This window comes from Rana temporaria, chromosome 9 (genome assembly GCF_905171775.1).
Source record: "Rana temporaria chromosome 9, aRanTem1.1, whole genome shotgun sequence".
NCBI lineage: Eukaryota > Metazoa > Chordata > Amphibia > Anura > Ranidae > Rana > Rana temporaria.
The window spans coordinates 85,577,804-85,715,366 of record NC_053497.1 but is presented as its reverse complement, the minus strand read 5'-3'; the positions used below and the strand labels follow the sequence as shown (position 1 = coordinate 85,715,366).

The 137,563-nt window shown below is 42.2% G+C and overlaps 2 protein-coding genes across 2 annotated transcripts; one reads left to right on the top strand and one right to left on the bottom strand.

Annotated features, from left to right (window-relative positions):
- Window positions 1-25,892: 25,892 nt before the first annotated feature.
- On the top strand, window positions 25,893-91,703 carry KIAA1210 (KIAA1210 ortholog). Its single transcript, XM_040323830.1, has 13 exons — window positions 25,893-25,937; window positions 26,799-26,875; window positions 42,364-42,532; window positions 45,767-45,890; window positions 51,294-51,452; window positions 53,250-53,315; window positions 71,105-71,302; window positions 74,600-74,659; window positions 76,026-76,116; window positions 78,328-79,719; window positions 83,539-83,639; window positions 85,015-85,102; window positions 89,610-91,703. The coding sequence occupies exons 2-13, from the start codon at window positions 26,809-26,811 to the stop codon at window positions 89,744-89,746; spliced, it is 2,652 nt and encodes an 883-aa protein (XP_040179764.1). The 5' UTR covers window positions 25,893-25,937; window positions 26,799-26,808; the 3' UTR covers window positions 89,747-91,703.
- Window positions 91,704-99,716: 8,013 nt separating this feature from the next.
- On the bottom strand, window positions 99,717-115,612 carry LOC120913686 (DNA damage-regulated autophagy modulator protein 1-like). Its single transcript, XM_040323829.1, has 8 exons — window positions 115,447-115,612; window positions 111,219-111,381; window positions 109,812-109,879; window positions 107,487-107,629; window positions 103,273-103,444; window positions 101,581-101,636; window positions 100,260-100,346; window positions 99,717-100,139 (listed from the first exon to the last, which is right to left on the bottom strand). The coding sequence occupies exons 2-8, from the start codon at window positions 111,341-111,343 to the stop codon at window positions 99,921-99,923; spliced, it is 870 nt and encodes a 289-aa protein (XP_040179763.1). The 5' UTR covers window positions 111,344-111,381; window positions 115,447-115,612; the 3' UTR covers window positions 99,717-99,920.
- Window positions 115,613-137,563: the final 21,951 nt, after the last annotated feature.

The window sequence follows — 137,563 nt, the reverse complement described above, 5'->3', positions numbered from 1 at the left end:
AGTACAACTAAAGGCTCCTGTATAAAGTATGGGGGCCACTGCTTCTATGCCCTGAATTGGATGACCCACATGGAAGATCTGCTACTGAATGCCAGCAGGGGTTTGTCCTTCACTCAGCAGACTGCACACGTCTAAATCCAACTTTATTCATCCTGGAAAACCTTGCCTGGGGCATTGAGTTTGAAGTCCAGTGCATTCCATAGCATAGTTTTGCAATACCAGCCTAATAATGAGGATTAAGGCTTGCCTAAAAGGTGACCCAAAGCAAAGTAGTAGAAATGTTCTCTGCATCAGTAAAAAACTGCACATAGTGCACACAAATGGTTTGCATGGAAGAACCAACTTTCGTGAAGCATTCATGGCAGCACACTGGGTTGTGACTCTGCCCCCATAACCTGACAGGATTTGTTAGCTATAAATTTGAAGGGGAGATGCCATGCACCATTCTTCTTCTTCTTTTTTTTTTTTTTTTTTTTTTTATCGTTATAAATTCTCTTGATTATCCCACACGGGAGCAGACGAGGTCAGGCAGCTACCTCCCGTGCCATCACCTCTTGGTTAGTTAAAGCTATCAAAGAGGCCTATTCCATTCAACAACTTACGGCTCCTGAAGGGGAAAAGGGCTCACTCGACAACGGCAGTGGCCACTTCATGGGCAGCATATTGTGGGATTTCACCGGAAACCATATGCAGAGCAGCAACTTGGTCTTCCCGGCACACCTTCATTTCTCACTACAGAGTGGATTCTGCTCACTTGGCTACTGCCGACTTTGGCAGATCTTTTGTTGGCGCCAATTGCTCAGCGCTATAAAGAATACATATTACTGTTTTCTTGCACCCTCCCGACTGGCGAGTTATTTCCCAGTGTGTGCTGCCATGAATGCGCCAGGAAAACGGAAAATTGTATACTCACCTTTCCGTAATTTTCCTTTCCTGACGCATCTTCATGGCAGCACACAGATGCCCACCCTACTGTTTAATGATATACATACAGAGAATGGTGCGGGGCGTCTCCCCTTCAAATTTATATCTAACCAATCCTGTCAGGTTGTGGGGGCGGAGTCGCAACCCAGTGTGTGTGCTGCCATGAAGATGCGTCAGGAAAGTTACGGAAAGGTGAGTATACAATTTTCCGTTTTCTTGGTCATAAAATCTACTATAACTAAAGTAATGAAAAATGTGTCTGCAATTACACTTCATTTCCATTTTTCTTTTTTCTTTATTTTTTGGATCATCATAGTTCATTTACCCTCTCTACGAGCAAAAAGTCATCTGTTCTGTGGAAGCTTGGAAGGACAGTCTCTTGTGTGTACACAATGAGTTCAGTCCTAGGTCATTAACCATATGGATTATTTCATCCTAAAGACCTGGCATTTGGAACTTGTTTTGATTAAAACGAAGAGGAGTAATTTTCCAGTAAACTGTGTAGATTGAATATTCAAACTCCTTTTTATTCTAACTATCTAATTATTGTACATCGTAGACATCATTTTAAAAAAAAAAAATTTAAATGATTTTGTAGCCTGATTTTTCTGTTCGGCTCCTGTCATTAGCCTGTCCCTTCCATTTTTAGTTTTCCTTGCTGATTTGAAGTGTGCTATCACTCCTTCTAATATGCCAGTGTCCATTAACGCATAGACCAACATACAGTTGTGCCCATAAGTTTACATACCCTGGCAGAATTTGATTTCTTGCCCTTTTTTCAGAGAATATGAATGATAAAACATTTTTCTTTCACTCATGGTTTACGCCTTTTTTTTTTAATCGTGATGGCAACAGAAACTACCCAATTGACCCTGATTAAAAGGTTACATATCACAGATCTTAATATCTTAATGTATTGCCCTTTTAGGCTTCATTTCCATGGACGTTTTTACAGCCACTTTTTTTTTTTTTAGCCTTTTTTACAACTTAAAAACGCCTGTCCATTTTTTTTTTTTTTTTTTTTTTTTTTAAACTGGAGCTCAAAAATGCGCGGTAGCGTTTTTGCACGTTTTTCGATCGTTTTTTAATGTCTGGCGTTTTTACAGCTCTAAGGCTGGAGCTTCAGAATGCACTGGTCCTGTTTTTTTTTTTTTTTTTTTTTTTGCAGCTTAAAAACGGCTCAGCCATCTACAGCTCAAAAACGTCATAGTGGGCATGAGGCCATAGACTAATGTGGAGAGCCGTTTTTAAGCTGCAAAAAAAGCTCAGAAAAGTGGCTGTAAAAACGTCCATGGAAATGAAGCCTTAACATCAATGGCGGCTTGAAGCCTTTTGTGGATGAGGCTCTTTATCTTGGATGGTAAAGCTGCCCATTCCTCTTGGCAAAAAGCCCCCAGTTTCTGTAAATTCTTGGGCTGTCTTGTATGATCTGCATGTTTTGAGATCTCCCTGGAGTGGCTCAATGATATTGAGGTCAGGAGAATGAGATGGCCACTCCAGAACCTTCACTTTATTCTGCTGTAGCCAATGACAGGTCGACTTTACCTTGTGTTTTGGATCATTGTCATGTTGGAATGTCCAAGTACGTCCCATGCGCAGCTTCCTGGCTGATGAATGCAAATATTCCTCCAGTATTTTTTTAACATACTGCATTCATCTTGCCAACAATTTTGATCAAATTTCCTGTGCCTTTTGTAGCTCGCACATCCCCAAAACCTCAGCAATCCACCTCCTGTACTTCCTTTTTTTTTTTCCCATCATGGGCCTTGTTGACTCCAGTGATAGGAGTGACTTTTGGTTGGGGGTTTGTGGAACTCTGCTTACCCTGGAGTCTCCTTGTCCAGCTTCCACAATGCCTCTTATGTGTAAATCACCCTGTGTCTCTAATAGGGGCACAGGGTGAATGAGAACCCCACTATGATCTGTGCTAGTCAGACTCTTTACAGCCACACTGGAACCTTATAAAAATGTATATATTGTTTGTCTCGTGCTGTTGGACTATTTGCTGCAATGGTTTGGGGTGTGACTGTATTCTATTGTCTATTGTGGCTGTCTACCTCCAACTATTATGGGATGTGTAAGTGTCTTGCTGTGAGGAAAGAGGGAGGGGGATTCCTCCAGCAGCCCCCTGCATATAAGACTGTTTACCGATAAGAAGGGGAAGTGTTTTGAAGTGAGATCTGTTGTGTTCATGTGTGAAAATAAAGCAGTTTTTTTGCCACTCAACACTGAGGTGTTGTCTGGTGACTGGTGGGGGCTGGAGAGTCTTGGGTGGTGCTGGTTCTAGACGGGAAGCATTTACGGCAGATTTAGTTCTGTTTGAGGACAAATGTAGTGTTTATGGTTGTGGCGAAAAAACGAAATTTTGGTCTCGTCGCGCCAAATGACTTTGTGCCAGAAGGTTTGAGGCTTGTCTCTGTGCTGTTTGGCGTATTGTAAGCGGGATACTTTGTGGCATTTGCATAGTAATGGCTTTCTTCTGGCGACTTGACCATGCAGCCCATCTTTCAAGTGCCCCCTCTAAGTGCATTTTGAAACAGCCAAACCACAGGTTTTCAGAGTCCTGTATTTCACCTGAAGTTATTTGTGGGTTTTCTTTGCATCCTGAACAATTTTACTTGCACTTGTGACTGAAATTTTAGTTTAATCTACCGGACTGTGGTTTGGTTTCAACAGAACCCCTCATTTTCCCCTTCTTGATTTAGAGTTTGAACACTGCTGATTGGCATCCTCAATTCCTTGGATATCTTGTATCCCTTTCCTGTTTTTATACAGTTGAACTACCTTTTCCCGCAGATCCTTGGACAATTCGTTTGCTTCCCCCCCCCCCCCCCTAGAAACTCAGAATCCAGAAACATTGGTGCAGCACTGGATGAAAGTAGCAAGGGTCTGTCAGGAGTCTAGTAACACATTGAACACACACACACACACACACACACACACACACTACAAGCAAATGGATCACAGGTGAGGATGGTTACCTTTTTTTTAATAGCCATTTAAGCCCTTAGTCAACTTGTGTGCATGTTATCAGGCCAAACTCGCCAGGGTATGTAAACTTTTTTTTTTTTTTTTGATCAGGGTCATTTGGGTAGTTTTCTGTTGCCATGATTTAAAAGAGTAAACACAGTTGATTTGATAATAAATGGCTTCAGCCAAATGCTAACCATAAGTGAAAAAAGTTTGTGTTATTCATATTCTCTGAAAAATGGGCAAGAAACCATAAATTCTTCCAGGGTATGTAAATTTATGAGCACAACTGACTTGTGCTGCACCAATACCACAATACCACAAAAAAAGCCCAGTGAGGTGTGTCAAGGTGTTGTCGGGCACATTGTAACCAGGCTTTTTTTGTGGCATTGGCACAGTAATGGCTTTTTTCTTGCAACTTGACCATGCAGATAATTTTTGTTCAATATCGTTGTATTGTGCTTAACCACTTAAAGCGGGTCTCCCATGCAAATACGTTTTTTTCTTTTCTTTTTTTTCTTGTGGGTAGTTAAATAGTTAATTGTAAGGCTTAAATAAACTCACGTATCTCGTCTCCAACGTCCGCTCCTCTTTCTGCCTGCAATATACAGTTATATTCCTTTCTGTCCGCCATTGCCTTTTTAACTGTGGGCATTAGAATGGGAGCAGGGACTTCCTGGTTGCGGTGATGCTCATCCACCGCTCGATCGGGCACTCGCAGCGGCGTCAGTATCTTTGTTGCAATAACAATGGCAGGCGTCGTAATTAAAAGTTACCGCCCCTGATGTAAACCCAGGCTCACAGCTGCGCAGTGAACACAGGGAGCTATGAGAGAATCTCCCAGAGCACACTGCATCGAACGGGAAGTGACGCAATGCCCGAGAAATGCCCACGATCATGCAGACCGGAAGGCTCACTAATATACAGGTACTGTACATATTTTGAAAACCAAACATCCGTTTTTAGCATTTTTGATAGCGGCAGTACAATTAAGCTACTCTTGGAATTGGGGTGGAGCTCCGCTTTAAGGACCGAGCCTGTTTTTCAGACTCTGTGTTTACAAACTACAAGTTTTTTTTTTTTTTTTCCTAGAAAATTACTTGGAACCCCAAACATTATACATTTTTTATTTATTTTTTTATTTTTTCTAACACCATAGAGAATACAAAACACTTTATTTTTTTTATTTTTTTTTTATTAAAATAAGACAACCGTAAAGTTAGCCCAATTATTTTTTTTTTTTTAATTGTGAAAGATAATGTTGCGCCAAGTAAATTGATACCCAACATGTTGCGGCGCTTTAAAATCGCGCCCGCTCGTGGAGTGGCATTATACTTTTGATGAACTTTAATGGCATCCCAGTCTTTGTCCGTAGGAATTTTAATATTGAGTTGGCCCACTCTTTTGAAGCTATAATCGCTTCAACTCTTCTGGGAAGGCTGTCCACAAGGTTTAGGAGTGTGTCTATGGGAATGTTTAACCATTCTTCTAGAATTCTTCTAGCGCATTTTGTGAGGTCAGGCACTGATGTTGGACGAGAAGGCCTGGCTTGTAGTCTCTGCTTTTATTTCATCCCAAAGGTGTTCTATTGTGTTGAGGTCAGGACTCTGTGCAGACCAGGCAAGTCCGTCACCCCCCCCCCCCCCCAAACTCCCTCATCCATCCTCTATGGACCTTGCTTTGTGCACAAAGTTGGGAGCATAAAATTGTCAAAAATTTCTTGGTATGCTGACACCCCTTTAAGTTCTCTTCACTGTAACTATGGGGGACAAGCACAACCCCTGCAAAACAAACCCACACCATAATCCCCCCCGCCCCCCCTTCCACCAAATGATTTGTACTAGTATAGGGTACTATAGCACACTCAAGCCTGCCACTTTTGCCATAAGTGTGTGTGTGTGTGTGTGTGTGTGTGTGTGTGTGTGTGTACCATTTTCTTGTACTCTATTTGTAGGTTTCCATGTTCTAGGTGTCTTGTCGACTTTCTCAGACATGCAGAGTGAGGGAAGTGATACAAGAGCTGTTGCGACTTGAACAGAGTTGCATTTTGCTAAGCAGCATGCGTAGTTTATGAAGATCTTGGTTTGCCTTGAGTTGCCATTTTTAAGATCCTAAAACCAGAGCAAAGGAAATGGAAGGCATAGCCTGCAGTAAATATATTAACCCCACACATAACTTGTTTAGCGCAGTTTGTAAATTTTTAAATACATTTTATTTTTAATTCTACAGACAAAATCAGATTAAACAGGAACTGCTGTCTGCTCGCATAATTTGTAATAAAAACATCTTTGCCATTCTGAAGCTTCCCTCAAACCACTTTGCATAGAAGGGCAGAAGGTTAAGTAGATGGAATGTTGGGAGGGGGAACGAACGACTGAAGGACTACTTAAGGACCCAGGAAACTCGGCCCAAAATGGTACTTTTTATAAAAGGCAAATGGGTAGATTCAGAAAGAGTTAGTCCGGCTTATCTACAGATAAGCCGCCCTATGTTTCAGTGTATTCTCTAACAGAGATACACTTAAACATATCTAAGATAGGACGGCTTGCGCCGTCCTATCTTAGATTGCAATGTTTTGGCTGACCGCTAGGTGGCGCTTCCATTGCGGCCGGCGTAGATTATGTAAATGAGCTTGTACGCCAATTCCCGAACGTACGCGAGCCCGCCGCAGTCGATTAACGTCGTTCCCGTAAGGCCTTAGGCGGCCTAAAGTTAGAGCTATGCTCTAGTGGCCTAGCCAATGTTAAGTATGGCCGCCGTTCCCGCCGCGAGGTTCGAATTTTTTACGTAGTTTGCGCAAGTCGTCCGCGAATCGGGAGTTACGTTGTTTACGTACACGTTGAAATCAATAGGCCCGCACGGCGTCCTTAGCCGCAATGCGCACTGGGAAATGTAGGCGCCCGGCGCATGTGCAGTAGCGAAAAACGTCAAACGTGAGGTCAAGCCTCATTTCCATACAACACGCCCCCCTCCAAGCAATTTGAATTAGGCACCCTTACGCCTGCCGTGTTTACACTACGCCGCCCTAAGTAAGGAGGTAAGTGCTTTCTGAATCATGTACTTTCCTCTCTTACTTAAGGCGGCGTAGTGTTAACACGCTAGGCTACGCCGACCTTAAGTATAGGCGCCCCTACCTGAATCTACCTAAACTGTAACATAAGTGTAAGCTTGAGAAAAGTAGCAGCCTAGATCTGAAATTGCATGTGGTGTTGCAAATGCAGTAAAATCTCTTTTTTTAAAAGCACTGGAGCAGAAGTGCATTTCTCTCTTTACCTTCAAGGTACTTGCCCCAGGGCAGTGCTGTCAAGCTGTTTATAATACTATGTACTTGGGATGCTGCTTTTGATAAGGAAAAGGCGAGTGAGCGAAAATGAGAATGGAAAAGGGGAGGGCACTGAGACTCCTCATTTATGGAAGAGGCACAACCTTCCTTACTCCCAGCAAGGATCTGTCTGTATCGCAGCCACTGCTGTGTCTCGGCATAGTAGGTGTTGTATGTGTGGTGGGCATTTATGGCATTGGATCGTGAGTACTGTACCATCCCAACCCAAGACAGCACAGGGAAGGCAATGCAATAAGTGCAAGCCCAGCCAGACAATGTCTGCATTGTATAGTTGTCTGAAAGGTAAAAAGTAAGTCAAGCTTTCATTCTTTGTTCTTTTGTTGCTTCTGCCTTGGATGAAGTCTACAGGAAGAAAAGCTGGCATTCCTTCCTCCACTACTATTGTGACCGTAGGTTTAAGTGGTCTGTATTTGTATGTACTTACAGAATTATTGTGGATTTTACAAAGCTTTTTTTTTTATTATTATTCTTAGTCAAGTGCTGTGATTGTTTGAGATCTGGTGTATTGCTAGTAATAGGAACTCATTCCTAGCCTTAAAAAAAATAAAAATAGGATTAGCAAATTGTAATTTCTGTTGGGAAAGGGTTAACTGTTCTAAGTGACTTCAATCCTGTGACCAGATGATGTGGGAATGCCATAATTAAGACCAGGTACAGCAAAGTGACTGCTTTGTGTGCTGTAAATTACAGGTATGCCACTTATTAAGGCTTTTGTGCAGTGACTTGTACTGTTTATAGAACCAAAATGGTTTTGTGTATGGTAGGTGGTAATCAGTTGTAACTTGAAGGGCAAGTTAGGGGCAGATGGAATTTTCAGTGTGTAGGCGAGGAGTGTGCTGGGTTGTGTTTTTTTTTTTATAGAAAAGCTATATATTTGTTCTGACTGTAATGGCTTTCCAGGTTCTTGGTCCGTCCTAATCCCCTGCCCCCCCCCCCCCTTTAATAATAAAAAAAAACAAAAACTTTTTTTGTTATCCCAATCGCTTCAGGATTAATGGAAATGTAAACAGTACAGAAAACTTGTGCTGATGTTAAAGTCAACATGTGTAATGTTTTGTAGAAGTGTATATTCAAGATTATAGATCTAGGTGGACCATAGTTGATCAGAAGCTGCTAGGATCATAACACCATCTACAATCCATTTTTTCTTTGTGTGTGTTTAATACTGCATATACTTTGAGAAAGTAGCATAGATTGATACCGTGAGAAACCGACCGATATGCATACGACTAGATTTACATGGACACATTGGCCTTAATTTGATTTTCAAAAAGCGTGTTCCTTCATGTCTTTACTTTTATATTGTTGTCATTTTCACAAAGGAGATAAAGTTTGGGGGGGGGGGGGGGGTCGAACCAAAGTAAAATTGGTCTGTGTGGTTTTTTTTTTGTTTTGTTTTCTATGTGCATAACTTTGGATTCAGTAACCTTTGTGGTATAACCTAAGGCAGTATATTGTTTGCGCAGTGTGTAGGCATGTTTTTATATAATGTTGGGCATAGGCAAGTGCCAGGAGTGAGGAAGACTCCTAGCTTATGTTCTAAAAGTCTTTCTTTTCTTTTTTTTTTTTTATTTCCTTTCCAAGGGCCCATCTTAAGCCTTCCTAAAAGGTTTACATTTTGAGACCGAGATAGGTGTGTAGGCAGGTTGACTACATTATGTTAGTAGGGTAGGGGTTACTGTTCTGTACCTCCTGTTCCTGTTTTTTTTTTTTTTTTTGGACTCTGCCTATCTGCCCTGTGATATAAATATTGGGGGAAGGCCGGGTTCTTAGATGTCGGCCCGCTCAATAAGATGCCATGATTACAATGGAACTTGAAGGGGGCTGCTGCACCCAGCACTCCGTCAAAAGGCATCAGGTAGTCTGGAGAACTGCCAAGCCTTGGAAATACCAGCTATGGACTACCACCTTACTAAGGTATGCCTGGGCAGCCTAGTTCAGTTAGAGAGGGACATGTGCCACTAGAAAGGCACGAATTGTACTTGTTGGACTTTCCCACAATGGCCAAGTTTAAGTTGCATAAAAGTGGAGCACCACCCAAAAGGGGAAGCTCAGCTGCCACATTTTGCACCTTTCGGGGGGAGAAGATACCTGTCAAAACCAGGTACCCACTTCCGGGTATGATCGTCACGCGATCTCAAATTTCCGACAGCACATCACTTCCTGTTTCCCTTTAGGATGCCAGCGTCTGCACCTTCCAATGGAAGGTTTGGTTGGGGTGCTGACATCACAGGATACCTGGACAGGTATCCTTATATTAAAAGTCAGCAGCTACAGTACCTCCTAGGGCACGTCAGTTCCCAGGAGGCTGCAGTTCCATTTACATGGAGCCAGCTGTGAAGCCACAGAGTCGCAGCCTGCTTCCCACATGCAAGATGGTGGTGCCAGGGACCTGAAGAACAGGCCTGGGTGAGGACAGACCCGGATCCCTGGACTGGTAAGTTGATTAGCAGTCAGCAGTTAATTTTATTTATTTTTTCCCAGACCAAGGGTTCTCTTTAAAGTGGTTCTGAAGTCAAGGTGTGTGAACACCCCACTATCAGTTTCCTCAATGACCCTCCTCATGATCCAGCACTGTCCCCGCCGACAGCCCCACTTTCCTGGACTTGGGAATACACTGAAATCCAGTGATAAGTGAGCAGGGGGCATGGCCGAGCTGTGCTGTTTGTGTCTAAAGACACACAGAGCCCAGCTCTGGAGCATGCCCGCACAAGTGCCTCCAAAGCACAAGGCTTGCTGTAGGGCTACCCGGAGGTGTGAAGAGCGCTGGCGGGGGACCACCAAAGATGTGGTAAGGGACCACTCTGTGCAATTTCTGTTCACAGACCAGGTAAGTATATCAAGTGTGTGTGCATGGACCTAATTCAGTTTGTTTTTGTTTACCAACAGCACTGAAGTACTTTTTTCATAATGAGTTAAATATGCAGTTTGATTTATATGAACCTTTTTTTAGAATGTAAGCTTCACGAGCAAGGCCCTCCTGTGCCTTCTGTATTGTATTGTACTTGTGCTGTCCCCCTTCTACATTGTAAAGTGCTGCGCAGACTGTTGGCGCTATATAAATCATGTGTGTGTAATAATTAAAGGTTCATTCACACCTACGCATTCTGTTGGGGTGTTTTAATACATGTTGTGTTCAGAATGGATGGACAAATATGCATGACACTTTTTTGGCAGTGTGGCACATACTGTGCAATACACCATAAATGGCATCACACTGCACAGAGCAGGTACATTACTAGGCATTGCAGAAGCAGTATAGATTGTGTCCTAATGCATGTTCAGGGTGGTAGGCGCACATGGAGTTTTGATCTTTTAATGGTCCCAATTTCATACCAGATATGATTTGTAATAATTTCAGGCTATGCTCTACTTGGAAGTCCTTTCCTTTTACAGCATTGAATGCCATAGCCTCCCTTTCCTGGTGACTGTGCTACCTTTCCTGAAAATGCTGTCAGAAACCTGGGTATTCCATGTCTGCTGCAAACAAGATATTTTGCAAGCTTGCAGACCTGTACTGTACAAGCACTCTTCTGTCCTACGCTGTTGTAATTGTTGGCACTGATGTTGAGCTGATGATTAAAAATAGATAAAGATGGAGCATTTAAAAAAAAAAAAAAAAGGAAAAGGTGAAAATTCTACCCGTATAGACTGAATATTATTAACCAAAAGAATGTTGGCAGGAAACATCTGCAGCCTGATAATTTGGAACAGATCCACTTGTGGTCTTTTGGGATTGGCTAGAGAGATTCATTTCTGCCCAAGTGAAAGTATGTAAACTTTCCTTCATGAAAGGAAGACTCCTGTAGGTGGCTTATAAAATCTGCCAAAAATGTAGGAGGGTGGCGCTTCAGGTGAAATATCTTCTGAAGCAATTAATGTGTCTAGTGCAGCAGAGTGTGGAAGTGGAGTTTTAAAGGAGAACATCAGTTGTGCTTAAAGCGGTAGTAAAGTTCATAGGAAAAAATGTGATGCATCACTGCCACGCATACGCACGGGAGTCACCATTGTGGCACATTTATCTCTAAGGACAGTATACTCATGTCCTGTTCATTCAGAGCACAGTGCATATGTGCCAGTGATGTCACCGGACACTACGAATGTGAATATCGCCTAAACAGGGCATGTTTTTAAGATATTCACTGTACCTACAGGTAAGCCTATTTATAGGCTTACCCGTAGGTACAACTCGTAAAACCCGAGTTTACTACCACCCTAAAGTGTATAAAAATCCTAACCATTAACTTCTTAGTTTCTCTTAAATATACCATTTAAATGTGTTTTGTTTATCTGTTCCAGAAGTACAAAAAAATACCTGTTGATGTCAGAAATTCAAAGCTGTCCTGTGTCTTGTGCATATCTCCTGTGTTATCTCAAGGAGTCTAATTAGCCCTTCCAGTTCTTATCTGGAAAGTACAGAATAATTGGCCATTATACTTTGGAGATGGGAGAGCGGGAAGGTCTTAAAGGGTCACTAAAGGAAAAAAAATGTAAGCTAAATAGCTTCCTTTACCTTACTGCAGTCCTGGTTTCATGTCCTCATTGTTCGTTTTTGCTTTGATGTTGCTGTAATTCCTCTCTGTTATGGACACTTCCTGGTTGTCTGTTTCCTGATCACCACAGTACTGGGAGATTTCTGTGGTGACTAATCAAGGAGGTGTGTCTAAAACCCCTCAGCACCAATCCAGTTTCGTTTTGCAAAACCTTCACTGCCATCTATTGGCTCTCTGGCTCTGTACATCAGAGAACCAGGAAACAGCAAAAATGAAACTAAACTGTAGGTACATTATATGATTGTTTTTTATCTATTTTTAATCATTTTTAAAAGGCTCGGTTAACTATTATGTCTCTATACCATGTAAACAGTCATTTTAGCAAAACATTTTTTTCCTTTAGTGACCCTTTAAGTCAGGGGTCCTCAAACTTTTTAAACAGGGGGCCAGTTCACTGTCCCTCAGACCGTTAGAGGGCCGGACTATAGTTAAAAAAAAAAAAAATATGAACAAACTCCCCTCACCATCATTGCAAGCCCCCCTCACCATCATTGCAAGCCCCCCTTACAGCCTTACTGTGCCAAACAATGTCTCACCAGTCAATGTGTGTGCACATCAGGCATCTCCTGCTGTGTCATGGCTCACTGTGAAAAGTTCAGGCACGCTGTGACAAAAGTCCTGCCCTCCTCCTAGACCAGCTTGTGTGATAGACAGAACACTGCCTCTATCACACGAGCTGGTCTAGGAGGAGGGCGGGACTTTTATCACAGCGTGGCCGAACTTTTAACAGTGAGCTCCGTGACACAGCAATCTCCCACTGTGTTACAACCATCCCGCCCCGGGGCCTGGCCTGTTGGGAATCCGGCCCTGGGTGGGGTGGGCCAGATAAATGTCCTCGGCAGGCCGCATGTGGCCCGCGGGCCGTAGTTTGAGGACCCCTGCTTTAAGTCGTTTAGAAAGACAACTGGACATTCAGCACCCTGATTGGCCTCTAGTGCTGATCCTCCCTCTCCCAGATTTCAAAGGTTCAAGGAAATATAAGAAACTACCACCAAGGTAAATTCAGGCACCTGCACTATATACATTTCAAACTGTAATGGAACTATAGTGTTGCGTGTGTTGTGTTGTGTGTTTTTATTTTTTATTTTTTTTTCCTTTATTTTTTTTTTTTCCTTTTTTATATATTTGCCTGCAGTTAATATTTAACATATAGCTACAGAAATATGTATGGATATATACAGTGTTTCGTTTATTTTTTTTGCAAGGTATTGTGTAGTATTGGTAAGATAATACATTTTAGTTTAGTTTAGTTTAGCAGCCAGTCTTTTTTTTTTTTTTTTTTTTTTAATTCTTCTAAACCTTCTACAACAAAAACAGCAGTTTGGTTGTTTTTTAGAGCCCTTTTCTCTTCTTTTTTTTTTTTCTTTTGATATTCTTTACAAACCTACTTTATTAAATTAACAATTGTTTAAAAAAAAAAATCGGAGTCATTTTGAATTGTTTGCTGTATAAATGTTCTATATTTTATGCTTTCCTTTGCAATCTCCTACCTATAGTTTACACACAGGATCCCTCTGTACCTTTTTGGAAACGGTCATACTAAGCAGAATGCATTGGACCATGAATGTACAGCTTTTTTTTTTTTCCTCTGCAAATAGTTGAACTTGGTAATGCTACTCTTTATATGGTGGTATGTTTTATTCCAGAAAATGGAGCTTGATCCAGGAAGTTTCACTTGTCCTGGAAGTGACTGCTTGTTTATGAAGCTACCAGGGGGCACATTTAACACTGGCAGCAGGTCTGGCTGGCTTCACAAACACTGCTGGGTTTGTAACTTGCATTGTTTTTCGACAAGAAGTTGCTGCCTCTAACCATGCTATTCAACACATAAAGTGGACGTTTTTATATAAAGGAAGTATGCTTGTTGACAAAACAAAAAAACAAAAATGTAAAATGTTGTTGATGCTTTCTCTTCAAAGGGGTTATGGCATGCTGCAAACAATTTTAACTGTTTTGCTTGGCAGTAAGTTTGGAGTAATGCTTGGGGGTAAAGGAGGAATATAAAAATGCTGGCAGTAACAGAGCACTGCGCCTAGTTTCGTTTGGCTGCCATGTACAGAACTTTAGTTTTCTGAAAGTTTACACCAAGAAACTCAGAAAGAACAGGCTGTATGTTAAGTAAAGTGGTAATGCACCATACATTTAAATTGTATTATATTGCAGCTTGGCAATTCTTGCATTTTGTGGCTGTATGTTTGCTTTGATTACTTCTTGCAATTCTCTTGATGAGCTTTAAGAGGTAGTCACCTGGTGCAGCACCCCATCACTCTCCTTCTTGGTCAAATAGCCCTTACACAGCCTGGAGGTGTGTTTGGGGTCATTGTCCTGTTGAAAAATAAATGATGGTCCAACTAAACGCAAACCGGATGGAATAGCATGCCGCTGCAAGATGCTGTGGTAGCCATGCTGGTTCAGTATGCCTTCAATTTTGAATAAATCCCCAACAGTGTCACCAGCAAAGCACCCCCACACCATCACACCTCCTCCATGCTTCACGGTGGGAACCAGGCATGTAGAGTCCATCCGTTCACCTTTTCTGCGTCGCACAAAGACACGGGGGTTGGAACCAAAGATCTCAAGTTTGGACTCATCAGACCAAAGCACAGATTTCCACTGGTCTAATGTCCATTCCTTGTGTTCTTTAGCCCAAACAAGTCTCTTCTGCTTGTTGCCTTTCTTTAGCAGTGGTTTCCTAGCAGATATTCTACCATGAAGGCCTGATTCACACAGTCTCCTCTTAACAGTTCTAGAGATGCGTCTGCTGCAAAAGGTGGCAACTTTGAAGAACCTAGAATATGAAATATATTTTCAGTTGTTTCACACTTTTTTTGGTTATGTATAATTCCACATGTGTTAATTCATAGTTTTGATGCCTTCAGTGTGAATCTACAATTTTCGCAGTCATGAAAATAAAGAATTCTCTTTGAATGAGAAGGTGTGTCCAAACTTTTGGCGTGTGTGTGTGTGTGTATATATATATATATAATTATAGCGCTCACCCCAGAAGGAGCCGCTGATTAGTTTGGGATCAGCTTACTGAGTTACCTTCTTGACTTGGTCAAGGGGTGATTTCTGTGAGTGTGAATAAAGACATCGATTCAGTTTTTCAATGCTTTATTCCAAGGGCCAACATCAACATGGCACACGACAGAGAAAGGTTGATGAGCGTAGAGAAAACTTTAGTTTCAGGCAGTGGCGGAATTTTCAGGGTCGCAACAGTCGCAGTTGCGACTGGGCCCTGTAATTCTGCCAAGTCCGGGGGGCCCCCGCCACCCGTCCATGAGAGGTGCCCGACCGCCACCTGTGTGAATGGCCCACATGTCATGACTGTCACTGGTGCGGCGCTGTGTGGAGTTTGGCCCCGGAGGTGAGGAATGCAGAGCAGGCTGAGCTGAGGCACACAGAGGCAAGGCAACACCAGTTTCACCAAATGAGAGAAGGGGGAGGAGCGTCTACCCAGGCATGAGGCAAGGCATCCTGGCGGGAGAAGGACTGGCTGCTGGCACGCAAAGTGAGGGTGACTCAGTCAGACTCTGACCTGACCGAAGGTGACGGAACAGATCGGTATTCCCGGGCCCCGGAATCGATTGATTGACAGTAAGTCAATCAAGAAGTGACAGAGCTCAGCCTCAGCTCAGCAATCGATGCCAACCGCCACCTGTGTGCCTCTCACTCATCCTGTCCCCCCCACGGCCCCACCACTGATCTTCTCTTCTCATCTCATCATCCCTATCCCCCTCATTACTTCTACAACAGTACTTGAGAGGCGTGTCTCTTACTGATCCCATCCCCCCCCCACCACTGATCTCATCCCTATGCCCCCATTACTTCTACAACAGAGAGGATGGCACCAATACTACCACCACAGCCACCCCCTCAAGTACCACCACTACCACCCCCCCTCAAGTACCACCACTTGTACTTGAAGGCGGGGTGGCTGTAGTGGTACTTGAAGGGGGGGTGGCTGTAGTGGTACTTGAAGGGGGGGTGGCTGTGGTGGTACTTGGGGGGATGGCTGTGGTGGTACTTGGGGGATGGCTGTGGTGGTACTTGGGGGATGGCTGTGGTGGTACTTGGGGGATGGCTGTGGTGGTACTTGGGGGATGGCTGTGGTGGTACTTGGGGGGTGGCTGTGGTGGTACTTGAGGGAAGGCAGCAGTGGTGGTACTTGAGGGGTGTTGCTGTGGTGGTACTTGAGGTGGGGTGGCAGCGGTAGTACTTGAGGGGTGTGGCTGTGGTGGTACTTGAGGGGGGTGGCAGTGGTGGTACTTGAGGGAGGTGGCAGTGGTGATAACATACCCTTGGAGCGCAGACTGACCTACAGGAGGGATTCTGAAGTAGGCAGCAGCCTGAGTTTCCATAAATCACGAATGGGAGTAAACTAACCCTTCCATTCCCCACTAACTTTAGTGTAGCGCCCGCACTGAAAGTAAGGGGGCGATTATTTATTTATATATATATATATATATATATATATATATATATATATATATATATATATATATATATATATATATATATATATATATATATATATATATATATATATATATATATATATATAATATATATATTTCAACTGTATCTCTACACTCTGCCAGTTTTGCTGGACAGCTTGGTCTGTTAAACAATTTCACACCGACAGGGACGCTTACAATGGTCAGTTTTTTTTTTTTCTGTCCAAAGGTGTCTCCATTGTTCCTCCATCCAGAGTGTAAACACCTGAGGACAAAGTGGGTTGCTGGCAGGATCAACAGGTGAAAGTAAGCAGGGGGGGGAAAAGAATGTGTGTCTAGCAAGTGTGTGCTGATTTTTACTCACTTGCTGGCTGGCTTGTTATCTGATTTGAAGGGTAAGAGCCGGGTTAACACGGGGGTGACTCGGCCGCCTGACAAGTTGCGCTCTGTTCAATAGAACCGTTCTAATAGGAGCGACTCAAGTCGCTCCGACTTATAAAAAGGTTCTTGCACGACTTTGGGGGCGACTTGCATTGACTTTAATACAAAAGTCATTTTACAAGTCGCCTCTAAAATCGTCTTGAGATCGCCTTGCCGAGTCGCCCTAAAAGTCGTGCCGCCCCTGTGTGAACCGGCTCTTGGTGAAATCGGGGCATAAAAACAAGCAATCTGTGCTGTGCTTTGCCACAGCAGTCAGCACGTTCACAGCCAAAATAATTGGCTGCAAGCCTGCTGACAAACTCGTACAAATTTTTGCTGATATACACAGCGTGAGAGGCAGGGGGTGCACGAACCCCCATAAACCAGGAAGTTCAGCGCAAAGTACTTGTATGTCACTGTGCCTAGGGAAGCCGCTGGCCAGCAGTAAATTTACTACTGGCCTTTTCTGCAAGTGGTTAAATGGAAATGTGACAAAAGAGCATGGGAAATCGTAGAGGAGAATGAAAGGGGGATCCAAAAGGTTTGTCTGCATCTGTGCTCTAAAATCATCTTCTCCTATAGGAAAAGATCATAGAATTTTCTGGCATGCTGTGCTAATCAAATATCCACTAGCATGTGGGAGCATATACACTGCAGTATTTGCTGTTCTACTTGAGGTTACTCTGAGTTCCAGCAGAAATTCTCAGGAGCTTTTTATGGACATGGGCTGGTGGCAGGGAGGGAAGTGATAAATGTCTGCATTGCTCTCTCTGTCTTTTGATGTTACATCCACAAGGATGGAGGTTGCCTGCTGTGTCGGGAACTTCCTCAATGTTTCCTGTAGTTAGAAGCTAGTCTTCTGAACATCAAGCTGGTGTTTTTATCTTTGTAACACAGTTAACAAGTTTACTACAGAGAACCTTCTTTTTTTTTTTTTTTATCCTTCAAAAGCACTAAGTTTCAAAATCATCTGTTTTGTCCCCCTTTGAGTCCCCCTTTTGAAGCCACACCTGAACACTTTAGTAGTCTGGGGTACCTTTTGGGTGCCCAAGGAGAGTAGTAATGCGGTGCATCTAGCGTGCTGCAGTGAACAGTGGGTGCAGTTAAATTGCTCTCGCTGACATCGTCACCCCTGTCCCCCAGTGATGCCGAACCTGCCCCCAACAGCGGCCTGCAGGTCCCGGACAGCAACAGATTTGTGTGTGACGATCTTGGTTACCGTATTTATCGCGGTATAACGCGCTCCCGCGTATACCGCGCACCCCTAAAGTGACCCCCAATCCTGTGGAAAAAAAGTTATTTTTGTACTTAGTTTTGGTGTCTTGCGTGGCGGCCTCGTCGGGTCCGGCGTCCTTCGGCGGCTTCGGGTGTCCTCTTCGGCGGGTCGGGCGTCCTTCTGCGGCGGGTCCGGCGTCCTCTTCGGCGGGTCCGGCGTCCTCTTCGGCGGGTCCTCCCCGCTCGTTTCCCGCACCGAGTTTTGAATACTGCGCCAGCATATACCGAGCGCAGTACACTCGGGCAGGCTCGGCAACTGTCGCGCTCACGTCCTGTATGTCCAGGATGTGACCGCGGAAGAAGCCGAGACTGGCCAACTATACCCGAGTGTACTGCGCTCGGTATATGTCGGCGCAGTATTCAAAACTCGGCGCGGGTATCGGCGTATATCGCGCACCCACGATTTTGCCCTGATTTTCAGGGCAAAAAAGTGCGCGATATACGCCGATTAAATACGGTACTTGGGGAGCCACAGCCTGGTCTGAATAATGTGTCCGCCAACCTGCGATTCAAAACAATGACTGTCCTGGTGAATCCCGGACAGGGGGCAACCCAAGGCTGGCCATAGATGGTTTAAATCTTGGCCAGTTCAGCAGGATGTTTTGGGTTTTCCTTGACTGGGTTTAACAGATGGTCTTTTGGATAATAAATGGCTGACAAGGAAGGTGTCTACTGTCTACTCTATAATACCAAAGGATAAAGATCTTTATTTTGTGACAGGATGTTGGTCATGTGTAGATTGGTACTTTTTACAATGCCCTTGTGTTTTTAATTTAAAAAGAACCCCACTAGGGTTTTCGAGGCGTAGTCATTAAAAGATATGTAAAAGTTGGTAGACTTGTGACCACAACAGACGGGCTATCGGACAGGCCTACCACATATGAAAAAATGTGCCTAGCTCTGGGCATCCATGGAAGAAGTTTAGGGATCACCCGGGAACCATGTGAGTTAGGTTCCATATAGCACCAAAGGAGTACTTTTACAATTTATTACACAGATGTGTAGCGAGAGCACGACTTGGCTATATTCCAAATTTGGGCCCATCCAAGGTGCTCTAATTCTGTTCCTGGGTCCTTTTCCAGTTTTCCCAACGGAACAATGACCATTAAATAAGATCTTCACTGCAACTGAGCACCAAAAACACTATATAAATTCATTTTTAATATTCAAAGCAAACTCTCCCACCCATCCATGTCTCTATGGCTTTTACACAGTTTTTTACACATACACAGTTAGACAGTTGAATTCGGCTTGCTGTTTGGGTGGTAAGTGTGAGCCTGATTAAAAACGTCTACAACTTTATTTATACTTGCTGTTTGCTTAAAAACGCATCTCATCTAAAGTCCCAAAATCTCCCCTCTTGTTTTTGTATCCAACAGGGATGGAGGTGTACGTTTTTCATATGCCTCATTTGAAGTCCCAATGCTAGTTTTCTCTAAACATTTTTTATGACAATAACTTGCATATTAACCTTTTTAAAATTAGCATTTGATTTTTCATGTTCATGTCCCATAGACTTTAACAGTGTTCGTGTTCTAACACATTTTTGGCCTGTTCACATTTTCTGCTGCGAACAAAACCGGGGGGTGTTTGGCTCATCCTTACTTGACAATCTAATGAGAAGGTTAACTTAATCATGTGTTTTCAGCTGTGTAAGAGCAAAAAAGCCATGCAAAACACAGGCATACATGCATGCATACATCATGTTGGAACTGAACCAGGTTCCCAGTGTGACAAGGGGACACAACTAAGCCACCATGCCTTCCCAAGTGTAGTTTCACACGCTACGCCACTGTCACTGGCCACCCCAAGCAGAGAGAATAGTTGGGAAAATCGATTTTAGGAGACTGCTCAGCTTTACAAATGTTTTAAGAGAAAAAGCCCTTCTGGAATGTGACGAATAACAAAATGTTTCCCCTTGGTGCTTTTATAAAACAATGGTCTTCTTTGTCAAGGTGCAGTTCATCTGTAAGGTCTTTGCGTGTCTTTTTTTAAATTGGTTCCCCTTTTGCATTTCCATTGTTTTTCTGGTATAATTTGTTCTAAAACTGTAGAGAACGTGCAATGTAGCGGAGTCAATAATGTTACAAGACCACCTTTTGACTGGTATGTAAACTAGCTGCTGGTCATAATGTTGTTCTTTCTTTTCCTTTCTTTTTTTTTTTCCCCCTCTATGTAATTACTCGCTGAATGTGACCCCATGCACCAAAGGCATTTCCTCCTGTTACATTTTTAAAAAGCCATTGACTCCAGCCAGATGGTCTGCATTACTACGAGCGTACACAGAGGTGGCTGAGAAACATTGTTTAAAACACTGCAAGCCTTTGCTATAAAATGAGAAACATATATTACTTTATAAACAAGTGTGTGTGTGTGCGCGCGTATATATATATATATATATATATATATATGGCGGGGTAGTACTATAGTTACAGATGGATTTTATTTTTACATTAGCTGATACTTTGGTGTTCATGTTTGAGCAAGGGATGCTCTGGATGACGAAGTATACACACTTTGGGAAATGCTAAGTTCTAGTTTACATTAGCATTACCCTTCTGAAGTGATCAATGGTGGATCACCCTTCAGAAGGCACTCAACAAGCGGACCAGAAGCGTTATGCAGCCTTTTTTTAACCCCTAAAAATCCATGCCATGGATGCAGCAAGACCCAATTTAAATGAATTTGTTGGGTTTGGTGGGAAATTCTGCCTTTAGCGTAACGGGAGGGATATCTCTATGACCGCACATGACAAAGGGAAAATAACTGACATGGGCCCTAACCATTTTCTGCTCTTTCAACCCGTTTGGTTAGTGTTTTGGCTTTACATAAGTTTTAAATACTTTTTTTATCGTACATCACGGGACACAGAGCACCATAGTCATAACAATGTGGGTTATACGCCACCTATAGGTGAATGGACACTAGTACACTAAAGACAGGATGTTCCCCCTCCCATCCAGGAAGTACTTCAATTTTTTTGCCGGTGTCTAAGGTGTTGGTCACTGTTAATGAAGTGGTAAGAAGAGCTCCGCTAAGAAATGGGGGCTATGCAGGGGACTATGCAATCAAATCCATCTAAAGTGCCTGAACGAGCCAAATGGATGGTACCCGAGCCTCGTGGAAGAAGAGCAAGGTTTCTGCCTGTAATGCTTCTCTTTTGAGAGCTGGACCCTGAGTCTGCACATTGATCATGTGTAAACTATACCAAAGAGTTGCTCTGGCAGGTGTGCTATACAGGTCCAGGGGCGTGGACTCCATATATAAGGAGGACCTGGTCCCTAAAGGTCTGTCATGACAGACTTGCATCTCCAATATAGTGCATATGTGCTTGGTATCCTACATGTCTAAAGTATAGGACCAACTGCTGTTAAGCAGGTGCTTTCTTACAAACTTGCTAAAATGCACAGTTGCTAAGACTCACAGATGCTAAAATGCACAGTTGCTAAGACTCACAGATGCTAAAATGCACAGTTGCTAAGACTCACAGATGCTAAAATGCACAGTTGCTAAGACTCACAGATGCTAAATCGCACAGTTGCTAAAATGCACAGATATTGCTAAAACGCACAGATGCTGAAAGATAACTGTTTTTACCAGTTCACATGTTTGCATAAAGATACATGATCGTGGGTGTACAAAATGCATGTTTGGACATGTTTGTGTAAAAACAACCCTGTTAATCGCATAAAAAATGCATGATCGCATAAGGTGACAGGATCGCTTAAGGATACATGGTCACATAAGGATGCATGTTTGTATAGATATGCATGGTTTCTTCACAGTCGCATAAAGCTGCTGGATCGCATAAGATGTTTGATCGCTCAAGGGTGCTTGATCGCATAAGGATGCTTGTTCGCACAGGGATGCTTGATTGCGCAGAAAGGCTTGATCACATAAGGATGCATGATCTCCAAAAAATGCATGGTTGCATAATGAACCACTTCCGCCCAAGGAAGTCATATGATGTTTCAGTGGGGATATCTAAATGATGCCTGCAGCTACAGGCATCATTCAGATATCACCATTTTCAGCCGGCAATTCAGTGCACCGGAACGATCATATCGGCAGTTCCACCGCTTGATCGTTCTTATAGGTGATGGAAGAGGAAACCCCCCACCACCATCCGGTGCTTTTCTGGGCTCTCCCTTGCCATCGGGGACCCGGAGAAAAGATTTGCCGGAAGCATAGCGATGACTGAGATGGTAATCTCTGTGACCGTCGGACGCCCAGGCGCGACGTTATGACGTTACGTCCGGGTACCCGGAAGTAAACAAAGCCGCATTCGCAGCTGTCGGCATGAGATCGGTGAACTTTTTTTTTTTTTAACAATCTCATGCTTTTCAGCCTGGAGGAGAGATGTGGGGTCTTATTGACCCTGCATCTCTTCATAAAGAGGACCTGTCACAATATATTCCTTTTACAAGGGATGTTTACATTCCTTGTAATAGGAATAAAAGTGAGTAAAAAAATTGCTTGGGCAAAGGAACATGTTCCTTGTCTATCCGCAGTCCTTATCCCAGGAGTGGAGAATTGGCAGGTGGATTTCTTGAGCCGCCAACAGTTGTTCCTGGGAGACTGGTCGCTACATCCCGATGTCTTTCTGGCCATATGCCAAAGATGGGGTACCCCGAATATGGATCTGTTGGCATCCAGATTCAACAAGACGTTGGACAAACTTTGTGTCAAGAACAAGGGATCCACTCGCACTCGGAACAGATGCGTTGGTGATCCCATGGGATCAGTTCTCGCTGGTTTCTGCATTCCCTCAGTTCAGCTGCTACCGCGGCTTTTTCGCAGGTTCAAGGAAGAATTGAAGTCGGTAATCCTAGTAGCTCCGGCGTGGCCCAGGAGATCCTGGAATGCAGAGACGAGGATGGCAGTAGGGGATTTGTGGACTCTTCCATCTTGTCCAGACCTGCTGTCGCAAGGGCCAGTATTCCATCCTACCTTACAAATGCTAAAGCCCTGCTCCCATGTCACTGGATTTGATTGACAGCAGTGGGAGCCAATGGCTCCTGCTGCTTTCAATATGTCAATGAGGAGCTGCTGGGCTTGTGCAGATCACTGGATCAGATGGGCTCGGGTAAGAAAAAGGGGGGCAGCTGCAACAAAGGGATTTTTCACCCTAATGCATTAGGGTGAAAAATCTTGAGGCTTTACAACCCCTTTTTTTTATTTGGTGTTCTCCTGACTTTACGAAGTGTTGTTGGCCCTAGAACTACGAAGGTACCATTTAATGGGGGGTCAATTGGCCAGTTTCAGGAACCCCTAGCAACCTCTTGAACCCTAGAGTTCCACAAAATCCTGGTTAAGAATAGCTGGTATAGTTTCCAAAATGATACCAAATATTGCACTTGTACACATGAATCCTTCCCCTAGCCACCTTCAGTTGAGCTTCTTCAACCTATTTGTACAGCCTGATTTTACTTTATAGGTTCACTGGTGAATTGTTTACACTGAAGGAGTTTTTACATTCTGTAGAGTTTGGCAAAGCATAAAAAAAAGTTCTGCTATCACAATACGTCTGTGACCCAAAAATAGAAGGTACTTTTTTCAATTCTATGTTCCTTGTCTTTAACAAAGAACTTCTTCTTATTTCTTATGATTTTTAAGGTGGAAATTTGGAAGGGAGATTTCCAAGAGTTGTGAAAAACTGACCCTGACCCGACATTAACTGGGATTTTGTGTGCGGATTATTTGTGGTGGTTTCTTTTATGTAACTCTAAAATGTCGCTTGTCAAAACAAACACGTGACAGGTTTTCCTTGTTTTGACTCTTAATTTCACAAGTGATGCGTATTGTCTCACGCAGATATAAATAAAAGGATCACCAGCACTGCCAGCTCAAGTGTCAGTCTGCTAAATCTATTTCTTGATATTTGCTCATCCATAGTTTAAAGCTGGCCAAACTAGCCTGAGCGTGTTTCTTGGCGTGACTACTCACAGGGTCATTTTCCAAAAATAGTGCCTAGCTCCGACTAGCAAACATATTGTTATAATACTTCACACATTTTTGCAGCCAGTTGCAGTAGTCCCCTGAGAAGGCTAAGGATGTGTGTTACTTATTGGTGGTCATTTGGTGTTGTGTACTACTCTCCTCTCTGTGGTTTTGCATCCAGTACTATTTAGGTCTATAGAGAGAAGTCACACAGACCTGGGCAAGGAACTGATTACATACATCTTGTTCACTTTTCTTTTTTTCTTTTAGTGCATTAACTTTAAATATTAATATAACTGGATTTAGAGCATGCCTTCACTGATATGCTTCACCTGCAGTACCGTATACTTGTGGTTTTTATGTGCATTAGCTACACTTTTTTCTATAGACATCCAAAAGTCCTGCCTGCAGAACCATAACCACAGGACACAATAGAATTCTATGGCAAAGTGAAGCTAACTTCAATTAAAATCTGCACTGTGCCTAGTAAAAGTAGAGAACTAGAGGAATAGTTTACCGAAGCCTGATATTGCACCCGACAGTGCTTGACAGGCTCCTGTATAATGGTGAGCCTAACCTTCAAGTTCAGCCATGTTTATTTACAATTTACATTCTTGCTGTAGCCATCCTCCTGGCGCTCTGAAACGAGAAATGTGCTCCACTAGACGGCATCTGCACTCTATTCCCCCTTCCCTCCACTGTCCAATCGCAGAATACTCAAATTTACACACAATCTGATTTTCCATCGGAAAAAACTTGGATGGTTTTTCAGACGGAATTCCGCTCAAGCTTGTCTTGCATACACACGGTCCCACAAGTTCTCGGAACGTTCGACTGTCAAGAACGCAGTGACGTAAATTACAACGACAAGCCGAGACAATGAAGTTCAATGCTTCAGAGCATGTGTCAAATTGTTTCCAAGCATGCGTCAGAATTTTGTGCGTTGGAATTGCTACAGACGATCGGATTTTCCAATAGGAATTTTTTCCGTCGGAAAATTGAGAACCAGCTCTCAATCTTTTGGACAGCAAAAGTCCAAAGGAGCATACGCACGGTCTGAATTTCCGTTCAAAAGCTCACATCGAACTTTTGCTGTTGGAATTTCCAATCGTGTGTACGGGGCATTAGAGGATTTTACTAAAACTGGCGCTGACCGTTTCTGGAGCAGCTGTTCATAGCGACAAATTGCATCTAGGTTTCATTTCAAAATGTAACAAGCTATGACTAGATGCTGATTGGTTACTATGCACTGCTTCTGTCTGCTCCAGTTTCAGTTATTTCTCCCCTTTGATTTTTTTTAGTGAATAGGTTCACATAATATGAAGCGATGTGTGATTGGGCAAAAGGAGATAAAGGGCGGGCAGAGTAGTGGCAAACTTTCTTTGCAGCTGCAGAATTGCAGATTCTAAGTTTCAGCATTGGAGCACTGGAGGTACAGTGGATATATAATGTTCCGCGGTATATCTAATGCCTTGGAATTTCTTTTGTACTCTTCTCCTGACTGATACCTTTTAACAATGAGATCTCTCTGCGGACCATGGCTTTTGCTGTAGGATGCAACAAAGAAAATGGCAGGAGAGGCCTACTGGAACAGCTTGACTCTATTTGGGGGTTAATCAGAGGCACTTTAATTGATGGCAGGTGTGTACTCACTCCTATTTAACATGAGTTTGAATGTGATTGCTTAAATCTGAACATGGCTACATCCCCAGTTATAGGAGGGTGTGCACACTTGTGCAACCATATTAATAATAATGTAACTATATATATATATAATATAATCACAGAAACCTGCCATTTTAATAGGGGTGTGTAGACTTTTTATATCCATTGTATAGCAATAGATGTACTCTAAAAAAAAAAAAGTCCATAAGGTGGCATACACCTTGTTGGGATGTAACCCCTTATAAAAGTGCTGCATTTCCTGAAGGTCAGGCTATAGGCATTCAGTCCTTACTGACCTCTATATCTGTAGGCACTGTGAGATCGACCATCTTCCAATTCACAGTACCAGACTTGGGTTTCCCACGCTCTTGAAAGGCTGCCGAGACACAGGTGAGAGCAGAGCGAGCTTGGCTGCCTGTGAGAATAACTTAAATTACTCCAATGCTTCTCTTGTGAACATGAGGATAAAATGCTTCTCAGTGCTTGCAACTAAAGAGGTCAGTGAGTTCTTGCTTTTTAAAGCTCTTTTACTGCTTGTTAACAGTATGTTAATACTTGCATATCCATTGTCTGACCACAGATGCACTTTAAAGAGCCTGAGCAGTTGTTGCATAAATGCAATATGGAATGCCCTCAAAACGCCTAAATACATTTTTATATATTCAAGTTTTTAGCCGGTAATTGAATGTATAGTGTTTTTGGATAAACTATATTTCTTCTTCTTCTTATTATTATTATTATTATTATTATTATTATTATTATATGATTTTTTTATTTTTTTATTCAAGCATTGTTCCTGTTTTTTTGTTTAAATGTAAATTCAGATGTTGTCAATTTACCCATATTGTAGCTCAGGCATTGAGGTCTGGAACACAATCTTGCATGACATATGGCTTGAATGGGCAGTGTGCTGTTAATCGGATATCACCTAGTGCAGTGGGCATCAACCCTGCCCTACAGGGCCCACTAACAGGCCAGGTTTTATGTATTACCATGGGGAGATGCAGTCTAGAATACTGCAATCACTGAACAGCAAATGATATCACCTGTGATGTATTTCAGTTATCTTGCAAACCTGGCCTGTTAGTGGGCCCTGTAGGGCAGGGTTGATGACCACTGAATTCAAATGAGGTGTGTGCACAGTTTCAAGGAGAGAATTCTCACTAATTATAAGCCTTATATTATAGAATATTGCTGCACAAAAATCTGGCCTGTTAAGAAAAAGACTAACATGATGATTTCTTACTTTAGTGACACAATTATGGCTGCAAAATCAGCAGAGGGAACACAGACCATTGAGAATGAAGAGACCCCTGGAGACTGCTCAGGTAAATGTACATTTTGGTTTTTAGTCTATAGACTGTCCTAGACCTTCCACAGCTGAAGCGATTCAACGTTATGACTAGGCCATTTTTTGCGATACAATACTGCGTTACTTTAGCTGACAATTGCGTGCTCGTGCAAAGCTGTACACAAAATTAAAGCCCCCCCCCTTTTTTTTTTTTTTTTTTTTTTTTACACAAATAGCTTTTGGTGGTATTTGATTCTCCACACTTTTTTTTATTTATTTTCAAAATTTTGCGCTGTAAACAAAAGCCAACAATTTTTGAAGAAACATTATTTTTTTTTTTTTTTTTTTTTTTACTTTCTGCTATATAACATATGCAAAAAAATAGAAAAAAATCTAATGTCTTCATATCAATTTAGGCCAGTGATTCTCAACTGTGCTGCGTTAGAGTTGCAGGTGTGCCGTGGGCGTTTTGGATTTTTTTTAAAGCGTTTTGAAACCTTGAACGTATTGAAAAATTAAATGGTAAATTAATGTTGCTAAAATTTTAAGTAACATTTACAGTATATTAAAACGCAATCTGTTAGTCTGTCGTTCATTGATTCCTTCCATACGGCAAGACTTGTGCGAGATCTCTGAAGAACTTGAACGCTCTAACTATATTATAATAGAGACCGTTCCATTTGTTGGCTCCGTTTGTCGACTTTGGAGGAAAGAACCATAGTGCAATTCACTAATAAGTATTTTTTTTTTTTTTCCATATAAAAAGCATTTCACAATACAATCTTTGCATACACAGCTCCACCTAGTCCCAGCACACCACAGAATAGCCCAAGGTTTTCCTCAGATTTAAAGATGAATGCTGTTCACCTAATACCCTGTTGCATTGCGATGTGCTTGATTGGAAAACTGAAGAGGAACTGTTTGTAGGTCAACTGAATTCGGTGAACAAAGTTGCTGGTTAAGTAAACTGTCTGGTCTGATATACCGAGTAAGAGTGTAATCCTACAGTGTATGAGAACAGGGAATAAAGTATAAACCTTCATGTTAACCTTTTGGGTGACCAGGAATTGCAAAAAAAAGAGGAGCAGCCAGTTCAGTAGAGGCGACAGTGGTGGCCGGTTAAGGAGGTTCTGTTTGGAGGGGTGGATTGGTGGCTGTATGGCCTACCCTTCCAAGCAGCAGGGACTCTAAATTAGGGGATATTGCGTAGCAGAACCTACCTATGAACTGGGCCTGGACCACACGTGTGCTAGGTTTTGCAAAGTCTCTATAGCAGCTTCTTTCCATTCCTTTTGGGCTGAAGAGTAAAGTATAGCATGTGTAAAGAGCTGGTGGGGGCAAATCTGTGTTCAATGCCATTTCCAAAGACATGCTGGTAGGTTAATTGGCTTCTGACTAAATTGGCCCTAGTATATGAATGTGAGTTAGGGACCTTAGATTGTAAGCTCCTTGAGGGTAGGGACTGATGTGAATGTACAATGTATATGTAAAAGCGCTGCGTAAATTGACAGCGCTATATAAGTACCATAATAATAATAATAATAATAATATTTATTATTATTATTATTATTATTATTAATTTCCCTCAAAATGACTTTGTAGTCAGTGCCTGGACAGGTGCTACTGGCAGGTGAAAAGACTTTCTCTCTTTAATGTGTGGGGTCTGGTGTAGTGCTTTGGCCTCCATTCACAAGGGGTGCTAACTCTCACGTTAAAGTAGTGCCATCATGCTAACACGTATGAAATAATTTAAATTGACAGCATACGGCTCCCCTGTCGCATGTCCGATGGGCTTTTTCTTTTTGATCCAACTTTGCTTACTTTCTATAGTATATGTGGAAAATGGTTGTATTTTCACAGTAGAAGCACTGACGTTTTTGAGCAATCTTGGCTTCCCCCTCCCTGCAGTGACTTGGCAGCTTCCTATCCTATGTATTTCACAGCAAGATCAGAGCAGTGGCTCTGGAAGAGGGTACCCGAGTGAGTACAGCTGCAGTGTATATTGACTTCTGCTAGAAACATTGTGAATAAATCACTTTATAGTGCATGCAGTGTCAGTGTGGACTTGTTTTATACTTTTATTTAGTGAGAAGTGTTCTTTGTGCTGATGGCTGCCGTCTTAGTTGAAATCTGAAGTCTTTGGACCACTCTCCCTATAATACATACAGACACTGGACCTGTCATGGGCACTACCCCAAATTGCTGACTATACCAATCCTATATACCCCCCCCCCCCCCTAGCTATTTGTAGAAGCTGTATTCTAGCTTTCGTCAATGAAATCACTCCATGAATTGAGGAGGCAGACCATTCATTCTTTCACCTGTCCTCCATGCATTAAGTGCTTTTCATTGCTGGAAGCTATAGTACACCTTCCATAATGTAGGAGGGGGGCAGAAAGGCTGAGTCTGAACTCTTGACAAGTGCCTATGACAGGCCCAGCAGCTGTATTGACCTGTTGCAGCGTCAGAAGATTACCACTGCAGGGGTAGGGGGGAAATCGTGACTTTCCTAGGGTGACGAGAATTGCTCAATTCAGTCAAAGAATTCTTACCTTTAAAACTTCGAAAGGAAGTGTCTGTGGATACACCCCACTGGTAGGATTACCAGGAAAATTATTTATTTAAAATACGGCTTAATTCACAAAGCTAACGCACCAAGATCAGTATCCTCCTTCTCCTTCTTTTTTTTTTTTTTTTACATTTGGAACTCCGGGTTTAAGGAAGGTTTTAAAGCTTTGAGACTTGAGCATATTTCTTGAACATATATTTGGTGTAAGTCTTTAGGTTTAGATTGGTACTCTTACAGATATTTTAAGATGTGCTCTGATGGATATGTAGCACTACCCCCGGAGGAGCTGCTGGTTTGTTTTGGGTGGCACATTTTACCTCATGGCTCTCCGATTTCCTAGGGTTATATGATGCATATAGCAGTAGTAAAGGAATGTCCGCAACAGGTGTCTTTTTGCTGTGCTCTTTATTACCCAGCCGGGTAAAAACAATAAACTGGTGATGAAAGGATAGAGTTGAAGGAAGAACAGCAGATTCAGGTGTAGTATTTGGGAACAGTCCTGCTCCCACATGTAACACTTTACGGACCACTCCTGCCTGAGTGGGTATAGCGTACCCAGACAGGCCTCTCACCGACCTGGCAGCCGGAGTATCACTCGAACCTTGAGGAAACGTCTCTGCCACAGACCCTCCTGGAATGAACTCGGGGAGAAACCTTTGCCACAGGCCCTCAGTGCTTACAATTGCGGAGACAACCCTCCTTAAGGAATTGCGCCTGGATCTCCTTCTAGTCGCTCAGGTACCGACTGACAGGTGATCAATTCTTCAGTGTCCGGCTACCTTGATCCCTGGTGGTTTGTCGTAATCCTTTTGGATAGCCAGCCTCTCATTGGCTCTCCGCAGATGGACTCCCCATTGTACAGCTATACCGCTTGGGATCTTCAAAAATGGGAACCCAGATTATCACTGGGTCCCCGTCACTGCTCAAATGTTCTGGACCAACATGGTCCCGGAACCAGGAACACCACGTGGTAACGCACACGCCAGCCAGGTAGGCCATAACGCCGGGGCGCAGTGATGTGGCCACCCTAAAGGTGGGTGCCACACTGGAAGAAGAACCCAGACCAATGGCGTCTGCCCCATAAACACCCTCCCCCAGCATGTACAGCGAGGCTCAAACCTCCTGATTGGCTGCTGAGGAAAAGCACCCAAACCTTGACTTCACTGCTATCATCTACTGCATTGGGGTGGAGAGAACACCCCAGTACAACAGAATGAGCCCACAGCACAGCCAAGCTGAGACAGAGACCTTGTTTTAAACATAACAATTTGGATCAGAGTCTACTAATACTCTGATCACCCTCTAAATTTCAATAGCACTGGTACTTGGAAGTAAGAAGGCGCTACAGATACATAAGAGTAATAGAAGAGCTGACATTCAAATTGTTTCAAAGATGAAATTATTTACAGGATATGCCATCTAGGGACTGCTTGACTGATTGTATAAACTAATTATACATGCAGTGACAATTTATAGACACAGACCTTTTTAATAAGCAGTTGCTTTTAAGAAAAGAAGTGGGTTTAAAAAAAGACAAGGCCACAGTTGTTATATGACGAGTATTTTCAGGCACCACTAGGCCTTCCCCGTGAGAAAGATTATTCTACTGTGTAATTGTAAAGGGACTTCTTATTTTCAAGACCGATGTGTCATTAAAGGTGTACAGTACATGTTTGTTCAATAAAACAATGCAAAACCAAGGTGTAGTAATCATTGGGAGCTATTACATTTTCAAAACCCAGATAAGAAAGGATGAAGTATGACTCTTTGCTTTGGGTTCTTGGAATTTTTTTTGTATGTTTTATCCTTGGCCTTATTTGTCTACAAGCGTATTTTTATTCAGAATTCTACTAATCATGGAAATAAATTCTCCAACAGCAGACCATTCTTTGGCCTGTGCAGCTTTCAAGTTATCAGTGCTGCCTGTCTGTTTGCCATCCCTTTCTATATCCTGGGAGGCTGCAGGAGCAGAGGCTCTCACAGGGGGTGATGGGCAGGCCTGGTGAATGTCATTGGGGGTAGACTGGACTGTAGCAGTAGGTTAGCACATTGCAGCAGGACAGACTTTCAATAAAACGACATATTTACCTGTGTTCTACTTCTAATTGGCTACCGGGCACTCCTTTTACCTACCTTCACAAGTACACGCGGGAACAACCTTGAGGTCGTACCCAGAGGTAGCAGCCCAAGCCATTTAAAAGGACTCCCCACCAACTGTCTGCCAAGGTGTGCCAGATTCACCAGGAGCAAACTTCTCCAACACGCTCCCACCATCACTCATTCACAGACCCTCAATCGAGTCGGTCAGTCTAGCACATTCTCCTACCTGTAAGAGCCATCTGTTCTATGCAATGGAATTCCTCATTCTCGGGTCCTCCTGCTGGTGCTTCTCGCTTCCTATTGTGGCATACCTGCAGGCTTGATCCTGAGCCGTGCTGCCTGTGCTCTTAGGCTCACCCCTACTCCATCATCAATGCAGCAGGAGCCATTGGCTTCCCATTCCCTTAGCACAGCCAGTGAGATGGGGAAGTGAGAAGAGAGCCACTGCAGATGTGCACAGCGCTGGATCAAGTGAGGGGGTGTGGGGGTGATTACTATTGCCTAAACATTTTTATCCTTCATGCAAACAATGCATGTGGTTATTGACATGCAATCACGTAGATGAGCAAGAGGTAAGCAGAGTCTAGAGGCAAGCTAAGGTCTGGGCAGGTAGAGTTCAAGTGTGGTCAGGGTATGCCGGGTCAATCACCGGAACAAGAACAGGAACACTGGTAACTGCTGCAGATCAGAAAGCAACCTACACGTGCAGCTGCTGCACTTATATAGGCCATTTGGCGCCTTGTTACTTAAAAAGTACCGGTGCTAGTTAAAGGAGTTGTAAAGTAAAAAAATGTTTTCACCTTAATGCAATCTGTGCATTAAGGTGAAAAAACATCTGATGCTGCCGAGCCCCCCTTTATACTTACCTGACCCCTCGAAAGTCCCGCGCTCGGCCCGAGATCCTCTTCGCCGCTCAGCCTGGCCGCTGATTGGCTAGAGCGGATGGATTGAGAGCAGCGCAGCCGTTGGCTGGCGCTGCTGTCAATCACATCCAGTGACGCGGCGCGCCGAGGGGCGGGGCCGAGGGGCGGGCCACTCGTTGTATCATGGGAGCGCGCTCCCAATTTCTCACCACCATGCAAGCTCTCTTGCATGACTGTGTCAGTACTTGCGGGGAGGACCAGAGACAGCGGCCGAGGGACCCCAGAAAAACGAACTGCACAGTGGAGGTAAGTATAACATGTTTGTTATTTTAAAGGAAATATTTTTTTTTTTCCTTTTTACTAACCCTTTAAATTTAGAGAGGGATCAGAGTGTTAACTGACTCTGATCCAATTATTATGTTCAAAACTGGTCTCTGTCTCAGCTTGGCTGTGCTGTGGGCTGTCTGTTACTGGGGTGTAGTTCCTACCCCAGGACAGTAGGTGGCAGCAGTGGAGTCAAGGCTTGGGTGCTCTTCCCTAGCAGCTCCTTGTATTAGTTGATGATCTTCTCAGCTCTCTCGTAAACACTTACTAAATCTGCTACCTTTTTTGGTGCTTTTAAACCGCTGCCAGGCCTTGGTTTCTTGGCCACACATAAGCACACACACAAATGAACATACTTTTAGAAGAAGCTCCAACAGAACCGGTGTAGACAGCCTGTGTCATCTCTGAACTATACAGATTTTTTTTGTTTATACCAAGCCCTGTACTTGGAAGCAGGCCGTTTACAAGCTTGCCTCAAAGACCACATCTGGCTTTTAAATTACTGTGTGTTTTTCCCAAACAAAGTGCTATATTTCATTTTCTTATGTATTGTTGCCAAATGAAACTGACAAAAACAAAAAGAACAGGGACTGGTCTGCCAAACAGATTGCAGTAGATCAAGTAAAGGGGGGGTCAAGATGACTTTTCCTCACCTGTAAATAATGAATTGGGGATTCTCTTTAAAGCCAATTGTAGTTGGGTGAACTTCGGAAACTGGTTATGTTAACGTACATGGAAACCCTAACGGACTTCTAGTTTTCCTAAAGCTCATGGGGGGGATTCAATTGGAGCAGACAGAATCTGGAGCAGCTGTGTATAGTAACCAACTTGGCTCCAAGGTTTCTTGGTCGAGACCCATTCACGCATGCTATCCGATCAGATACGGCTTTTTTTTTTAGGCAGACTCGTTCGGCCGCTCAATTCATCTTTATGGAGCAACAGATGTCGGCTGTGACCTGTCCGCTGATATCCGCCGCTATCCGATCCGGTCCTCCAAATTCAGACTGATGGAGACCCTATTTTCCATCTGTCGATCAGATGAAAATGGACAGGCGGATCCGTTTTTCATCCAGTCTCCCATAGAGAACAGCGGGGATCTGCCAGGTCCATTTTGGCACAGTGAGCAGAGATGGACCTGTCATCCGCCTGCTTAGCGACAATCAACGGATCGATTCCCCCACTAAGCAAGCCTCAAGATTAGAAAATGAACACCATTGGTTCATTGGCACTAATTGGCACATTGGTTGCCAACAGCTGCTACAGGTTCTGGCTGCCCCAGTCCCCATACCTCCCCCTGTATATGTATCGTAAACAACTGACCTTTTCCGAAATAGAAAAGTGGTGTGTGTGTGTGTGTGTGTGTGTGTGTGTGTGTGTGTGTGTGTGTGTGTTTTTTTTTTTTTTTTTTTAATGCACACAAGTAACTTTTCATGTGCACACTCCCAATGGTGTCTGAATTGCATGTCCCAGTGCAGATTTCCTGATGGTGGTGATGGTGGACAATGCCTGTGTAATGTGAGTTGAAATGGCCAAAGACCCATGTGACAATATACAGAGAATTTTAGGGAAACCCGAACAAAGAAGGTTTTAGATGTATCATGTTACAGCATCTAATCCCAAAACCAAAAATAGAATGTATTGCAGCTTACAATAACTTGGATGTGGTGGCTGCATTAATTTTCTTTGAGTTTTTTTGTTTTGTTTTTTCCTTATTTTTTAGCTGGTGTTCTAGCCAGTGAGTCTGCCATGTCTTAACTTCCTTTAACCACTTCCACACCAAAAGGTTTTACCCCCTTCCTGGCCAGGCTATTTTTTTGCGATACTGCACTGCATTGCTTTAACTGACGATTGTGCGGTCGTGTGATACTGACAATTATATTGTCCCCACAAATCCTACCTTTCTTTTGGTAGTTTTTTAAATATTTTTACTTTCTGCTACAAAACCTATCCAATTTTTTTTTTTTAGAAAACGCATTTCTTCCTCAATTTGGGCCAAAATTTACTTTTTTTTTTTCAACTAGTAATGGCGGCGATCAAAGAGTTAAATTTTCTCCCTGGGTGTGCTTTATAACTGTGTGGGGGATGGTTTAACTGTAGGAAGACCGAGATCCGTGTTCCTGCTAAGCAGAACTCCTCTTCCTCTTTTTCCGCATATCACCGTGGTGATCTATGCCAGGAAGTGGGAGCAAATACCTGTATTGCACAGGTATCTGCTCCCTTCTCCCCCCTGAAAGGTGCCAAATGTGACAGGGTGGGGGGGGGGGAAGAATTCCAAAAAGTGGAAGTTCCATTTTTGGGTGGAACTCCACTTTAACGAACAAATTACTGAAGTTTGAAGTTATAACTTCCAACCAGTAATTCCACAGTAAATAGATATTTATTATGTTATATGATTTAGCTTGATTATAACCATACCCTTTTGTTTTGTTTTTTGTTTTTTAAACCACAGCAGATTCTCATTCTCCCTCTTAACTGTGAGAAAAAACATGGGATTGTGGGAAAATCTAATGCCGCGTACACACGACCGTTTTTCATGACGTGAAAAATGCTATTTTTTTTAAATGGTCATTTAAAAACGATCGTGTGTAGGCTCCAGAGAATTTTTCTCGACATGAAAAATGGCCATTAAAAATTTAGAACATGCTCTAAATTTTTGTGTCGTTTTTCACGTTGTGAAAAAACGGTCGTGTGTAGGCTTTAACGATGTGAAAAAAAAACGTGCATACTCATAAGCAAGTTATGAGACGGGAGCGCTCGTTCTGGTAAAACTAGCATTTGTAATGGAGATGGCACATTCGTCACGCTGTAACAGACTGAAAAGCATGAAGATTGAAAAGCGCGAATCGTCTCTCATCAAACTTTTACTAACACGAAATCTGTAAAAGCAGCCCAAAGGGTGGTGCCATGTAAATTGAACTAGCTATGAAGAAGCACTAAGGCATAGTGCGAACGTCAGCTTTTCTTCTGTTGTGCTGTTTTTTGCTGTGGCATGTATTTTGTGATTTTTAATTAAAGGAGGAGTTTTTTTGGAGTGCGGCTGTCCCAGCTTTTTTCCTTCATCCTAACCTAAATTGAACTTCCACTTTTTATAGGGGCGTTGTACGTCAACACGCTTTGCTCGAGCATTTTTTTTTTTCACAAGCTTGTGTATGCAAGGCAGGCTTGACCAGAATCACGTCGAAATTTTTTTTTTCTTTTTCTAGGACAGGCTTTATACTCAAAAATCCTTGTTTTTATATATATTCCATGTCTGAATATTTGTAATACTTTTTTGGTATGTAACCTTTACGAGAATATTTGGAAAAATAAAACCATTTTAAGTGCAGCAACCCTTGAACTTTTCGTGTGTGTGTGTGTGTGTGTGTGTGTGTGTATTAATATGTACTTATGTGCTCATGGCAGGTGAGGCCCTGACTGCACGTCCCTGCAAGACATGGAAATATATTCCTTCTGTCTGACCACAAGGCACAGCACACCATGGGGGTCCATGCTCACTGGGCCTAAAAAAAAAAGCGACTGCTAGATTAGTTTTTTTTTTTTTTTTCCTGCCGGTAGAAGCAGCTTAATGTTATCTTATGTGTCCATGCACATAAGAATTTTTAGAGGCAGGGAAAAAACCCCATCACAAGTGTGTTTTTATGGAGTATCCTGGCAGAACGCTAAGGCTGCATTCACACCTTGGCGTACCTAATCGCTGCGATTTGTCCCACGAATTGTGGCGACAAATTGCAGCGTTTTGTACCGCAATTTGTGGCGACAAAACGCCGCGATTGTGAATGCAGCTTACCCCCAGGTCCACATCTCCTATGTCGAACGCCGCCTGAAAAAAAGGTCCGGGACTTGTTTTCAGGCGGCAGGCGTTCGGCGTGGAGATGTGAACCATCTCCATAGAGGGCAATGTAAAATCATCCCTCCAGCGTGTAAGGGGCTGCTGCGGCGTCGCGCTTCAGGCGTTTATACGCCTAGGTGTGAACAGAGCCTAAATGCAGCATTTAGGAGCGTTCTGCGTTTTCAAGTGTCCATTGATTATAATGAAAAATAAGCAGAGGATTGTTTTGGGGGGGGGGGGCACTTCTAAAAGTAAATGCCCAAAAACTCTCCTAAACCTTTGCAATACATGCTACCATGAGCATTTGTTATACTGCCTTTTTCTGCCAGAGGTGCTGACTTTTTTTTTGCTCCTAGTATGCATGGACCTTACTGTGCACCAGGCACTGCACTCAGCATTGGGGGAACTAAGCAATAAACTGCTCGCGCACACAAGTGAATTGCAACAAAAGCGTGACACTCAAGTAGCTCATAAGTGTTCCTATTATGTAGCAGTATTTTTACAGGACATCTGAGACTAGCGTAAGGGTTTGTATATACAGTATGGCCAGTCAGGAGAAAAGCAAGAAGATGCTGAACATGTTACACCCCAAGTATGAATGCGACACGTAACCTGTTCAGAAAGCTGAACTTCTCCAAATTATTGCTTTTCTGTGCCCGCATGGATTTGCACTTTCATAAGTTCCTCCCTTTTCTGCAATTTTTTTAATTGTTTTTGTCTATACGAATAATTTATTCTCTCTACTGGGAATGCTGAAATCGAAGCATTATTATAGGGTTCCGTTTTTATATTTTAACCCAGATATGTCATATAGGGTTCAGTTTTATTTGTATCCAGATGTGTCCTAAACGTAATGGCTTTTACCTTTAGCGTAGAAGAAAGTAATCTGGAACTACTGGCTAAGGCAATCTATTAATGTTAGGTCCTTAATTTCTCTATAGTGGATTTAGAAATGTGAGAAATGGTCTGAATAGTTTCCCTAAACTAAACATTATTGTAGAATCCTGTTGATGGCAAACATCTGTCTCTCACGGAGGGGTCTCCAATCTTTTCCGTATTAGGGCCACATTGTATATTTTTCAAATACTCGCGTGCCTTGAAAAAAATCTTCATACCCCTTTTGAAATTTTCCACATTTTTGTCATGTTACAACCAAAATGGTAAATGTATTTTATGTGATAGACCAACACAAAGTGGCAAGTAATTGTGAAGTGGAAGGAAAATTGTATAAATTGTTTTCAAAATGTTTTACAAATATCTGAAAATAAAATACTTTTACGTCTTTGGTTTTAACATGACAAAATTTGGAAAATTTCAAGAGGTGTGAATACTTTTTCAAGACACTGTGTAGATAAATGTTTTCAAATTTTTAAATGAGTAAAATAACTTTGCATCATAACCCCCCCCCCCCCTCCTCCTTTCATACCAGAGGCCCCTCATTACATCAAAGTTCACTGTTCACATCAGAAGGCCCCCATAACAGTCATCCTTTCACATAAGCATTCCCCTTTTACCTCAGTAGCTTCCCTTTTTACCTCAGTAGCTAACCTTTTTACCTCAGTAGCTCCCCTTTTTACCTCAGTAGCTCCTCGTCACATCAGAGTTGTGTGCAGAGTAAATTCATGTAGTGGGCTGTGGGACCCGCAGGTCACACTTTGGAGACCCTGATCTATCTAATAGTATAAATATGCATTTATAATAATGGGGTATGTAACCACTAAATTCCTACTTTATATTTTGCTTAAAGAATCCAATGTGGCTAGAATATCCAACCATTTTAGTGAGCATTAGGGATCTGTAGAAGGCAGCTGTGTTTTGTTAACCTTAAGGGATCTGTTAGTTGTGTGTTTCTGACATCCTCCAGATTTTAATCTCTTATTGTACGTTTTGCTCACTTTATTAGTTTTTGGACATGTTTACAAATGGTTACAGCCATTCTGTTTGCCTCAAAATGGAAGGATTGATTGCACAACTACTTTTTACTAAAACAGAAAAAAAAATCCTGTGAAGGGATTTGTGTATTTTCTTTCATTGTTCCAGTTCCAGATTTTTGGGAAGGAAACATTCCAGTGCAGCAAGCTATGCTTTTTTTTTTTCCCTCACATTCTGTTTAGTGTCTTACAAATATTTCTGTTCCTGTTAGAGCCAGACAATTGTTATACTGTTACTGTGGTCCACATCTATTCCTTGTAAGCTCTTTCACCTATTAATCACACGTGTCTGGGCCTCCAGCAGTCTGTGCATTATTGTACATTAAAATGTAATGCCTAAACCTATTAATGCAAGCATTGTAATGCATCTTTTTGTATTAAACTCTAAACAAAAATGTTTAATAAATTGCAGATTACCAATCCTTAGATGTGGTGACTAGATTTTTTATTTGTTTTCCTTTGTTTTCACCTGGTGATCTGGCCAGTAGTATACCTCATGTATCGAAGTGCCCCCACTCTGGATGAAGGAGCACAGGGGCACATTTTGGACAGCAGCATTGTCAGTCTGGGGAGTGTTCTGCCCCATACACACGATCGGATTTCTCGTCGGAATAAACTCCTCCGGGTTTTTCCGATAGAGTTCCGCTCAAGCTGTCTTGCATACACACGGACACCCCAAATTCCAACAGTCAAAAACACGGTGATGTACAACGCTACGAGCCTAGAATAATGAAGTTCAATGCTTCCAAGCATGCATCAAATTGTTTCCAAGCATGCATGGTTTTTCCTCCGTCGGAATTAAATACAGACGAATTGAATTTCCGATTAGAAACATGTTCTCTTTACAAGTCCGTCTGGAATTTCTGGCGGAAAAAGTACAATGGTGCATTCACACGGTCGGAATATCCGATGAAAAAATTCCGTTGGACTTTTTCAATTGGAAATTCCGACCGTGTGTACATGGCATTAGATCATTAGATTTTACTAGCAGATTTGGATACAATAATAAACTGAAGCCAAACTCCGGCTCACACTGTAGTTGTATCTTCGCTTTTTTTATTTTATTTTTATTTGGGGATAAAAGTTTTACATGAATAAATACCGTATTTATCGCGGTATTGTGCGCTCCGGCGTATAGCGCGCACCCCTAATTTTGACCTCCTTTTTCCTGTAAAAAAGTTATTACATTTAAATACTTAGTTTTGGTGTCTTGCCCGGCGTCCGTCTGCGGCCTCGGCGGTGTCCTCCTGGCTTCTCCCGCGCTGTTTTAATGGCGAATCCCTGCTTCCCGCGCTCAGTTTGAAGCCTCCGCCAACGTATACCGAGCGTACTGCGCTCGGTATATTGCGGGTATCGGTGTATATCGCGCACCTACGATTTTGCCCTGATTTTCAGGGCAAAAAAGTGCACGATATACGCCGATAAATACAGTAACAGCTGATCATTGTAAGCACCCAAGTCAGCGGTAAATGGTTTCTCTCACTCTAAACTAATCCATTAGCAGGAGAGCTTATTCTGTTGAAAAACAGACTTGCTAGCCAGATTACCAGGTGAAAATAAAGGAAAGAACACCTAAACCTAATGCAGCCATCACATCTAAAAATTGGTAAGCTGTAACATAATGTTTGTGGTTTACTACCACTTTAATGTTGTGGCAATATAGAACCCCACAAACGACTATCCCAATCCCATCCACACAGTAACCATATGATCGATCATGATCTAAACAGCCAGAAGCGAAGTATGGGGAATTATGGCTATGGACCCTTTTTTATTTGGTTTTAAAACATATGCTAACCTTCTTTATTATGCTAGACCGTTAGCATTAAACACGCAGGCCAATATTGCCATCAACCAAAATTTAACCAAACCAACCGTCATTTTTTTTTTAGGACTGTATCAATCACCAGGTACCTCCATAAACGCTGTCCTCCCACAAATGTGGGTGACAATACCCTAATAAATTTAGAGCCTCTACAAAGGTAGGGAGGGAAGATGACTGCTTAGAAGAGCAAGATTGACAGCTGTTGGAGCCTACAAAGGAAACCACTTGAATCCCATTGGTTGCTTGGCTGACATTCAAATTTAAGCTTCTAATCTTTTTAAAAATCTGAACTGCTGGTATCCAGAAATCATGTCAATGTTCCCCTTCACTTATCGTAAGAAGACTGGAAGAATGGAGTTTGCCATTGTGTGTGTGTGTGTGTGTGTGTGTGTGTGTGTGTGTGTGTTTTTAATGCTATTTACCTGGGTGTAGCTAGCATTTTTGATGCTTACCCACTGGCTTCAGAACTTTTTGGATCACAAAATATAGGTGGGTTTGTTTTCTGAAAGTTGTGTTACTTCTCCACTTCTGTTTTTGATGTAATTCTTAGTAATTCAAACTTTGAAAGCTGGTTTGAATCTCCTTGGTGACGGTGGAAAAGTTTGTATGTTGCTGTCATTTACATGTAGAGGAAGGTGTGGGGGTGCTTGGGAATACCTTTTTTTGCAAAGAAAATGGGAAACGGTGTTCCCATGTTAACATATTGGTGACAATAGGGTTTAGGGTGAATTAATGCAGTATAACTTTACCTGGATGAGAAGCTGAAGCCTTGAGTCCTGTTTTTCAGGCTGTCTTCCTTGGTTGCAATTTAAGGTTTTGACTGCCATGTACATTTTGAAATGGAGCACTGACTTGGGCCCCGTTAACCCTTAAGTGTATCAGAATCATGGCAAAATGTGCAACACATTTGCAGTGTCATTATTTCTTAATGGCACCCAAAACACGGTGGGCTTTTGCCACAATTGTAGCGGGACAAAACTGGTTGCCATACGGACCTGACTCCATGCCAAAACTCGGTACGTGCGCTTCTGTGGTGCAACAAATACACATAGGATGGGCTGCCCTATGTAAGACATGTGGAGAACAAAATCGTGCGCAGGAACGTGTGTTCCTGCTGCGCGAAGTGTGAATGCAGTGTAATTGTGTGGTTATGAGATTAACCTATTTTGAGTAATGTGTATGTATTTCAAATTCCTCATCTTTTGAAGAGCCTGTTCTTTAACTGATCTTTTGCCGGTGCACAGACTGTGTTGAAAGGATCCTTCACTCACTGATCGATCTAGAGCAGGGGTCTCCAAGCTTTTCAAACAAAGGGCCAATTTATTGTCTTTCAGACTTTGAGGGCCGGATTGTGGCCAGCAGGGGCAATAGATGTCAATGGCCCAGCATCAGTGAAAATAAATATGGCCCCAGGGCTGGTGGTCAATAGGAAGTGGAGTAGTATCCCATCATTGGTATCGGTGGAAGATCTAGTGCCCCATTGTTGGTGTCAGTTGGAGAAATATTGCCTCATATCAGTGGGAGGAATAGTGCCCCAAGGGCCGGATAAAGGCTAGCAAAGGGCCACATATGGCCCTCGGGCCACAGTTTGGAGACCCCTGATCTAGAGCAAGGGTGGACAACTCCAGCAAGTCCCATCATGCCTCTGGAGGCAACTGTCAGTCTTCCCATCGTGACTTTGGGAGTTATGGTTGTAACCGTCAGTCTTGCAATGCCTCATGGGTTATGTAGCTCCACATGGCTGGGGGGCTGCAGTCACCCACCCCTGATATAGAGCAATGCGTTGGACACAAGCTAAGCAAAACCTAGTTCCAGCCATATAAAGATGAGCTGAGCCAATCTATATCTCTTGTGTAGCATGCCGTATCTTGAACCGTATTCAGAGATTAGTATAATAAGAGAAGGTTGTGCAAAATTCAATAAGCAAAGGTATGCATTGTTCTCCATGCAATATACAGAAAAAAATAGGACAAGTGTCTGAATTGTCATGGTTCAGATACTTGTCATGCTCCTTTTTTTTATTTTTTTATTTTTTTTGTAAGGTACATCGAACACTGAATTGATGTACTTCTTTTCTTGTACAGGAAAAAAGAAATCGAAATTCCAGGCATTCAAAAAATTATTTGTCAAAAAGAAGAGGAAAGAATCTCCAGCACCAAGCAGAGAAAGCAACCTAAAACCCAGCCAGTCCAGCAGTGATGTCAGTGTGTCTGGAGCCAATGAGTCTGCTTTTCAACCAGCTCATGAATCTGTGTAAGTAAAGACTTGCTTAGTTCCACAAAAATATTCCTTTTTATTTTAGACGTCTGTTTAGCCGAAACAAAAAAAAAATCGTTTGATCTGACTTTTGCAGTACAGTGCAAGTATAAGCACTGTATATTCAGCTGATCTATGCAGTAATGACTCTGATCGATTTGAAAAATCTAGTCTCGGGCAAATAAGGGGCAGCAAATAATGCACCATAATAAAAACACTGCACGTGTAATGCATTTGTGAATTGAGCTGCTGGGTTTATTGAAGCAGGAAATGCAAAAAGCAATTTAATGGGCGAAGCGCAGCAACACAAACTCAATTACTGGAGTCAGATTAGAACGGAGTTGAACAGGATCATAGCATTATTTATTTTCTATACCCTAAATCCCTGGTGCCCACCCTGTGTCTCTTTGGCACTTTTTGTGCAGCTCTCCAGGCCCCTGACAGGAGTAGCCCGCATTTTTACATAACGTTTTTTTCCTGTAATCTTTTATAATGGATCTTGCTGAGTGAAACATGTGGTACAAATCGCACGTCTCTGGTCTAGGAGTGTCTCCTGAAGAATACCCACAGTCTCCAGAAACTCTTCTATCATTTTTGATGAAGTTCTCCTGTAAGATTTCCACAATCTGACTGTCTCCTGTAAGGCCCTGTACACACGTCCGAGGAACTCGACGGGCAAAACACATTGCTTTGCTCGTCGAGTTCCTTGTGAAGCCGCCGAGGATCTCGGCGAGCCAAGTTTCCCCATTGACTAACGAGGAAATAGAGAACATGTTCTCTATTTGGCTCGACGAGTTCCTCGTTGGCTTCCTCGGCCAAAAGTGTACACACAACCGGGTTTCTCGGCAGAATACGGCTCCGATCGAGTTTCTGGCTGAATTCTGCCGAGAAACTCGGTCGTGTGTACGGGGCCTAACATGCTCAGTCCCCAACGACTTCTATTGTATTTTCATTCTCTGATTTCTTAGAGCATATCTGCAATTTCTGACCGACTATTTCTTGCAACATGTCTGTATTCTTTGCCTTTATCGTTGCTTGTCTGCAATCTTTTGACAGCTTTCTTTAGCATTACTCATTGAATATTATTTGCAGTCCTTTGGTGATGTCAAGGGCTGTATTTGAGGCTCCCTATCTCAAGAAAGTTGGTCACCAGTGCTCTTAATTCAGACTACAGTGACGCAACAATTCTCCTAAAAAATGTAACCATTTTGGATGCACAACTACTTCTTCCAATGTGCATTAAACACTCAGCCAAGGATAATTGTAATCCAATAAACCAGAGTTACTCGTATGCCGCATACAGACGATCGGACACTCCGACAACAGAACCGTGGATTTTTTTCCGACTTTTCAGTCCGTGACAAATGTGCCATCTCCATTACGAATGCTAGTTTTAGCAGACTGAGAGCGTCCGTCTCGTACTTGATTCAGAGCATTGCGTGGGAATGGTGTACACACGATCGGAATTTACGAGAACGGATTTTATTGTCGGAAAATTTGAGAACCAGCTCTCAAATTTTTGTTGTCGGAAATTCTGACAGAAAATGTCTGATGGGGCCTACACACGGTTGGAATTTCCGACCAAAAGCTCCTCTCGAACATTTGTTTTCGGAAATTCTGAGCGTGTGTACGCGGCATTAGTAGACACAGGTAGCAATGTGTTGGTAGAGTTTGGTGTTTGCACTGATCAGTCTGACTTTATCACCACCCACCTAATATTTTAGTAGGTCCTTTGGGTGGAAAACTGCCCTTTTTTGCCACCAAAGCAGCCTGACCCATTGAGGCGTGGATGCCACTTAAGGTATGCTGTGGTATCTGTAGCAGATCATTGCGTTGGCCACAAACTTCAATTTTGAAGCACTTGATCCACTTTATAAATGTCAGTGTTTCCAACTTTCTTTTAATAAATTGTATGTTTATATGGATTCGCACTATGTGGAGTATTTCTATTTTGGTCATGCTATTTTGAACACTTGAGAGGATTCGGTCTGACAAGTTGGCTGCTTCTGAAGACCGTTTCTTGGTGACTTCTCTTGTTGGATTGCCTTACAACTTGATTTGGAAGTTGTAAGGCAACTTGACCCAGATATGGAGTCCCATATTGGTGGTTGCATCTTGTTGACTCACTGAGCATATGCCCATTTGAGTCCTCTCACTCCGGTAAGCCTCCTCACTAACCTGTGGTGGTTCTATTGTCTGTGTCCTCCCCTCAAAATTGATGTCACGTGGAACCCCACTTCTAGTCCTATTTGCTTTCACCGTTTATTTAAAGACTGCTATGTTTTAAAACAACTTTTGTATGATGGCACATGGACTTTAGTTCGGGTGTGAATTTCACCTCTTTTTTTCATTATTCTTAGTTTTTGTGGTCATTACACAGTATACATTAGTTTGTATACATATGTATTTCCATGTTTTGGGGGCTGCACATAATTTCACTTTTTACTTGGATCTCGGAGTGAGTCCTTCATGTATCAGACTTGTTTTTCCAGCACATACCACAGACTCTCTCAATTGGATTGAGATCTGGAGAATTTGGAGGCCAAGTCAACACCATAAATTTGTTGTATTCCTCCAGCTATTCTTGAACCATTTTTGCAGTGTGGCAGGGCACATTATCCTGCTGAAAGAGCTCAAGAAATACCATTTCCTGGAAGGGGAGATTTTGGTAGGAAACAGTATTTAGACAGGTGTTGCCTGTCAAGGTAACATCTACATGAATGTCAGGACCAGGTTTTCCCAGTAGAACATTGCCCAAAGCATCACACTGCCTCCACCAGCTTGCCCTTCTCCCATAACGCATCCTTGTGCCATCTCATTCCCAAGCACCTGGCCATCCAAATGATTTAAAAGAAATCATGATTCTTTGACCAGGCCACCTTCTTTCATTGCTTTGCAGTGCAGTTCTGGTGCTTGCATGCCCATTTTTAGGCGTTTTGGGCTGTGGACACGGGTCAGCATGGGCAGCTTGACCAGTCTTTGGCTACGAAGCCACATACACAACAAACTGCGATGCCCCTTTTTTTTCTGCTTTCAACACATCAACTTTAGGAATGACATGTTTACTTGATGTATCCCACCGACTCAGATGTCACTATAACAAAATTAAATCAATGTTATTTAGTTAGCCTGCTAATGGTCATAAAGTTGCGGCTGATCAGTGTATATTGTGTATCTTTTTAACATATTGTAGAAAAATGTTCAATCTTTTCACTTGTTCACTTTTCAAAGGGCCAAAAGCAATATGGGAAGTAAAGCGGTTTCCCATGACAGTATATTCATTTCTGAGGTGGAGAACTCTACAAAAGAGGATACATCACAGGAAAACACCCCTAGCAAAGTAAAAGCTTTACAGGTATGAATACTAAAAAAATTAATGGCAATAAATGTTAGACCTGTGAAATACCGAAAAATCATCTGTTTTTAGTTTAGTTTTTCGTTTCATTTTTCGTTATGATCGGCATTTGTTACTTCAGATTATTCGTAATTTTGGATGCATTTGTATCCGTTACAGTCACTAAGGCCGAGTACTCACGGCAGGACATGTCCGATGAAAACGGTCTGCAGACCGTTTCCATCGGACATGTCTGGCCGGGGACTGCCCGGGGACTTCTGTTCGATGGCTATACACACCATCGAACAGAAGCCCGCGCGTAAACATTACGCGGGGCGTGTCCGCGGTGTCGCCGCGTCGATGACGCGGTGTCGCCGCGACAATGACGCGGCGACGTGGGCGGGCCGCCTTAAAAATGCTTCCACGCATGCGTCGAAGTCATTCGACGCATGCGAGGGATGCGGGCGGCAGGACATGTACGGTAGGTCTGTACAGACGACCGTACATGTCCGGGCGGACAGGTTTCCAGCGGACTGTTTTAAAACAAGTCCGGGAAACAGTTGTCCGCTGGAAACCTGTCTGATCCGTCCCAAAATGGTCCGCTCGGGCCAACACACGGCCAAACATGTCTGCTGAAACTGGTCTGCGGACCAGTTTCAGCAGACATGTTTGGTCGTGAGTACGGGGCCTCACAGTTACTTTGGGAAAGGAAATTCCAATAAAAAAAATGTAAATCGAATCCAGCCCAAATTAGCTGCTATGGTGTAGAGACTTGAATAGAAGAATTGCTAACTTCAGCTATTTTGCCTATAATTTAATAGTTTATATTAATTAACTATAATGGTTAATAATTTAATTTTAATAGAAAACACAAAAATGATCCGAAATGTAACCGATTCGTTGAACTCGTAGGTTGAATTGTTTTTTGTTCTTTTGGATTTTTTTTTGTGTTTTTTTGTTCTTTCTGACAATTAGTTTTCATATGCATTCACCAAGAGTCTTTCGTTCATTCGGATGCTTCCGGATGGACAAATATGCCGAATTCCGTCCAAAACGAATTGCACATGTCCTAATAATTGTTAACTTTCAAACCGAAACGCTAAAATAAATTTATATTTTTATATATATATATATATATATATATATATATATATATACACTCTGTGTGTAATATATATTTTGTGTAAAATGAAGGAAAGTTTAGGTGTTGTGTAGGGAGCCAATTTTAATTTTTTTTCTGGTGTAGATTAGTATAATTCCCTCAATTTTTACATGAGTCCTACATCGATCCAGCACTGTGTACGTCTTTGTCCCCTGTTCTCTCTCCCCGCTCTCACAAGCTTGGCTGAGAGCAGTGGGAGCCATTTGCTCCTGCCACTGTCAGTAAAATTCACACTGTTTGTGTCTATGGAGGCACACAGACCGGCTTGGGGAGCACTCTTGCATGCCCCCTCCCTTCCTAGGAAGCAGCTTCCTATGGTGACAAACGGGAAAGAGATTGAGCAAACGGTGCCAGTGGGAGACACCAGAAGAGGGGGTTCAGGGCCACTCTCTGCAATACCCTTACACAGGGCAGACAAGTGTTTTTTTTTTTTTTTTTTTAGTTAGGAAAAAATGTTGACCGTCAACCTTTAACCTTTTTTAAGGGCAAGACTTTAGAACCTCAAAAGTAGCCATACCATTTTATGTGAATTAAAACCTATATAAAGGGAAATGAACTCGGAGATTCTGAGGCGATTCGGTTCGCAATTGTCAGCGCTATACAAGTTACTCACTCATTTACAGTATGTTCAGTATATTTTTGTTAATTATGCCCTATGTGACTGTTAATTATGCCCTGTGACTGTTTGTTAATTATGCCCCTTTTTTTGTCTGATCTTTTGAAAAAAATAAAAGTTTATGTACATAACTTGATTTCTTTCCTGTTATACCACACTGTTATGGGGATGTACCCATATGAAATGTTTTAGCTTTTTTTATTAGCTTTTTTTTTTTTTTTTTTACACAAGTAGAGATTTCTTTTGGTGGTAATTTGTCACCGCTGTTTATTTTTTCCAACACAAATAAAAAAAATGAGAAATTTGCAAAAAAAAAATACATTTTCTTTTGTTTCTGTTATAAAACTTTTCAAATCCTTCATAAATTTAGCCCAAAATGTATACTGCTACATTTCTTTAGTGAAAATACCATAATCTGCGTATATTATTTAGTCTGTAGGAAAGTTGTAGAGTCCACAAACTATGGTGTGGATAGATAGAATAAAAAAAAACTGCAAGACAAAGGCATAATGAGCTAGTATGCATAGCATGCTAGCTCATTATGAATTACCTTGGATCGAAGCCTCCGCAGCCATCCTTGTCTCCCCCTCTAGCCGCCGACATCTCTCCCAGGGGTTACTTCTGGGTATCGCGGCTCCGGAGCTGTGATTGGCCAGAGCCGCTATGAAGTCACTCCCACGCATGCGTGTGGGAGCCGCCAGCAACGGCACATGGACATACGTGCCATTGCTTCAGTTTGCCCTAGAACGCATGTGCCGATGATATCGGCACATACAGGGGATATCTCCTAAGCCATGCAGGTTTAGGAGAAATCGTGGGTAGCTACAGGTAAGCCTATATTAAGTGGTTGTAAAGGATTTACCACCACTTTAAGCATACATCACAGGATCAGTCTTGTGGCTCATACGCACAATCTGAAAATCGGACGAAAAGTACAGCTTTCTAATCGATTTGTACGATAATCGGATCCTTTTAATACAAAGCTTTCGAGAGCCCATTAGGACAGTTCAACCAATATGATCCAATGAAAAACATGAACATTTTTCTCGTATGATACCAGATTGTACAATTTTTTCATTTAATCAGTACCGTTGTCATCCAAAATCACAATCGAAATACACCTATAGAAATATATATTCTGCGGTGTTTAGGTGGTTCAACACAAAGGTGTATGAGAGCCCTACGCCCCTTAAATGATGGACATAATTTTTCTATCCTTGGAGAAATGAACTTTCCTTTTTCTTTGTCAGCTTTCATGAATACTTTAGTGACATTTCAATCACAGCCAGCAGCGAGGGACCGTGACCTAGCAGATTTGGTCATCTTTACCCTCTTGAGAGCTAGCTAGTTAACGCCTCAAAAAAAAAATCTTCCATTACACTGTGTAGACCTAGTTTCCAAAGTGCATGGCTATGTTCTATCTCAGGAAGTACTCAATGGGACAAATCCCATCTTTTCTCCAATCAGGTGTGCATCAGCATTTTGGCCTTTGGCACATCAAGGTTCAGTTTTTGGTTATCTGTATCTCTTTCCAAAGACCACTTGCCTCTCACTACTTGATAAAAGGCTTTATGCAGGCTGTTGATTACTTTGTCCCCATGTATGCTCCCTAGTGATTTCTTGTGATCTCCACCTGTTTCTGTCGACCCTTCAGAAGTTGCCGTTTGAGCCCATCCAGGATATTTTCCGACTACTTTACTCACAAGGTTGCCTTCCTTGTTGCGATCACTTCTGTGTGGTGAGTCTGAGTTGGTGACCCTAACCCACAAGAATGCCTTCCTAATGTTCTACAGGGATAATATTCTTTTGAGGTCTAAGGCCTCCTTTCTTCCCAAGGTGGTCTTTCCTTTCCACCCGAAGCAAACCCATTTTTTCTTCCCTTCTATCCTAGGAAATTTCTTTCCACTGTGAGTGTGGTACACACTGTTAGTCTACCTCTTGGCTACAGCATCTTTAAGACTACCAGTTTCTGTTTGACCTTCCCAAAGGTCCCTGTAAGACAACCAGCCTATCATTCATTACCATGTATGTAAAAAAAATAATCGTCTGAGCGGTTTAAAGATTTTGGTTCCACCATCCCCTGCAAAAGGCGCACACAACCAGATCCGATAGTGCCTTGTGGGATTTTCAGCATCAGGCAACGGTTTCCCTATTTTTTTTGCCGCTATGCGAACGTCAGATAGTTTGTTTTTGAGCTGTCAGCTTTTTTTTTTCAGCCCTGCTGGGTTGAGTGAATTAAATTTACTAGCGTGTACTAGGTTTAAGGCTGGGTACGCATGGGCCGAAGATTGGCTGGTTCAACAGGAACTGGCTGACATTCGATCAATGTGTACAGTTCAACGACCAGCTTTTGTTGAAGAGACCTGCTGGAAAACCAGCATCCGATTAGCGTTTGCAGCCATTGCTATTTTTTCTTTTTAAATCTCTTGTTTGGTGGGACAGAACCCAATGGAGACTTCTTAGTATTTAACTAGTGGCATAATCTCCTCCTGTTTTTACATCTTGTCCTTGTAACATAATCCAGAGTTTGTTGCAAGTCACTTTATGGATTGTAGTCTGGCACTTCTTAAACTAGATGTTTTATTTAATTTATACAAACGATTCAGGAAAAACAAAATTGAACATCTAAGGTAAATTAATTATTTTGTTCTCGGAAACTGATACCCAGTATTTCAATTTAATTTCAGTCGAATGGGGTCAGTTCCCCAGGGGAAATGAAAACTTTTTTTTTTTTTTTTTTTTTATTGTAAATTGCACACCCCATTGAGTGGCCTTCTAGTCTCTGTGCTAGCACTAACAAGTTGAGACTGCATACCTTTCTAGTCAACAAAAGAAAATTCCATTACCTGGAGTTTTCTGATGTTTGAGTTGACAAAGATACAGGAGCCATGACTAAGCACTAACGTAGTGCGAAACATGTCGGCTGTCCCTTTCTGTGGCTGTGTCTTGCTGTGTATGCTCACTTTTACCGAATAAAGACAACTTTCCGAAGTTCTTCTGGAGTGCGGCTGTCCATTTTCTCCCAAAATTTTCTTCATACAGGAGTCTTATATTGGCTGAAATAATTTCAAGTCTCCTTAAGCGAACAATAAAGTGTGCTGACTTATATTTGTTCATCTTCATGGAGATTTGGTTATAAAAAAAATCGCCCAGCTTCTAGTGGCACAAAAGCCTGTCTCCCGATCTGATTCTCTGCTTACTATACATATGAAGCTAAAATATGCCATTGTGTCTTTTGTGGGGCATTTGACCTGTTAATATCTAGACCTCTGGGCTTCGATGTCTGCGTAGTAATATATTTTTGCCAAAATACTTAATAATCTCCTAGTTTTATCAAAATGTTGTACATGAATGTTATTCAAAGCTCTTTCATATAAACCAATTTGTAATTTACTGTTCCTTTAACCTTTAATGATTTATGGAACTTCCAAAGTATAATAGTGTCTGTTGCTCCTATTGAGTAATAATGGCCATTGCTAAATAAGTAATTACTACTTTCATCAAGAGCACAAGTCAGTTGTATACAAAATATCTGGTCTTTTGTGTGGCTGCCACTAAGGTGAAAGACATATATGCAGTAGATAAGCTCAGCTTGGCATTCTGTGTGCTGCAGATGGACTAAATTGTGCCCTGTACTGTTTGGCAGCTGCAACTTCAGCAAAACCTCCGTATAGGCTCTCCACCGCAGGGTATCCTTCACAAGAAACTTGAGGATTCTGGAGCACTTTCAGAGGATGACGGGTTACCAAGGAGTCCTCCAGAGATAACTTCCTTGCATGAGATTCTGGCACTGTCATCCGGCAAAGTAAGTTGTTTTGTTTGTTTTTTTTTTGTCAATATCGCACACGTTTTTGTGTTCTGTGGAGTGTAATACTGTAGGGTTCTGACCCAAACAATAGAAACTTTTAAACTGGGTTTACTGCATTTGTGATATGTTGGTGTTGTGTTTATTTTTTTGAATTTGGAACAAGTGATTAAATCTGGTGATGTAACCCTTTGATAAATGCAGTATGTAGAGGTCCAGTTATGTGAATTTTTTTTTCTTTAGTTTGGAAAAAGTGGCGAGGGTTAAACCCCCTGTAATGTTTCTCTTTTTCGATGCCAAAACAAGAGATGATGGTAAATGGTCCAATGGGGGCACCTGTTCCCTAGCTCTTCCCTATGCTATCTAAAACTAAAACAAAAATATTTTTTTAGCTATAGTTACACTTTAACAGAAAATCAAAACCATGTCATTAAAATGGGTAGTTTTCTCATCCGGACCAACGCAGTCACACCATTAAGGAACCAGTTCTTTCCTCCAGCTTCTGTCATTGTCACAACAGAGCAGAGAGCGAGAGGCAGGACAGCTCTAGACAGAGCAGGAGGCACAGCAGCACTGGATGAAGAGAGGAAGCAAAAGCTGCTTGAGTTAACTGGTCAGTGATTGGTTGCTAAGACGCAGGGCTGTTCTAGGAACCGATTGCCAGCTTGTTAAAGGATAAGTTCAATTTTTAGAAAAAATAAATAAATGCACATTGTTTGCAGGCAACATTTTTTTTTATTCTTTTTGAGCCCCTAAAGCATTGCACCTGTGATCAGCAGATTGCTGGTGCCATGCAGGTCCCCTTCTGATCTGTCAGAGTATACGTCTGCCCGTACATCCCATGAAGGCAAACCGATCTCACCGGAAGAATCGATGATCTATCATGGCGCTCCACAGCACTGTGGGTAGTTCTTGTGTGGTAGGCTTGTAGTTCATTCACACACACAGAGCTCTATGAATGAATGATGTGGCTGTGGGGGATCGGGAGCATCTGCAGCATTGGGAACATGTTACACCCCAAAATTTAGTGTCTAGATCTGTCCTGCCTCTGGCTCTCTGCTCTGTGGCCCTGTGTAAGGTAGGAGAGTTACTGGGGCAGAATACCTGGTCCAAGGATGGGGAGAAGGGGGATGTGGGTGATGTGAAGTGAGCAGAGAGCAATACTGTGTGGGGGGGGGGGGGTGAAGGTAGCAGAGCACTACTGGGAGGGGGGGTGATGTTAAGAAGGGCAGAAGGCACTGCTCTGGGAGAGGGGTAACGTGAAAGGAGTTGTAAAGGCAAAAGGTTTTTATACTAATGCATTAAAAAAAAGCCTGTGTGTAGCAGCCTCTCCAACACCCCCTAACTACTTGCCTGAGCCCCATCTCTCTCCACCGATGTCCACGAGTGTCTTGGCCATCCCAGGATTTTATTCATCCTGATTGGCTGAGACACAGCAGTGGCGCCATTGGCTCCAGCGGCTGACAGTCAGCTAGCCAATCAGAAGAAGGGGTGGCTTGATGGGGGGGGGGGTGCTGAGGACACTACTGGGCAGGGGGTTGAGGACCGGGGGAAAGTGATGTGGAGTGGGGGATTGTCATATGCAGGGGGGACTGAGGATACTAATGTAAGAATGGGTTTATGCTATAAGAGGAGAAGGGCTGTGATGTGAAGGAGTAATTGCGCAAGCACGCGATTCAGACAATTTTACGGATTGGACCTCCATGAATTTTAACTCCATACCCCTTGTCGATTGTATCTGTGGTGTGCTGCTTTATTTTTTGTACTCTACTTATTAATGTTCATTTTTTCCCTCAGACTCTTGGCATTGCACAGAGACGCAGCTCTTTAAGTTTAGGAGGCACAGACAGTGAAGACGAACCGGTAATTCAATTTATGTTCAATCCAGTAATTTTACTTTTTATGTATTTTTAAATGTACAATAAGGCTATTGCATATTGGCTTTTAACTCCATGCCATAATTCCTTGGTTTCAGAACCCAATGCCAAGTATCCTAGTCGCTAGTACAATGTGTGTTGATTTGTGTCATAAGATTTCTTTGTTGTCTCAATCTATTCCTAGATGAGACATTTGTAATGAATTTGAAAGGGCTGGGGGAAGATTTTGATGTACATGGCGTACAGCAGACCAAGACTACTGGAGAGAAGTTTGCAAATGGATTGTCAATTTTAGATTATTACATACATCCTTGTTGCAAGCTCTGTGCTTTCTAGATGTAAATAATTTCTTATTAGTCTGTATATGTAGCCACCTAGACTATGGGCACCTAAGGTCCTAGGTACTATGAACAGGCCTCTGAAACTGACAGATCATAAAAAAGTTTACCAATATGTTCTAGTCCCTTTCAGCCTAAATATTTCTCTAAAATTCTTAAGATAATGCTGTGAACCTGTTTCCTGTTGGGAGTGTTTTAGACAGATATCCTGATAGTTCTCTTAACTTTATTCCAGTTTGTCTAAATGCAGGCTTATATAAAAGACGCCCATTTAAATATTGTGCATCTCTTTCTTCTGTGTCTATGCTTGTTTTAAAGGATAATATTGCATAAAGCTTCACATTCTCTGGACCTTTCTTTCTACAATAGAAATATAGATGTACCTTGGATAGACAGTAAGGCCTGGTTCACACTGGTGCGACATGAAAGCTGTGCAACTGTCAATCTGACTTTGCCCTGCAATTTTGGTTAGACATCGATCTTCCATGTGACTTTTTTATGTACAGGATTAGACTTTGAAAAAAAAATAAAAAAAAAATGGCGTGGGCTCCCCCAATCCATACCAGTCCCTTCAGGCTCCCAGATTCTGATAAGCCCCCTGCCCACAGACCCCCACAACCACAGCCCAGCATTGTGGGGAAGAAACCCTTGTCCCCATCAACATGCGGACATGGTGCCTTGGGGCTGCCCTGAAGCACCCCCCATGTTGCATGCATGTGGTATGGTTCGGAAGGGGCGCTCGCTTGTCCCCCCTTTCCTGACCTGCTAGGCTGCGTCCTCGCATAAGGGTCCGGATTTGGGGGGGGGGGGCACGCATTTTTTATTTCAATTTTTTTTATTTTTTTTTTGCATGGGGTTCCCCTCAATAGGTACGAGATCCGAGGGCCTGGTTTTGCGAGGACTCCGTGTCATTTTATTTAATTTTTTTTTTCAATTATTTATTTATTTTGTAGTGCACATGTCACAAGTCGGATCAGTTAAGATGCTGATCTGACTTGGATGCATCTTCCATTAAATTCAATGGGCTGAATTTGGACCCAAGTCTGACCAAAGTAGTGCAGGAACCTTTTCAAAAGTTGGACCAATGCAAGTCAGACCCGTTAAGACTGCTCTCATAGGTAAACATGTAAAACAATAAATAAAATAAACATGCCATGTGACTCAAAATCTCAAAGTTGGAGCGATTGTCGCCCCAGTGTGAATGTAATGTTTTACATCCTCACCAGAAACCAACATCTTTAATACTGTGTGACCAGGAGCCACTGCTCATGCAGTGATACAGGCCTGTTGATTCCAGGAATTAATAAATTCTGCAGCTCAGATATATTTGATTTAAAAAAAGTATATGTAGAGGTAAACATTTTATTTGCGTTTTTCTAATGCAATCTTTTTATTTATTTTTTCAAACATCAACAGTCCTCCGGCCTAGGTCGGGGGGTCGACACAAGGTAACTGAGCATTATTGCTCAGAAGGTAAGGCGTGGAGTAATCCACCAATATGTGGAAGGTAAAACTAAAATCGGGGTCATACAGGCAAAACTAGAAAAACAGAAATGAAAACATATGGGAAATGGGAGAAGAAAGCGTGAAAGAGCGAGAGAGGGAAAAAGGAGGAAAGAGAAAAAAGAAGGGGGGAGAGAAGGGGGCCAGATGGCGAAAAAGGAACACGCAAAATGAGAAGGGAAAGACTGAGGAGAAGAAGAAAAGCAGAACAGGGAAAGTGAGTAGAAAATGGGTACCCCTAGGTCGAGGGTGGAAGAGGTCAATTGGCGAGGCCTAGACTGGTCGGAGTGGAAAGGACGTAGGACCACCACAGGCCCCAAACCGTAGGGAACTTGGCGTTGGAGTTATGGAGAATACTGGACATCTTCTCATTAATCATGAGAGTCTTTATTTGAGTTTTCAATATGTTTTTATTGCGGTCTATGTCCCCACTGGGCAGCTTTACCCCTCCGCTTGTCCAATTTGAATCATTGTCGCCAAGACAGAAAACGAGGAGAAATTCTAAAATTTGACCATGTCTTTTGACAACGCTCTAAGATGAAGTTTTCAGTGCAACCCCCAACCCACCCAGCACTGCAAGGTTTAAATACTCATTTTATCCTAGGGGTGTATTACCAGCATTATATGTTCTCTCTGTGGGCAGCCTTTCTGCAACATCTTATTTATGTATATGCATATTATGCGAGGAGGGGAATTTGTGACTAAAGTGCCTTAGAGAGGACACTTCATTGGACCAGTTGCATGAATTGGGGCAGCACAGTGGTGCAGTGAGTAGCACTTTCGCCTAGCAGCAAAAGGTTCGCTGGTTCGAATCCCAACCACGACACCATCTGCCTGGAGTTTGCATGTTCTCCCTGTGTCTGCGTGGGTTTCCTCCGGGTACTCCGGTTTCCTCCCACACTCCAAAGACATGCTGGTAGGTAAATTGGATCTCGTCCAAAATTGGCCCAGTATATATGTATATATATGTGTGTATGACTGTGTGTCCCTAGCGTGTCATGATCCTACGGGGTAAAAATTACCGCACCAGCCAAGTAGATACTGGCTGGAAAAAGCGCCCAGAGGCGATTCAGTTCGCATGCGTTGCGCTATACAAGTCATTCATTCATTCATTCATTCATTCATGAATGGAGGGAGTCTTCAGAAGCCAGGAATAATGTATTGCACTTTTATCCCTGCACCACTGAAATTGAGCATTGAATCCTTGTAGTGCAGGGTGCCTCACTGCAAGGGTAGATATTGTTTAATTTAGTGTCAGCTTTATAACTTTTAAAAATGAAGTACATTGTTCTTTTATGCTTTTAAAGAAAAGTCCAGCCAGCTCACCTGAACATATGCATGTTTCAGGCCCTCCATCCTAGTGCCTGAACAACTAGAAGCCAAAATAATCAGAATTGCTTTTATGGAGTCAGATTTATTGATTCCAGGTAAAATGCAATTTTTACAATTGATACAAAGCTGTGCAAGTTTTGACAAAACGTATTGGCATATAGCATGCTTTGTTGCTTTGATTCTAATGTTTTAACAACATTCAGTAAAGTTGTGATTTTACTTCATGGAAGCATTGTCAGTTGTTTTGGTTTCTCTTTGTGTTTAAATTAGACACCCTCAATTTGACACAGCCCAATTCAATCATGAGTTCTCATTTTAAGCCCAGGTTCACACTGAGCTGCGGGAATGAAGCCGTGCAAGTTCAGCTAAACTTGCACGATTTCACTCCTGCTTGTCAGTCCCGATTTTGGCCGCGATTAGAGGCATCTATGCAGTTTCTGCATAGATGTCAATGTAAATCACGAGCCGAAATCGCAAGAAGTAGTACAGAAACTACTTTTTTAAATCATGCAGCGCCGCACCAATTAGGACGGTGCAAATGCCGCCAATTTGACATGTCAAAATGCACCAGTGTGAACCAGGGCTAAGGGCTGAATCAGAAGTGCAGTAATCAATAGCAACTAACCAGAATTCACTCTGCTAAAGCTATACTAGTACAAAATGGATTCTAAAGGTTTACTGTGGGTAACTGTACTTTTACACATGGTACTAAAGGCGCAGAACTTTTCTCTTTTGAATGGGTGGGTGAGGAAAGTGGAAAATAGCACAAAACCTGTAAGGTTATCTTATTGGTAGTTTATCGTAAATTATTGATGCTGATGTAAGTAACCTGGTTCCTGGACAGGCAGTGTCCACACCCCAGAAGACCAAAAATTTAAATGGAGGCACTGCACCACTGCTAAACGGTCTAGGTAGATAGATAGATAGATGGATGGATGGATGGATGGATGGATATATTCCAAAGAGTATTCACATTTCAGGGTCAAAAAACAAGCAGTTCTTGTCAGCAGGTGGTTTGGCATCTGGAAGAACTATCACTAAAGGTCCAGTTGACTTCTTTAGTCCATCCATATTGTTTTTCAATCTCAAGCTTTGATGAAGGGGGCATTTTGGACCCCCAAAACGCGTTGGATTTTTGTTAATTACCCTTTTGAATAGGGGCAACTGTCACAGTCCAGCACACAGAATAAAAGTGCTAGACAGCGCTCTTTTCTTGACTAGCTCTTTACCAGGGTTGTGGAACATTTAGTCAGGATTTCAAGTGAACCCTACAGTCAGTTATTGGGTCCCCAAAACGTTTAACCACTTCAGCCCTGAGCCTGTTTTTTAGACTCTATGTGTTTACAAGTTAAGAACAAGTGTTTTTTTTTGTTAGAAAACTACTTGGAACCCCCAAACATTATTATTATTATTTATTATTATTAATAAATGTATATACACTGTTCAGAAAAACCTTTGAATCCGAGCTCCTGGGATATTGATCTGGTCAGTTAAGTAGCAGCGGGGGAGGGGTGTATACAGAGGGGGTTGTTTCAGCTGCTTTGCTGTTGAAATTAACAAGTGCACTAGATGGGCAACAATGAGACAACCTCCAAAACGAGAATGGTTTTTCAGGTGGAGGTGTCTGACATTTTTTTTCCTACTCTTTTCTGACTAGTTTTGCATTTGGCTAGGGTCAGTGTCACTACTGACAAGGCGATAGTTTGACCCTATAAAGGTTGCACAGGCAGTCCAACTCCTCCAGGATGGCACATCAATACATGTCATTGCCAGGTTTGCTCTCAAGAGCATGGAGGAGATTCCAGGAGACAGGCAGTTACTCTAGCAGAGCTGGACAGAGCCGTAAAAAGGTCCTTAACCCATCAGCAGGACCGGTATCTGCTCCTTTGTGCAAGGGGGAACAGAATGAGCACTGCCAGAGCCCTACAAAATGACCTCCAGCAGGCCACTGGTGTGAATGTCTCTGACCAAACAATCAGAAACAGACTTCATGGGGGTGGCCTGAGGGCCCGACGTCCTCTAGTGTACTCTGTGCTCACTTCCGGACACTGTGGATCTCGATTGGCATTTTTCATTGAACACCAGAATTGGCAGGTCTGCCACTGGTTGGTGCCCCTTGTTTTTCACAGATGAGAGCAGGTTCACCCTGAGCATATGTGACAGACGTAAAAAGGGTCTGGAGAAGCCGCTAAGAACTTTATGCTGCCTGTAACATCGTTCAGCATGACTGGTTTGGTGGTTGGCCAGTGATGGTCTGGGGAGGCTTATCCATGAAGGAACGCACAGACCTCTACAGGCTACACAATGGCACCCTGACTGCCATTAGGTATTGGGATGAAATCCTTGGACCCATTGTCTGACCCTATGCTAGTGCAGTGGGTCCTGGGTTCCTCCTGGTGCACGACAATGCCCGGCCTCATGTGGCGAGAGCATGCAGCCAGTTCCTAGAGGATGAAGAAATTGATACCATTGAATGGCCCCCACGCTCACCTGGCCTGAATCCAAAAGAACATCTCTGGGACATTCTGTTTCGGTCCATCTGGTGCTGCCAGGTTGCACCTCAGTTTGTTGAGGAGCTCAGTGATGCTATGGTCCAGATCTGGGAGGATATACCCCAGGACACCATCCGTTGTCTCATTAGGAGCATGCCCTGGTGTTAGGCATGCATACAAGCCCTTGGGGCCCATACAAACTACTGAGGACCATTTTGAGTTGTTGCAATGAAATTTCAGCAAAATGGACTAGCTTGCTCCATAATTTTTTCACTTTGATTTTCGGGGCATCTTTGAATTCAGCCCTCTGTAGGTGGATAATTTTCACTACCTTTAAATGATGTGCCATCGTTTCATTCCTAACACATTACCCAGTCCATATCAGTATAGATATCCAGCATGAGATTTTTGCCCGTTGAGATCTGATATGTTTTCAAAGTGTTCCTTTGGATTTTTTGAGCAGTGTGTGTATATGTGTGTAATATAATATATATTTTTAACACCCTAGAGCAGGGATATGCAATTAGCGGACCTCCAGCTGTTGCAGAACTACAAGTCCCATGAGGCATAGCAAGACTCTGACAGCCACAAGCATGACACCCAAAGTCAGAGGCATGATGGGAATTGTAGTTTTGCAACATCTGGAGGTCCGCTAATTGCATATCCTTGCCCTAGAGAATAAAATGGCGGTCATTGCAATACTTTTTGTCACACCGTATTTGCGCAGCGGTCTTGCAAGTGCAAAATCACTTTTTTTTTTTTTTTTTTAATTAAACGGCAACGTTGTGTGTTTTTTTTGTTTTTGTTTTTTATATTGTGAAACATAATGTTATGCAGAGTAAATTGATACCCAACATGTCACGCTTAAAACTTGTGCCCGCTCGTGGAATGGAGTCAAACTTTTACCCTTAAAAATATCCATAGGTGAGGTTTAAAAAATTCTACAGGTTTCATGTTGCAAGTTACAGAGGAGGTCTAACGATCGCAGCGTTCCCTTACATGTGTGGTATGTTTTTCTATGCGGGCGCTGCTCACGTATGCGTTCGCTTCTGTGCGCGAGCTCATCGGGACAGGGTGCTTTAAAAAAAAAAATGTTTTTCTTTATTTTACTTGATTTTATTTTTTTAACAAGAGAACTTTGATTTTATATTTACACTGTTTTAAAAAAATAAAACAATAACAATTGGGTCACTTTTTTATTCCTATTACAAATAATGTAAACATCCCTTGTAATAGAAAAAAGCATGACAGGTACTCTTAAATATGATATCTGGGGTTAAAAAGACCTCAGATCTTTTATTTAGACTAAAATGCAATAACAAAAATTGTAATTTAATCTTGTCTTTTGAAAAAATTACAAAAATAAAATGGCACTTTAAAAGCTATGGGTGAAAGGGACTTTTTTGACATCGCTTCCGCCCTGCTATTGTATGGAGCCATCTTGCCCTCACTCGTTTCCATACCTAGCTAGGAAGAGGACCCGATTGCCTCCGACGGCTCCGGTAAGCGGCGGAGGGCGTGGGAGGGTGGCCTCTCCTGCGGCCGATAACTGAGATCTTGCGGCGAATCCGCCGCAGAGACCACCATTATTAACCAGACCGCCGCCTAAAGAGATGGATACCTCGGTTATGGCAGTGGCTGATGTATATAAAGTGCTGATGTATATAATCGTGCGGCGGTCGGTAAGTGGTTAAGAGTTCTGTTCCTTTACTGTAACAATTGCAAATGCTGCTTCTTTCCTTTTGAGTAGCAAACTCATGAATATTGTACTCCAATTTACAGCAGAAATTGTCAAGGAAATGCTGAATGTGTGATTCATCAAAGATCTTACATTTCCTTAACATTCCTTTTACTTGCCAAAAAAATTATTTACTTTTTAAAACAAATGCGCTGCCCTCCCCCTTGCTCAAGTTTTGACAAGGACTTCCTGTTCCACTATTTTTTTGAACTTTAATGTCCAAGGTCACGGCAGAAATTTGAGAAACCTGTTCATGATGTTAAAGAATGTATCTATTTACAGTGTATTGAAACGGACAATAAAAGTAAGATATTTGGTTGTTGTAAATATATTGGGTCAGCTGCGTGGGCAGAACTGCACATTCCTGGAACATTCAATTATAATGTTTTAAACATTTTAAGTCATTTTGTTATAGGGAAGTGTGACTTGCATTTTCATGTGTGGTTTCGTAATGTACATCCTCTAGGGCCAGTTGAAGGCCAACGCCAAAGCCTTTCTTAATAATCCATACACCAGTTAACTCATTCGCTTCCTAAAGGATTTTTAAGGCATTCTAAACTTGTTCATATTGGTTTGATAAAGCTACTAAAGCCCAACTTCAACTAAAATCATTGAAGGGTTAGAACCTCTATTAGATTTTTATTGCTGAGGGCTTGTTTTCTGTGTCATTGGGACAGAAAATGAGATGCATATACAGTAAAGGAGTCTGTATAATTGTACAAGACTTAAAGCAAAACTGCAATTTTTTTGAAAGCCGGCATTAACACTGATTAAAGATAATAATTACATTAATGAATACAGTACAGTTATGTGTGAATTTTGAAGACCTTGCTAGTGTTTTTCTTCAGGGAGGAATGAAAGCAATGCTAATGTTTGATGGATGTAATGAAGCTTTCTCATGATGGGGCGTCATGTAAACACCAAAATGCTGAGAACGGATTCTTCACGTCTCTAAACTATGGAAATCCTGAGATTTGTGAGCATCTGCAGTCCAGACTATGGAGCAGAGCTATTTTTAAGTCCCTCTCAGATCTGTGCATTCCTTTGTGTTTCAGCTGCCTTGTTCTTTGACTCATTTGTGATTTGCTATAAACCAGGGTTCTCCAAACTTTTTAAACAAAGGGCCAATTTAGTGTCCTTCAGACTTTACGGGGGGGGCGAACTGTGGCCAGTGTGAGTAGAAAATGTCCTGGTATCAGTGGGAGTAAACGGTGCTCCATCATTGGCTTTAAAATGTTTGGTTTTGGCAGGAAGAACAGTGTCCCATGGTTTGTATCGATGGAAGGAATAGTGCATTGTCAATGGGAGGAATAGTGCACCATGGTTGGTATCAATGGGAGGAATAATGCCCCTTTAACAGTGTCGGTGGGAAAAATAGTGCCCCATCATTGGTCTCAGCAGGAGGAGTAGTGGCCCATCGAAAGTGTCAGTGGGAGAAATGGTATCCCATTAATGGTGTCAGTGTGAGAAATGGCGCCTCATCCTTGGTGTCGGTTGGAGGAATAATGTCCCAAGGGCTGGATAGATGCAGACTAAAAGGCCGCATCTGGCCCCCGGGCCGCAGTTTGGAGACCGCTGCTATAAACAGTTGATTCTTGCACTGTGTGTATAGAAGTTCCAGCTTGGAACTTCTCCAGTATAAGGTGCCTGCTGATAGATGACAGTAACGATGTCCCATGCCACTTTTCATGATGGTTGCTGTGTTCAGAACTACCCTCTTAGCCATGTATGAAGTCTTTTAAGTGAAAAATCGATTTAAGTGTGGTGATGTTTAAGAGCCCTTTCTATTGAGAGGCCATAGTAAGTATAGAGGGCTGCATCACTAAATATTTGTGGGGCACAAAAATGACCTGCCTTTCCCACTAGCAAAAGATGCCCCTGAGGCAGGCTTGTTTCTAGGGTACTAATAAATTAGGACTTCTGGTAACACAGATTAAAATGTTGAGGGGCTCGTAGGATACTATGATGACCACTATGGATCAATTCTAAAATTAATGTAGCGCTATCACCACAGTGGCCGCTGGTTTTAACCACTTAAGCCCTGGACAATTTGGCCCTCCAAAGACCAGGCCACTTTTTGCGATTCAGCACTGCGTCGCTTTAACTGACAATTGCGACGTGGCCCCCAAACAAATTTGACGTCCCTTTTTTTTTTTTTTTTTTTTTTCCCACTGCGCTATAAACAAAAATGGAGCGACAATTTTGATAAAAAATCTGTATTTTTTACTTTTTGCTATAATATCCCAAAAAAATACATAAATATATATATTTTTTCCTCAGTTTAGGCCGATACATATTCTACATTATTTTGTTAAAAAAAAAACACAATAAGCGTTTGATTGGTTTGCACAAAAGTTATAGCGTCTACAAAATGGGGGGATGGTTTTATGGCTTTTTTTTATACTAGTGATGGCGATCGGCAATTTTAATCGTGACTGCGACATTATGGCGGACACTTGACACCATTTTGGGACCATTGTAATTTTTACAGCGAACAGTGCTATAAAAATGCACCGATTTTACTGTAAAAATTACACTGCGGTGAAGGGGTTAACCTGTGGGGGCACTGAAGGGGTTAAGTGTGATCTCGGGAGTGCTTCTAACTGTTGGGGGGGGCGTGGCTTTCCATGACACGTCACTGATCGCTGTACCCGATGACAGGGAACAGACATCAGTGACATGTCACTAGGAAGAACAGGGAGATGTTGTGTTTACGCTGACATCTCCCTGTTCTTCAGCTCTGTGACCCGATTGCAGGACACCGGAAGAGAGTGAGTCGGCAAGTCCCGCAGGCATGGTCACGGAGCTCACCGACGGCAAATTAAAGGGGATGTCTGTGTATATATGTATGTATGTATGTATATATGTATATATGTGTGTGTGTGTGTATGTATGTATATATATATATATATATATATATATATATATATATATATATATATATATATATATATATATATATATATATATATATATATATATACCCATTTGTCCAGCCGTGCCATTCTGTCGACGTATATGATCGTGCGGCGGTCGGCAATCGGTTAACTGGTCCAAACAGTACAGAGGCCACCAGCCACCCAAGCAACGGTCCATTCATCCAGTCTAGGGGTTGTCTTTAATTTAATTTATTTTTTTATTTTATTGCTGGCAGGATAAGGATTAGGGCGTAGGATACTCCAAAACATGCAACACATAGCAGTTCGAGGATATTCTTCTCTCTAAGCAAGTACAGATGTTGAACAGTCTCTGGCCCCCAAAGCTGAAGACCATAGGGTGACTGTCTGAGTAGGATATATACTTTCACAGCTGAAGATCATGAGGTAATTCTTTAACAGGTTAGGGCCTCACATCTGGGGACCATAAGGCAAATGTCCTTGTGCCTCTTTTGTAGTGGTAGAATACTGGGCAGCCTAAGGTCTCACAGCTGGAGGCCATGAGGCAAGTCTTTTGGACATCTGGGCGACTTGCGCCAAGCACAGTGATCGGTAGTCGGTGAAGGTTCCCAACACAGTCTCAAGGTTCAACTACTCACAAGTTCCCAGGACAGCTGACGGCTTCCAGCTAGTCAGTGGCATGGCACCTCACAGCACCAGATTCCTGGGGTTGTGGTTTTGCAGTAAATTTCTGAGTAAAGTATTTACTCCTGGAGCTTCTGAGAGCTTTTAGAGCTGCATAGTCTATTGGCTGCTTGGCAGCAGCACTGCATCTGTGGAACCCTCCTGGGGAGATTGAACTCTGTTCTTCAGTGTCTGATTATTTTATCTCCATCCCAGCCGCCTTTTGGACACATCTCCAGGGAATGTCTGGAACCCAATACATATTCAGGCTGCCTGTTTTTTTAATCTTCCACCCTAAGCTTTGGAAACTTCTTCCGGAGGCAGGGAGAAGCAATCAAACTCACAGCCTGTAAAGCTATGGTCAGACCAGAACAATCAATCCATGCTCCTTTGATTGCAGAAGCAGCCAAAAACAAAATTTTCTCAGCATCTTACGCTGGGAGGGAGCTGCATCAATATATTCTTAAATGAACCAAAATGAATTGGTTAAAGTACTGTAATGATATGCTGTGGTGCAGTGGCTGCTGGTGCTTAATATTTTGGGGGGGGAAGGGCAGTGGCAAACAAACCTGCCCCTCTCACTTGCACAAATGCCACACACCTGTTAAAGGGGGCTTCCAGATTCTGGAAGCCCCAACTGCAGACCCCCACAACCACCGGATCAACTTCCTGTTCAGAGTTAGGAAACAATTAACAAGGTAGAGTGTGCCTGGCTTGGCTCTCACTCAAACGAACCAATTATACACATCAGAAAAGGATAGTCAAAACACAGAATTGTCACTAAGCCATAATTATCCCCCCCAATGTCCTAGGTGCTACAAGACTAAATAGGGCTTGCATATATCCTCAATTGTCTATCATAGAAAGCTGTACAGGGGTTGGCCACCTACTTGGACCATAACTTGTATTGTCTTGGACAGCCTCTATTAGCATATGTGTCTTTGTATAATTGAAGATTGGTATTCCAAAAGGCAAGAGTGTGTGTGTGTGTGTGTGTGTGTGGGGGGGGGGGGGGGTGCGCAGCCTTCCTCCATGACCTAGTTATAGCTTTTCAGGCCTAAAAAAGGAGTAGGCCACAGTGGGAGCCAGCTCCTCCACCAACCCCAGCAAACACGGGTCCATAGTAGGTGTCAGAGAAATTTTAGCTGTAGAACTAATAATGGAGGTTACGTCTTCCCAATAATGAGCAATGAAATGAAAGGACAAGTCAAACAAAATGTGTAAAGTCAGCAAGTTGACCACACCACCAGCATTCTGAGGAAACTGAAGGATCCATTCTATGTATCCTATGCATTGTGAAATAAACTCTATCCACAGTTTTAAATTGAATTAACTTTTCTCTTTGAGAGACCAGATGATGAAAGGGAAGATTCCACAGGTCCTCCCCACTCATCACTGTCTAGTTCAGGAATATCCCTCAACCACCTCTACCAGAGAGCGCAGAGATCAGGGAGAAAGACAAGTAGGAGATGATTATCGAGCACAGAAGTGGGCTTTTCTGAGCAGTCTGCTCTAATCATTTCCTCCAGAGCAGATTGTGTTATCTGCAAGGAAGCCCTAAAACTGGCCACCGAAGGCATGGGCAATTGGAGCTATCTGAAAAAAAAATAAGTGGTTGGAACATTTTTGTAATTTATCAATCAATGATGTAAATGGGCGCAAAGAGTTATTAGCAATGTGGGAGATGAGCGTGATTTTATGTTTGGCCTATTTTTTGAGGGTCTGGTATATTAGAAAAATGTGATAAGTTTGGGTTTCTCCACAGTAGTACTGGGGGACACACTGTTGATCTTGATGGCTTTGCAAGTCGGACCTTCCCTCTGGTCACCATGGATAGCGTCGTGGATAAGGTGCCTTAGGACCTCCGGAATAGAAAGCCTTCTAGTGCCTCTAAAGAATTTAGTACCCCCGTGAGCAGTTTTAAATGACATTTTTTCCTTTTAGAAATTAAATTTTGCTGTGGTACTGTTCTAAACACGGGAATGATGCACTACTTTACAGGCATACGTAGGACACTCCCAGGCATGATATTTTAAAGGAAAATTTCATTTTTCTTGGTTTCACTTTAAGCATGATTAAAATCGCTGCTCCTGAAAAAACTTTGGTTTTTAAACATTTTTTTGCATTGATACATGTCCCCTGGGGCAGCACCCAGTCCCCAACACTTTTTATGGCAATAACTTGCATATAAGCCTTTAAAATTGGCACATATTTTTTATTTTTCTGCAGATGAGTACATAGAACCAATTACATCAATCCCTGGCTTATGACGTTACTTAACATCGAATGCCCCTTACAGGGTTCCGTCGTAGAAGGGGGACAGTTGACATCTATTTTTTTTTTTTTTTTTATGTTGGATGAAGCTAGAGAACCCAAGGTAAACCCACATAAATACCATTGTAACTTGCAGGACACCATGCAGAGTGGGATTTGAACCTAAAAACCAGAGCTTTTAAGTTGAATGTTAGTTATGTTGCAGATATGTTTTTTTTTTTTGTTTTTTTTTTTAAGGCGAGTGAAGTGCAGAGCTAAACATGCAGACAGAAGTGACTGCGGAATTTAATTACTTTTCTTTCCCTTTTTAACTGTTTTTCCTCCTCCGGAATGTAATTAAATGTAAAAAAAAAAGTGAAGACTCCTTGCATTTTAGTCTGAAGCCTTGCTCATCGCTTTTTATACAGACATTTGTGAAGGTTTCTTAACATCTGTTACTACTGCGATACAGTACCTTTACTGTATCGCAGAGTTTTAGGGTCCTGGTAAGCTTGCCGATTTTGTTTTATTTACTACAGTGTCACCATCAGTGTTCCAAGTAATTTTGTGAAGCTACAGCGAACTTGCTGTAGGAGGCGCTGCCGGCTATCGTAGTCAGATGAGTCCACCAGGCTCACTTCAGGTCTTTTATCGAAGTGGTGCATATATTTTTCACAGTTGGTATATATCAAAGCCAGATTTTTTCCTCACTTGCTGTACAGGGCGAAATTGGTACCAAACCCAAAAGCAAACCTTATATTTTGTTGCTGTTTACTAATGTTTAAAAATGACTGCATTCATTTTATTTTCACCTGGTGATCCTGCCAAGAATTCGGATTCCCCCAAGGGGGTTCCAACTTCCCCAGTCTTTCCAAAACGTATGTTTTTGGCTTGCCATACACTTTAGTTTTCTTTTTGGCTTTTTGTCTACTGTGTGTGAGTAAGATCTCTCGACCAAAGCTCTCCACCCACATTCTCATATCTCGCTCTATTTTTTATTGGCCTAATGAAGAATGTAGGAGTAGCATTAAAGCAGTATTAAACACTCATATTTCAAAATACGATCACAGGTAGGGTTTGTGCAACAGAAAATACTCTCCTGTCATACATTCCTCTCCTGGCCTGTTGGTAGTAATGTAAGCGGAGTTGTGCATGTGCAGCTTAAACCACATTTATGGTACCCATGCACGAAAGTTACTTCAACTCGGCCCAGCCATTCAGGTGGTCGAAGAGCGTAAATCCAGAAATAAGACCGGGTGAAGATGGAAGTGACAGGTGTAGCGACGGCTGAGGGTTAGTGGGTTCTGTGTGAAAGGTAATCAACCTGCAGGGTAACCATTATTATTTTTTTTTATTGCAAAATTCAATACCGCTTTTAAGGCTTCTGAAGCTGCTGCAGGAGGAATACGTTTCTTTGCTATGGTGGAAAAAGAATGGCCACTTTTTATCAGCTGGTGGATTTTTATTGCTGTCTGTGTCTCCACTGCTTCCCAGTGGTCATTGGAACTACCGATTTGAGGTGAAATGTTGTCAAAGGAAAAACCTGTATTTGTAGATTGGAGAAGAGAGACGCCGCATACACCCGCTCGGAATTTCCGATGACAAATGTTCGATGGGAGCTTTTGGTTGGAAATTCCGACTGTGTGTGGGCCCCATCGGACATTTTCTGTCAGAATTTCCGACAACAGAAATTTGAGAGCTTGTTCTCAAATTTTCCGACAACAAAATCCGTTCTTATAAATTCCGGATTATGTGTGGACAATTCCAACGCACAAAATTCCATGCATGCTCTGAATCAAGTACGAGACGGAAGCGTTTGGTCTGGTAAAACTAGCGTTTGTAATGGAGAAAGCATATTTGTCACATTGTAATGGACTGAAAAGCACGAGGCTGAAAAGCGTTAATAGTCTCTCACCAAACTTCTACTAACATGACTGGTATTGAACTTCCCTTTTCTAGTACCGTTGTTCGTCACCGCGTTCTTGATGTTCGGAATTTCTGACAACGTTTGTGTGACCGTGTGTATGCAAGACAAGTTTGAGCCAACATCCGTCGGAAATGTATCCACGGTTTTGTTGTCGGAATGTCCGATCGTCTGTACGCGGCATTAGAGTCTCTGAGGAGATTCCCCTTTGCCTCCTGCACAGATGGCAGAGATCATGGATGGCAATTCAAATCCGAGGTTCACTTCAAACCCTTTGTTGCTCTATCTAAAATGCTAAAAAAAAGGCTGAATTTTAATTGAAATAACGTTATGCCACCAGCCTCTTAATCAAATTTTTAAACTGGTTTGCAGATCTCATCTGCAGGGGGATGCCAGTGCTACCCTAGAGCCCATATTCCAGTTCTCTAGATAAGCCCATCTGTAAAGAACCATAGCTGACACATGCTCTCAAAGAAGTCTTTTTCCAATCATTCTTTTACCATTATTGGGGTTACTCAAGATATAAATACTTCCAAATCCCAGGTAGGTTGGATAGTAAGAAGATACCTTTGTCTGCATTTGAGGTCTACCATTGAATTTCCAAATTTGATCAGAGGGGCAAGTATGTTGAATACAGGGTTTTGATTACAACTGCAATTATTATTTTTAAAGCATTTTTTTATTTTATTTTTAGATCCAGTAGTGCTGAATACAGATTTTAATGGATACAGTGGCTGTAGTTCAAAGTGTGCATTTGTGTTGGAAGCTTCAGCAAAGCAATACAATTTTTTTACAGACATTTGACATGTATCTTTATGTACACCACTTAAATGCATTGCAGTCTGTCTATTGTTTTGATGGCTGAATGACAGAAACCCAGTCACAGTATATATTAACGGTCTATTTTAGTCATATGGTTTAGGAAGAGCCTAACTAAAGTCGCCAGTTACAGTGCCAACTTTAGCGTCTCTGTTTTTAGTCTGTCTATGAAGCATAGTTGTAATTACAGATGGATAAAATATATAGCATGGCTAATAATAAAACCTCTCCTCTGGTGTAATTTGTGGGTTCAGATTGTTTTATACAGGGCTTTTTTTTTGGCCAAGCCTTGAAATTTAGTTTTATAAAGTTAAGCATAATAAGTGGACGCCCAGCTTGTGATTAAACCCTATTTAGATACTGTTATCGGAACAGATGGTGCTTGCTGTGTACGTCTTGAGGATAACTCTGGCAAGAGGAAAGATTAATGGCATGGCAAGATCTCAGCACAAATGCTAAACATCGATGCCAGATGTTCCATGCAGATTATGTCTATTCTTTCAAAATGTAAAGCACTAATATTCACTTTTATGTTCTGTTAACTTCTTGACAAGTAATTATTTGGCCATGTTCTAAGTCACTGCTTGGGCTGTCACATGATTTTCTTTTTTCCTCCCATAATGTTCTCCTTTCGTCTGTCCCCACAAACCTCACATCTGGTTTTATTAGGAAAAGGGCTAGATAAAAATGTGAAGACTGCCCAGAAATTAATTCTTTGCTTGGGCTGGCCCTTTCACAATCGTGTGTCCTCTGGAATATAAAACACCTGACTTAAAAAAATTAAAATAAAAATAAATCATGGAGGCGACCATTGCTCACCTCTGCAAATTCTAGGTTCCTGGCTGTCATGTTGAGCCAGCATTGTATATCAGCTTGGAAGGAAGTACATGATCAGATGATGGTTCATACAAGTTATTATATACTATTGTTTAAATTATAAAAGTTTACTTTGGTCAAACACAAATTAAATTAACTTGTTAGTCTTCTGATGGCCGTTTGTACTACACACTGTGATTACTGTCAAGTATACAAGAACCTTTTGTGGGCCATCTAGGACCCTCCATGGGAGACACTCACTCCCATTGCAGCCTGCTGTCCACAATCTGATCCACATAGATATGGCCCCCTCCGTTTCCGGGCGGGATGTTCATAGTCCACTCCTGGCTATTCACACTATGTGTACAGTTTTATTCGTAATGCGTAGAGCATTAGGATGCAATTTTTATTATGGAATTATCCAACTACCAACCATTATTGGTCATCGATTATAATGTTGAACAGTTCCCCCCATGTTGGTATTTATTTTGTGTCTGTATAGTTAAACTTGTACACATTTTATGAATGCTATGATTCCCATGTGATGCTGCTGTGTGCAATTATCTGACCTATGTTTTTAATTCTGTACCATTCTATGGCTGGAATATACTATTACAATAAAAAAAAAATCCTTTTTTATATACTTTTTGTTATTTATGGTTATACCAATGATGCATATGTACTATACTTACCAATGGATATATTAATGGCTTACACAAGATATATATGTACCTTATTTATTAGTGGGTACACCCCTTATATAAAGTCCCGTGTTTGCTCCCCCCTCATTAAAATGTAATATTTCAGATTTGATAATGGTGTTTTTTTTCGTTTATTCTTTTATTTTATTTTTGATATACCAGTTGTTGTGGTTCTACCTTTTTTGTTTTCAATCTCTTTATTCATTTTAAATAAAAAAATATATAAAAATGTTCTGCCTTTTTGTAGATGAAATTATGCTCAAAGGATAATCGGAATGTTCTTTCCTGGTCTTTTACAGGAGTCATGTGAAACCTCTTCATGTCCCATCAGTCCACTGAATTCCAGTATCCTGAGTTCCAACTCTCCAGGCAGCCATTATTTAGTAGATTTCACAGCTCCGCCAAGTTCTTTGGTCTGTCTGGATAATTCTGCAGCAAAGCACAAGATTGCTGTCAAGCCAAAGAAGAAAAGTGTCATGAATTTACATCGAATAAAGGTATTTTTAGTGTGTGTGTACGTATGAGATCAACTTGATTTATACGCTTTAATAGAGCAGTGGATACAAAGGTTCACAGAGGCACCATATGATCAGAATAAAAAAAAATCAATATTCTGATTTAAGAATTTCAAAATGCTATGCTAAACAACATATTGGGAGGACTTGCAGGATCGCTACAGTGAGGGGGAAAATAAATTTCAAAAAAGTTTTTATAAATTGATTTTGCATTTTAATAAGTTTAATTACGTATTTTATTCCCTATTAATCACCAAGATTTCTGGCTTCCAGGTGTCTTCTATACAGGGGTGCTCCTTTATCTCAGCTTGTTACCTGTATAAGACACCTGTCCACAGAAGCAATTAGATTCCAATCTCTCCACCATGTCTAAGACCAAAGAGCTGTCCAAGGATGTCAAGGACAAGATTGTAGACATACACAAGGCTGGAATGGGCTACAAGACCATCGCCAAGCAGCTTGGGGAGCGGGTGACAACAGTTGTTGCGATTATTCGCAAATGGAAGAAACACAAAATAATGGTCAATCTCCCTCAGTCTGGGGCTCCATGCAAGATCTCACATCATGGAGTTTCAATGATCATGAGAACCAGAACTATGATAGGATTTTGTCAATGATCTCAAGGCAGCTGGAACCATAGTCGCCAAGAAAACAATTGGTAACACATTACTCCGTGAAGGATTGAAATCCTACAGCGCCCGCAAGGTCCTCTTGCTCAATTCCCATTTGCTAATGAACATCGAAATGATTCCGAGGAGAATGGAGTGGAAGTGTTGTGGTCAGAAGAGACCAAAATCAAGATTTTTGGCATCAATTCTACTCGCTGTGTTTGGAGGAGGAATACTGCCTTTTGACTCCAAGAACACCATCCCCACCATCAAACATGGAGGTGGAAACCTTATGTTTTGGGGGTATTTTTCTGCTAAGGGGACAGGACAACTTAACGCATCATAGGGACAATGGGCAGGGCCATGTACTGTCAAATCTTGGGTGAGAACCTCCTACCCTCAGCCAAGGCATTGAAAATGGGTTGTGGATGGGTATTCCAGCATGATATCAAAACGCATGGCCCAGGAAACAAAGGAGTTGTTCAAGAAAAAGCGCATTAAGATCCTTGAGTGGACTAGTCAGTTTCCAGACCTTAATCCTATAACAAATATGTGGAGGGAGCTGAAAGGGGAGTTCCATGCTTTTTTTTTTTTTTTTTTATTGTTTATTAAAAGCTAGCAGCTATACTTTTTGTAGCTGCTGACTTTAAATAAACACTCGCCTGCTCCACGGTCCAGCGACGCGCCGGCCAGAGCTCCGCTCCTCAAAACCCCCCACCCTCTCTGGCCGGCATCTTCATTCCAAGTGTGGGCACCCGGCCGTGACAGCTTTCGGCTTCACGGCCGGGCACTCACTGCGCATGCACGAGCGGCGCTGCGCACTGTGATTGGTCAGGTGATTGCCTGGAACCTGTCACGTGTCCCAGGCGATCGCCTACAGAGAGGGAGCCGCCAAAAGGCGATATGACGTATCGCCTTAGCGGTCCCTGGGCTCCTCCCTGAAGCCCCCCCAAAAAAAATCTACATGCCAAATGTGGCATGTAAGGGGGCAAGGAGTGAATTAAGCGGAAGTTCCACTTTTGGCTGGAACTCCGCTTGAAGGTTTGAGTTGCCAAAAATCCACCTCAAAACCTTAAGGACTTGGAGAGGATCTGCAAAGAGGAGTGAGACAAAATCCCTCCTGAGATGTGTGCAAACCTGGTGACCAACTCCAATAAACCTCTGACCTCTGATTTCCAACAAGAGTTTTGCCACCAAATTCTGTTTTGAGGAGTCAAATACTTATTTCACTCATGCATTTAAAAAAATTATAAATTGATTTGCATTTTAATTTTTCTCTGATAAGTTTGATTTTTTGTTTTGTTCTGTCTCACTGTTAACATAAACCTACCATTACAATTATAGGCTGATCACTTCTTTGTCAGTGGGCAAACTTACAAAATCAGCAGGGGATCAAATATTTTTTTCCCTCGCTGTTTGTCAAGATAAAGTAAGTTTTCTTTATGTAGTCATATGGGTCCCAAAAGTCACTGGAAAAGGGGAGGTCTCCCACATGTACACAATATATATGTTACAAGCAGGAACTTTATTAGTACTATCATGGGAGAAATAGTCATGTTATCATGATGCTGTAGCACTACATTTCTAAGTGGTATTGTAAATTGTCTGTGCTCTGTCTGAAGCTGGTCATACACTGATTGAATTTTGGCTACTTCAGCAGGGATCGGCCAAATTTTCATTTTGTGGCGGTCCTCACTCAACAGAAGTCAATAGTTTGATTTCTGCTGAAGGGACATTGGAATTTATTTTGGATCCACGGCTGCAGAATACCTCCATTCACGTTGATTGTCAGCCTACTGGCTGAATGGAAAAAGTGTATGGCTGGCTTAAAGGGGCTGTAAAGGTAATAAATATATATATATATATATATATATATATATATATATATAATTTTTTCCCTAAATAGCTTCCTTTACCTTGGTGCAGTCCTCCTTCACTTAGCTCATCCTTCGATTTTTCCTTTTTAAATGTCCTTATTTCTTCTGAGAAATTCTCACTTCCTGTTCTGTCTGTAACTACACACGGTAATGCAAGGCTTTCTCCCTGGTGTGGAGTGTCATGCTCGACCCCCTCCCCTGGAATACAGGAGAGTCGGGACGCTCTCTACGTTGCAGATAGAGAAAGGAACTGTGTGTTAGTGGGCGTCTTGACTCTCCTGTATTCCAGGGGAGGGGGTCCAGCATGACACTCCACACCAGGGAGAAAGCCTTGCATTACCATGTGGAGTTGCAGACAGAAAAACAGGAAATTAGGATTTTGCAGAAGAAATAAGGACATTTAAAAGCAAAATCGAAGGATGAGGCAAGTGAAGGAGGACTGCACTAAGGTAAAGGAAGCTATTTAGGAAAACTTTTTTTTTTTTTTTAACTTTTACAACCCCTTTTAAGTGTGCTCTTTTTGACAGATTCCATGTGCTTGCTGTGCCTATGATTGCTCTGCCAGTGTGTGTATGTGTGCTCTCTTGACATGGGATTTAAACATATAATGTGAGTTCTCTGCTTGTACATGTGTTCCATTTGCTGCAACATTGCCATCGTTACTCGGAGCATATGCTCACTAAAAATACGCTAGACTATCTGTTTGACAAATCCTTTTGGCTGCTTGCTTTTAAAGGTTGCAGTTGCAGATTGAGTGCAATTTACAATTTTATAATTTTTTTCCTTCTGTATAGGATGGTACTGGCTTTACCAAAGATTTGCACTTCAAATTAAAAGAGAAGATGGAAAACAAGGTAAACATCAGCGGTACACCTGATATAAAGTAATATCTGGCTTTATATTATCAATAGATGTTTTCTGGGGATTATTTCTGTTTTAAAGAAGAACTTCACTCAACCTTTTTATTTTTTAGGATGGGACTTATAGAGGGGGGGGGGGGGTTGGGGGCACTTGCTTCCAGGGCCACTACAAATTAGATCTGTTTGGCTGGCAGCCTTAACCTCATTTAGAGGTCAGTTTGCGGTGACCTCGATCAGCGCAGGCTCTGTAGTCACTGTTGTATATGCTCCCTGTTCAGATCTGCAAACTTCCAGCATTTTCGGCTCTGAGATGTTATGCAGTGGTGTGGAGATGACTGCAAAGCATTTGTTAAAGGAAGATAACTGGTGACATGATGGCATTCTATTTTGTTTTTTGAATGAGTTTTAATTCATTTTGGCAACTTGTTTAGAACAGAACATACTTCCTAGTTGACAAATCATTCCTCAACTTCCCCCTTTTTTTTTTTTTTTTTAAATACTGTATACATGAAAAGGTGTGTTACAAAACATTTAGTAAGGCAATACCCTCCTTTTTAACATGACCACCAATCACTGCAGCACACTTTGTGGTTTGAACATTTTTTTTAGCCCACAGGAGCAGGCCAGAGGTTCTCGGTCCTCCCCTGCTTTTATTGGATGGCATTCTTAAGCATTATATGTATTCTCTTTACACAAATGTAAAGATCCAGTGTTGTGTGTTTTATATTTATATATATATATATATATATATATATATATATATATATATATATATATATATATATATATATATATATATATATATATATATATATATATATATATATATATAAATATTTTGACTTTTTTTTTTTTTTATTTTTTTTTTTTACCTTCAGAAAAATGTGCATTTAAAAAAAAAAAAAAAGATTTGAAAGGTGAACTTATTAAAAAGGATATCTATATCAAAGGAAAAAAACTAAATAAGGCACTTTTTAATGTGCCAAAAATTTACAATTGAACCTTTTTTATATTAAAATTGTAGATCTCATATTTTGTCCAACATGCTAGAAATATTCATAAAACGCATCAAGTCTATTCTCTATCAAAGCCAGACCTCTCATTAACCAATAGATAAAGTGACAATTACATTCCAAATCACATATAAAAAGAATATTCTTGCTTCATGGGAGATTGAATAGTTGTATGTTGTGCAGAGAGCTTTCAGAGTTCTCAACACATTTCACAATTTGGTGCTTCTTCAGGAGAGCCTGATGCACTGGGGGATAGGTAAGTATTAGTAACTGGAATTCAGGTTTCTGCAATCACATCACAAATGTTTGATCGTGTTTTTTTCCCTTTCTTTTTTTTTTTTTTTAAGGTTGCATCCGAGGACAAAGTCCATATTCCTTACTCGGGAGAAAACTCTGCTGAGCAAGACGTACCAAAAGAACAAGCCAAATGTATAGAAGGTATTTGAAGAGATTTTCATCAACTCACTGCTGCAAAACAAATGTACAACTTAAAGTACTGTATTTTAGACCTTTTTTTTGTTATGCAGTATAGTCAGGGGGGTGGGTGGCTGAGGCAATGTAGTGTCTCTCATGCTTTAATTTGTGTCCTTCTAATGTCTCTCCGTTAGTGAATGGCTTTAGTTCTGCCAGATAAGAATACAAAAATGAGACGGGCAGAGCTCTCGACAAACTTTTGATCTCACAAGCAACTTCTAGAAATACTTTTTTCTATCCCCCTCCCTCTTACCTTTTTTATAGGGTTATCTTTAAAAACTATACTTGAGCCCAGCGTATCCAGCACTGTGCTGCTGCGAAATGCTTCCACACTCCTATCGTCCCTTTTGCCTCATTGGGAGATGGCATTCTTCTAACTGGGTTCTTGCAGCTGACCCTCCACATGGTGCTTGCAAGTCTGCCCTTTAGCCACTCTGTGACTCTACTTCTGCAGCCTCCTGGGATCTGTGATGTGGCTGTCTCGGCAGGAGCAGGAATATACATCATTTCAGGCTAGGAAAAATGGACTGGAGTAAAAATACAAAATTGGATTTATAAATGGTGATGGGGGGTGATTACAGTGGGGGAAAAGTGAATTTTTGGAGTAAAGATCCATTTTTCAGGGAAATGTACTTCCCTTTGGAATAAAGATTTAAATGTGTAAATGGTTCTTTTTGACTAGTTTCAAGCAATAGACTCTCAGTGATAACTTTCTGCTGGAATGCATGTAATGTATATGTTCAGCTTGATACTTCTGTGGTGCTAGATTTCATCATGTTATTACTTTTCACCTAGTATTCCAGAATGTATTGACATGGTGAATGCCCCCACCTATATTTTTGAGAATTTTTGACACAGGTTACCTTTTTCTCTTTGCCTGGATGGTCCTTAATGATTCAGATTGCAATACTGATCTTATGACATCAGTGTTGTGCTCTGCAGGGCCAGGGCCATATGACTAGCCACTAGAACAGTGGTTTTCAACCTCTCTAGTGCCATGATCCCTTGATAAAATTTTCCAAGTTGTGGGGACCCCTAACAGTAAAATTATTTTCTTAGTGTGGCTTGTTGGCAACCAAGGCAATACAAGTAATTTGCGCCCCTAACCAATGGACATTTAGCACTGAGTTCTTTCTTTCTTTCTTTCTTTCTTTCTTTCTTTCTTTCTTTCTTTCTTTCTTTCTTTCTTTCTTTCTTTCTTTCTTTCTTTCTTTCTTTCTTTCTTTCTTTCTTTCTTTCTTTCTTTCTTTCTTTCTTTCTTTCTTTCTTTCTTTCTTTCTTCCATCTCTCCTAATTTTTTTTTCACATCCCTCTCTAGCTGTCTTTCTTGTGCTTTCTCTTGTTCTTTCTCTCCCTTTTACTTCCTCATCCTCTTTTCCTCTTCCTTCGATTTATTCTCTATTTTTATTCCTTCTATTACTCCTTGGTGGTGGGAATGGGATGAGTGGCAGTGCTCGGGGGAGTTCTGATCAGCCAACTTGGGTGCCCTTGATCAAGGTCATCCGCTGATCTGAGAATTGTAGTGGGAAACTAATGGAAACTTTAATCACAGGTAGTGTTACTCACGGTGTCTCCGGCTTAACTGTGTCTCCAACTTTGTGGTGTCTCGCAGCAGTGACACCTATGCCGAAATCAGGAGATAAGTTCTCCTTCAGCCCCTCCCACTTCACATTCCTCAACAGTCAGCTGACCTCTAGTCTCTGTCCCTCAGCTATGCCGTGAACAGAACGGGCGGCTGCAAAGGGGCTTAGTGGGCAGTCACAGGCTCCAGGAACAGCCCAGCTGGGCAGCTGAGAAAAGGATGGGAGAGCGGTGTGGGCTTCAGGAGCACTAGAAGGTGTGCCCATAATGCCTTGGGCCCACAGGAAATAATGCTGAACAACATTCAATGTGGAAAAAGATGTGGTGCTGGACAAAGGAGCAGAGAGTCTTTGGGGACAGCACTAAGGAGAAGGTAAGTATTGCAATTAGAGATGCTTTTTAATAACGGGCTACAAATTATTATTATTATTATTACTATTATTATACCAGCAATCAGGCTTTAACAAAGTTCATAAAGTAGAGTCAAAATAAAAGGGTTAAGAAAACCTATTCAAATGCATTGTTTACCATAGCTGTAAAAGTTCTTTGGTCATTTCCGCCTGGAATGATGCAGTTTATTTTTATTAATTTTAGACAAGATAGAAGAGACTGAGACCATGTCTCTAACTGAACACGAAGATTCGTCAGTGAGAAAGACGCAGAATTATGGGACCTGTTTTGCTGAAAAACAGATAATGTCACTTCCGGATGAAACTGATGAAAGTGATGTGGATTTCCATGCAAGTTATTTAACTGTGGAAGATCAGGTAAATGGTAATGAGGAAGACACTGAAATTGAAAGAAAAAGTACTGGCGTGCCACACATCAGCCATTCTACCCCTATGCATGAACTAGATGAGGTTACAGCTCAATTAGAACCTTCTGAAATGGAGGATAATGCAGTGGAAACCGTTCACTTAGAGGTTGGTGAAGATGTCGAATGTGATATATTTAAAGATCCTTTAAAAATCCAAAAGAACACATTAGCATTTGAAAACGATGAACCTATAGTCAATGACAAAGATCAAGAGCATAAGGAGTATGGAAAAGTGTTACCCAATTTAACAGAGCTACAGGAAGACATTTTAGAAGTAACTGCAAGTACTTCGGATACACGTGTGGTCTCAATTCCACAAAAACATATCATGGAAACCGAATCGGAAATTTCCGTCATAAAGGTTGACAAATCTGTTCCTAATGTAGCTTCAGAATGTATTCTAATATTTGAAAGCACTGATAATGAAAAGACTTCAGAAACATCCAGTACAAATGCTATGACTGATCAACTTACAATTATTGATACACTGTCAACAGATGAAAAAGTAGAGACCCTTGGTCCCAGGATAATTGAAACCCCTAAGGATACATCTTTTAATGATGGTCATAGTAAATGTTCATCCTCTTCTTTAAACTTGGGTAGTGGGGAAAATGGCAGTTCCGATATTCAAGACACAAACGAGTATGCTACAGAAACAAGCAAAACAATCAAAACAAATGATTCAAATGTTGACAGCAAGCTTAGAGCCTCCAACAAACCAGTTAGGTTTACTGTGGCTCCAGCATGGCAAAGATCACTCTCAGTCGGGGGTAATGTCAAAGATGGCTCCTACTCTAAAAATAAGATATCTAGTACTATGAAGTCTGAATCATTTGATGGGTCAGAGGATCTTACGATGGTTATAAATCAGGAGGACTATAGGAAAGGTGAAAACAAAGAAGATTCAGGTGTTGCTTTTGGTATCAGATTACGAAGGACCTCATCTTCTAAGAAATACAATGAGGAATATCCTGAAGAGCAATCCAAACTATATACATCCCCTGTTGAAACTGGGTCAATCGTCCCAACTCAAACTATCCAAACACCAACAAAAACGGCACAGCCTCTTCAGTCAGAAACTTCGAAAGCTTCGAAACCATCGCATACCGCAGAAGACAAACCTCAAAAGAAACAAAAGGCAGAAGATCTTTCTTCACATGAAAGCACAGGTATTTACCAGTGATTCAGGTTATAAGCTAATGTAAAATTGCATGTAAATGTTTTGGTGTATGTAGTAGTATTTGGAACTTTGGAAAGTTTTTATAGTATCGCTGTAAGGGCTGGTTCAGCAATGATTTCTTTGTTCCAGGAGAGTTTCTGCATGCACGTTTTTGATATATTTTTAATGCAGCCATCTGCGTGTTTTTTTTTTTTGTTCCCCCTCATCTGAATTGAGGATATGTGCATTAATGTGCATTTTTTCCATGTTCCAGATGTATTTCATACAGAAAAAAATGCCACATGTTCTACTTTTGTTGACTGCACTGGAAAGCACTACATTGGTGTGAACAAGGGCCAATGGATTCAATTTTAACCACTTGCCAACCAGCTCACTTACATTTACTGTGACAGGTGGGTTCTCCTGCGCGAACAGACGTACCTGTCCATCGCACAGTGCAAGGAGGATAGTGGGTGGGTGCCTGCGGGTCCAGCGGACTCTATGTCCGCCTGCGACCCGTGACCGCTGAAGCTGAAAAGGGATTACCCGTTCTGCTTAATGACCTGTCAGATCTTCTGTCAGTGATCATGTCATGTCCCAGTGAGCCCACCCCCCCCCTACAGTTAGAACACACTTAGCCCCTTCCCTGCCAATGTAATTTTTACATTGATCAGTGCATTTTTATAGCGCTGATCAATGTAATAATGTCCCTGGTCTCCACAGTGTCATTTGGGGTCAGATTTGTCCGTCGCAATGTCGCAGTCCCGCTTAAAATTGCAGATCGCCACCATTGCCAGTAAAAACAATAAAAAAGTCCCTAAATGTATCCCGTAGTTTGTAGATGCAATGACTTTTGCTCAAAGCAATCACTATACGCCCATTGCGATTTTTTTATTTATTTTTTTAACAAAAATACATACAATATATATCGGTCTAAACTGATGAATACATTTTTTTTTTTTAAATTGGCTGTTTTTTTTTTTGTTCATAGCGCAATAAAAACTAGCAAAGGTGATCAAATACCACCACATGAAAGCTCTATTTGTGGGTAGAAAAGGACGTAAATTTTGTTTGGGTACAGAGTTGCACGACTTGTCAGTTAGTGACGCAGTGCCATATTGCAAAAAATGGCCTGGTCATTAAGGAGGCAGATCCTTCCGAGGCTGAAGTGGTTAAAGTTACACTGTCCATACATTTATTTTTCAGTGAAAAGTTTTTAAAGGGTTACAAAATGTGCTGTTCATGCATTTTTTGATGCAGGATAAAAATGCACTGGACTGTATCTGGTGTGAACCAGCCCTTAAAGCGGGGTTCCACCCTTGGACTTCCGGGAAACTTGGCCACGGCGCATTGGGCCAGCAGCTTGGCTCCCTCCTCCTTCCCCCGCCGCCGGGCAAGTAGGAGAGCACAGCATTGCCTCCCTCATGCGCTGCATGGACCTGGCATGAAGCCATAATGCTTCACTACCGTATTCCCTTACCGGCAATTGCGGCGGCAGCACCTGACAGCTGATGGTAACAGCTGCAGTGCCGACTTTGCTTGACTCCTGGACAGGTACATGTCCTATTATTAAGTCAGCAGCTGCAGTATGTGTAGCTGCTGACTTTTAATTTTTGCAGGGGTGGGCGAACATCCGCTTTTAATTGTAACAAGGTCGGTGTACAGGAACAGACACTGTTTGCATGACATGGAGGCAATTTTGCAGTAGTCGGATAAGCTGATTATCTGAAAAGTTGTTTTGTTTTAATATATTTTACCATTTATGCATATAGACCTCTGGTTATCTCATATAATCCTCTAATGTTTGTGCTGTTTTACCATTCATTCATTTTCTTAATGCAATTTATTATGTTGTGTTTCGGAGTAAACTGACAGTTCACAAAGTAAATGTATGCTTTTTGTAGACCCATATTCAGAGATGCTTTACAGAAAGAGAATTTTTGTTGTGTGTGTTTGTTTTTTTCTTTTTGTCAGATTGCAGTTCTCTGAGGTTTTGTGTGCCCTCACAATCGGCTGCTGTTCACTTCTGAAATACATAGTCGGCTCAAAAATGAGTCATGTGACCTCTAGACAAAAGTCCAACATCACTTTATTTAATGGTGTAATGTACAACATCAGTGGATAGCAAGTATGTTCAACTGTTTATTACTGTAATATGTGTAGCACTACCCCCGCAGTCGCTGCTGGTTATATTTTGGGTGGCACGTTACCACTATGTTCTCGATGTCCAGGGTGAAAGGAGAGTCGAAGAATTTCAATGTCCACACACAATGTACCTCTTTTCTCTTGGGTTTATTTGGGAGAACTTTAAGTTTAAAAATGCTCCAGCGTGTACTTTAAAGGAGTTGTAAAGAAAAAACATTTTTCACCTTAATGCAATTTAAAACATCGAAAGCTGCCACCCCTCCAAGCCCCTGTTATACTTACCTGACCCCTCGAAAGTCCCGCGCGGTCCCGATATCCTCTCTGCCGCTCAGCCTGGCCGCTGATTGGCTAGGGCGGATGGATTGAGAGCAGCGCAGCCATTGGCTGGCGCTGCTCTCAATCACATCCAGTGACGCGGCGCGCCGAGGGGCGGGGCTGAGTGATACAATGAGCGGCTATGGCCGCACGCTGTATCACGGGAGCCGGTTCGCTATTACTGACCACCATGCGAGCTCTTGCATGACTGTGGTAAGTAATTGCAGGGAGGACCAGAGACAGCCGCCGAGGGACCCCAGAAGACATGGATCGGGGCCACTCTGTGCAAAACGAACAGCACAGTGGAGGTAAGTATAACATGTTTGTTATTTTAAATGTAAAAGAAAAATTCCTTTACTAACCCTTTAAGTAAAACCTTAACTCAAAATTTGAAGAGATATGATTACATATTGTTTCTATAGGTTCTCCAAAAAATAATTTAATTGGCCTTTGGAGTCACTCTAGCAATACACACCAAACTGAGAATGTGCAGGGTTTTTTTTTTTTCTTGGAGGGTGATTGTGATCACCCCAGGGCCAATCGGCACTGTTCATACAGAGAGTCATGCCGCGTACACACCATCACTTTATGTGATGAAAAAAAATTACGTTTTTAAAAACGTCAATTTAATTGACCATGTGTGGGGAAAAACGTTGTTTTATGTCTTCTAAAAAACGACCAAAAAAAATTGAAGCATGCTTCAATTTTATGTGTCGTTTTTCAAAACGTCAACTTTTACTTCACAGAAATTGACCGTGTGTAGTAAAAAACGTCGTTTAAAACTTAGTTCTTTTCACCCGCGCATGCCCAGAAGCTACTTAGGAAGCAAGCTTCAATGGAAAAAGTGGTGAGAACGTAACCTCGCTTTGCTAGAACATTGTGAGAAAAACGATGGTGTGTAGGCAACTTCGTCTTTGAAAATTGAAGTTTCAAAAACGTAATTTTTTACTTCACAGAAAATGTTGTTTTTTTTCATCACATAAAGTGATGGTGTGTACGGGGCATCAGGGTTTATGCAGCCTCATAGGACAGTCAGAGTAAAATAAAAACTGCTACAAGCTTTAACCAGGAACAGACAAGTCACATCACTGCTGATGAGAAAAGGTATTTATATTTACTAAAATAATTGCATTTGCATGTTCTGTGTACTGTGGGAGATCATATGTAGTGAATGCAGGGCCCTGGGTTTAGTTTTTAAAGAAAAAGGTTAAAAAAGGCTTTAGATATACTTTAATACAGCCCTCTGCTTTACCGTTAATCACCTGAGGACTGCAAATAACTAAATATTTAAAATGTAAACCTTTATTGGAGAAGCTCCTCTAGGACACTGGAATTCATATTTTTTTATTTTTAAAAATTGCACCCACAGGACCATCGTGGATTACAGTGGCAAAGCTGAAGCAGAAAGGATTTCAGGATCATCCTCTTGCCAGAGAACACAGTCCTATGGCTGAAGGTGATACAAGTGAGGTATGTATTCTGTTGATCTTATCAGGAAATAAAATGTCTGGGTAGAATGTCTTTGCGTTATCTGTTGTAATGGATTTGAAGCTATAGTGATGGAACAGTTCTTCTGGTGCTGGAATGCCAACCCTGCATAAATCCAGATTGGGTCTGCTTGGTGGTGTTGCAAAAGCAATACAGAAAAGGGGGTTATTGCCAGGGCTTGGCTTAAAGATTAGGTAGGGGGTTGGAGGTGCTCGAGTTAGGGGCACACTTTTTAAGCAAAACTTGATCATTTATTTACATTTTCTAGTCCTGAGATTTTTTTCATAAATTCTGCTTGCGTTACATTTTTGGATCATTCAAAATCTGCATGGGGAATTTTTTGTTTTAAGTAAAATGGCTTTAACGAGTACCATATGGTTGTTGGAAGGATTCTGATTTACTTACCTGTACCTGTTGGCCACATATCTCATGAACCCTAGCAGAGATACATGGTGCTGATATTCCTGATCTTGTTTTCCAGCATACTTTTATTGAGACCGCACACCAAACTATATGATCTTCTAACTCCAACTATGTTTTGCATATACATTTTGGAGAAACCGCAAGAGGAAAAACAGTATGCAGAATGGGGTTCTTTTGAATAATCTAGGAGCGGTGTTGGACAGCGGTCCTATAAATCCAGGGAGATATAATGCATTGTCCATCAATGTACTTTTTTTATTTACTTATACTTTAAAAGGTTTATTCAGATGATCAGATATGTAGCATTTGAATAATGTTACTGTGCTTTGTCATGTGGAATTTGGAGTGTAGACCGACTGAACACATTTACTGTTTTGAGTTCTTAATACGTACAGGGGAAAAAAAGTTTTATTTGTTTGAATGGCAAAACTATCTACAGCCACCTGGCTTGATATAATGGCTTGATTGGGCATTAACTCATTTGCCTTTGCACCTAAAACGAGAAATGTGCTGTGGCTGGCGCTTTGCACATGAACCACTATAAAGGAGGAGGGATGGGGGCAAAAGAATAGTTGCTGAAGCTAGACTTGATAACATGCCTACCCACATTTTGGTGGACTATTTCGGTACTGATGAAAATTTTTTCATCAGTACCAAAATAGTCCACCAAAATCTGGGTAGGCATGTTATCAAGTCTAGCTTCAGCAACTATTCTTTTGCCCCCATCCCTCCTCCTTTATACAATTAAATTGGATGATGGTACGTTTTTATAGATTTTTATTCACATGAACCACTATATAAATTTTTTTATAAATGTTTTATTCCTCCACATGCTGACAGCGAATATCTAAAACTAAATGTAAAAATATACAGGTAATAATTGTAAACCCTGCTAAATGTTGTGTGTTTTTATTTATTTTTTTACATTATTTAGGGCGATGGTGAGTCTTCCCAGAAAAGAAGTGCAGCTGCTAGTCAAGAACTAGATGTCAAGGAGACGGAGCCAATATCTGAGAGTCCAGGTATTTTTCTAACTCCTGTTCGTGTTGGAATGTCATTTAAAGTATTTATCAACAAAAAACAAACGCATATTTAGTACAACTCTGCAATACACATGCATTTCCCCATGTTTATTTTGTTAAACATGATGCAGGTACAGAAAAATAGTTGATGTGCCAAAAATATATATATATATATATATATATATATATATATATATATATATATATATATATATATATATATATATATATATATATATATATATATATATATATATATATTTTTTGGACAAGACAATACAGCTCTGAATTCCTAAGCATGTGTTGCCAGCCGCGTGTCTATTTATTACAAACAAAAAAATATTTATATATATATATATATATATATATATATATATATATATATATATATATATATATATATATATATATATATATATATATATATATATATATATATATATATATATATATATATATATATATATATATATATATACATTTTATTTAATGATTTAAGAGTTCTAAGGAGCACAGATCTTCCCTCCCATCTTTGTACCCTTTCTTGTACACAGGCAAAGGGCACAGGAGTTTATCAGCTCTCAAAGCTCACAAGAATTATCATTTTTTTTATTATTATTATTAGAGGATTTATATAGTGCCAACAGTTTGCATGGTGCCTTACAAAATAAAGGCAGACAATACAGGTGCAATGGAAATCGGGGGGGGGGGGGGGGGGCTGCTTTATTAGGGCTTACAAGATAAGAGCTTGGGTCAAGTGATACAAAAGGTAAAAATGGTGGGGGATGAACTGATGACAATAGTAAAAAGACTGTTTTATTACTTAGAAGCAGGATAGACGAATCTAAAGAGATGGGTTTCGAAGAATCGCCTAAAGGTAGATATTCTGACAGATTGGGGTAAGGCGTTCCAGAGGATGGGAAAGGCATGGAAGAAAGTGACAATAGAACAAGAGAGTTGGAGGTCTTCTGAGGTCTGAAAATAATGGTTTGGTTGGTATTTTGAGACAAGGTCAGGGATGTAGCTGGGGGCAGAGTTGTGGTTGGCTTTGTAAATTGTTATTAGTATTTAAAATTTTATTTGTTGGGTGAGCGGAAGCCAAAGGAGAGGCAGAGGGGGTGGACGACATCAAGAGGTTGGTAAGGTGGGGGAGTCTGGCAACAGCATTCATCATGGACTGAAGGGGAGATGGCCTATGTTAAGGTAAGTCAACGAGTAGGGAATTGCAGTAGTTGAGGCGAGGGATAACCAGGGAGTGAATAGGAAGGTTTGTAGTGTCATTTGTTAAGAAGAGGCGTATTTTGGAGTTGTTGCATGATTTGGACAGAGTTTGGATGTGGGGCCAAAAGGGGAGTTCAGAGTCCAGGGTTGCGCCTAGCAAACTGGTGTTTGGGGACATAGTGATAGTTGTCCCATTAGTCTTGACAGAGAAGTCAGTGGAAGGGGCACATGGGAGAGGAAATATTATGAGCTCAGTTTTGAATATAGTGAGTTTAAGCAAATGGTGTGATAGTAAATTGGTGATGTGTGAAGAAATGGATGTGGTGAGCTGAGTAGAAAGATAGATAGATTTGGGTGTAGTCAGCATAGAAATGGTATTGATCCAGAGTGCTGACAAAATCAACAGGTATCTTTTGCACATATATAAAAAAAAAATCAAACAAAAACCTTACAATTTATATATTTAACAAACCAAATGGGAGCACATAAGGGAAGTTTGTGAGGGTTTACTGTATATACACGCTAAGAATGCGCGTCCAATATTCAAATGACTGATTCATAAAAGCCAACTTAAGGACCTGTGCCTGACATGCTGATATTTGCAACTTGCTTGAATGTAGTGAACTAATACAGGGGCCCTTTGGCCTCCCACAAGTAAATTGAAGGTCTAATAAGGAATTATGGTACTTGTTATGCAGTAGAAAATCAGGAATCATAATGTCCATTTTACTGGGGTAAAAGCAGGACCAGTCTTCTATCCCATAGACTAAATGTGTCACTATACAGGATCACTGTTCACTCCTGCTGATGAAATAAATGCCAGATCACAATTAGAACCTGTTTATTTGCTGACTGAAGGTCAGCTCAGAAGTGAGAGGCAGGGGGACCATAGCTGAGCTTCATAAAATAAAGTAGCCATTGAAATGCATAGTCCACTTTGAGTAAAACAAGGAGCCCCAGTATATAACAATGCACTGTCCTTTGTATTTAAAAAAAAAATAAAAAAATGTAATTTGATTTGTACACACGTTGGCCTCTGATGTCACCCTTGAAACCTGCCCAGAATACAGCCATGACCAATAGTTTTGAGTGACACAAATATTAATATGCCTCAGTTTTTATGATGGCAATTTGCATATACTCCAGAATATTATGAAGAGTGATCAGGTGAATTCGCAATTAATTGCAAAGTCCCTCTTTGCCATGAAAATGAACTTAATCCCATAAAAAAACATTTCCACTGCATTTGTGAAGAAGGCTTCAGGGCGTCCAAGAAAAGTCCATCAAGCTCCAGGACTGTCTCCTACAGTTGATTCAGCTGCGGGATTGGGGCACCACCAGTGCAGAGCTTGCTCAGGAATGACAGCAGGCAGATGTGTGTGCATCTGCACGCACAGAGAGGAAGACTTTTGGAGGATGGCCTGGTGTCAAGAAGGGCAACAAAGAAGCCACTTATTCCCAGGAAAAACATCAGGGACAGACTGATAGTCTGCAAAAGGTACAGGGATTGGACTGCTGAGGACTGGAGTAAAGTAATTTTCTCTAAATTTCCTTTCCCATTGTTTTGGACATCTGGTAAAAACTTTGCCTGGAGAAGAAAAGATGAGCGCTACCATCAGTCCTGTCACGCTAACAGTAAAGCATCCAGAGACCATGCATGTGTGGAGTTTGCCCTCAGCCAAGGGAGTGGACTCACTCACAATTTTGCTTAAGAACAGATCCATGAATAAAGAATGGTACAAAAACATCCTCCTAGAGCAACTTTCCAACCATCCAAGAACAGTTTGCTGACGAACAATGCATTTTACAGCAAGATGGAGCTCCTTGCCCTAAGGAAAAAGTGATCATGAAGTGCCTTGGGGAACAAAACATTTACATTTTGGGCCCATGGCCAGGACCTTAATCCCATTGAGAACTTGTGGTCAATCCACAAGAGGCAGGTGAACAAAAAAGTCCTTAAATTCTGACAAACGCCAAGCATTGATTATGCAAGAATAGACTGCCATCAGTCAGGATGTTGGCCAGAAGTTGATTGACAGCATGCCAGGGTGCATTGAAAAAGGATAAAAACTGCAAATATTAACTCTGGATAAACAATGTAAATGTCAATAAAAGCCTTTGACACTTACGACATGCTTCGTACTTCAGCATACCATAGTAACAGCCGACAAAAGGTCCAAAAACACTGAAAACTTTGTGAAAATTTATATTTGTGTAATTCTCTCAACTTTTGGCCACTGATGTACTCTATATTCAACGTTTTCTTTTCCTGTGCCATGGAAGCAAGTGAAGGTAGATGATACAGGAGTGTATCAGTCAAGTTTCAAGGATGCCAGGGAGGCCTGCAGGTTTGCCAGCCACATTCCACAGTAATTTGCAAAAAGTCAGAGTGGGGTTCATTTACTAAAGCTGGAGCGTGAAAAATATGGTGCAGCTCTGTATAGAAACCAATCACTTTTTTTTTTTTTTTTTTTTTTTTTTTATTTGTCAAAGCTTAAATTGAACAAGCTGAAATTAGAAGCTGATTGGCTACCATGCACAGCTGCTTCAGATTTTGCACACTCCAGTTTTAGTAAATCCACACCAGTGCGTTGTAATACACAGGGGCCACTTTTCTGCATGGGCTCTATTTTTTAGTTTTTTGTATTAATGTTTGTGTCCATATGGGAAGGATTTGCCCTATACTTGTCCTGAATACCATTGTCATAGAGACAAAGTTATGGAAAACCATGAGTTAACTGTCATCAGTGGAACGGGAGAAGATGGTTTATCCAATGGGGAAACATTTTCTGGTAACAACTGTACAAGATGGGAATTTTCTTTACTTTTTTGAGGGGGATTTCCTCTCATTTCTTCTTGCATTTCGAAAATGGGGAGGCCACGTTCACAGCTGTGCGTCTTGTCCTGCAACTTGGGACTGAAAATTCACATGACAAATCGTACCCTGTGATTTTTCCAATGCGTACTGTTCATATCTGTGCGACTTAAAGCCGCAGCAACTTCAAAGTAGTCCCTGCACTACTTTGGTCTGACTTTGATGCGACTTGAGGTCCATAGACCTCAAGATTTAACAGGCATTGCTTCAAGTTGTGTCAAAGTTGCATGACTTTCAGGTCACACAAGTGTGAAAGGGACCAAAATTAAATATTTACAGAACTGTCGTTCCACTGGTGACAGTTAACTCATGGTTTTACATAACTTTCTGTCTCTATGACAATGGTATTTTAAATTTAAATTTTAAATTATAATTTTTGAGACTGATAATGAACTTTTGATTTTCCTACAGTTATTCAGAGTAACCTTCCAGAATCTGGGAAAAATGCACAATCTGCTCCACCACAAAATCCGGATGAACCACCATGGTTCTCCTTGGCAAAGAAAAAAGCAAAAGCATGGAGTAAGATGCCTCAGATCGTGCAGTAGTATCACATGAATGTTGTATGTTTGTTGTTGTTTTTGTTTCCGGTTTTACCTTTTTCAGCCAATGCTATCAAGAAAATTTATTTTTCTTAATTTCTGTAAATGAATTTGCAATAAGGAACACTGTCCCTTATTTCAGAACATTGTATTTGTATATACCTGTGCTTTTTGACTTCCAAAAGAGCTTTTGACCCTTATAGAAAATCATTTAAAAACAATGCAAATGTAATTATGTTTATATAACAGATTTATGCGATTGCTGGCTGTGCTGAGACCATACCAATATAACTATAAAGCTATACAAGGAGAGAGTACACAACACATAGCTATATGTATTAAGGTAACTTCTGTCTTCCTAAGACTATTAACAGGATGGAAACTTTTAACAGAAGGGGCTTTGTAGCATTAAAGCCTCACTTCGCGGAACTGGCAAGGTGGAACTCCATCCCACCTCCCTCTCATGCACCTTGCCAGGCTTTTTAATTTCCCTTCCTTACAGCTATACTCGCCTAAATCTCTATCCAGGTCCAGCACTGCACCCCTCTACTGATGTTGGTCCCCTTTTGGATCCTGAGGCTGGATGTCTAGTGGGAAGTGTCTACGATGAGTCTTCATGTGCTTACAGGCTTTTAGTGATTGTTTTTGTGTGCGTGTGTTTGTTTGTTCTTTTTCTTTTTTATCACTGTGAGTTTATATAAGAAATTAAAGTGGAAAAAAAATTTACCTTTTACCATCTACCAAGTCTAACTTCACATCAAAATCACATGACCATACTAACACATATCCAGCATTCTCAACTTGGACCTATGGAAACCTGGCAACAGCCAACACATACATTTAGGCATCTTCCACACTATGTATTGCTTTCAAAGGGTTAGTTCATCTTTTCTGAAAAAATTAAAAGGTGAAAGAATTATGTTCACACACCCCAACTCCTCTGGGAAGGAAGCTGCAGAAAAATTAGAGGGAAGTGTAGGGATTTCAAATCCTGGGCTGATGCCTCGGCTGCATGGGCAGTATCTGCTTATCACCTATGGAGGCAAATACAGCTGGGATTGGGGAAGATGTATAGTGTGTGTGTGTGTGTGTGTGTGTGTGTGTGTGTGTGTTCACCTTTCCATTTTTTTCTGAAAAGGTGAACTTGCACTTTTTAACATATTCATGCAACAAATGATTTTGTAGTTTTATAGTAACACATAAATTACCATTTTAATGCAGTGCACCACAACACTGCTAATTATTACATTGGGGTGCCTTTCAGAATGAATGGCAACATGTTGCAATTTGTGTGTTGTGTGGATAGGCTCTTAATGTCTGACTGTCCCACAACTACCTGTAGTGGATAGAAATCCATTCGGTCACAGGTAAATACAAAGATGTCAAGAGGCCCTAAAAAGCTTTGCTCACCCTTCCCTTAGGTTTGAAATTTCTAGACAAACAAGTAAATTTAGCAATTTCAAAGAATACATTTGCAAGAGTGCAGAAGGATATAGGAATTGACACATTTGAACAAAAATCTTGCTGCTATAGTCTGACATATAAAGTGACTGACACATTATCAGTCTGATTTTTATGGTAGGTTCTTTTTAACAAAGAGTAAAGAACATCCAAAAAAATCACATTTGAAAAAAGTTATAAATTGATTTGCATTTTAATGAGTGAAATAATTATTTTACCCCTTCACTAAACATGACTTGGTGGCAAAACCCTTGCTGGCAATCAGGGAGGCGAGATGTTTCTTGTAGTTGGCCACCAGGTTTCCACACCTCTCAAGAGGGATTTTGTCCCACTCCTCATTGCAGATCCTCTACAAGTCATTAAGGTTTCGAGGCTGACGTTTTGATAGCGCGAACCTTCAGCTCCTTCCACATATATTTTAAGGGATTAGGTCTGGAGACTGGCTAAGACCTTTTATGTGCTTTTTGAGCCACTCCTTTCTTGCCTTGGCTGTGTGTTTTGGATCATTGTCATGCTGGAATACCCATCCACGACCCATTTTCAATGCCCCGGCTGAGGGAAGGAGGTTCTCACCCAAGATTTGATGATGGATGGGCCCCGTCCATCGTCACTTTTTTGATGCAGTGAAGTTCTCCTGTCCCCTTGGCAGAAAAACACCCCCAAAGCATAATGTTTCCACCTTCATGTTTGATGGTGGGGATGGTGTTTATGGTTTCATAGGCAGCATTCCTCCTCCAAATATGGAGAGTTGAGTTGATGCCAAAGAGCTTGATTTTGGTCTCCTCTGACCACAACACTTTCACCCAGTTCTCCTCTGAATCATTCAGATGTTCATTAGCAAACTTCAGACGGGCCTCTACATGTGCTTTCTTGAGCAGGGGGACCTTGCGGGCATTGCAGGATTTCAGTCTTTCACAGCGTAGTGTGTTACTAATTGTTTTCTTGGTGACTATGGTCCCAGCTGCCTTGAGATCATTGACCAGATTTTCCTGTGTAGTTCTGAGCTGATTCCTCATCATTCTCATAATCATTGAAACTCCACAAGGTGAGATCTTGCAAGGAGCTCCAGACTGAGGGAGATCGACAGTCATTTTGTGTTTCTTCCATTTGCAAATAGTGGCACCATCTGTTGTCACCCTCCCACCAAGCTGCTTAGTGATTGTCTTGTAGCCTATCCAAGGCTTGTGTAGGTCTACAATCTTGTCCCTGACATCCTTGGACAGCTCTTTGGTCTTGGCCATGGTGGAGAGATTGGGATCAGATTGCTTCTGTGGACAGGTGTCTCTTATACAGATAACAAGCTGCGATTAGAAGCACTCCCTTTAAGAGATTGCTCCTAATCTCAGTTTGTTACCTGTATAGAAGACACCTGAGAGACAGAAATTGTGCTGATTTGAGAGGGGATCAAATACTTATTTCACTCCATTAAAATGCAAATCAGTTTTATAACTTTTGAAATGTGTGTTTTTGCTCTCACTGTTAAAATAACCTACCATTAAAATTATAGACTGATAATTTCTTTGTCAGTGAGCAAATGTACAAAATCAGCAGGGGCTCAAATTCTTTATCCCTCACTGTAAAAAGCCAGCAAATGGTTCAGACATCATTGTCTTTAAAAAAACATTTTTGGTCAAACTAAAGCTTTAAAATGGTTAGTATTAAAAAAATGTTTGTTTATTAGAAATAAAGTATATTTCAGTTTGGAAAAACATATGCTCCTGAACAGGCTTTAAATTTGTAGTCTGTCAACATTTACCAGGGTCTCTGATTGACAGTACTGGTTGCCTGAATGAGGGGGGGGGGGGACTAGATTTGGAAAACCTGATCATAACCGAGGTGGCGGTATGAAAATCATAATTTCTGCCCTTGCTTATCTTTTATTGAATGTCTCACTGCAAGGCGTTCTAATGACTTTCATGTATATACTATAGCACTTATTAGAGCAGATTTTCCTTTGACATTCAATGTTGTTGGTACCTAAAGCATATGGAGGCATACATTTTAATAAACCTTGGCACATGTGTCCCTGCTGTATAGTGAGTACTTTTGCTTGAAAAAATATGCTTTGTTTCAGTGTAACCACAGGTAAAATCTGCTGCTGTGGCAAGAACATGGTTTAAAGGGCAGTTTTCAATAGGTGGCAGCACTGTGGCATAGTGATAAGTGCTTCTGCCCAGCACTGGGTTCCCTGATTTCAAATCTCCTTCACAAAGTTGTATCCATGGAGCTTGCAAGTTATCCCTGTGCTTGCATGGGTTTCCTCCCACACCTCAGAAACATGCTGGCAGGCTCCTTGAAGGCAAGGACTGATGTGAATGTACAGTATACAGTGCTGAGTAAATTGTTGGCACTATATACCGGTTATAATATATGAAACTAGTTTTTGCCAGAATTTAAAGTGTTGTCACTCAGATGCTAATATTGAATAGCATATCTGCATATTTTGCATCTCATGGTGTTCTAAAACTGTGAGCTTTTGTAATAAGCATACCTGATGTCCCTTGCCTTATGTAGCACTGTAAGGCAATTGCCTTCATTTACTATTATCCTTTTAAACAGGCCTAAATCTAAGCCTGCAGAAATATAGCCTATTGTATTCCCTGGGTCCAGGTGTGATCCCTCTAATCCCACTAATGGCTCGCCTATACTGAAGCATGGGAAGGCGGTTCCACAGCAAACTAAGGGCCCTTTCACATGTACGGATCCCGTGAGGATCCGTACCTTTCTCATCCACTTTCTCAGCGGGGATCGCTCCATTGATCCCCGCTGAGCTGGCAGATGACAGGGCGGTCCCTGCACACTGTGCAGGGACCGCCCTGTCAGATCTCTGCTCTCCCCTATGGGGGGATTGGATGAACACGGACAGTCTCTCCGTGTTCATCCGATCCGCAGACAGATGGAAAAATAGGATTTTTCTCCGTCTGCAGAATCGAAGCATAGCAGACACTGATGAGATCGGGTGTCAGTGGATGTTCATCCGCTGACACCCGCTATCCCATAGGGATACATGTATGTCTGTATTTCATCCGAAAACGGATGGATGAAATACGGACATACAGTCCACTGGTGTGAAAGGGCCCTTGCAGAGATGTAAACCTGCTGAGAAGCACAATTAAAAATTAAACTTAAACCAGTGAAGCTGGTCCAAATAAACCATTTACTTCACAAAGCGATGCAGCAGCTGGAGAACTGTATAAAGCCAAAACCATCTACAGAATATAGCACTGCAGTCTGGCAGTGGGGTGGGAACTTCCTGTCTCAAACCCAACAAAATCAAGTTCGGTTGAGCTACACTCAGTCCTTACAAAGCGCTTTGTAGTCTGTGAATGAATACAAAGCTTCCTCTGATTGGCTGAGGTGGATGGATCTGATTTAGCTTTGTGAAAGGTTGAGTGTAGCTCAGTACAGGTCGATTTTTGTTCAGGGTGTGGGACAGGAAGTTCCTATTCCACTGGGGTTACACAGCTTGGGCTACACACTGTCCATACAGCGCTGGGAGACGCTGCATCTCTTAGCGAACAAGACAACAATAATCCCATTAGCCAAGCTTGGCCCAAACAAACTATTTAAACTTCACTAAAAGCTGGAGGTCAGCTTTTAAAGCGGGCGTTCACCCGAAAAAAAAAATTTAACATTAGATTTAGGCTAATCAAGGGGAGCAGAAACGGGTATTTTTTTTTTTTTTAAATCAATGCCGTACTTACCGTTTTAGAGATCGATGTTCTCCCGCCGCTTCCGGGTATGATCTTTGGGACTGGGCGTTCCTATTTGATTGACAGCCTTCCAACGGTCGCATACAGCGTGTCACCAGGTGCCGAAAGAAGCCGAACGTCGGTGCGGCTCTATACTGCGCCTGCGCACCGACGTTCGGCTACTTTCGGAAACTCGTGACGCGCTGGATGCGACCGTCAGAAGCCTGTCAATCAAATGGGAACGCCCAGTCCCGTAGCCCATACCCGGAAGCGGCGGGAGAACATCTATCTCTACAACGGTAAGTACGGCATTGATTTTGAAAAAAATACCCGTTTCTGCTCCCCTTAATTAGCCTAAATCTAATGTTAAAAATGTATATTTTGGGTGAACCTCCACTTTAAGTTAACTTTGGACATTCACTGTAACATGTTTTATGAAAATGGTACCAGTTTACTGAGCGTTTTTACTTGTTCCTTGGGGACTCTTTTTAAATGAAATTTTCAGTAGGACGATTGTCCGTTTTTTTTGCCTAACAAAAAATAAATTAAAAAAATACCCCAAATAAGTTATTTTCCCCTTCTTAAAAACATTGGCAGACCTCTTCCATATCAGTAGGTATTTACATGTTGATGGGTCTACTTTGTATACTGAAAACATTTTTATCCCCTGGGAATACAGACATTTGCATATTACATGTGAAGGAATCATGAAGGTGTCGCCTCTACCACCCTATAAAATTCTAATTGTCTTTTCCACTCTAGGAATTCCTGCTTGGTGCATTACTTGTGAATATTGTGAAAAAAAAATCACACTGCCTACAGTATTTCATAGGGTTACTCAATGATTGGTGAACCTAAATACAAAGTGTTTTCTTTTACAGGGCCAAACTTTCATACTCAAAGAACTAACTGCAGGGCACACCTAAATGATGCAAACTAGTTGGGCACTTCCTGGCCTATGTAATTCTGCCTACTTCCATTACTCTAACACGCGACATGGGTATACAGATCGATGGTCGACTAGGCTTGTGAGTGATCAGGTTCCCTCCAATCCATGCTTCTAAAACAGCAGTCACCTGCTCTGTCCAAGCAGAATAAGACAGCATTTTCAAGCCAGGGTAAACAGAAGCACTTGGATTAGACTTGGGTTAGCCCTAGGGTATATGAAAAGTCAGCCCTCATCTTTTAAAAAGTCTCAAATTTGCAAATATAAAAAAAAGTCAGCACTTGACACTTCCTTTTGAGTCGAACTAAAAGTTAACGGAGAACTGTAATATTAACCTCATAAATGAGATTAACTTTCATGTAAGAGCATTTTTAAATCCCAAGTTTAGCCCCCCCCCCCCCAAAAAGGCACAGAGAACATTACCTAGTGTCCTTGTGATGTGTCAATTGGTGCCCAATTATGCTTGCCCTTTCCTTCCCCCTCCTGCATAGAAGCTGTACTAAAGCTTCTATGAATGAAACGGTCTATAAATGGAGGCAACGGGCCTTTCCTTTATCTGCTCGTCTGCCATTCATGGAAGCTATAGTGCAGCTCTTCTGACTGGAGAAGGTCGGTTAAAGGGCCGACATAGTTGGTCATCTTGAGGAGTGGCTATTGCAGATCATCCCTTTTTTTTTTTTTTTTTACCCAAACTTTAGGCTTTTAAATGTCAAAATACAATACAGTATTTTTTTTTTTCAACAAATCTAAGCTCTTTCCTATCTTAAAGCACAGTTCGGTTATCTAAACTTCCATCAGGGATTCAAAATAGTATTCTAAACATTTAACCAAGTTCTGGTGTAGAAGCCACAGTAACTGTTCAGTAATTATTTTGCACACTGGCACGTGTGTACCTTTACCAGTGTTTATGAACTATGCACTTTTTAAAACGTATAATAATTTTCTTGTTCAGATTGCATTGAAATATTTGGAGATGAGGACATTTTGTCCCTCTTTGTGTATATAATATATATAAACTGGTTTATATACTTCTGTGATTGATTTTTTTTCCCCCCTGGAGTGTAGTTTTCATGCATGATTTGTATATACAGTATGTACCAAGCTTGCACTGTATCTTTTATTTGTTTGTAATCCTATTTTTTTTTTTGTATGACAATTACTCCAAGTGTTTAATAAATGCAGAACTTTCTTATTTTTATGCTGCTTGTTTTATCTTTCATAACTAATATGTCCAAACTTATTTCTTTAATTATGAAATTGACTTCTGTTTTATAATGTGTCCTTAGTTGCCTTCTAATGGCTTATTATCAAAATGTAACTGCACAAACAGAATTGTTTTGGTAAAAGGACGATGGGTGCCTATATAAAGACTTGGTAATGTAGATGATGCCATACTACAAGCTTTTATAGCTCAACCACTTGGGCCTTGTAAGACAGGTACTTACAGTGGCAAGAAAAAGTATGTGGACCCCTTGAAAAATAACAGGTTTTCTGCAGTAATTTGCCATAAAATAGGATCTGATCATTATCCAAGTCACAACAATAGATAAACACAATGTGCTTAAGCTAATAAAATGCAAACCATTCTAATTTATTGTGTCTTTATTAAACGCGCCCATTAAACATTCGCAGTGCTGGAGGAACCCATAGTTTGGAGGTGTGGTTCAGAGCTGCTTTGATTGATAAGACAAACATTTTAGGATTGCCATTAATAGCATCAGCTGATGTGAACCATGCCTCACAAAAAGGAGCTCTCTGAAGACATATGGTCAAGGTAGTTGATCTGTATAAGGCTGGAAAAGGATACAACGCAATCTGTTTAGGCATCCATCAGTTGACAAATTGTCTATAAATGGAGAGCGTTTTGTACTGTGACTGCTCATCCTAGAGGTGGGTACCCAGCCTAAATGTCTAGGTGAAACAAAAGTTGAATTGTTCTGGAAGAATACTCGGCACTATGCAAACATCAAGACGACATCCCAGCAGTGAAGTGTGGTGGAGAGAACATCCTGATTTGGATTTGTCTTACTGACTTAGGGCATGGACCACTTTCCATCGAGGGGAATATGAATTCCCAAGTTTACTAAAGTATCCTACAGGATAATGTTGGGGTGGCTGTCTACCAGCTGAAGCTTAGTAAAAGTTGGGTGATGCAGCAGGACGATGACCCTAATCATTGAAGTAAATCCATCACAGGCTGCCTTCAGAAAAAGTAAATGCACCTTCTGGAGTGGCCCAGAGTCCAGACCCAGGGATGACCTTGAGAGCCATTCACACCACACATCCTACAAATGTATCTGAGCTGAAGGAGTGTACTAAAAGTGGTTGTAAAGGCTGAAGGTTTTTTACCTTCCTGCATGAAGGTAAAAAAAAAAACCTGTGTGCTGCAGCCCCCTCTCAATCCAGTGATGTGCCTCGGCTGTCCCGGGACTTCCTCTTCTCATTGGCTTAGACAGCAGCAGGAGCCATTGGCTCACACTGCTGTTAATCAAAATAGTAGGTGTTATGTATCACGTACCTGGTAGCCAGAGCCCGATGGTAGGAGGAGGCCTCTCTTACAGCTCCGGCTCGTGAGCTGCCGGATTGGGAACAGCAGACTCAGGAGCCTGGTGGGGTAGGAGTGCCGGCGTGCTGGGTAGGTGAAGCAGGTGCTGACTTCCTCTGGAAGGGTAGGCTGGAAGATGATTTGGATCAATGACAGCAGACGGAAGCAGAGTCAGGTAAGCCGGGTCACAACAGATGGTTCAGGTAATCCGATGCAGCAGGCAGAAGAGTAATCAGGGTACAAGCAGGAAGGTCTGGCAACGGTAGGTCAATCTGAAGAGGTGGTCAATGGAAGCCGGGGTCAGGATCGGAGAGGTACAGATGGTCAAACAAGCCGGGTCACAAAGTTCAATCAGAAGTTCAAATCAGGTAAACAGGTTCTCAGGTTCAAGTTCAATCAGGGACTGCAGATCAGACAGCAACTTGCAGGAAGCAAGGACTGAGCTTTTAAAGGCGTTTTGGCGCCAAGGAGGGTTCACGTGCACGCGCGCGCTCCCGCTGACGCACGCGCACGTCCCGCTGATGTACGCCGCTGTCTCAGCCCAATGCTGGGCTGACGATTTTGGAAGGTAAGTCCCTGACAGTAGGGGTTGGGGCCGAGCTGCAGCTCTGTGTCTTCTAAATGCATAGAACAGGGTTTGGGAGCAAGCATGCACCAGTGCTCCCATAGCAAGCGTGTTGCTATTGGGGGCTTTGATTCAAGGGGGGGAGTCAGGAGCACTGGCTGTGGACCCATGAAGTGGGCGATCAGTGCTGCTGCTCTGTGCAAAAACACTGCATGGGGCAGGTAAGTATGATATGTTTTGAAAAAAATAAAAAATTAATTTAATACCACTTTAATTCAAAGACTTTCATTTTATTTATTTTTTTAGTTCGTAGATGGATACTTTTTAAAAAAAATAAGAAATCTTATTTAAAGTAATCATGTGATTGTCAAATATATGGGAAGTGCCATCAGTAACCTAATTTTTAAATGGTGATCATTCTTTCAAAACCTATTTGTGCAAATGCCAAGCCACTTTAATTTCTAATGGAGATTACAAACTTGGTCCTTATACATTAACGTTTAGGTATTCCATAGCTTTAAAAAATTGGTTTGAAACTGTTGCATCTATTGGTTAACCAAAGTGCATTAGGAAATAAGATGACAAAAACATGTTCTTGTTGACAACAATTGAGCCCAGATAACCTTGCCATAAAGTAAAGAAATCTAAGTCGGGATGGTGCTGCTGCTTGAGCATCTCCGAAGTCTTGTATTGTGTTCGTGTGTTACGCCTCAACTTTAAAAACACTAACCCCTCATAAAATAAGTGGATAGTAAAAGCTGAACGGGTTTTAGATTTTATTTTAAGATCAGATGTTAAACAAAATCATAGTAAAAGATAGGGTGTCTTAGAAACTTCTGAAGAAGACCTCTCCTAGCCCACAGAATGAAGGACATGGGACTTTTGCTGTATCCACTTTCCTCGTTCGTGATATTCTTCAGGTCCATGGAATTTGGCAAATTACTTAATGGTCTCATATGGGCAAGGAGTGCTCATGAGGAATAGCCCTCGAGTACATTTTTGATGGTCTGGCCTTCTTCTTCACTACAGTGCTGCCCAGTTTTAGTGTAAAACAATGGGGACATACATTTTTGAGAAATTCCGTTTTTTCTTGCAACCTGCAAGTCGGAGTTATTCTGGATTTCTTGCTGTGTATTTCTTAAAAATAACCAATTCTCTCTGCAATTACAATGCCATTTAAATGCCAGATGCTGGGAAACAAAATGGAATATTACAGGGATTATCAACCTGTATCAATGCATTATTAAAAACAAATGTATACAAGCTGCTACAGCAGAATATTCTGTAGGCATTTTGCTTTATCTACAAACCTGAAAATCTGTATAGTGTGTGAGTTTGTAGGCCAGAATTCCAACGGCTCCTATCCACTCTGTTACAATGGCTATTTTCCCACTGATCTAAAAGACAACAAATGCTTTTGGTTAAAACGCCAACCAGTGGCTGCAGTTATGATATGTAACTTTTTTATTTTAGTATGCATGTACTAGAAAGAGTACAACGTATATGCCATCAGACAACCAACTGTTGAGACATGCTCTGTGTCTCTTGAGCTGCCACAGTAAAATGCAGGCATCGCTCAACCACTTGTAGTATTCAGATAACCGTGCATTACCAACTGTCCCTGATTTCGAAGGACTGTCCCTGATTTAAAACAAAGTCCCTCTTTCCTTCATTTGTCCCTCATTTCGGTCTGATCTATATAATTGTATATAAAGTGCACTTTTTATCTTTCAAAAAGTGTTTCCCATTGCTAAACCTTTCATCAAATTTTCTAAATTGCTGCATTTCTAAATTCCAGAAGCCTGTATAATGGAATAGTAGTGGTAAACAAAAAAGTTTTACTAATCACTTTTGTATAATGCTCATTTTAAGGGGGGCGTGGCAGGGGGTGTGTCTTATGCCTGCATACTTTTGCTAATAGGTGTCCCTCGTTCCCATCTCAGAAAGTTGGGATGTATGCATTACTGTGTCTCGAATGCTTCCGTTTCTCCTATCCATTGCAACAGTGAACATCACTAATCGGACACAACAGTATTTCTGGCAACTTTAATCGCATATTTCAAAGATGGTATGTATCGTGATTTACAAAAACTGGTACACTCAGAATCTGGTGTGCATAGTAGCCAATCCGCTTCTAGGTTTAAGCCCTCATTCACATTAACTGCAGTTTTTGAAATAGTGTGACTTCAACTGAAATCGCACGATTTCAAAGCTGCGTGTCGGTGCGACTTGGACATCTGTGTGGCTTCATGCACGCATGGCTATGCAAGTCGCACCCGAAATCGCCAAAAGTGGTGCAGGCACTACTTTTTCAAAATGATGTGACACCACAAAGTCGGCGGCGCACCAATTTGAACATTGCCGTCAGTAGCGTGACCTGTCAAGTCTCATGACAAGTCCCTCCAATGTAAATGAGGGCTTATGGTCAAACCTTAATTAAACAAGCTGACGTTAGAAAGTCACATTAACCCTTTCTGATATAACAGTAACAGTGGGCATTGATCTCAACCATAGTTTTAACTGCTTTTGCAGTTTCTTGCACAAATAAAAAAATAAAAATAAATCCTGTTGTGATTGAGTGTACCTACAGAGATAACAAACATAAATGCTTTTAAGAAAAAGGAAACGTACATCTAAACACAGACTTCCGGAGCAGATCTGCCACCATATTGAACACGAGAGGAAAACTGACAAGCCTCGTTAAGGAAAGTAGCACAAGTAAACCTGTGTAATACAGTATATTGTAGTTCTTTATATGATATGGATTGCTGCATTTTTCACATGACACTGCAAGTACACCTGAAATGTGACTTTAACCACTTCCCACTTCAGCCCCGGGAAGGATTTACCCCCTAATGACCAGGCCATTTTTTGCGATATAGCACTGCGTCGCTTTAACGGACAATTGCGCGGTTGTGCGACGTTGTACCCAAACAAAATTAGTGTCCCTCCTTTTTTTTTTTCTCCCACAAACGGAGCTTTCTTTTGGTGGTATTTGATCACCTCTGCAGGTCTTTTATTTTTTGCGCTAGAAAAAAAAGACAAGGTTTTTTTTTTTGCTATAATACATATAGCATAAATGTAAAAAAACAAATGTATTCATCAGTTTAGGACAATATGTATTCTGCTACATATTTTTGGTAAAAAAAATCTCAATAAACGTGATTGGTTTGTGCAAAAGTTATTGCGTCTACAAAATAGGGGATCGATTTAGGGGCTTCTCATTTTTTTTATTTGTTTTTACTGGTAATGCGGCAAGCTACGATTTTTTTTTTTTGCGGGATTGTGGCAGACAAATCTGACCCCAAGTGACACTTTGGTGACCAGTGACACCAATACAGTGATCAGTGCTATAAAAATGCACTGATCACTGTATAAATACACTGACCGGGAAGGGGTTAACACTAGGGGGCGATCAAGGGGTTAAGTGTTCCTTGGGAAGGTGCATTCTTAGTGTGGGGGGAGTGGACTAATAGGGAGTAGAGAGAAATCGCTCTTCCGGATCACTAGGAACAGCAGATCTTTCCTCCCCTGTCAGAACAGGGAGCCTCCTTGTTTCGTCTCCCGAAATCGCGCGTGCCCATACGATCACATGCAGCGTCGGTTGGCGTGGTCAAGCCGCCTTGCCGCAGTATATCTGCAGTGGGCGGTCCGCAAGTACTTAAAGAGTAACTTCACTGGGTGATCTATGTATGTGGATTTTAACTTTGTTGCAGACGCCTATCTTTTGTTATTTTGAAGAAATAGCGGTTTGTTTTCTCTGTGTTTATATGGAAAGTGAATCTAATGGGAGTGGTTTTATAGTTATCAATCAGCTGCTGCACCTGCAGGGTTCTAATGAGGAAAGTGGCTGGGTCTGCATTTCTTTAGACATGATTTTCTTTTGGGAGTATCTCGCCAAAAATTTGATTTTTGTTGCAGGTGATGCCTTAAATCTGACTTGTATCTGGCTTACCGATTTTCCCAGAAGTCTGAACTCAATCGCACAAACAGGGAATTACATATTTGGGGGGGGGGGGGGGGGGGCGTTCTGTACATCATCTGTGCACAGACTGACTGCAGGTAGCCATACTACATATTACAGAAAATTACAGAGCTGCAGATTGAAAAGGAAAGGTAATATTTTATTACATTCAATTACAATATGATTTGTGTAGTAATTGCATATTCTAGATACATTGTGGGTTAACTTTTTTGTTTTATTTATGATTTGTGTATGTGTTTTATGAGTTGCTCATAAGAAAGGTATTCTCCAGACAGACATTAATAAATACAGTATATAAACATTTCCCACTCTCCATTAGTATTGGTTAAAAAGGATACAGGTGGTGAGACAAAGGACTGTTATAATAGAGATGGACAGCCTTAGATGGCACATAAAACGGCTGTTGAATGAAAGTTTATACAGGAATATGGCCTGGCACGTGTTGTGTATGGCACTACCTAAAAATGAGATGGCAGCAGCAATCCTGTGTGGCACGGGATGAGTTAATGCCTAAAATATAAACATAAACCATGGCACATCATAATACAGGCAGGTTTAACAAGCATTATAATACATTAATCTTCAAGCACTAATGTAGAAGTAGGACACAGGGACTTGAATGGTCACATCTGCAACCAACCCTGTGTTTCTGGTGCGTCAGTATACCCTCCAACAACGTACATCCAATTTGCATGTCAGGAGATTGTGACTGAGGTTTACACATCTCCGGAGCGGCTCCGGTGCGTCTTCTGGTCCATTTCAGGTCCGAATTCAGCCAAGATTTCGAACTGAAACGGTGAACGGGGGGCACCGGGCCCCTGCTGTGAGCCGCTCCGCACTGCGGTGTAAACCCAGCCTTAAAGGGGTTGTAAAGGTTCGATTTTTATTTTCTAAATAGGTTCCTTTAAGCTAGTGTATTGTTGGTTCACTTACCTTTTCCTTCAATTTCCCTTCTAAATGTTTTTTTTTTCTTTGTCTGAATTTTCTCACTGTTTCTCCTCAGTAAGCTTGCCCCCATCATCAATGGGGGTTAGTCAGCCAGTACAGCTTACTGAGGAGGAACAGGAAATGAGAAATTCAGACAAAGAAAATAAAGCAAAAATACATTTAGAAGGGAAATCGAAGGAAAAGGTAAGTAAATTTACACTGTTATAGAAGCTGTACACTCACTACTTTGTAAAGTGTAATTTCTTCAGTGTTGTCACATGAAAAGATATAATAAAATACTTACAAAAATGTGATGGGGTGTACTTACTTTTGTGAGATACTGTGTGTGTATATATAATTAAGTTGCTGGTTAGGCATATTGTCACTCGGTTTATGATTCATTTATATCTTTATATTTGTATTCTGGATGGTGCCATTGGATGGGTTTTGTTTCATTCTTCATTATCTTATTTTAATCGTGCACAGGCTGGTTTCAGTTGCCCAAGTACAGCTACACTAAACTGGCCATCCCTGTGGCTGCTGGAGCTGGATACCTTTACATCAGGGTAGGCAACCTTTAAGAGTCGGAGATCTACCTTAACAATGTGAAAGACATCAAAGATCACCAGAAATGAACTAGTGAGGCCTAACTAAAGTAAATGGTAAGGAAAACATAGAAAAATATAATAATCCAAATGTCACTGTAAAAATATACACTTGGCCTACCTTAAAAGTGGATAGCGTCCAGTAGTAAAAAGAACTGTGGTGGCTCAACGCGATTGGCACTGCGCTGACAAGCCATTCACCTCTGCAGCTAGGGGTTTGGATCCCGGTCTCGGCTACATGTGAATTTGAGTTTGGTGGTCTCAGCCTGGCTCCCGGTGGGTGTGCTATGCGAGGTAAGCCTGCGCTTAGTACGCCCACCCCCCTCCCACAAAAACCACCACACTTACACGAACTCGAAATTGGGTTAACATGCACGCACTTTGACCACGCGGTCTCTAAAAAGAGAGGCGAAGGACTAACGGGGCTGGTTGAGCGGGCTAGATCCTCTCACTCCCTTATAGGGAGTCCCTCTGCCCCGTTGGGCTTCAAAGCGGAGCAGGGCGCGCTGTGTGGGAGGACCCCCTCACACACCCACCATTGCCACCCGGGGGGATGGAGAAAGGTGGCAGATTGCCTCTGGGGGAGGCCTGCCTACTCCCAACTCCTGCAGTCCGGCTCCTCTCTCGAGTACACGCACAAAAATACACTTTAACCACTTGCCGACCGCGCACCGTCGATATACGTCCACAAGGTGGCTCTGCTGGGCGAGAGCACGTAATATGACGTCCTCTCTCCCAGCCGCCACTAGGGGCGCGCGCGCCGCCCGCCCCCGACTCCCGTGCGTGTGCCTGGCGGGCGCGATCGCCGCCGGGCACACGCGATCGCTCGGTACAGAGCGGGGACCGGGAGCTGTGTGTGTAAAGCAGGTCCTGTCAGCAGGGAAAATGTTGATCTTCGGTTCATACAATGTATGAACCGAGGATCAGTGTTTCCCCTAGTGAGGCCACCCCCCCCCCACAGTAAGAACACACCCAGGAATACTTAACCCCTTCCCCGCCCCCTAGTGTTAACCCCTTCACTGCCAGTGGCATTTTTATAGTAATACAATGCATTTTTATAGCACTGATCGCTATAAAAATGCCAATGGTCCCAAAAATGTGTCAAAAGTGTCCGAAGTGTCCGCCATAATGTCGCAGTACCGAAAAAAAAATCGCTGATCGCCGCCATTACTAGTAAAAAAAATATAATAAAAATGACATAAAACTACCCCCTATTTTGTAAACGCTATAACTTTTGCGCAAACCAATCAATAAACACTTATTGCGATTTTTTTTTACGAAAAATATGTAGAAGAAAACGTATCGGCCTAAACTGAGGAAAAAAAATGTTTTTTTATATATTTTTGGGGGATATTTATTATAGCAAAATGTAAAAAATATTCATTTTTTTTAAAATTGTCGCTCTATTTTTGTTTATAGCGCAAAAACTAAAAACCGCAGAGGTGATCAAATACCACCAAAAGAAAGCTCTATTTGTGGGAAAAAAAGGACGCCAATTTTGTTTGGGAGCCACGTCGCACGACCGCGCAATTGTCTGTTAAAACGACAGAGTCCCGAATCGCAAAAAGTACTCTGGTCTTTAGGCAGCAATATGGTCCGGGGGGTAAGTGGTTAATTAAAAAAAAAAAAAAAAAAGAACAGTAGACGTTGTCAGTAGGGCAATGGATGATGTCAGTAGTTTTTTTTTACAATTATTTTTTTAACAGCCTTGTTGTGGGGGCTTTGGTGAAATATAAGGGGTCTAAATAGAATCCTGATGCCTCACTTTTAAGGTGAGAAAGGAGATTGAGAACTGCAGCCTCAATATCCATCTCTGCAGCCTCAGCTACACAAAATAAATGAACAGGAAGAGCACTGCACAGTCTCCCTGTTCATTCACAAACTGAAGCATAGTAAACTGTTTTTACTTTGCTTCAGTTGTGAACAAACACAGTGGGGGTTATTTACTAAAGGCAAATCCACTTTACGCTACAAGTGCAAACTGCAGTTGAAATTGCACTTAGAAGTGCAGTCGCTGTAAATCTGAGGGGTAGATCAGAAATCATGTGCTGTTTTTTATTGTCTTTTTATTGTCTTTGAATGTCCCCCTCGGATCTACAGCGACTGCACTTCCAATTGCACTTTCAGTGCAATTTCAAGTGCACTTTACACTTGCAAAGTGGCCTTTATTAAAAAAAAACCCAGTGAGTGATTGGTATTGTAATATTTACCAGCCCCTCCCCCTGCTCTCCATTCTGAAATTATCCCTGCAGCAGCCAGTGGGAGGGAGAGGAAGGGAAGCCTGCAGCTCTGGGGAAGGGGACACAAAGGGGGGCCCGGGCAACAGAAGGAAAGGGAACCTGTACAGGAGGTGCAGCGTGGGCGGCATTTACTACAAGTGATCGCCTGTAGTTCCAGCTTCTCCTCCTCTCCCTCCTGACGTCTTTCAGCTACTGCAGGGAGGAGCTATAGGGGATTTGTTCCAGTAGATGCCACCCCCACTGCCCTTCCTGTCCAGACTGCCCTTTATTCTGCTTGTTGGTGGCTCAGCTTAAAGTTGTTCCCTCCCTGCGCCACTCTGCACCCCTTCTTTGCCGACCCCAGACTGCTCCTTCCACATATGAAATCTACCTGTCACCTGTCCACCTAAGGCTTCATTTCCATGGACGTTTTTACAGCCACTTTGTTTAGCCTTTTTTACAGCTTAAAAACGCCTGTCCATGTGTTGTTTTTTTTTTTGAGCTGTAGCACAAAAACTCAGCGGTAGCGTTTTTAGCGTTTTTAGCGTTTTTGTGCGTTTTTACAGGTCTAAGGCTGGAGCTTCAGAACGCACTGGTCCTGTTTTTTTTTTGCAGCTTAAAAACGGCTCGGCCATCTACAGCTCAAAAACGTCATGGTGGGCATGAGGCCATAGACTAACATAAAGAGCAGTTTTTAAGCTGCAAAAAAAGCTCAGAAAAGTGGCTGTAAAAACGTCCAAAAACGTCCATGGAAATGAAGCCTTATACTTGTGATTTGTAAGGTGTTTTTCTTTTACATACCGGAAATAAAGCAACAATTACTGTGCCAACACAGGCAATCCACCCAAGTCCAAGGATGGTACACTGTAGGTGGGGATAACAATGCTCACTTTCTGAAGACTTCATGGCGTAGTATCTGTACATACAATATGACAAAATCGCATCTGAAATACAAGATATTAAAATTAGCAAGAAATGCACAACTCTTTATTTTAGGAAATAACTAAAAACGAGTGTGTATTTATATAATGTGTGTGTCCCCAATCCACAGCACACTGTGTCTACTGCTGCCCAGACCAGGTTCCAATTGGTACCCTGCAGCCGCCCACACTGTTTCGCTTCCTCTCCCTGGCTGTCAGTGAGCAGAGGAGATGGAGAGACACAAGACACTAAGTGAAGTATTAGTGACAACTTTAATACAGCAGCCAAATGTAAACTCGCATAAATCCACAGAATTGCACTTGTCAATGTCAGGGCACATCAGCAGCAGCCTGTGTGGTATAGAAAGCCTTGGAATGGGTTGGAAGTCACCAGGAACCACCGTGAAAAGTGCGGAACAAGAAGTGACGTCACACCGGGGGGGGGGTGACCTTTCGTAACGCATTTTGACGCACCAATAAACCAGATCTACATATGCTGTCTGAATCGCATACAATTTCCCCCATCGCTCGTGTGTGCGTATAGAAAGGGATTAAAGTGCCATCTAGTGGCCAATTTACAAAATGTTAGAATTTACAGTAAATATTTGGCCACGTGCAAAATAATCTACGTAGGTTTCCTGGTCCGCTGATGATGGCAAATCACAGCCGCTGGAGGAGATGTAGAGGTGGTCCGCCCCAAAGCTGACATAACTTCTGCCCTGTGAGCACCTCCAGCGGCCCTGATTTGCTATCATTGGCAGAATGGGACTCCTATGTACATAGGCGTGCGCACAAGGTGTGCCCAGGCACACTCTAATCTTCCTTTACAGCACAGATTCCCCCTACTTCCTTGGATCCCTCCTTCCCCCTGCAGTGCTACCAGCTTCCCTCCTCTCCCTCCTCTCCCGCCAGCTGTTTCTGCAAGGATGTTTTAGGATGAATGTAGGAAGGGGCCGGTAAATATGTAATTGACCATACCCTTCCCTTTCTGAATGAACATTGTGGGTGATCAGTAGTGTGTGTTTGAGTTCGGGGTGCACACCCTAATTCAATAGACTGCGCACACCTATGCCTATGTAGATTATTTTGCATGTGGCCAGATATGTACTGTGAGTTCTAATATTTTTTAAACTGCCCACTAGATGATGCTTTTCCCTTCTGTACACGCACACAAGTGGGGGAAATCGCATGCAGTTCCGACTGAAATCGCATTCCTGTTCAAATCACATGAGGTTCTTTAAAGTGCGCTTTGCGGGAAAACATTTTTTGTATTGATGTAAATCCCTCCGCAAAGTATCGGCGAGTATTTGACCGAAAGTATCATTACTCATAAAAAGAAAAAACGGTATCAGTGCAACCCTAGTAGAATGTATAGTGACACTCTGTACAGAAAATACAATTCTGGGGCCATGCAGGACATGAAAGTGATGTCATCCATATCACCAAGGGTTCCTCTGAGGTTTCCAAAACATCGTTTTTTTTGTGTGTGTTTTTTTCTTTTACACCAGATCCATAGGTGTGCGCAGTCGATTGCATTAGGGTGTGCACCCCAAAGCTCAAACACACACTACTGATCACTTACAATGTTAATTCAGAAAGGGAAGGGGATGGTCAATTACATATTTACTGGCTCCTTCCTCCACTGATCCTAAAACATCCTTGCAGTAAGAGCTGTTGGGAGAAGAGGTAAGCTGTTAGCACTGCAGGGGGAAGGGGGGAGCCAGGGAAGTAGGGTGAATCTGTGCTTTAAAGGGTAATAAGGGTGTGCCTGGGCACACCTGGCACACCCTGTGCGCACGCCTTTGACCAGATCCCTATGTTCTTTGAGTAAAAGCCAGATTTATGGTATGTGTCATTGATTTGCTCCATATCAGACCTCATGAGGGATGTACCTGGTAGATCAGAAAACAAAGAGCTGCTATAAAAATCATGGAAGGATGGCTTACTTTCAATCTCTGCAGGGATATGGACAGTATGATCTATAGTAAACTTTGTACTTGCATGGCGGCGGTATTACCACTATACCACCAAGAAGATTCAGTAGGTTACAGACTTGCAAACCAGGTTTCCTGTCCAGAGGATTTATGGCACGATCCCCAGATTCAGAGGGTTAGCAAATTTGTTGATTAGAATTGCCCTATGACAATTTTACAGCATTACATTATCCCCAGTTATTACACAATATGCTGTGTGTCCTGGGACTTACCAAGAACTGCTGAAACGACAAATACAACCAAAAAAATGACAGACTCCGGAAAGTAGTCTCCAGTTTCACTGAAAAACAAGTAAAGGAATACTGATTTACCAAGATAAAGTGGAAATGATAGTTTCTTTCTCATTTTATTTTTAAACAGTTTTTTTCCATGTTTTAAATTGCAAATACATCTAAACCTTTGAATGCTGTACTTAGTTGGCCTCTAATTTTTCAGAGGCATTAGGATATTTCACTTATCTGTGCTACCTTAAGCTGTACTTTATTTTTGTATCTGATAGAAAGTATGATTTAAGATATATTATGCGTATTTACAGGTTTGTGTGTGTGTGTAAAAAAAAAAAAAAAAAAAAAGAAAACCTTGGTTTGGGATTTTTAGACCAAAAGGATGTCAGTAAGGGACATTTCAGGGACAGATGTAAAAAAAAAAAAACACCAATTTTTACATACTGTCCCTGGTTTTACTGAGGCTGGTAACCTTGATGGGGCCCCCTAGTGGCATGGGGCCCTCAGGCAGTGCCCGAATGGTCAGTCCACCCCTGCTTGCAGAGGTAATATATTTTTTTTTTGTGGTTTGTTACCACTTTAATACTATTTTAAAGCGGAGTTCCGGCCACAATTTCACTTTTTAAATATAAATACCCCTGTAATACACAAGCTTAATGTATTCTAGTAAAGTTAGTCGGTAAACTAAGGTCCGTTTTGTTAGGTTGTTACAGCATTTAGACACTTTATAAAATAGAAATTGACTGGGGCCATCTTAAGTGTGGGCATCATGAAGCCAGACTGTATGACTTCCTGGATTTCAGCCTTGCAGATCTCGCACATGCTCAGTGCTGCACAAGCAATGTAATAGTTTTCAGATCAGGTTTCAGCACCTGTACTGTCCAAGTCACATGATTCTTCGAGACTGGGGAGTGCACAGACTCCTGGAAAGTTACACCCACTACATTCCCAGGAGTCTGTGCGGTGTAGGTTAGGAAGCTTAAGCACCTAGGTGCAGGAAGAGGGAAGATTAACTATTCTGCCTAGCAACAACACTTTGAAGGCATCTAAAAAAAAAAAAAAAAATCTTAAAGGACTAATGACATTTTTTTAAAACTACTGATGTAATGTTATATTTATGGGTGGAACTCCACTTTAAGGGTATGATACTATTAGCTAGGATACCCCTTTACCATGATGTCCTAATTATTTTCTTATTTTGTTGAATTTTTGATCCAGGCTAAAGGAAATTACCGTATAGGCCAGAAAGCACAATGGCTCATGCTGGTTGGTGAAAAGATTCTCCTCTTGCTCCATGAGGGGAACAACTTTGGCAGGAGCCAAATGCTGCAGTCCAACTCTCCTACAAAATCCTTTTTCCTCCCCATATATACGGTAAATACATTACATTCTTACCTGATGTAAAGGAAGTAAGACTCAGCATGGCCATTGACGATGGTAAGAACATATAAAACCATAAACCCAAAGAAGGTCCAAATAGCCATTGAAATAGGCAAGAATCGCAAGTCTTGAACTTCCATAACATCGATGTGCTATTAACCAGGTTTCTCACTTTTTCCTAAAACAAAAAAAGTGAAAATGTGGTCTTTTTCTTAAACAATATCTCAAAGCAAGTAATCTGATCATAGGTCACTGACGTGTTAGTGTGTGTGATTATTCTGTAGGGGATTACACAGACGATTAAGGCTTTTCTCTATGCAAGTCTACATTTTCTATTAGGAGATTCTCATCCTCTGCGTGTTTTTTTTTCTCTTTATTTATCTCTCATCCCCACACCATGATCCTTGGATTTTAGGGGAGCAAAGGGAAGGTGTTTGTGTAATTCAGAACTAGGAGGGGCATTAAGGGGACCAATCACTCAGCACACCCTCAAGTGGCTTAGTTGACTATATATCGTACCTAAAAGAAACAAATAACTGTATGAATAAATGCTCCAGCAATAACGTTGGGACACTTACTTAGCTTTAGGCCTCTTGCACACCGCAGCTTGAAAAAGCTCAGTACAGCTTTTCTTCTTTCACTGAGCTAAAATACAGCTCATTAATTGTAATGAGCCTATGCACACAGGCACTTAACCACTTAAGACCCGGACCTTTAGGCAGCTAAAGGACCCGGGCAGGTTTTGCGATTCGGCACTGCGTTGCTTTAACAGACAATTGTGCGGTCGGTCGACGTGGCTCCCAAACAAAATTGGCGTCCTTTTTTTCCCACAAATATAACTTTCTTTTGGTGGTTTTTGATCACCTCTGCGGTTTTTATTTTTTGCGCTATAAACAAAAATAGAGCGACAATTTTGAAATAAATGCAATATTTTTTACTTTTTGCTATAATAAATATCCCCCAAAAATATATAAAAAAACATTTTTTTCCTCAGTTTAGGCCGATACGCATTCTTCTACCTATTTTTGGTAAAAAAATCGCAATAAGCGTTTATCGGTTGGTTTGCGCAAAATTTATAGCGTTTACAAAATAGGGGATAGTTTTATTGCATTTTTATAAAAAACTTTTTTTACTACTGTAGTGGGGTCGTCCTGTCAGAAGACTGACAGGCTATCCCCACTGGACTTTTATTCATGCTTGTAAATATGTGAGTTACCTTTTAAAGAGTTATGCATTGTGGGATTTCAAGTAGCGGGAGATATGGACTCCATTGACTCTTAGGAGAAACAGACTACACATCCCACAATGCCCTGCAACATTGGAACATATGACACCTCCGCACAGACTTATGGGGGAGGCTACTTAAAGAAAGGGCGCGGCTGATCTCGCTCTCTCGGGACCTGCATCTTCTCCTCTGTGGAACGCCTGACATAGCCCAGCCGCGCGACTAGGCCACCAACGTTGCTGGTTCCAGATACTTTGTTGTTTAATTCCTTTCACTGATCACCACTTGTGGATTACAAATTTAATGTGCACCGACCGGCCGCAACGTGGATATTAACTGGGCATGTGCCCAGCCGTGCCATTTTGCCGATGTAAATGTGCAGGAGGCGGTCCTTAAGTGGTTAAACAAGCGCTGTGCATTCTTCAGTGCTTTTTTGGTCAGTAATTTATGCCCATGTGCGCAAATTTACATATCGCGTAGAAAGAAAACGCAATAATAAGTTTTCGCGAAAATGCGGGAGTGCACACAAAATTGGGTTGTCCATGTTTTGATGTCTCCGCATGGGTAGCAGAGCCTATTGATGACACATGAAAAAGCTTGAACTCAGCCTAAGCTTTGAAGTGGTGGTTGTTCCTGCACTACAAGTCCAACGCTGAATGCTATAGCGCGGAATGTGGGCTGCTTAATCCAGCTGCTCTGACAAAAACAGGATATAACTATAAAATCAAAATTATTATTATACAGGATTTATATAGCGCCATCAGTTTTTGCGGCGATTTACAACTATAGGGCAGACAGTACAGTTACATTTTAATACAGAAGGAATCAGAGGGCCCTGCTTGTTAGAGCTTACAGAGCTGTCTACACAAAATTTGTGATACCAAATCAACAACAAAATGATATAGGTGTGTGTATATATATATATATATATATATATAGCTAAATCAAAATAACAATGACAAAAAACAAATACAATACGTGACAAAAATAATGTCTCCAAAATTCATATAGCTTTTGATAAAACCATAATAAATAAAAGTTCCATTTCATAAAGTGCAAGCAAGTGAGAAAATGTTTGCTTGTTTGTGAAAATCTTCTTCAATACTGTGTAAGTCACCCTCCAGTGTGATATAAATATATAATTCTGTGCCAACATAAAAGTGAAGGTAATAGCCTCCTACCATATAATATGGACCATATAAGGGTCAACAAAGCATATACATGCTCAGCCGATAAATAATTCCAAGTGCTTATCACCACTGTGTTGTCACTCCAAGCCAAGTAAAAATTCAGCCTCTTACCATACAGTGTGGACCATTTTAAACAAAATGGTCAATAGCACTTGTTAAAGTCAAGGTCTTCCTGTACCGCTTGTTATCCTATTATCCCAGGAGCAACCAGTTGCAGGATGAAAAACGGGGAAACACACTTCATAGAGTAATATGCTTTTAAAATGGTGCTTCTTTAATGCCAAATTTGCAATTACATGATAAACTTTTCCATGTCCCTAAGCCCTGGTTCACATTGATGCGAATTGGCATGTGATTTGACATGTGAAATCGCATGCCAAATCGGTTGCTATTGCCCACAATGGAACCGTCCGAATCGGTGTGATTCCAATTTCAAGTGCGATTTCAATAGACATCTGTGCAGGAAACCGCACAGGTTTCTGAAATCGTCGGACTGACATGCGGGAATGAAATTGTGTGAGTTCAGTTGAACTCGCACGATTTCAATCCTGCATCAATGTGAACCAGGGCTAAACCTTCTAAGAGGTGATTCCAACCAGGCGGTTTCCAAGTGCCAGGCTTCAGCTGACAGAGTGATGATGTCACACCTGATGTGTTTCGTCAGAAGATGACGTCTTCAGGGGGATTGGCAACATTTTAAAAACATATTACGCTATGAAGTGTGTTTTGTTGCATTTCATTCTGCAACTGGTTGCTGCTGAAAAAAATCAGATGACAAGCAATATGGGGAGACCCTGACTTTAACGAGCACTTTTGATCATTTTGTTTATAATGGTCCACAATGTATGGTAAAAGGCTGAATTTCCTACTAGGCTTGGAGTGACAACACGGTGATGATAATACTTTATTAGCTGAGCACTTATTATATGCTTTGTTGACCATTATATGGTCCATATTATAGGGGCAATTACTTTCACTTCACCATTACCCTCACTTTTATGTTAGCATGGAATTATATATCATTAGCAGACTGGAGGGTGATTTGCACAATATTGAAGATTTTTATGAACAAGAAAACATTTTCTCAATTATTTGTACTTTTTGAAATGGGACTTTTTTTTATGAATTTATCAATAAATACATACATTTTGGAGATATTATTTCTGTCACATATTGTATTTGATTGTAAAGGATTTTTTTTTTTAATAACAAACCCTGATCCTTTTCTGCCCCAGCGTCACTCCAGGCCCCTCCTCTTCATCGGGTGCCCCCACGGAGAGCCACTTCCCATGGGGGCACCAGTGCTGGCGCATTTACGGGTCCCGCTGCTTCGACCATTGACACAGACAGCAGGACTCGGCCCCACCCCCCCGCTCTGGTGTCACTGAATTTGATTGACAGGAGAGGGAACCAATGCTTCCCGATGCAATCAATATATTCAATGAGGACAGAGCCAGAGGCTGGAGCTGATGGGCTTGTGCACATTGCTGGAATGAACGGGTTCAGGTAATTAAAAGGGGGGGGGCTCTGGGGGGCAGCTGCAGCACAGAAGGTTGAGCCTTTACAACCCCTTTTAATGCCATTATATAAATGACCTGTAAAATTGAACAAATACATTTATATGATAACAGCCCTGTAAATGCTAACATAAAAATAACGAACAGAAACAGAGCAGGCCTTGTGAATACACAGCACACAAAATAAAAAAAATTACCTTAATAAAAATAAAAAAATAAAAAAGATCAAGTTAATGTGAAAACATCTCAGTGAAAATGCATGCCATTGAGTATTCTAATATGACAGCATATTTCCTGTCCCAGTAACTTACCCTGTAGATCACCACCTCGTTCTTCCAGTGATATACAATATGTTCAGAGCTTGCCTTTTATGAATAAACAGATAAATGTAAAATAAATGAAGGAGAATGACGGCTTGGAAATTATAAAGAAACTGACAAATGTTTCAAAATCCTTACTTTCATCTGTCCTTATAGTTTGCAAACAACCCAGGAAATAAGACACAGTTCACGTTTTGTATTGCAAATATTGATTGCTTAATATAGGCTTTTAGCCCGTTAAAATATTAAGCAACACTATCCTGCAGGTCAAAGAATGCAAAATAATCCAACATTTGACAATCCAAGTAATCTTTTCAGTAAGAGATTTAAAATAGATCTAAACCCAGTCACAAAAATGTAATATAAGCTTTTAACATGCTAATGACATTTTAAAAGTTTTTTTAATCTCCCTATATTTGCAGCCTTCATTGACCACTTTAAGACCCCCTTTCAAACTGGGGCGGCGTCGGCGGTAAAGCTTTACCATCGTTTTTGCTTTTTGCTATAATAAATATCCCCAATAATTTTTTCATCAGTTTAGGCCAATATGTAGTCTTCTACATATCTTTGGTAAAAAAAAAATCGCAATAAGTGTATATTGATTGGTTTGCGCAAAATTTATAGCGTCTACAAAATAGGGGATATATTTATGGCATTTTTATTATTATTTTTTTTTTTACTAGTAATATCGGTGATCAGCGTTTTTAGCGGGACTGCGACATTACGGCGGACAGATCAAACACTTTTGACACTTTTTTTTGAACCAGTGACACTTATACAGCGATCAGTGCTATAAAAATGCACTGATTACTGTGTAAATGTCACTGGCAGGGAAGGGGTTAACACTAAGGGGCAATCAAGGGGTTAAGTGTTTCCTAAGGAGGTCTTTCTAACTGGGGGGGAGTGTACTGACAGGGAGTAGAGAAGACTGCTCTGGTACTGGTGAGAAGACTGCTCTGGTAATGACTGCGGCTTACTCACAATGGTCTTCGTCAACAAGGTGGATGGTCCCTTAGTGTAGGGTGACCAGACATCCCCGGTTTCCGGGTACAGTCTCTGGATTGAGGACACTGTCCCCGGACCAGGTCTGTCCCTGGTTTTGTCCCTGGATTGGATTTGAAATGGGGCTGGGGCAATTTCAAAGACAGTCAGTGCAGAATAAAAAAAAAAAAAAATCTGAATTACACCCCCCGCTCCCACTAGCTTAGGGGGTGTAATTTTTTTCCATTATCTGTGCCCCTTTCTGATGATCATGTGCTGGTCGGAGCGGACAAAATATTTCTTCAGTTTTGGGTGCATGCCCGTTCCTTGCCTTCCCTGACGGAGTGATCTTCCTCCGCTCCCCACCCAGTATTACCTGGGAGTCTGCTCTTCCTGTCCTGATTGTGCTCTCATAGCAAGCCATGTTCTGAGCCATATGCGTGTGCTCCTGAGCCGGGCTGTGTGCGTCCATCGACACACTCAGTGACATACCTCTCAACATTTTGAGATGGGAATGAGGGACACCTACTAGCAAATGCATGAAGGCATAGGACACGCCCCTTGTTACACCCCCTTAACCACTTCAGCCCCGGACCATTTTGCTGGTCAATGACTGGGCCACTTATTGCGAATCGGCACTGCGTCGCTTTAACTGACAATTGCGCGGTCGTGCGACGTGGCTCCCAAACAAAATTGGCGTCCTTTTTTTCCCACAAATAGAGCTTTATTTTGGTGGTATTTGATCACCTCTGCGGTTTTTATTTTTTGCGCTATAAACCAAAATAGAGCGACAATTTTGAAATAAAATTAATACTTTTTGCTGTAATAAATATCCCCCAAAAATATATAAAAAAATAAAAATTTTCCTCAGTTTAGGCCGACACGTATTCTTTTACATATTTTTTGTAAAAAAAAATCGCAATAAGCGTTTATTGATTGGTTTGCGCAAAAATTATAGCGTCTACAAAATAGGGGATAGTTTTATGGCATTTTTATTAATATTTTTTTTTTACGAGTAATGGCAGCGATTATCGATTTTTATCGGTACTGCGACCTTATGGCGGACAATTTTGACACATTTTTGGGACCATTGGCATTTTTATAGCGATCAGTGCTATAAAAATGCATTGATTACTGTAAAAATTCCACTGGTAGGGAAGGGGTTAACACTAGGGGGCAAGGAAGGGGTTAATTATGTTCCCTAGGTGTGTGCTAACTGAAGGGGCGGTGGGACTGACTAGGAGAAATGACTGATCGCTGTTCATACCTTGTATGAACAGACGAACAGTCATTTCTCCCCCTGACGGGACTGGGAGCTGTGTGTTTACACACACAGCTCCCGGTTCTCGCTCTGTAACGAGCGATCGCGGGTGCCCGGCGGTGATCGCGCCCGCCAGGGACGCACGTCGGCACCAGGGGCGAGCAGGGGGCACACGCCCCCAATAGCTGGAATGCGAAGTGAAGTATAGTTACGTGATTTCGTGCAGCCGAGCCGACCTGCCGCCGTATGGCTGGTCGGCTAGTGGTTAAAGGAGAATTGACCCAAAAAACAGGTTACCCTGGATCCCTGCATACTCAGATGTGCCACTTTTATTGTTTCAACCATGTGTTGCTAAATGTTGTACCTTCATTAAATGTAACCATATTACTACACTTAGTTACTCCTCTCTTCTCTTATATATACGTAGCTCCTGCTGGATAAAAGATTTATATTTTATATTTATATGTAGCTCCTGCTGGATTTTGCTTCTAATCCCCTTGGAGGGGGGGGGGGGGCTGTCATTTGTGGATGGACATTTTATGGTTACACAACCTGGTCACATTGCTATAATCTTTTTATATGGACTATAAACTGAAGGACCTATGAATAAATGGTTGTGGAACGAATTATTTGAGTTTCCATTATTTCTTATGGGGAAATTGTCTTTGATATACAAGTGCTTTGGATTACAAGTATGTTTCTGGAACGAATTATGCTTGCAATCCAAGGTTTTACTGTAGATATATATATATATATATATATATATATATATATATATATATATATATATATATATATATATAGTACCTGTATTAGACAGGTATCTGTTCCCCCCCTCCCCCCTGAAAGGTGCCAAATGGGACACCGGAGGGGGGGAGGAACCAGAATTTTAAGGAGTGATTTGCTTAGCTCTGCCCACTGTCCTGAAATGAGGAATTTTATTTTTGTGCTATGTAATGGAATGAGACAAATGTGTCACAAGGCTTTACTGTGCAACATGGCAGTACCAAACCTCGCCACTAGATGTCCCCACAGTACCATCCCTATATTATATAAATGTATTGATGCGCAGATTCGATACATTCTGCTTTTTTATTTTTTCTGTAAATGGCAAATTTATAAAAAATAAAAATAAAAATTGTACGTTAAACTCATAGAATATGTACATTTTTATATATTCGTTTTCAAGAATGGAAAGTGCTGGAAGGGGTGCAGACCTAGGTTTCTAGCCTGTTGCTATAGAGATGGCCGGCGTGTGTGAGGAGTGCGTGGAGTGTAGGCCTCGGATGAAGCGATGTGCTCGGTGTAGAGGGGAGATGTTCTGGTGAGATGGCTCCTACTCCTCTTATCTAAGTGCACATACCTAGTACAGCATAAGATTTGTCTTTACCAATGGAAAGGTTTATTCGGAAGTGTATCCTGCATATAAAAGGTTGCAGTTTACAGAGTGAGATGTGATTGCACTGCCCACTGAGGGTCAGCCCACGTCATAGTGCTTGTGAGATTGGGGGGAAGTGATATGTCCATGATCCGTTCTCTATAAAGGTGATTTAACCTTACAGGCCCGTTCACACCAAAACGCGGTGATGAAAGGAGCGTGCCATACCCGTTTCCCACACCGCGCTCAGAATGCATTGCCTTAGCGATCAGCCGTGGGTGCCAACAATGTTAACAACACCCCAAACGCATATCGCTAACGCACTGCGTTTGTAAGCACCGAATTTTATGCATCGTGTAAAGCAGGTCCTACTTTTTCTGCATTCAGATGCCATTTGCAGCCCATTCAAATAAAAGGGGCTGAAAAATCGCACCACATGGGAATGTGCAGGAATCGCACAGAAACATGGACCGCGTTCCTGTGGAATTTAGGCGTAAAGGAGCCCTGAAGCCTGATTAAACCCAGGAACACAAATAAAACAGAGCTTACCAGTGCTTAAAGCAGAACGAAACCCAGCGATGTATGTGATGGTTCCCCGAAACAGTTACACTCAAGGCATGCTGTGAATAACTGTCACTTTTGCTGGTGCTCTCATGAACTGTCAAGCCATCAAATGACTGGTGTTATAAACTGATCCCATGTGTAGCCCCATGGCAGCTGCAGATCAAACACTGGTGAAAGTGGGACTTTCACCAGAGGCTAGGAAGAAAAATTGGCGGGCAGGCAGGATTTTCAATGCAGAAGATACATGCGTAGTTTCATCTGCATTAAAACTACTTACCTGCCTGTCCATTCCTGTACAGTAAGGCTCGGTTCACACTGGTGCAAAGCGAAGAATTCTGCGAATCCAGTGCCTGTTCCCTCATCGCACCTGAATCGCCGTCAGTTCACACTGCCCTATGCGAACCGCTGGCAGTGTCAATACAAAGTTATTGACACCCCAATATCGGTTCGCAGATCGCAGGCGAACTGTGAACTATGAAAGAAATCAGATTGCGTGGGTGTGAACACCCATGCAATCCGATCCTGGTGCGGACAAAAAAAAGGGTCCTACATATTGTATGGCTGAATTTGTATTGCACAGACATCGCATGTGATCTGCGCAGCAATGCAGTGTGAATCGCATGCGATATCTGACATCGCACAAGTGCGACCCAGCAGTAAGAGTGAATAAATGTCACCATTACACCAAGGATTGCTCAAAAGGGTTCATAGCTTTATTCACATGGTCGCATACGGTGGCATGTGTACCTTGTGACCATGTGAGTAAAGCTATGAACCCTTTTGAGGAATCCTTGGTGTGCTGATGACATTTCTTCACTGTAAGTGCGTAAGTACTTAAAAAAAAGACAACAGTAAAGTTAGCCCAATTTTTTTTATTAAATACCACCAAAAGAAATCTCTATTTGTGGGGAAAAAAGGACGCCAATTTTGTTTGGGAGCCACGTCGCACGACCATGCAATTGTCAGTTAAACCGACGCAGTGCCGAAACGCAAAAAGTGCTCTGGTCTTTGACCAGCAATATGGTCCGAGGGTTAAGTACTTAAAAGTCAGCAGCTACAAAAAGTGTAGCTACTGACTTTTAATAAACAGATACTCCACTGTCCAGCGACGTGGCCGCCCGGAGCATCGCTGCTCTCCTCCCCTCTCTCCGCCGGCGCCTCCATTCAGACTGTGGGCACCCAGCCGTGACCGCTTTCAGCTTCACGGCCGGGCACTCACTGCACATGCGCGAGCCGCGCTGTGCTCTAGGAGTGGACAGTCGATCGCCTACAGGGAGGGGCTGCCTGAGGCGATATGACGAGTCGCCTAAGCGGTCCCTGGGCGGAAGGAGGAAGTGGGACAGGAAGTCCCACTCCTAACGAAGCCCCTCCTCCCCCCAACCAAAAAAATGACATGCCAAATGTGGCATGTAAGGGGGCGAGGAGTGGTTCAAGCGGAAGTTCCACTTTTGAGTGGAACTCCGCTTTAAATATTATAGTAATTAACCACTTGCCGCCCGCCAATGACAGATTGACGTCGGCAAAGTGGTTGTAGATTCCTGACTGGACGTCATATGACGTCCTCAGGATTCTGATCCGCTGCGCGCCCCCGGGGGTGCGCATCGCGGCGATCGTTGTTGCAGGCTGTCAGTCTGACACCCCGCTTTTCCTCACTCACGTCTGTCAGACGCGAGTAGAGGAGAGCCGATCGGCTGCTCCTGTGACAGCCCCCCCCCGAGGATGCCCACTGGACCACCAGGGATGCCCACTGGACCACCAGGAATTAAACAAATAAAAATAAAGGTATGCCACCCTAGACCACCAGGGATGAGGACACAAAAGATGGATGCCAATTAGTGCCGCAATGGATGCCAATCAGTGCCCACAATGGGCATCACTGATTGGCAGGCATTGTTTGGCACTGATTGGCATCCATTAGTAAAACACATACAATAGTGCCCATCTATGCCCATCCGTGCCGCCTATCAGTGCCCTTCTGTGCCGCCTATCAGTGCCCTTCTGTGCCGCCTATCAGTGCCCTTCTGTGCTGCCTATCAGTGCCCATCCGTGCTGCCTATCCGTGCCCAGCCGTGCCGCCTATCCATGCCCATCCGTGCCGCCTATCCAAGCCCATCCGTGCCGCCTATCAGTGCCCATCCGTGCCGTCCATCAGTGCCGCATATTAGTGCCTATCAATGCCCCCACATCAGTGCCACCTCATCGGTGCCCGTCAGTGCCGCCTTATCAGTGCCCGTCAGTGCAGTACCATCAGTGCCCATCAGTGAAGGAGAAAACGTACTTATTTACAATGTTTTATAATAGAAACAAAACGTTTTTTTTTCTAAATTTTCGGTCATTTTTTATTTATTTTTTTGCAGAAAATAAATATCCCAGAGGTGATCAAATACCACCAAAAGAAAGCTCTATTTGTGGGTACAAAATAATAAAAATGTAGTTTGGGTACAGTGTAGCAGGACCGCGCAATTGTCATTCAAAGTGCAACAGCGCTGAAAGCTAAAAATTGGTCTGGGCGGGAAGGTGTATAAGTGCTCTGTATGGAAGGGGTTAAATATGTTCTAAAAATGCTCCTTGAATGGGTACACGTAACATATAAAGTAGGTACTATCCCAATTTGGCTTCAAAGGTGGAAATACATTACCACGTCATTACATAACAAATAGTTCTTTACTTCACATATTAATAATCTCATCTTTTGTGCACAGCTCCAAAGACTGCCAAGAAAAACACTGGATTACACATAAGCTCCGATGTTCAGAAGTTCCAGAAACAAAAGAGAGCGCCCGCCTTCCAGAAGGCACCGATACAGATGATGGAAATGATTCCGAAAAGCAAGAACAGGCGAATCACTTTGTGATAAAAATGAAAAACAAGCACGGAAAATCAGAAGTCAGAGTGCCAAAGAGTGAAAGTGGCGAAGAAATGTTTTTGTTTCTGTGCCAGCATCTAAAAACTCCACCAGAGAAGATCAGACTGATCTCCAAAGGAAAGCTAATAGGAAAAGAGAATATTGCATCTTACATGGCAGATGGGGCCATCTTTCAGGCTTTTGGGGAGGAGTCTGAAGATGAAACCGGACTGGATGTCAGGGACATTGAAGTATTGATGGCACAGCTGTCTGTGGGGAGGAATGTAGCTATAAAGGCTCTTAGGAGAACTGGGGATCTTATTGATGCCTTTCTTTATGTTTCTGATAATCAGTAGACCTTCTGAGTATTGCCATCACAGCGATCATGTCCTTCTACCTAGTCCAGTGCCAACAAATCTCCTTCATACATCCTAGAGTGTGACTGCCAGAGATCGATTAAAAGAAAGCAATTTATTATCTATTTTTCATGTATTTATATAGAGCTGACAATTTATACTGTACATTCATATCAGTCTGTCCCCTCAAGGAGTTTACAATCTGTCTCAGATACATACATATATTACAGCCAATTTAGACAGGAGTCAATTAACCTACCAGCTGTCTTTTGGGTGTGGGTGAAAACCAGCGTACCTAGAGGAAACCCATGCAAGCGCAGGGAGTGCATGTAAACTACATGCAGATAGTGCCCTGACTGCGATACAAAAAGGGTGAACTGAGCCTGAACCTTAGCTTTAAATACACAGGGATCAATAGGAGGGAGTATTAGCACTGTACTCAGGGCTGCCATCAGAAATTTTGGGGCCCCTTACACAGCTTCAGGCATGGGCCCCCTGGAGCAGAGAACGGGGGGGGGGGCCACCATGCCCATAATCTTAGCCTTACCATACCCATAATCTCAGCCTTACTGGGCCCATAATCTCAGCCTTACCGGGCCCATAATCTCAGCCTTACCGGGCCCATAATCGCAGCCTTACCGGGTCCATAATCGCAGAAATTTTGGGGCCCCTTACACAGCTTCAGGCATGGGCCCCCTGGAGCAGAGAACGGGGGGGGGCCACCATGCCCATAATCTTAGCCTTACCATACCCATAATCTCAGCCTTACCGGGCCCATAATCTCAGCCTTATCGGGCCCATAATCGCAGCCTTACCGGGCCCATAATCGCAGCCTTACCGGGCCCATAATCGCAGCCTTACCGGGTCCATAATCGCAGCCTTACCGGGCCCATAATCGCAGCCTTACCGGGCCCATAATCGCAGCCTTACCGGGCCCATAATCGCAGCCTTACCGGGCCCATTATCGCAGCCTTACCGGGTCCATAATCGCAGCCTTACCGGGCCCATAATCGCAGCCTTAGCCCATAATGCAGCCTCACATCACAGTCAGCGTGCATCTCCAGCTGTGTGCGTCTCGGGGCCGAGTGTGAAAAGTTTGGCTGCGCTGTGAGAGAAAAGTCCCGCCCTTCTCCTAGACCAGCTTGTTAGTGTAATAGACACAGTGTTCTGTCTATCACACGAGTAAGCTGGTCTAGGAGAAGGGCGGAACTTTTCTCTCACAGCGCAGCCAAACTTTTCACACTCGGCCCCGAGACGCACACAGCTGGAGATGAAAAATGACTGGGATGTGAGGGACATCATGTAGTGGAGGAGGAGAGGGAGGGGAGTGCTGCACTGCGGCCACAGCTTACCCAAAGCAGCCCCAGGGTAGGCAGCCTACCGGGAAATGTCCCGGTATCCCGGTAGGCCAGTCCGGCCCTGCTGGACTGTATGTGGTGTAAACTGGCCCTAATCCCAAAAGGAAAAAAAAAACACTTGCTGTAACTGATTATTAAGTGTGAGCTGAAATTTGACTTTAATTTGTTAGTGTATTTAAATCTGCTAGTATATCTAACACTCCCCTCCCCCCCCCAGACTGACAATGCTACTGTGCCTCCTGTTCTCATTCATCCAGAGTGGTGTCTCACTAATACTGGAGGTGTGTTACTGTACTGATCACCAGGGGAAAAAGAGCCAAAGAAAAGAAAATGGATTCAGCCCCCACATCTAATGATTGGTAAGCTGCAACATATTACATTTTGGGTTCAATACCACTTTATTTCCCTTTGTGTCCTTGTTGTTTAAAAGATTTGAATCCAGAAATACAGGCAGAAGTGAAACACAGAGCAGCGAGTCTGGCATTGATTATTCAGTGATGAGCTCTGAGTGGCACTGTGCCCACTGAAATGCACTTGAATGCCCCATGCCTTCCTTTATGTAAGCAACCTCTGAGCTCTGTACTGTACCGCCTGTGCCGTACATAATGTTTTGTCTGTGTGTTATGTCACCGCAACACGCTGCTGATTAACTAGCACAAGTAGTCTCCGATTTCTTCCCAGTGTTTTCATTTTCTTCTTTTTTACTTTTCAAAGAATGTCTTGTATCTTATTCCTTGTAGCTCAGGGTCTGAACTCAATCAGATATATTGGATGTAATGTAAGCGACATTCTCCTATCACGCAGGTTGTGAAACAGAATAGGCAGACAGCGGTCTTCTACAAAGTCAGGTCTAGCTCAGGTGTGTTGGTTTTTCTTTCTACTATTTGTAGGTTTTTATAAAGTGTACATCACTTACAGTATATGGCTTTGTAGGAAAAGAATTCTATGTATAAAATAAATAACAGGCTTACCTTACTGAGGATGATTAGAACAATAAAAAATATTATACTGTTATTTTTTATACGGTAGGCCAAACTCACTTTGCAAGTCTTTCTCAACTTCTTGAACAAGAACCCTTTGTGGGCTCAGAGACCCCCTGGTAAGGGTGCATGCACACACGGCAACCATGGGTGTAGGAACCCTTACAAATCTGGGGGGGACAGCATTTTTACTCGCCAGGTATATTCGTATCTCAAGCCAATAAATCAAACTATTAAAGCAATCCAGAGAGGGTAATGCGAAGAGTGGCTGCGTTTGATGGGCACAGTGGCTGTGTGTAATTGGCACAGTGGATGCATTTGGGCACAGTGGTGACAATTGGTGGGCACAGTGGCTGCGTTTGATGGGCACAGTGGCTGCATGTGATGGCACAGTGGCTGCATGTGATGGCACAGTGGTTGCATGTGATGGCACAGTGGCTGCGTGTGATGAGCACAGTGGCTGCGTGTGATGAGCACAGTGGCGACAATTGATGGGCACAGTGGCTACTACGTTTGATGGGCACAGTGGCTGCATGTGATGGCACAGTGGCTGCATGTGATGGCACAGTGGCTGCATGTGATGGCACAGTGGCTGCATGTGATGAGCACAGTGGCGACAATTGATGGGCACAGTGGCTGCATGTGATGGCACAGTGACTGCGTGTGATAAGCACAGTGGCGACAATTGATGGGCACAGTGGCTGCATGTGATGGCACACTGACTGAGTTTGGTGGCACAGTGAGGCTGCAATTAATGTTTTTTTTTCTTTAGTCAGAGAAGGCAAGCTCAAAATAACAAACATTTTTTTAAACTGCTATTTTGTATTTAAAAAATTATGGTCACCCCAGGCTGAGGTGACCATCATTTTTTTAATAAAAAATAGCAGTTTAAAAAAATGTTTGTTATTTTGAGCTTGCCTTCTCTGACTAAAGAAAAAAAAAAAACATTGAGGTCCTCAGCTCAGTCCAACACCCCCCCCTCCTCCCCAATACACAATACTTTCATACTTTTTACCGGTGCTAGAGGAAGCATGCGGCTGCCGTAGAGAGCACTGATCATAGAGGTGCCTGCGCAGTTCTTACAGGAACCATATTGGCAGATCACCGGCCCTGTGTACACTCCATGCATCTACAGGAATGGAGTAGGGTGCAGACACCGGTATCCCAAGTTACATCATCGGTGGTCACAGAGAGGACAGAAGATGGCTTCAATGCTGTATGTGTGATAGTATGATGTCATAGAAAATGCACCACAGACTGACTGGATTTATTAAACTAAAATCATTTGTAACTCCTCACAGATTGTATGTTAATACTAAAAGTTTACATTGAAGTTACTACAAAAGGCAGAATTATCCTCCCAGCTTCCACATGCTGCAGGCATTACAGATAAGAGGTGTGTCATGACTAGTCATTTCTATCAGGCATGCTCTTTTCTCTGGTCACTAAATATGAATTATCTGCTTTAATATAGAGCTTATGTCATGAAATGGCCGGAGCTGATATAGTAGAGCCCTTGTACGGGTGGCTGGTGCACCAAGGCCTTCATTTACACCTGTGGGTGTTCCTGAGCGGCAGTATAGGTCGGTATGGCAGCACACTGCATAGGAGAGTACATACACACTACAGGTGGTGCTCTTACCAGTTTTTACTGTAATCAGTAAGGCAGGCCCAGGCGCAGCAGCAGGCTCCTCGTGAGTCATGACTTGTTCTCTGACGCCGACAGTCACTCTCGCTCCCTCCTCCCTCTCTCACCTCTCACCTCCGGCCGCCGGCGTGACGTCACGCGGCGCACGTCGGTGGAACTGGAATGTACCAAATCAATCCTCCATGGGGGGGGCGAGGAGACGCACAGGAGGAAAGGGAGCCAGCCAGGAGCGCACGCGGCAGCCAGTGAGTCGGCGCCAGCGGGCACACAATTTAGTGACTGCGCTGTCACATCTGGGGGGGATTTTACCATACATGTCCCCCCTGCATTATTTCCTGGGGGGGATGCGTCCCCCCCGGTTCCTACGCCCGTGACGGCAACACAAAAAATGACAGAACTGCGGGCAGAAAAAAAAAAGCAGCATTAATAACACTCCTATGGAGCATATTTGTACACGCATTTAGGCACATTTATGCCCATTTGCATTCGTAGACATTTCCCCCAAAAAATGTACACTTGATGCTTGACACACCTAAACACCATGGGGCAGATCCACAAAGCACTTACGCCGGCGTATCTCCAGATACGCCGTCGTATCTCTGCGTCCGGCCGGTCGTATCTATGCGTCTGATTCTTAGAATCAGTTACGCATAGATATCTGTTAGATCTGACAGGCGTAAGTCTCTTACGCCGTCGGATCGTAACTGCATTTTTAAGCTGACCGCTAGGGGCGTGTATGCTGATTTACTCGTCGGAATATGTAAATCAGCAAGATATGCAAATTCCTAAACGTACGCCCGGCCGACGCAGTAAATTTACGCAGTTTACGTTAGGCTTTTCCCGGCGTATAGTTGTCCCTGCTATATGGTGGCATAAGTGCGCCGTATCAATGTTAAGTATGGCCGTCGTTCCCGCAACGAAATTTGAAAATTTTGCGTTGTTTGCGTAACTCGTCCGTGAATAGGGCTGGACGTAATTTACGTCCACGTCAAAACCAATACGTCCTTGCGGCGTATTAAGAGCAATGCACACTGGGAGATTTCCACGGACAGCTCATGCGCCGTTCGTGAAAAACGTCAATCACGTCGGGTCACAGTATATTTACATAAAACACGCCCCCCTGATCCAAATTTGAATTAGGCGGGCTTACGCCGGCCGATTTACGCTACGCCGCCGCAACTTACGAAGCAAGTGCTTTGAGAATACAGCACTTGCCCGTCTAAGTTGTGGCGGCGTAACGTAAATCGGATACGTTAAACCGCCGCAGAGATACGCCGCTGGACGAGAATCTGGCCCCATGTTTACACACACGTTAAGCATTTTTTTCTGCCCAAAAGCTCCTCTGTTTTTTTTTAGCCTGTAAACCAGTGTCGGCCCGTCCATTAGGGGTGCAGGAGCACCGCCCCCTATCCATGCGTCCAGTCCCCTAATCTACATGCGGGGCACCAGACGCATGGATTCCAATGAGATTTTTTTTTCTCTAAAGCACGTGGTTAAAACCAGAGGCTCTAATAGGCTTAAAAAATGGTGGGCTAGGGATGCAGAGCACTGCACCCTGAGCCCACCTAGCTGTGTGACAATAGCTAATGAATATTCGCTATTATCACACTTGATTCTCCTCCCGACCAATCAGGAAGTGGGACCTGAGACCTGTTTCCCAATTGTTCGAAAAGAGAAGCCATCCTTATTGGCCTAGGAGGAGGGAGGAGACGCACGGCTGCCGTGATGCCTAGGAAACGCAGGGGAAGCCCGAGCAACAGAGGGGGACACAAAGGCCAGGATACGGAGAAGACTGAGGGGGGAAGCCGCTGCAGCCGCCTCCACATGTCAGTCCGGTGGCCAGGGCTGCTGTTACAAATCACGGGGCCCTGTACAGCCTACCTGGCAGGCTGCAGAGAGCCACACAGGGCATCCTCCTGTATTTGCCCCTCCGCCTGACCACACCAATTCCCCCTGTGTGGCTGGGCCCCCTACAGGAGGACTGGTGGTCCCCCCCTATCAGCAGCCCTGCCGGTGGCAGCACAGGGTGAGTGAGCCGATGACCTGGTGGGGGTGTGTGGGTATGGTGCACGGTACGGGCTGGAGTGACGGGGGGGTCCGTGGTCAGGTCTGTCTGCCGCCCCCTAACCGTTGGAGCACCAGCCACCACTGCTGTAAACTTTCCCCTACAAATATGCTTGTAAGTGCCCAAATGTGCATGGACACATAGGCTAGCATTGTTTCTACAGGCTGAAAGAAAAAAAGCCAAAGCCTGTATAAGCAACAATTTTTATGCTCACTGTACATGAGGCCAAATAGTTACTATATCAACAGCTCACAGCACATAACCATATCCTCCAACTTTTTGAGATGGGAATGAAAGACACTTAGCAAAAGTATGTAGGCATAGGACACACCCTCTGCCACCCCCCCTCTATTACCTTTCTGGTGACAACCCAAAATTAGTCATTTTCTTTTACTTTAACTTACAATGATAATGGTAAACATGGCAAATAGAGAGGGTACAGAGAGGGGGGCTCAGGCAGCAATAACTACCTAATAGGGGTTCTAATCCCCTATGTCCAAAACTAAAAAAAAAATGTTTTGCCTTCAGTTATACTTTAAATACAGTGTTATGAAGAATAAATGGCTCAGTAGGAGGGATTCTTCCATCAACAAGCACTGTATTGATAGGGGAAGGTAGTATCAATTGTAGTGCCTACTTTGCAAATGTAAATAGCTGGCTGACCACAGGCTGCACAAAGGTTCACTTTAACCACTTCCATACCAGGCACTTACGCACCTTCCCGCCCAAGCCAATTTTCAGCTTTCAGCACTGTCGCATTTTGAATGGCAATTGCGCGGTCATGCTACACTGTACCCAAACAAAATTGGCGTCCCTTTTTTCCCCACAAATAGAGCTTTCTTTTGGTGGTATTTGATCACCTCTGCGATTTTTTTTTTTTTGTGCAACAACAAAAAAAAGACTGAACATTTTGGAAAAAAAAATAAGTTTTTATTTTTTTCTGTTAATTTTTTTGTAAATAAGTTTTCCCTTTCAATTACGGGCACTGATATGGCGGCACTAATGGGCACCGATGAGATGGCACTGATGGACATCGATGAGGTAGTACTGATGGGCACAGATGAGGTGGCACTGATTGGCGGCGCTGGTATGCGACACTGATGGGCACACATAGGCGGCACTGATGGGCACACATAGGCGGCACTGATGGGCACACATAGGCGGCACTGATGGGCACTCATGGGCGGCACTGGGCACTCATAGGCGGCACAGATGGGCACTCATGGGCGGCACTTATGGGTGGCACTGATGGATACATATGGGTGGCACAGATGGGCACTGATAGGTGGGCACTGGGCATGGATGGGCACTGTGGGGTGGCACTGATGGACACTGTGGGGTGGCACTGATGGACACTGGGGTGGCACTGATGGACACTGTGGGGCAGCACTGATTTTGCCAGGTTGCCAGTCAGTGCCCATTTGTGGGCACTGATTGGCATCTTTTTATTTTTTTGAATGCTTTTTTATTTTTATTTTTTTAGACTTTTTTTTTTGCAGGCTTTTTTTTTTTTTTGCCCATCCTGGTGGTCCAGGGTGGGCATCCCTGGTGGTTCAGTGTGGCGATCCGAGGGGGGGGGCTGCGCTGATAAACAATCAGCGCGAACCCCCCCTGTCAGGAGAGCGGCCGATCGGCTATCCTCTACTCGCGTCTGTCAGACGCGAGTGAGGAAGAGCCATCAACGGCTCTTCCTGTTTACATCGTGATCAGCCGTGATTCGACACGGCTGATCACATGGTAAAGAGTCTCCGCCGGAGGCTCTTTACCGAGATCGTAGAAGCAGGGTGTCAGACTGACACCCTGCATCACCGATCGCCGCGCTGCGCGCCCCCACGGGCGCGCGGTATGAAATCCTGCAGGACGTTCTGGAACGTCCTGTCAGGATTTCATAACCACTTCCCGGACGTAAATCGGCCATAGGCCGGGCGGGAAGTGGTTAAGGAAAGTTGCTAAAACATTGTTCTACATGTAGTAAGAAGTAATATATGAGTGAAAATATATATAGAAAATAAGAACACATACCTTGGTGTCATTTTATCATTACAGATTGGACTGATATCTTAACAAATTAATACATTTACTACAAACATACATACAGTGCCTTGAAAAAGTATTCATACCCCTTGAAATTTTCCACATTTTGTCATGTTACAACCAAAAACGTAAATTTATTTTATTGGATTTTATGTGATAGACCAACACAAAGTGGCACATCATTGTCAAGTGGAAGGAAAATTATAAATGGTTTTAATTTTTTTTTACAAATAAATAAGTGAAAATTGTGGTGTGCATTTGTATTCAGTCCCCTTTACTCTGATACCCCTAACTAAAATCTAGAGAAACCAATTGCCTTCAGAAGTCATTAATTAGTAAATAGAGTCCACCTGTGTGTAATTTAATCTCAGTATAAATACAGTTGTTCTGTGAAACCCATAGAGGTTTGTTAGAGAACCTTAGTGAACAAACAGCATCATGAAGGTCAAGGAACACACCAGACAGGTCAAGGATAAAGTTGTGGAGAAGTTTAAATGTAATGTCTGGTCCCGGCAATATGGATGAAAATCATTGAGAAAAATGGCATGGGTCCCCCCCCCCCCCCCCCAGGCCATTATCAGCCCCTTTGGGTCTTGTATGGATATTAAGGGGAACCCCGCACCCAAAAGTATACAGGCGGTGCAAACAAGACCGGGACTGTAAGTCAAAATACTGCAGGTCCGTGCCTGTATTTGTATGAGAACACCAGCAATTTGTATTCAGGTAAGCTTTAGGTGCACACTGTGCAAAATACACAGTACACTAAGTGAAAATACTGAAGCTAGCACAATCACCTGCCTGCCTGTCAGTATATTAGGAAGAGAATACAGGAACGTATCTAGCTAAACTGAACACAGTGTGTAAATATATATACAATGCCACGCAGGCAGCCTTATATAGTGTGGGGCGTGTACTAAACCCCCTGAGACATAATTGGCCAAAGCCACCCTGGCTTTGGCCAATTACGGCTCTCTGTACAGACGGCGCTGTGATTGGCCAAGCATGCGGGTCATAGTGCATGCTTGTCCAATCAGCCAGCAATGCACTGCGATGCCGCAGTAAATTATGGGCCGTGACGCGCTACTCAAATTTGGCGCGGACGGCCCATAAAATTCGTAATATGACGAATTGTCGAACAGCCGAGTGTAAAAGTACCCTTCGGTATTAGATGTGCAAACAATAAGGTGAGAGCACATCTAATACCTACAGAGAGTAATAGAAATATGAAGTTCAAAGTGAACCGTGCCATTACCTGAAGGGATTGGCATTTAGGGGGTTAAAACAGACAAGGAATGTAATATCAACTCACTGCCTGTCAAATGCCTCTGAAAGGTGACCTGAGCATGGATCAGTTTTCAGAGGAGTGGCAGTGCCTGCTGCAAGTGAATACAAGCCGTTGGGCTCACACTGGTGTGCTGCGGTTTGGCTGCAGTGCTGGTGTACTGGCGGGTTTCCTTAGCCGCAGTCCCTCAGACTTTTAGGTTGCACATTTTTGCTGCATTTTCTGAAAGTGCACCATGCAGGACATTTTGTGCATTTTCAGAACATGCAGTAAAAATGTGCAACCTCTATGGAACCAGGGGCTACATGCAGGAAGACTGCCAGTACACCAGCACCAATTGCATGCCTGCCCCACGCCCCTGGCAAGGTCTCTAACATCCATCAGCTCCATAATGTCGTCATGGAGGAGTGGAAGAGGACTCCAGTGGCAACCTGTGAACCTCTGGTGAACTCCAAAAGGGTTAAGGCAGCGCTGGAAAATAATGGTGGCCACACAAAATATTGATACTTTGGGCCCTATTTGGACATTTTCACTTAGGGGTGTACTCACTTTTGTTGCCAGCCGTTTAGACATCAATGGCCGTGTTGAGTAATTTTGAGGGGACAGCAAATTTACACTTTTAGGCTCCATGCACACTGGACGTAAAAATAATGTTATAAAAACGCTTTACAGTGAGTCTTTTAACATTTTAGTTTTTCCGCATTAGCGGTTAATATATATATATATATATATATATATATATATTTTGTGGCAGAGCGAGGCTCTGTCCCTATGAAAATTAGGTTAAAGTGGACAAAGAGTCTGCATATCGGCAGAGCGGAGATTTGAAACCTAGAAAACTGCTCAGGCTCTGTAGTTTGGAGATCCATCAGAGTTTTGAGTGGGATGGAATCTCCAACCCTGTGTCTGGGTCTTGTGGACAGCCAGCAGAGTGTGTGCCCAGGTGCACACAGCCCATATAACAAGGGGCTGGTGAGAGCAGAAGGTGGAGTTGGAGCAGTGCCTCTGTGTGAAGACAGAAGCTACGTGTGCATTGAGGGGCATGAAGCCTGTACGTGCTTAAGAAGCCATGTGCATCCAAGACTGTGGGCCTGGAAGAGCTGGTGTTTTGAGGGACCAGTACCTATAGCAGCAGTGCTGTTGAAGAGTAGCCAGGTGGGCTTGCATTTTCACTTTGTTTGACATCTAAACCCCTGCATAGGGGTTCCTACCCAGCCCTTAACTATAAGCACCTGTCTGACGTGGACTCACTACACCAAAGCGCATCTACCACTGAGCTGAACAATCCCCTATGTCACAAGATATATATATATATATATATATATATATATATATATATATATATATTTTTTTTTTTTTTTTTTTAAGGCTCCATGAACACTGAAGCTCATGAAACTGCCTTTTTGGGAGTTTGGGTTTTTTTTTTTTACTCTATGTGTTCATGCACACGTGGACGTTTATCAGCAGTGTAGTTTATGGGCTGTTTTATGAACGCTCTAAAATCGCATAGTTCAGGAGTAGTTTTTCAAAGCTGACAATTTTATAATGTTATTTTAAAGTCCAGTGTGCACTGAGCCTATTTTTTTTTTCAATTAATCAAAAATGTTGAACGCTGGTGAGCCAAGCTTTTAAACGTTTATCAGCATTTAGCGTTTTTTGTGGTCAGAAAAACGACTCCTGATGCAATTTTAGAGCGTTCAGAAAACAGCCCATCAACTCCACTGCTGATAAACGGCCAAAAACTTTCATGTGTGCACGGACACATAGGATAACATAGAGGGGAGTTTATGAAAAAAAACACCCAAACTCCCAAAAAGGGCCATTTATGAGCTTCAGTGTGCATGGAGGTTTATACAAGCTGCACACTCACTACTTTACAGTGTAGCAAAGTGTAATTTTTTCAGTGTTGTCACATGAAAAGATATAATAAAATATTTACAAAAATGTGAGGGATGTATTTACTTTTGTGAGATACTGTGTAAGTATTTATGTTCATAACCAGTCAGCTTACAGCAGTCATTTTTTCCACTACAGCTTTCCAAAAGAAACAAGGAATCCGAATGTTATGGTCTACAAAGACGTTCCCATACTGAGACTAGTTTTTTTTAACAGAACCCCCCATTCTAAGTCACATGCATGAATTGCAATTCTTACCCTCTGTTGGTAGAAAAGACAGTTCACTCCCTTGTCTCTCATATATAGTATGTTAATGTGAAAGTCCAGCAAAACAGCTAATTATCGTCTCAGTACAAATATATACGGTTTTAATTATCCATTCTAATTATCCCTCAGCATGTCCTATATGTACTTTTCTAGAGCATATATGTTTATTAAGGAAGTCATCCAGCCTCAGGCAGATCATGGGCAGCCATGTAAGCAAAAGAATAGTACCTTTGACACTTACCACTTCCTTTATTGCACTTCATCGCTTAAAGCCCAGTCATACAGGGCCAGATTCTCGTAGAATGGCGTATATTTGTGGCGGCGTAACGTATCCGATTTACGTTACGCCGCCGCAACTTACACGGGCAAGTGCTGTATTCTCAAAGCACTTGCTCCGTAAGTTGCGGCGGCGTAGCGTAAATCGGCTGGCGTAAGCCCGCCTAATTCAAATGTGGAAGGGGGGGGGGGGCGTGTTTTATGTTAAACTACTGTGACCCGACGTGATTGACGTTTTTCACGAACGGCGCATGCGCCATCAGTGGAAATCTCCCAGTGGGTATTTCTCCTAATACGCCGCAAGGACGTCATTGGTTTTGACGTGGACGTAAATTACGTCCAGCCCCATTCGCGGACGAGTTACGCAAACGACGTAACTTTTTTAAATTTCGACGCGGGAACGACGGCCAAACATAACATTGGTTGCGCCTCATAGACCCAGGGGCAACTTTACGCCAGGAAAAGCCTAATGTAAACGTCGAAACTTTACTGCGTCGGACGCGCGTACGTTCGGGAATTCGCGTATCTAGCTAATTTGCATACTCGACGCGGATTTCGACGGAAGCGCCACCTAGCGGGCAAAAAAAAAAATGCAGTTAAGATCCGACGGCGTAAGAGACTTACGCCTGTCGGATCTAATGGATATCTATGCGTAACTGATTCTAAGAATTAGGCGCATAGATACGACGGCTCAACTCAGAGATACGACGGCGTATCTCCTTTGTGAATCTGGGCCACAGTGTCTTTAGCCCCCAATGATTGTGACTACAACACTAGTGACAAGCAGATAAGGTGAAGCCAAATGAGCAGTATCTGCACTGAAGGTTCTAAATGACACATGGGCAGGGTTTAAGTTGCTTAGTACAATGGGGGGGAAGAGCAGTAAACATATTGGGCCGGATTCATGTAGATCTGCGGATCTTTAGATCCGCTAGATCTACCTGGTTTACGATCCGCCGGTGCAATTTAGCGAGGCTAGTGCATGATTCATTCACCAAGCACTTACCTCGCAAACTGCACCGTCGGATCCTAACTCCCCCCGGCGGAATGCAAATTCCGCAGCTAGGGGGAGTGTACAATTTAAATCAGGTGCGTTCCCGCGCCGATTTAACTGCGCATGCGCCGCCGCGAAAAAGCCCAGTGCGCATGCTCCAAATTACGTCGCTAGGACGTCATTGTTAGCGGCCGGTACGTCAATTGCGGCCATCGGGATTCCCGACGGACTTACGCAAACGACGTAAAAATTTTGAATCTCGGCGCGGGAACGGCGGCCATACTTAACATTAGCTACCCCTCATATTAGCAGGGGTAGCTATCCGCCGGAAAAAGACGAACGCAAACGACGTAGAAAAAGAGCGACGGGCGGGCGTACGGACGTGAATCGTCGGTTTTCCTCATTTGCATATTCGACGTGTAAAAAATAGCGACGACACCTAGCGGCCGGCGGGAGATTACAGCCTAAGATTCGACTGGTGTAAGTCACTTACACCAGTCGGATCTAAGGGAGATCTATGCGGAACTGATTCTTATGAATCATTCGCATAGCTCCGACCGTCGGATCTCACAGATCCGACCGTCGGGTCTCACAGATACGACGGCGGATCAGGAGATCCGCCGGCGTATCTATTGATGAATCTGCCCCCCTGACTTCTTCTTCCTGTGACAACCCATGGTCCTAGTAATGTAATGTTACACTTGTATTAATTTAAAGTGTACTGTATGTGCAGCCAAAATATTTTTTCAAGTTTTTGATAGAGGAGTTAACACCCCTGCCAGTTTATTTTTTTGCAGTTTGTCTCTCAGTGAGGATATTTCCCTTCACTTCCGGACCTGGAGATGCAACGGGAATTGAAAGGAAATCTCTATAAAGTTAAAGGAATTACCTTCTTAGACAGTTGTCACTGGAACTTCTTGTTTTGGTGACAACTGTAATATTTTGAATTTTGCATAACTTCCTGTTTTTCCCAAAAAAATTAAACACAAGACCAGAATCGAATCCTGGTCTACTCTATCCATGATAACAGACATTGCATTGGCTATACATTTGCCTTATGTAATCACAAATACAATGTGGATGTAAGTCTGAATAATGTTTCTATATTATTCCAATGTTTTAATAAGTTTAAGAAAAAAAAAAAAGGAACCAACAACATTTTTAAGGCGCAGCAGCAAAAAGCTGGCCACTCGGTACACTCCTCTTGTCACTCTTTATTGGCTACATATTATGAATACAGTACATTAAATGTGAACGTGTTTCGGCTGTTGCAGCCTTCCTCATAGCAAGAGGAGAGTACCAAGTGGCCAGTTTTTTCTGCTGTCAATCTTTCCCTCCTTTATCCAAAACATTAAAAAATAAATATTTTGGCTATACATTCGCTTAATGCTGGTTCACACTAGCGCAACTTGGGATCCGACTTGTGTCGCCCCAAGTCGCCCAACATGAGAAATTCCATTGAACTGAATGAGAGCCGTCTTAATTTACACTACTGAAGTCGCTCCGACTTCAGAAAAGGTTCCTGTACTACTTTAAGGCGACTTCTAGGCAACATGTACTCATAGATTTCAATGGAAGTTGCCTCCAAAGTCGGATCACTGTCTAACTGAAGCAACTTTACAGGGAAAAAAATTGATTTCACAGGCAAACCCCTCCCTCCCACAGAGCTGATTATTCTGTGATTGGCCACAGCCAAACTCGCCTGTCCTGGAGGCAACTTTAAGTCGCGTTGTAAGTTGCTCCAAGTTGTGCTGAAGTCGCCTTGCAAAGACGCGCTGTAAGTCAGGTTGCCCCTGTCTGAATCGGCACTTATGCAATCACATGTATGTGAGCAAATCTAAATAGAGAATATTTCCACATTTTTCCATGTTATTCCATTTTTCTTATAAGTTTATAAAACAATAAAAAGGCACCAACAACATG

Bases quoted from the DNA above. Each gene is read 5' to 3' on its own strand.
- KIAA1210 (XM_040323830.1), top strand. From the start codon at position 26,809: ATGGCTGCAAAATCAGCAGAGGGAACACAGACCATTGAGAATGAAGAG. The intron at 45,891-51,293 runs GTATGAATACTA...ACTGTTTGGCAG, and splicing joins GCAAAGTAAAAGCTTTACAG to CTGCAACTTCAGCAAAACCT. The intron at 53,316-71,104 runs GTAATTCAATTT...GGTCTTTTACAG, and splicing joins CAGACAGTGAAGACGAACCG to GAGTCATGTGAAACCTCTTC.
- LOC120913686 (XM_040323829.1), bottom strand. From the start codon at position 111,343: ATGGAAGTTCAAGACTTGCGATTCTTGCCTATTTCAATGGCTATTTGG. The intron at 109,880-111,218 runs GTAAGAATGTAA...CTTGTTTTTCAG, and splicing joins TCTTACTTCCTTTACATCAG to TGAAACTGGAGACTACTTTC. The intron at 100,347-101,580 runs GTACGTTTCCTT...GTTGTCTTTTAG, and splicing joins CCGGAAGTCTGTGTTTAGAT to ATCAGTGGGAAAATAGCCAT.